Source organism: Triticum aestivum, chromosome 6A, assembly GCF_018294505.1.
Source record: "Triticum aestivum cultivar Chinese Spring chromosome 6A, IWGSC CS RefSeq v2.1, whole genome shotgun sequence".
Taxonomy (NCBI): Eukaryota; Viridiplantae; Streptophyta; class Magnoliopsida; order Poales; family Poaceae; genus Triticum; species Triticum aestivum.
The window spans coordinates 541,796,572-541,940,750 of NC_057809.1; positions in this window are offsets into that span (position 1 = coordinate 541,796,572).

Consider the following 144,179-nt stretch of genomic DNA (forward strand, 5'->3'; position numbering starts at 1 on the left):
GTAAAAATTCATTATATAATCTCCCGGGGGTTTTGACTCCCGTATCACGCAAAAGTCTCCTGTCTTTGTTTCGAGCTGTTTTCTGTCAGGGTTCTCAAGGCCAGGCACTATGTCGTCTCCCTCCTCCTCCAACCATGAGGGTAATGATGCTTGGCTAATGAAGATAGAGCTGAAGAGAACAGAACCTATGGAGGTCAACAAGGATGAAGGGATCAAGAAGGCCATGGAGGATCAAGTTCCAGCAATAGAGGACACCCTTCAACTGGATCACAATCTTCTTACCCCAACAGAAATCGAAGCTTTCAAGATGGTTGAGTTGGCTCGTATACAAAAGAAGTATCTCACACATGAAAATATTTTGTTGAAGGAGCATATCATCGCACTCAAGGGCATTATCCGCAAGCTAGAAGACCTCCTACGCTCGATGTGCGACTATCCATCATCAACAACTCCACCTTCTTCTCCAACAAAGAAGAATTGGGTAGCTGGTATGGGCACTCCACTTGGCAACTGCCAAGCTTGGGGGAGTGCCTCGGTATCGTATCACCATCACTTTTATCTTTATCATTTTTCTTAGTTCGATCCTTTTGATAATATCTTGATCTAGTAGAATAAAAGTTCTTAGAATGATCTAGTTTTGAGGTTTGCTTTATATTCTTCTATGTAATCGAGTCCGTGAGCTTTATAATAAAGATTAGTGTTGAGTCAAGGGCTTGATTATTTTGCCATGATCCTAAAGGAATAAAAGAAAAGAGAAAGAAATAAAAAGAAACAAAGAGATCATGTGACTCTTATGGAGAGTAATGAGCTCACATAGAAAGAGTATGATGAATAAAAGTTATTGAGGGTTGACAAACATAGTTTTGGTCATCGTTGCAATTAATAGGAAGTAATAAAGAAAGAGAGGTCTTCACATATAAATATACTATCTTGGACATCTTTTATGATTGTGAGCACTCATTAAAATATGACATGCTAAAGAGTTGACATTGGACAAGGAAGACAACATAATGGGTTATGTTTTATTACATCTGAGATAAATTATATTGTCTTGGATCCTCCAACATGTTGAGCTTGCCTTTCTCCCTCATGCTAGCCAAATTCATTGCACCAAGTAGAGATACTACTTGTGCTTCCAAATACCCTTAAACCAGTTTTGCCATGAGAGTCCACTATACCTACCTTTGGATTGAGTAAGATCCATCAAGTAAGTTGTCATCGGTGCAAGCAATAAAAATATTGCTCTCTAAATATGTATGATTGATTGGTGTGGAAGAAATAAGCTTTACACGATCGTGTGATATGGAAGTAATAAAAGCGACAGACTGCATAATAAAGGTCCATATCACAAGTGGCAATATAAAGTGATGTTCTTTCACATTAGGATTTTGTGCATCCAACCATAAAAGCGCATGACAACCTCTGCTTCCCTCTGCGAAGGGCCTATCTTTTACTTTTATCTTCTACGCTACAAAAGAGTCATGGTGATCCTCACCCTTCCTTTTTACATTTTATCCTTTGGCAAGCATAGTATGTTGGAAAGATCCCGGTATATATGGCCAATTGGATGTGAGTTTTCATGAACTATTACTGTTGACATTACCCTTGAGGTAAAACGTTGGGATGCAAAATTATAAGCCCCTATCTTTCTCTGTGTCCGATTAAAAGTCCATACCCATAAGTATTGCGTGAGTGTCAGCAATTGTGAAAGATTATATGATAGTTGAGTATGTGGACTTGCTAAAAAGCTCTTATACGTTGACTATTTCCTATGTTATGATAAATTGCAATTGCTTCAATGACTGAGATTATAGTTTGTTAATTTTCAATGAAGTTTACGATTCATACTTGATATTGTAATTGAATTATTACTCTAGCATAAGATATCATACGACAAGAATTATATAAGTTGTTGTTCTAAGAATGATCATGATGCCCTCATGTCTATATTTTATTTTTATCGACACCTTCATCTCTAAACATGTGGACATATTTTTCGATTTCGGCTTTAAGCTTGAGGACAAGCGAGGTCTAAGCTTGGGGGAGTTGATACGTCCATTTTGCATCATGCTTTTATATCAATACATATTGCATTATGGGCTGTTATTACACATTATGTCACAATACTTATGCCTATTCTCTCTTATTTTATAAGGTTTACATAAAGAGGGAGAATGCCGGCAGCTGGGATTCTGGCTGGAAAAGGAGCAAATATTAGAGACCTATTATGCACAGCTCCAAAAGTCCTGAAACTTCACGGATGATGTTTTCCAAAAATATTAAAAAACATTGAGCTCAAGAACTTCACCAGGGGGGCCACACCCTGCCCACGAGGGTGGGGGGCGCGCCCCCAGGTGGCCCTCCGGTGACCATCTTCTGCTATATGGACTCTTTCGATGGGAAAAAATCATGAGCCACCTTCTCGGACGAAACTCCGCCGCCACGAGGCGGAACCTTGGCAGAGCCAATCTAGGGTTCTGGTGGGGCTGTTCTGCCGGGGAAACTTCCCTCCCGGAGGGGGAAATCGTCGCCATCGTCATCACCAACGCTCCTCTCGTCAGGAGAGGGCAATCTCCATCAACATCTTCATCAGCACCATCTCATCTCAAAACCCTTGTTCATCTCTTGTATCCAATTCTTGTCTCCAAGTCCGGGATTGGTGCTAGTAGGTTACCAGTAGTGTTAATTACTCCTTGTAGTTGATGCTAGTTGGTTTAATTGGTGGAAGATCATATGTTCAGATCCTATATGCATATTAATACCCCTCTGATTATGAACATGTTTATGCTTTGTGAGTAGTTACTTTTGTTCTTGAGGACATGGGAGAAGTCTTGCTATTAGTAGTCATGTGAATTTGGTATTCGTTTGATATTTTGATGAGATGTATGTTGTCTCTCCTCTAGTGGTGTTATGTGAACGTCGACTACATGACACTTCACCATTGTTTGGGCCTAGAGGAAGGCATTGGGAAGTAATAAGTAGATGATGGGTTGCTAGAGTGACAGAAGGTTAAACCCTAGTTTATGCGTTGCTTCGTAAGGGGCTAATTTGGATACATATGTTTCATGCTATGGTTAGGTTTACCTTAATACTTTTGTTGTATTTGCGGATGCTTGCAATAGAGGTTAATCATAAGTGGGATGTTTGTCCAAGTAAGGGAAGCACCCAAGCACCGGTCCACCCACATACCAAATTATCAAAGTACCGAACGCGAATCATATGAACGTGATGAAAATTAGCTTGACGATATTCCCATGTGTCCTGGGGAGCACTTTACTTCATATAAGAGTTTGTCCAGGATTGTCCTTTGTTAAAAAAAGGATTGGGCCACCTTGATGCACCTTATTTACTTGTGTTACTTGTTGCTCGCTACAAATTATCTTATCACAAAACTATCTGTTACCACTTATTTCAGTACTTGCAGAGAATACCTTGTTGGAAACCGCTTATCATTTCCTTCTGCTCCTCGTTGGGTTCGACACTCTTACTTATCGAAAGGACCACGATAGATCCCCTATACTTGTGGGTCATCACCTTCAGAAATACAGTCCAAGCGCCAGCGTCATCGGCGCCGCTCTAAGTCACACCGCAGTAAAGACAACAACACCGGCATAGGAGAAGATGACACTCTGGAAGGTGTTGAAGACAACGAAGACCCCGTCGATAAAGCAAACAAACAAGATGAATGGGAAGATGAGCAGGTTAGCCCTGTTAAACAGGCCACACACGAAGATTCGGAGGATGATAATTACCTCCCGCTCTCTGAAGATGAGGGGAGCCTCGACACCGAAGATTTCATCGTGCCCGAGGAACCTCTTGAGCAGGAGTGCTTCAAGCGCCAGCTAATAGCCATGGCAAGGAGCCTGAAAAAGAAGCAGTAGCAGCTTCAAGCTGACCAAGATCTACTCAATGATAAATGGACTAATGTCCTAGCAGCCGAAGAATATAGCCTCAAGAGCCCAACCAAAAGCTACCCAAAGCGCAAATTGCTACCTCAGTTTGACGAGGAGGCGCCGGAGTACATACCACCATAGCACAATACGGCCGACCGACCACCACGTGGTCGGGATAAAACAACAACTCATGCCGAACACCAGCCTGCCCCGCCTCATCACTCAGGCAGAGGTAAATTAGCCCACGTCCATACATGTGACCTCCGGAAGAAGCTGAACAATAAAGAAGGACATACAAGATTAATCTACGGATCACGAGGACGCGCCTCGACATGTGACCACGGCCACCTATTCGGACGTTACAAACCCAATCATGCGGGGGCTGAACACCGCAGACGGACTCTACCAGAGCTGCATCATGATACGGCTCGATATAGAGCCCCCTCACACCCTCATTGCTTCACTAATGAGGTCCTGGATCACGAATTCCCCGAAGGATTCAAGCCCGTGAACATAGAATCATACGATGGAACCACGGACCCTGCGGTGTGGATCGAGGACTTCATTCTCCACATCCATATGGCCCGTGGAGATGACCTCCACGCCATAAAATACCTCCCTCTAAAACTCAAAGGGCTAGCTCGACATTGGCTAAACAGTCTGCCTGAAAATTCTATTGGCAGCTGGGAGGACTTGGAAGAGGCTTTCCTCGATAACTTCCAAGGTACATATGTTCGACCTCTGGATGCTGATGGGTTAAGCCATATAGTTCAACAGCCCGGAGAGTCCGCTAGGAAATTCTGGACAAGGTTCTTATCTAAAAAGAACCAAATTGTCGATTGTGCGGACACCGAAGCTCTAGCAGCTTTTAAGAATAGAATCTGCGACGAATGGCTTGCTCGCCACCTCGGCCAAGAAAAGCCAAAATCCATGGCAGCCCTCACGACACTTATGACCCGCTTTTGTGCGGGCGAGGACAGTTGGTTGGCCCATAGCAAAAACAATGCAAGCGACGCCGGCACCCCTGAAGTTAAAAGCAACAAAGACAAGTCTCGACGCAACAGATACATGCGCTGAAACAACAGTGACAATACCGAGGATACATCGGTCAATGCCGGATTCAGTGGCTCTAAGTACGGTTAGGGGAAGAAGCCGTTCCAAAAGAACAATTCGGGCCCATACAGCTTGGACCGCATACTTGATCGTCCATGCCACATTCATGGCACCCTCGACAAGCCTCCTAATCATACAAATAGAGAGTGCTGGGTTTTCAAACTGGCCGACAAATTAAACGCTGAGAACAGGGAAAAGGGATCGCAAAGCGAGGACGATGACGAAGAGCCACGATAACCGAACACAGGGGGACAGAAGAAGTTTCCCCCTCAGGTCAAAACAGTGAACATGATATATGCTACCCACATCCCCAAGAGGGAGCGCAAGCGTGCGCTCAGGGATGTCTACGCGATAGAGCTAGTCGCCCCAAAATTCAATCCATGGTCGTCATGCCCGATCACCTTTGATCGCCGGGATCACCCGACTAACATCCATCACGAAGGCTCAGCCGCATTGGTCTTAGACCCAATAATTGATGGGTTCCACCTGACTCGTGTCCTCATGGACGGTGGTAGCAGCCTCAATCTGCTCTATCAGGACACAGTGTGAAAATGGGCATTAACCCATCAAGGATCAAGCCTACAAAGACCACCTTTAAAGGAGTCATTCTAGGCGTAGAGGCCGTTGTACGGGCTCAATCACATTAGAGGTTGTCTTCGGATCTCTGGACAACTTCCGAAGCGAGGAGTTAGTCTTCTATATCGTCCCACTCCATAGCGGCTATCATGCACTACTCGGACGAACTGTGTTTTCTCGATTCAACGCAGTGTCACACTATGCTTATCTCAAGCTCAAGATGCCCAGCCCACGCGGCGTCATAACAGTCAATGGCAATAAGGAATGCTCTCTCTGTACAGAAGAGCACACAGCTGCCCTAGCAGCAGAAGTACAAAGCGGCCTTCTCAAGTAGAACCTTCATTCGGTTGTCGAGCCCTCGGACACCTTTAAGAGGGTCCGGACTACTCTGCAGCAGGAGAGCTCGGCTCGTCAGGAGCTCAACTAGCAATCCAGCCTCCGTCTCAGTCCCGATCAAGCGGTGGCCTGCGTGCCGCGCATACATAACTACGCACTGAAAATTCCATGGGCATCGACGGAGGCATAGCTAGCTTGTGATCCACGGCACGGCTCAACCGACATCGAATACACACATACTTTCACTTTTGCTTGTTTTATTTCAGGTTTTAATCCCACAGACCCCATAGGGTGGTCTGGTTATTGGTCCCCTTGAAGGATAAACACACCAAGATGGCGAGGAGCGCAGACATACGGGGACTTTTTAGGTGATTCCGTTAAGGATAACTCTACCTGTCTTCCAGGACCCACATGCAGCTCTTCCCTAGTTTCGGCATGTTAAATAGCCTATTGCTTATTGCACTACTTGTATCAATGCGCCTTGACGTACCAATTACATTATGGTGAAAACATTTGTAGCTGGAGCTGTAGGACCCCGGCTTTTTACCTTTACATCTTTTCTGTTTTCTTTCTCTCTTTTCTTTATTTTTTCAGTTTCCCTGTGGATAACCCCATCAGGTAGCACCCGTACACTTTGGTACATTTTGATGTTTTCCAGGGGCTTTATAGCACCCCACATTACGGCAACAAAATTCCGAACACTTCTTGTAAGTATAGTTTGGCACCCTGAATTTAGCATTATATGCATTGGCTCCGAATCATGTCTTTGGTCAATAGTTGGGTTGCCCGGCTCCTGTGCTTGCTATCCTATGTTCTGCTACATCGGCTAGCGTAGTAAAGGGAGAACTAATGCGATTGTGCCCTAGTCTAAACCGGATGAGCACCTCAGTAGAGAAAGCCGAAAACTGATTGTCATGATATGGCGAGAGCCGATCAGCTCTTCGGAGGTCTCAAATCGTTGGAGATTTTTCCGCATTACGCGAAGGATCGGTACTTCCCGATCAGACGCTGACAGCACCCTGGTTCGTATAGCAGGGGCTATGTCTATGTTTTATTATAAAACTCCTATGGCTAAGTGAGGGCGTTCAAGCTATATAGTCTGGTTGCCTGGTTCGTTGCGCTAAACAACTCCTTCAAGGACCATATAATTGGATCAAGATTGTATAGATACCATCCCGAACACCTCCATACTACCTACGTGAGGGAAGAAGCCGACGACTAGCCAACCCCCAGATTTCATATAACACGGCCGCACAGGAGGACACAATCAAAACATAAATTATATCACAAAGCGGATTTGTTGTCATCATACAAGACAAAATATGACTGTATTCATTCGAAAATAATGTCCTGCCCGCACTGCGTGGCTACAATACGAGACCCCTCTAGGACATCCGCAAATAGCGCTCGGGTGTGAAGGAAATATGCCCTAGAGGCAATAATAATGTTATTATTTTATTTCCTTATATCATGATAAATGTTTATTATTCATGCTAGAATTGTATTATCCGGAAACATAATACTTGTGTGAATACATAGACAAACGAAACGTCACTAGTATGCCTCTACTTGACTATCTCATTAATCAAAGATGGTTATGTTTCCTAACCATAGACATGTGTTGTCATTTGATTAACGGGATCACATTATTAGGAGAATGATGTGATTGACATGACCCATTCCATTAGCTTAGCACCCGATCATTTAGTATGTTGCTATTGCTTTCTTCATGACTTATACATGTTCCTATGACTATGAGATTATGCAACTCCCGTTTGCCGGAGGAACACTTTGTGTGCTACCAAACGTCACAACGTAACTGGGTGATTATAAAGGAGCTCTACAGGTGTCTCCAAAGGTACATGTTGGGTTGGCGTATTTCGAGATTAGGATTTGTCACTCTGATTGTCGGAGAGGTATCTCTGGGCCCTCTCAATAATGCACATCACATAAGCCTTGCAAGCATTACAACTAATGAGTTAGTTGCAAGATGATGTATAACGAAACGAGTAATGAGACTTGCCGGTAACGAGATTGAACTAGGTATTGAGATACCGACGATCGAATCTCGGGCAAGTAACATACCGATAACAAAGGGAACACCATATGATGTTAGGTGGTCTGATCGATAAAGATCTTCGTAGAATATGTAGGAGCCAATATGAGCATCCAGGTTCCGCTATTGGTTATTGACCGGAGACGTGTCCCGGTCATGTCTACATTGTTCTCGAACCCGTAGGGTCTGCACGCTTAAGGTTTCGATGATAGTTATATTATGAGTTTATGAGTTTTGATGTACCGAAGTTAGTTCGGAGTCCCGGATGTGATCACGGACATGACGAGGAGTCTCGAAATGGTTGAGACACAAAGATTGATATATTGGACGGCTATATTCGGACACCGGAAGTGTTCCGGGTGATTTCGGAGAAAACCGGAGAGCCGGAGGGTTACCGAAACCCCCCGGGAGAAGTAATGGGCCATATGGGCCTTAGTGGAGAGAGAGAGGGGCAGACAGGGTGGGCTGCGCGCCTCCTCCCCCCTGGTCCGAATTGGACTAGGAGAGGGGGGCGGCGCCCCCCTTTCCTTCTCCCTCCCCACTTCCTTCCCCCTCCTAGTAGGAGTCCTACTCCTACTAGGAGGAGGACTCCTACTTGGCGCGCCATAGGGGCCGGCCGGCCTCCTCCCCTTGATCCTTTATATACGGGGGCAGGGGGCACCCCTAGACACACAAGTTGATCTTCATGATCGTTCTCTTAGCCGTGTGCGGTGCCCCCCTCCACCATAATCCTCGATAATATTGTAGCGGTGCTTAGGCGAAGCCCTGTGACGGTAGAACATCAAGATCATCACCACGCCGTCGTGCTGACGGAACTCTTCCCCTACACTTTGCTGGATCAGAGTCCAGGGATCGTCATCGAGCTGAACGTGTGCTAAAACTCAGAGGTGTCGTAGTTTTGGTGCTTGATCGATCGGGCCGTGAAGACGTACGACTACATCAACCGCGTTGTCATAACGCTTCCGCTGTCGGTCTACGAGGGTACGTAGACAACACTCTCCCCTCTCGTTGCTATGCATCACCATGATCTTGCGTGTGCGTAGGAAATTTTTGAAATTACTACGTTCCCCAATAGTGGCATCCGAGCCTGGTTTTATGCGTTGATGTTATTTGCACGAGTAGAACACAAGTGAGTTGTGGGCGATATAAGTCATACTGCTTACCAGCATGTCATACTTTGGTTCGGCGGTATTGTTGGACGAAGCGGCCTGGACCGACATTACGCGTATGCTTACGCGAGACCGGTTCTCCCGACGTGCTTTGCACAAAGGTGGCTAGCGGGTGACAGTTTCTCCAACTTTAGTTGAACTGAGTGTGGCTACGTCCGGTCCTTGCGAAGGTTAAAACAGCACCAACTTGACAAAATATCGTTGTGGTTTTGATGCATAGGTAAGATTGGTTCTTGCTTAAGCCCGTAGCAGCCACGTAAAACTTGCAACAACAAAGTAGAGGACGTCTAACTTGTTTTTGCAGGGCATGTTGTGATGTGATATGGTCAAGACATGATGCTGAATTTTATTGTATGAGATGATCATGTTTTGTAACCAAGTTATCGGCAACTGGCAGGAGCCATATGGTTGTTGCTTTATTGTATGCAATGCAATTGCGCTGTAATGCTTTACTTTATCACTAAACGGTAGCGATAGTCGTGGAAGCATAAAATTGGCGAGACGACAACGATGCTATGATGGTGATCAAGGTGTCGCGCCGGTGATGATGGTGATCACGATGGTGCTTCGAAGATGGAGATCACAAGCACAACATGATGATGGCCATATCATATCACTTATATTGATTGCATGTGATGTTTATCTTTTTATACATCTTATTTTGCTTAGTTTGACGGTAGCATTTTAAGATGATCTCTCACTAATTATCAAGAAGTGTTCTCCCTGAGTATGCACCGTTGTGAAAGTTCTTCGTGCTGAGACACCACGTGATGATCGGGTGTGATAGGCTCTACATTCAAATACAACGGGTGCAAAACAGTTGCACACGCGGAATACTCAGGTTATACTTGACGAGCCAAGCATATACAGATATGGCGTCGGAACACGGAGACCGAAAGGTCGAGCGTGAATCATATAGTAGATATGATCAACATAGTGATGTTCACCAATGAAACTACTGCATCTCACGTGATGATCGGACATGGTTTAGTTGATTTGGATCACGTGATCGCTTAGAGGATTAGAGGGATGTCTATCTAAGTGGGAGTTCTTAAGTAATATGATTAAATTGAACTTAAATTTATCATGAACTTAGTCCTGGTAGTATTTTGCAAATCATGTTGTAGATCAATAGCTCGCATTGTTGCTTCCCTGTGTTTATTTTGATATGTTCCTAGAGAAAATTATGTTGAAAGATGTTAGTAGCAATGATGCGGATTGGATCCGTGATCTGAGGTTTATCCTCATTGCTGCACAGAAGAATTATGTCATTGATGCACCGCTAGGTGACAGACCTATTGCAGGAGCAGATGCAGACGTTATGAACGTTTGGCTAGCTCAATATGATGACTACTTGATAGTTTAGTGCACCATGCTTAACGGCTTAGAATCGGGACTTCAAAGACGTTTTGAACGTCATGGACCATATGAGATGTTCCAGGAATTGAAGTTAATATTTCAAGCAAATACCCGAGTTGAGAGATATGAAGTCTCCAACAAGTTCTATAGCTAAAAGATGGAGGAGAATCGCTCAAGCAGTGAGCATGTGCTCAGATTGTCTGGGTACTACAATCGCTTGAATCAAGTGGGAGTTAATCTTCCAGCTAAAATAATGATTGACATAATTCTCTAGTCACCATCACCAAGTTAGTAGAACTTCGTGATGAACTATAATATGCAAGGGATAACGGAAACGATTCCCAAGCTCTTCATAATGCTGAAATTGACGAAGGTAGAAATCGAGAAAAACATCAAGTGTTGATCCTTTATATACAGGGGCAGGGGGCACCCCTAGACACAGAAGTTGATCTTCGTGATTGTTCTCTTAGCCGTGTGCGGTGCCCCCCTCCACCATAATCCTCGATAATATTGTAGCGGTGCTTAGGCGAAGCCCTGCGATGGTAGAACATCAAGATCGTCACCACACCGTCGTGCTGACGGAACTCTTCCCCGACACTTTGCTGGATCGGAGTCTGGGGATCGTCATCGAGCTGAACGTGTGCTAAAACTCGGAGGTGCCGTAGTTTCGGTGCTTGATTGATCAGGCCGTGAAGACGTACGACTACATCAACCGCGTTGTCATAACGCTTCCGCTGTCGGTCTACGAGGGTACGTGGACAACACTCTCCCCTCTCGTTGCTATGCATCACCATGATCTTGCGTGTGCGTAGGAAATTTTTGAAATTACTACGTTCCCCAACAGGGTGTACGGTGCTCCTTGCCCTTCGGCGGCCCCTTGGTCAGCTCGACGGCATCCATCTTCGCCCACCACATCTTGCAATGAGCAAAGGTCATCCAGGCACCTTCAATACAGACCGACCGCTTTACGACCTCAAGTCGCGGGCAGGCACTAACAAGCCGATTCACCAGCCCGAAGTAGCTGCTAGGTGCCGGTGCAGCAGGCCATAGGCGGATTATCAGGTCCATCATGGCCATCTCGGCCGCCTTGTGTAGCTCGACCAACTGTTTCAGCTGGTCGCTGAAGGATACCGGATGTTCTGGTCCAAGATATTGAGACCAGAACAGCTTCTCCATCGAACTCCCTTTCTCGGCTCGATAAAATTCAGCAGCATCGGATATGTTGTGTGGCAAATCCGTAAACGCTCCTGTAGAGCACCAATTTTGGGTAAGTAAAAGGAGTGTTTCCTTCAAAGACTTGTTTTGCATAATGAAAGCCTTACCCGCCGCAATCTTCCTAGCCACCTGGAGTTCCTAAAGGGCGCTCTAGCCTTGGCTCGAGCCTCTTGTGCGCTCTGGCGGGCGTTCGCAAGTTCGGACACCTACGTCTTAGAATGACGCTCCAGGGACTCGTACTTCTTGAGGGCCGAATGGAACTCGGCCCCCACCATCAGTCCCCATGGGGGTTTCTTCCCCCATGTTTCCGGCGGCCGTGGAGTCATCCTTGGACGCCGCCCGGACGATCTCCATAGCCTACCCTTGGTCGGGAAAGGCCCTTTGGGACACCACCTCGTCATCGCCTTTGGGCGAGGCAGAGTGAGCAGGTGGCGGCAACATGCTAGCCATCTCTTTTGAGTCTAGCAATCCCTCTATAAAGGATTGCGGAGAACTGTCGCGGGCCAGACTGCAACAACATAAATTAAACATATTAATATGGCAAAGGGGAAGGGCCATACATTTGGACGAGCATAAGGTCTTTAGTACTCATGAAGCGGACCGAGGCTTGGTCCGGGGCATCCGTTCCGGACTGCTATCGACATCCCACGCGGAGTTATCCGCGAGAGAGCCCTTCCCCCTCTTGGGTGCCTTCTCCTCCAGGTTCGTGAAGGCCACCCTTTTCTTCCTCCCCCCTCTCAGGGGGCAGTTGTCTTCTTCCTCCTCCTCCTTGTCGCCTTCAGCGACCGAAGGGTCAGTCTCGTCTTCGGACGACGGGTCCGAAGTATCCTTTCACCAAAGACCACTCCTGGTCCCCTTGGTCGCCTTCTTGGTCTTCTTCTCTGGCACTTCATAAGGCGCCGGGAACAATATCTTCGTCAGGAGTGGGGTCTCTTCGTCTTCGGGTAGCGAGGCTGGACAGTTAATCCGCCTCACTATGTCGGTCCAGGCCTAAGGAAAAAATTGACAGGAGAGCTTAGACTTCTTTCTCACAATGCGCTAGTAAAGATTATGCCTTGAAAGCGTGAAAGAACTTACCGAATTATCTTGGCGCTTTGAGCTAAGCCCACGATCCTCGGTTGTAGGCGGTGGCGTCTCGCCGGCCTTGAAAAGCACTTTCCATATATCCTCGTGTGTTGTGCTGAAGAGCTCTAGCAGCGTTTGGTGCTTGGCCGGATCGAACTCCCACAAATGGCAAGTCCGACGTTGGCACGGGAGGATCCGGCGGATGAGCATAACCCGAATCACATTGACAAGCTTGATCCTGTTGGATATCATGTTCTGGACACATGTCTGGAGCCCTGTCAGCTCGCCCGGAGAACCCTAGGTTATGCCCTTCTCTTGCCAGGAGGTGAGCCGCATCGGAGCTCCGGATCGGAATTCGGGGGCCGTTGTCCAGTTGGTGTTGCGTGGCTCGGTGATGTAGAACCACCCCGGCTGCCATCCCTTTACCATTTCCACGAAAGAACGTTCGAGCCAGGTGATGTTGGGCATCCTACCTAACATAGCTCCTCTGCACTCTGCCCGTTGACCGCTCACCACCTTCGGCTTCACATTGAAGGTCTTCAGCCATAGGACGAAATGAGGTGGGATGCGGAGAAATGCCTCGCACATGACTATAAATGCCGAGATGTTGAGGATAAAGTTGGGGGCTAGATCATGGAAATCTAGCCCATAATAAACCATCAGTCCGCGGACAAACGGGTGGAGAGGGAATCCCACCCGTGGACAAAATGCGTGAGGAACACCACTCTCCCATGAGGCTAGGGGGTGGGGACTATCTGTCCCTAGGCCGGAAGTCGGAAAACGATCTCCTTGGCCAGGTATCCGGCCTCTCGGAGCTCCTCTATATTCTTCCTCTTAACGGAGGAGGCCATCCACTTGCCGCCGACTCCGGATCCGGACATGGTTGGTTGTTTGTTTGAATGGGAACGAATGAGGACTTGGGCGTTGGAGCTCAAGAACGGAGAGGCAGGAAGAAAGCGTGGGAGAAGAAAGGGGAATCTTATCTCCTTATAAGGGCGGTGAATATCGAACGCCCCCCATCCGCCTTAAAATTCGCGTGCTCCCAAGGGCTGTGTAAACGGTGCGGTTGGGTTACCCACGCCCGTATTGATGAGAATCCCGTAATAAGGGGACACGATCTCTGCTTTGACAAGATGTGCCAATGGCAACCGCGTCTCGAAACATGGGGCGAAAAACGGTTTGAAATTATGACCGAACAGGCGTGACGTTGCATTACTAAAGTTGTCAGCAGATTGGACTTCTGTGTTATTATATTCCCTCTGCGGTTGTCTGCGGTGTGTATTACAGGTCCGGACATGATCAATTTGTCTGGAGACTATTCGGGAGTTCAGAAGGAGGAACCCGCCTTGCAATGCCAAAGACAACACTACGCGTCGGATATCTTGTCATTGAAGCCAGGTTCAGGGGCTACTGAGGGGGTCCTGGACTAAGGGGTCCTCGGGCGTCCGGCCTGTTATCTACGGGCCGGGCTGATGGGCTGTGAAGATATGAAGACCGAAGACTGTACCCATGTCCGGATGAGACTCTCCTTGACGTGGGAGGCAAGCTTGGCGAATAATTATGAAGATTCCCTCTTATGTAACCGACTCTATGTAACCCTAGATCCCCCCAGTGTCTATATAAACCGGAGGGTGTTGTCCGGAAAGGATATACTCAATACCTTAGACATATAGGCCAGACTTCTAGGGTTTAGCCATTATGATCTCGTGGTAGATCAACTCTTGTAACACTCATATTCATCAATATCAATCAAGCAGGAAGTAGGGTATTACCTCCATAGAGAGGGCCCGAACCTGGGTAAACATCGTGTCCCCTGTCTCCTGTTACCATCAACCTTAGACGCACAGTTCGGGTCCCCCTACCCGATATCCGCCGGTTTTGACACCGACAATCATGCTTTTGTGTTTGAAAAATGTATACGCTGAGTATTTTGCTTAGTGTTGCTGCTTGACCCTTGCCTCCGTGTTCCGAATGTTTCTTTCCGACAAAATCTCTCTTGAGGGATGCACTGTTGTGATGCTGGAAGAGGCATGGTTTTATACTATGAAGAGTTACGCCTGTGTTTTTGTCGTCTCAATGTTTGTGCACTAAACAGGTTTAGTCTGAGAGGCACGATTCGTCAATCAAGTGGATGCACGTTTCTATACTACCTAGAGGCATGGTTGTGCCTCTGTGTTTCGGTTATTTTGGTTAACACGTTTATTGAGAGTGGCACGACCCCGAACCTATCTGGGGCATGGTGGTAGATGCAGCAGAGTGGCGGTCGTGGATGCAGTATAGTCACGATGGTAGTTTCATAAGACTCACAGTTTTATATGCATTAGAGTCACAACGGTAGATGTAGATCTTGGGAAACATTGCATGGAAAATGAAAAAAATTCTACGCACACACAAGATCTATCAGTGGAGATGCATAGCAACGAGAGGGGAAGAGTGTGTCTACATACCCTCGTAGACCATAGGCGGATGCGTTTCACAACGCAGTTGATGTAGTCGAACTTTCTTCGCGATCCAACCAATCAAGTACTGAATGTACGACACCTCTGCGTTCAGCACACGTTCAGCTCGGTGACGTCTGCACCTTCTTGATCCAGCAAGATGGCGAGGTAGTGGATGATTCTTGACAGCATGACGTCATGGTGATGGTGATGCGATCTCCGCAGGGCTTCGCCTAAGCTCTACAAAAATATGATAGAGGGAGTAAACGGTGGATGGGGCCTCCGCACACGGCAAAGACAATGTTGTGATCCTATGTGGCGCCTCCTCCCCATGTATATATAGGTGGGAGCGGAAGAGGCAGCCCCTAGGGCACCCCAAGAGACCTGGCGGCAGCCCTAGGGCTGCTGCCTTGCCCTGCGCCCCCTTTCCTTATTTGGACATGAGGGGGGAAGGAAAGGGAGATGGCTACCTTAGGGCGCCTCCCCTTTCCTTCCCTCCCTCCTTTGGTGCATGGGAAGGGGGTAGAGGGGCGCACCAGCCCCTTGTGGGCTGGTGTGCTCTTCCCCTTTTGGCCCATAAGGCCCAAAAACCTACCGGGGCTGCCCGGAACCCCTTCCGGTGACCCGATAAGTACCCGGTACCACCCGAAACACTTCCGGTGTCCAAATACCATCGTTTTATATATCAATCTTTACCTATTGACCATTTCAAGACTCCTCTTCAAGTCTGTGATATCATCTGGGACTTCGAACAACATTCGGTCACCAAATCACATAACTCATATAACACTATATCGTCAACGAACGTTAAGCATGCGAACCCCATGGGTTCGAGAACTATGTAGACATGACCGAGACACCTCTTCGGTCAATAACCAATAGCGAATCTGGATGCCCATATTGGCTCCTACATATTCTATGAAGATCTTTATGGGTGGAACTGTTATGACAACATATGTAATTCCCTTTGTCCATCGGTATGTTACTTGCCCGAGATTCGATCATCGGTATCTCTATACCTAGTTCAATCTCGTTACCGGCAAGTCTCTTTACTCATTTCATAATATATTACCTCGTGACTAACTCCTTAGTCATTTGCTTGCAAGCTTATGATGTGTATTACCAAGAGGGCGCAGAGATACCTCTCCGATACTCGGAGTGACAAATCCTAATCTCAATCTGTGCCAACTCAACAAACACCTTCAGAGATACCTTTAGAGCATCTTTATGATCACCCAGTTATGTTGTGACGTTTGATAGCACACAAGGTATTCCCTCGGTATCCGGGAGTTGCATAATCTCATAGTCGAAGGAATATGTATTTGACATGAAGAAAGCAATAGCAATAAACTAAACGATTATTATGCTAAGATAACAGATGGGTCTTGCCCATCACATCATTCTCTTAATGATGTGATCCCATTATGAAATGACAACAGATGTCCATGGTTAGGAAACCTTAACCATCTTTGATCAACTAGCTAGTCTAGTAGAGACTTACTAGGGACACGGTATTTGTTTATGTATTCACACATGTATTTATTTTTTTGATCAATACAATTCTAGCTTGAATAATAAACCTTTATCATGAATAAGGAAATATAAAATAACAACTTTATTATTGCCTCTAGGGCATATTTCCTTCAGTCTCCCACTTGCACTAGAGTCAATAATCTAGTTCACATTGTCATGTGATCAACACCCATAGTTCACATCGCCATGTGATTAACACCCAAGAGTTTACTAGAGTCAATAATCTAGTTCATGTCGTCATGTGCTTATTAACCAAGGAGTACTAAGGTGTGATCATGTTTTGCTTGTGAGAGAGGTTTACTCAATGATCTGGCATATTCATATCCCTATGTATTTTGCAAATTTCTATGTCTAAAACGCTCTGCATGGAGCTACTCTAGCTAATTGCTCCCACTTTCAATATGTATTCAGATTGAGACTCGGAGTCATCTGGATTGGTGTTAAAGCTTGGATCGACGTAACCCTTTACAATGAACTCTTTATTACCTCCATAACCGAGAAACATTTCCTTAGTCCTCTTTAAGGTACTAAAGTGTAACACCCTGGATGTAACTTGCCATATTTGTAACTCCGACTCTTATCATTTCCGGTTTTAAGTTATGAGATTCCCTTCGTGGTTGGGTTTTTTTGTCCTTGTTTTGCATTTTGGTCATGTCATGCATTTCATATCATGTCATCATGTGCACCGCATTTGCATTCGTGTTCGTCTCATGCATCCGAGCATTTTCCCCATTGTCCGTTTCGCAATCCGACACTCCTACATGCACTGGTGCACCCCTCTTGTCTCTTTTCATGAGCGAGTGTTAAACGTTCTCGGAATGGACCGAGATTTGCCAAGTGGCCTTGGTACACCACCGGTAGACCGCCTATCAAATTTCGTTCCATTTGGAGGCCGTTTGATGCCCCAACGGTTAACCGGGTAATCGCAAAGGCCTCTTGTGTGTTGCAGCCCAACACCCCTCCAAAACAGCCCGATAACCCATCTAAACCACTTCCACGTCCTCCGTCGTCGGATCACGATCGTGTGGGCGAAAACTACACCTCATTTTGACACCCCTACCTCCTCCTACCTATAAATATACATCTCCCCGTCCAAATCCGGGTCCCGAAACCCTAAAAATCATCCCCTTCGCCGCCGGACACGCCCGCGCCACCGCGCCCGGCCACTCAGACGCCGCCACATGGCATCTCTGCCGCCACCCGTCGCCGCGGCCCAGCAAGCCCGGATCGGGCCCGCCCGGCCCATCGCCGTCCGTGCCTTCCGCGGCTCGGTCCCGCCGCCCAGCGCCGACCACGCCCGCCACCAACCGCCCCGCGCCGCCCACGCCTTCGCCGCCGCACCGCCGCCGTCGCCGCCTCACCGCGACCATGTCGTCCGCCTCCTTCCTCCACCACGCGTCGCCCCGTCGCCTCCTCTGCTCCCCGTCGCCGGCGAGCTCTCCGGCCACCTCCTCCCCAAGCTCCGACCACCGCGGCGAAGAACTCCGGCGAAGCTCCGGCCCTGCCTCAATCCGCGTGCCGAAACCCTAGATCCAGTTCGGAGGGTATATTTTTCACTAAGTCTTTCTGCATCATATTTTGAGCCCCTGTTCATCGCCTCATATCTCCGCACTCATTGCTCCGAATGAGGCATATGATATTTCAAATTGTTCGTCACGTTGAGCTCTTCTGCTAGTAGCATTTCCATGCATGTTCACGTTCACTATGATGCCATTTTTATTGATGCAAGAGTGCTATAAAATGTTAACTACTGTTACTTATCATATCATGGTGATTTGTCATTTTTGTCACATTTGTTGTGTGCATCATATGAGCATTAGCTCTACATGTGTTTTGAACTACATCATGCCATCTTTACAGAGGTGCTTGTCTTGCATTTTTGTGATCAATGTGGTGACTAGCACAAGCATGCAAACTAGACTCCGTGATGTTGCTATTTTCAGGGACTTAGGATTTTGCTAAGTCCTTTTCCTGTTGTTATTTTGATGCCATGTAAACTTGATGCTACAGTGGTACCCATGCTTATTTTGGGATATTTCAGTAAGGATGTTTTGAACATGTGGTTATGATCTATCCATCCATGCCCCTGTTTGCATTTATGGAGTTGTCCAGCATGTCTTGTTCTTGCTCTACTTTTGCTATAAAATGTTCCTGGCAGAATGTTAACATGTTAATCAATTTTGCCATGGTTGTTGCTAGTGATCCATGCATCCTCTGAACTTGCTCTTGCCATGGTTAGCTTCATGAACATATCATATTGCTGTTGCTATGCTTGTTTTGTCATGAAATGCTTTGTGGTGAGTGGAATGAGCTCGCAAAGTTTCCTTCATAATTCTATTTATGACACGCTCTGTTTTCTGCTAAGTCTGAAACTGTTAATAAAACTTGCTATGTTTACATGGGCGCCATCATTTTTTCTGTGCCTTTTTGGCTCATGTTCAGTAAGGGTCTTTTGATCTATGCTTTTAGTAGAATCATTACATGCCTTTGTGTTCTATGATATGTTCCTGTAGCATGTTGTTTTCTTGCTCTAAACATTGCTTCCTTATGTTATTTTGACATGTTAGTATTTTCACTAAGTCTGTGATGCTGATATCTTTTGCACTTTTGCCATGCTTGTTTGAGCCTGTTCTCGTGGGATTTAGCCATAGCTCAGTGCTCATGTTTTATCAAGAATCTTGTGTAGATCATATCCATATGCTTTGTTGCTATGTTGGAGTGCAATATCTTAGTTTCTTGTTGCATGCTAAGTAGCGTCATGCTGTTAATTATAGTTTTGCACCATCCTTGTTTTGCTTGCCATTTGCAAACAGTGCATCCGTTTCCGGTGATCTTTATATCGATTTCAACCAAAATAATCTCATCTTTCCAGCGGCATACTTGGTTTTCCAAGTTGATGCCTTGATCATTCTTTTCCTTCCGGAGCACGCATATGCATTGCATATCACATCTTGCATATCACGCCATGTATTGCATCATGTTGCTTGTGCATTGCATCATGATTGATTGTTGGTCCTTTGCTTGTGCTCTTGCTTTGGGTAGAGCCAGGAGACGAGTACGTGACCGAGGAACCTGTTGAGTACACTAACGAGGATCAAGCTTTCGACAACTCTGAGAACATTGCAGGCAAGATGACCATACCCTCGAAATCACTTCTATCTTTGCTTGCTAGTTGTTCGCTCTATTGCTATGTTGCGCTACCTACCACTTTCTATATCATGCCTCCCATGTTGCCATGTCAAGCCTCTAACCCACCTTTCCTAGCAAACCGTTGTTTGGCTATGTTACCGCTTTTGCTCAGCCCCTCTTATAGCGTTGCTAGTTGTAGGTGAAGATGAAGTTTGTTCCATGTTGGAACATGGATATTGTTGGGATATCATTATTATATCTTATTTAATTTAATGCATCAATATACTTGGTAAAGGGTGGAAGGCTCGGCCTTATGCCTGGTGTTTTGTTCCACTCTTGCCACCCTAGTTTCCGTCATACTGGTGTTATGTTCCTTGATTTTGCGTTCCTTACGCGGTTGGGTGTTATGGGAACCCCTTGACAGTTCGCCTTGAATAAAACTCCTCCAGCAAGGCCCAACCTCGGTTTTACCATTTGCCTACCTAAGCCTTTTCCCTTGGGTTCTGCAGACTCAAGGGTCATCTTTATTTTAAACCCCCCGGGCCAGTGCTTCTCTGAGTGTTGGTCCGAACCAGGCAACCTGCGGGGCCACCTAGGGGAAACTTGAGGGTTGGTTTTACTCGCAGCTTGACCTATCTGGTGTGCCCCGAGAATGAGATACGTGTGACTCCTATCGCGATTTGTCGGCACATCGGGCGGCTTTGCTAGTCTTGTTTTACCATTGTCGAAATGTCTTGTAACCGGGATTCCGAGACTGATCGGGTCTTCCCGGGAGAAGGAATATCCTTCGTTGACCGTGAGAGCTTGTGATGGGCTAAGTTGGGACACCCCTGCATGGCATAAACTTTCGAGAGTCGTGCCCGCGGTTATGTGGCAGATGGGAATTTGTTAATATCCGGTTGTAGAGAACTTGACACTTAACTTAATTAAAATGAATCAACTGCGTGTGTAGCCGTGATGGTCTCTTTTCGGCAGAGACCGGGAAGAGAACACGGTCTTGTGTTATGCTTGAACGTAAGTAGCTTCAGGATCACTTCTTGATCACTTATAGTTTCTCGACCATGCTTTGCTTCTCTTCTCGCTCTTATTTGCATATGTTAGCCACCATATATGCTAGTGCTTGCTGCAGCTCTGCTACCTCTTGAGCACTGCGTTGGATTTCCCCGAAGAGGAAGGGATGATGCAGCAAAGTAGCATAAGTATTTCCCTCAGTTTTTGAGAAACAAGGTATCAATCCAGTAGGAGGCTACGCTCGAGTCCCTCGTACCTACACAAAAACAATAGCTCAACGCAACCAACGCGCTTAGGGTTTGTCAATCCCTTCACGATCACTTACGAAAGTGAGATCTGATAGAGATGATAAATAATATTTTTTTGGTATTTTTGGTATAGAGATGCAAAGTAAATAAAGTAAAAGCAAAGTAAAAGCAAAGAAATAATAAAGTGATGGAGATTGATATGATGAGAAAGAGACCCGGGGGCCATAGGTTTCACTAGTGGCTTCTCTCAAGAGCATAAGTATTCTACGGTGGGTGAACAAATTACTGTTGAGCAATTGACAGAATTTAGCATAGTTATGAGAATATCTAGGTATGATCATGTATATAGGCATCACGTCCGAGACAAGTAGACCGAAACGATTCTGCATCTACTACTATTACTCCACTCATCGACTGCTATCCATCATGCATCTAGAGTATTAAGTTAAAAACAGAGTAACGCCTTAAGCAAGATGACATGATGTAGAGGGATAGTTTCATGCAATATGATAAAAACCCCATCTTGTTATCCTCGATGGCAACGATACAATACGTGCCTTGCTGCCCCTTTTGTCACTGGGAAAGGACACCGCAAGATCAAACCCAAAGCTAAGCACTTCTCCCATGGCAAGAACAACCAATCTAGTAGGCCAAACCAAACTGATAATTCGAAGAGACTTGCAAAGATAACCAATCATACATAAAAGAATTCAGAGAAGATTCAAATATTATTCATAGATAGACTTGATCATAAACCCACAATTCATCGGTCTCAACAAACACACCGCAAAAAGAAGATAACATCAAATAGATCTCCATGAGAGAGGGGGAACATTGTATTGAGATCCAAAAAGAGAGAAGAAGCCATCTAGCTACTAGCTATGGACCCGTAGGTCTTAAGTAAACTACTCACACTTCATCGTAGGGGCTTGGATGATGATCTAGAAGCCCTCCGTGCTCGATGCCTCCTCCGGCAGAGCTCCGGAACAGGCCCCAATACGGGATCTCGTGGATACAGAAAATTGCGGTGGTGGAATTAGGTTTTTGGCTCCGTCCTCGATCGTTTGGGGGTACATGGATATATATAGGAGGAAGAAGTACGTCGGTGGAGCTTCGAGGGGCCCACGAGGCAGGGAGCGCGCCCTAGGGGGGGCACCCCCTACCCTCGTGACCACCTCGTGGCTTTCTTGACGGAGGGTCCAAGTCTCCTGGATCTTATCTGATGAGAAAATCACATTTCCAAAGGTTTCATTCCGTTTGGACTCCGTTTGATATTCCTTTTCTTCGAAACCCTAAAAGAGGCAAAAAAAACAGCAATTCTGGGTTGGGCCTCCGGTTAATAGGTTAGTCCCAAAAATAATATAAAAGTGGATAATAAAGCCCAATAATGTCTAAAACAGTAGATAATATAGCATGGAGCAATCAAAAATTATAGATACATTGGAGAGGTATCAAGCTCCACCTCACTACCCTTTCCTACCCTTAAGCTTAAATAGTCTTGATCTCGCGGGTGTGAGATTGCTGAGTCCTCGTGACTCATGGTTACTTCCAAACAGATGCAGGTGCCGATGATGCTAGTGCAGGGGACGCTACCGAACTCAAGTGGGAGCTCGACGAGGATTCGGGACGTTACTATGTTTCATTTCTTGATGATCAGTAGTGGAGCCCAGTTGGGACGATCGGAGATCTAGCATTTGGGGTTGTCTTTCTTTATTTTGGTTCCATGGTCGTACCTTTGATTGTACTTTGGATGATGTATGGATTATTTATGTATTGTGTGAAGTGGCGATTGTAAGCCAACTCTTTATCCCTTTCTTATTCAGTACATGGGATGTGTAAAGATTACCCCTCTTGCGACAAGCCTACCATGTGGCTATGCCTCTAAGTCGTGCCCCAATACGTGGGAGATATAGCCGCATTGTGGGTGTTACAAGTTGGTAATCAGAGCCATCCCCGACTTATGAGCCCCCCTGTTTGATCGAATCGCTGATGTTGTTGAGTCTAGAAAAAAATGTTTTGAGTTTTAGGATTATATATATTGGAGAGTAGGATTCTTTTTACTCCTCAGCCCCTTCGTCGCTCTGGTGAGGCCTCCTGACGTAGAAGTTTTGACTCTCCTCTCCTCAAATTTCATGAAATTTTTTTAGGATCATGCTGGTATCTTGGAATCGTTCCGATAGTCTTGTGACGAGGACATTGTTCTTGGTGCCTCCTGACATTTAGGGGTTGTGGCAGTGTCCCGGGAAGTTGAGCTCTGAGGTGTTGTTGTCACAATTTTATCGTTGCAGTTCTGGAATACCTGAGTTCGCCGACATCAAAAATATCTTTTATGCAGTTGTTGGTGAGATAACCTCGATGCCACCCAGTACTGGGGCGGGAGTTCAGGAGTATTGCCATAACTCGTATAACGGATGCTTTTCGAAGGTCGAGGTACATGATTTCCGAAGGTTTCTTGGTTATGTGTTGAAGGATGGATACAACTAGATGTAGGAATTGTTTAGTTTGGGTGAGATATTATGCTTCCCTTGTATCCCCAACACCTGATTGCATAACCAGAAAGTTTCGGGAGTTTTATAGGTGGGAATTCAAGTAGCTCTAGAATTTCTCCCCACAGATATTTGGTTTGTGATTGGGTAATCCTTACCACTTATTTGTTCATATCTGTACCTTGTTGTTTCATTCATATACCTTTATCTAAGTGGCTTCTCACCTTATGGACGTGTGATGATTTACTTTGGAATTCATTCGTTCATCCTTGTTCGAATGTTTATTGTGAAGACTTTATGTTACAATTTTGATCCATTGATTCAGCTTGAATATCTGTCTTTCAAAAATTCTAACGGTTGTCACCCTCTTCAGGATGGCTCCTCCAACGCGTCAGAATCCGGACCGCAATGATGGGGATCAGTCGAACCCTCCGCCACCACCTCCACCTCCGGAGGCATGGCAAGCTGTCATGGCAGCCACCAATGCCAACACTCAGATGCTTTTGCAACTCTTGCAAGAGCGCAACCAAGGGCAAGGCAACCAAGTAAATCAAGGCCAAGGCAACAATCAGCCTCAGTTTGCTACCCTCAACCAGTTCCTTGCAAACCAGCCGAAGTCCTTCAGTAACTATGTCGAGGCCACAGACGCCGACGACTGACTCGTGGACATCTACAAACATTTTGAATGTAGCAATGTTAGGCCTGAGGACTTTGTCAAGTTTGCTTCGTTTCAACTCAAGGACCAAGCTGCTGAGTGGTATCAACAATACAGATATTCCAGGGGAGGTCATGTGATTACCTTGGATGATTTCCGCTGAGACTTCAAAGCTCATCACATTCCACCAAGCATTGTTGAGAGAAAGCATGAGGAGTTCTGCAATCTCAAGCAAGGCAGCATGTCTGTGTATCAATACAATATCTAATTTCAGAAACTTGCTCACTTCGCTAAACAAGATGTTCCTGATGAAAAGAGTATGATCTATCAATTCAGAGGTGGCCTCAGAGAAGATCTGCAATTAGCTCCCGTGCTTCTTGAGCCGACTAAGTTTGATCAATTCTACAACACGGCACTAAAGCGAGAAGCTACTCAGCTCAAGTGTGAGTCATCTAAGAAGAGAGTCAGGGATGCAGTTCAATCTTCTTGTTCATCACAAGTGGCAGCTAAGCAACAGAAGTTCTGGTTGCCTCCTCCTCCTCCGTTTCGTCAGCCCTACCAGCAGAAGAGAAAATGTGGCAATGGATCTTCCCACCCACCCAACCCAGTCTATCAGAACAAAGCTCAATCTCAAACTCCAAGGTCAAGTGCTCCTTATCACCATCCGCTCTCAGAGGTTACTTGCAACAAGTGTCAGCAGAAAGGGCACTATGCAAACAAATGCTTCAACCAAAGGCGCCTTCCGCCTCCTCCTGTGAGATCTGCCATCAATGAAGTGGTCAAGCATAATCCCAAGCATGCTAAGGTCAACATGATGAACGCAACTCATGTAGAGGATTCTTCAGAAGTGATCATGGGTAACCTTCTAGTTAACTCTATTCCTGCAAAAGTTCTTTTTGACACCGGTGCACCGCATTGTTTCATGTCAAGACCGTTTTTTGCCAAGCATGACTTCACTACTTCACTTTTGGTTAAACCCATGGTTGTCATTTCTCCGGGTAAATGTCTGAGCTCTAGTTTGATAGCTCCTGATGTGTCAATTGAGATGGGCAACTATAAATTTCTGGCTTCTCCAATGGTTCTTGGTGACTCGGATATTGATCTAATTCTTGGGATGGACTGGATTTCTAAGCACAAGGCTTAGCTTGATTGTGCTGCCAGACAGATTCAATTGACACACTCGTCTGAGGATGTGATCATCTATGCTGCTCGTGACGAAACCATTCGTCTGTTTTCTCTCAATGAGAAGGGCGAGTTGAATGCCATCTCTTAGATTCCAGTCGTCTGTGAATATCAAGACGTCTTTCTAGAAGAGCTTCTGGGAATGCCTCCTCACCGGCCAGTTGAATTTGTTATTGATCTTGAGCCTGGCACGGAACCTATTTGCAAGCATCCTTACAAGCTTGTACCAAAGGAATTGAAGGAATTGAAGAAACAGCTCGATGAACAAGAGCGTCTGGGTCTGATCAGACCGAGTTCATCTCCATGGGGTTGTGGTGTTCTTTTTGTCCAGAAGAAGGATGGCATGGACCGACTTTGTGTCGACTACCGCCCATTGAACAAGAAGACAATAAAGAACAAGTATCCACTTCCCAACATCAATGAGCTTTTCGAGCAACTTAAAGGTGCCCAAGTATTCTCCAAGCTTGACCTCCATATGGGTTATCATCAGACTCGCATTTGTGAAGAAGATATCCCCAAGACAACATTCAGAACAAGCTATGGTTCGTATGAATATACTGTCATGTCTTTCGGCCTTGTCAATTCTCCTCCAACGTTCTCTCGCATGATGAACTTCATCTTCAACCCTTACACAAATGATTTCGTCCTGGTGTATCTCAATGATATCTTGGTCTTTTCCAAGAATAAGGAGGATCATGCCTGTAACACCCACAATGCGGCTATATCTCCCACGTGTCGGGGCACGACTTAGAGGCATAGCCGCATGGTAGGCTTGTCGCAAGAGGGGTAATCTTCACACATCCCATGTACTGAATAAGAAAGGGATAAAGAGTTGGCTTACAATTGCCACTTCACACAAATACAAGTTAAACATACATCATCCAGTATACAATCAAGGTCCGGCTACGGAACCAAAATAAAAGAAGACGACCCCAAATGCTAGATCCCCGATCGTCCCAACTGGGCTCCACTACTGATCAACAGGAAGCGAAACAAAACAATGATCCAGGTCTTCAGCGGGCTCCCACTTGAGTTGGATTGCATCACCTGCACTGGCATCAGCGGCACCTGCAACTGTTTTGGAAATATCTGTGAGCCACGAGGACTCAGCAATCTCACACCCGCGAGATCAAGACTATTTAAGCTTAAGGGTAGGAAAGGGTAGTGAGGTGGAGCTGCAGCAAGCACTAGCATATATGGTGGCTAACATACGCAAATAAGAGCAAGAAGAGAAGCAAAGCAACGGTCGTGAACTAGAAGTGATCATGAAACTACTTACGTTCAAACATAACTCCAAAGCCGTGTTCACTTCCCGGACTCCACCGAAAAGAGACCATCACGGCTACACACGCGGTTGATGCATTTTAATTAAGTTAAGTGTCAAGTTTTCTACAACCGGACATTAAAAAATTCCCATCTGCCCATAACCGCGGGCACGACTTTCGAAAGTTCAAACCCTGCAAGGGTGTCCCAACTTAGCCCATCATAAGCTCTCACAGTCAGCGAAGGATATTCCTTCTCCCGGGAAGACCCGATCAGTCTCAGAATCCCGGTTACAAGACATTTCGACAATGGTAAAACCAGACCAGCAAAGCCGCCCGAATGTGCCAACAAATCCCGATATGAGCTGCACATATCTCGTTCTCAGGGCACACCGGATTGTCCAAGATTCCGGTAGGCCAACCCAGAGTTGCCCCTGGTGGTCATCGGCGGCTGACCGGTTGGACCAACACTCAGAGGAGCACTGGCCCGGGGGTTTAAAATAACGATGACCCTTGAGTCTGCAGAACCCAAGGGAAAAAGGCTTAGGTGGCAAATGTTAAAACCAAGGTTGGGCCTTGTTGGAGGAGTTTTATTCAAAGCGAACTGTCAAGGGGTTCCCATAACACCCAACCGCATAAGGAACACAAAATCAAGGAACATAACACCGGCATGATGGAAACTAGGGCGGCAAGAGTGGAACAAAACACTAGGCATAAGGCCGAGCCTTCCACCCTTTACCAAGTATATAGGTGCATTAAAGTAAACAAGAGATAATAATGATATCCCAAGAATATCCATGTTCCAACATGGAACAAACTTCATCTTCACCTGCAACTAGCAACGCTATAAGAGGGGCTGAGCCAAAGCGGTAACATAGCCAAACAACGGTTTGCTGGGAAAGGTGGGTTAGAGGCTTGACATGGCAGTATGGGAGGCATGATATAGCAAGTGGTATATCGCGGCATAGAAATAGAGCGAACAACTAGCAAGCAAAGATAGAAGTGATTTCGAGGGTATGGTCATCTTGCCTGAGACCCCGCAAGGAAGAAGAACGAGTCCATGAAGAAGACAAACGGACGTAGTCGGACGAATCCTCACAAACGCGACGTTATCGGAACCAACCCGAAGAAGCAACACCGGAAAGAAGCAAACAACATGGTAAACAACCATCACATAAGCATGACATGATGCGCAAACAATTATGATGCATGTCTGGTTTAAAGAGGCATGGAATGGCAAAGTGCACAAGAAAAACTACAAGTTAAGTGGAGCTCAATATGCAACGAGTTGCATATTGACGGGAAACCACATCAATTATTTAGTTCACCCTCGTTTATGTACCCAAAAATATTAAATATTGTTAAGCATGTCAAGAGGTGAAACATGAGTAAAATACACAGTTAGGCATTTTAAATGAGGCCGGAAACATCAAACAACAATTCCGGTAAATCCTCATGTGCATTTATCAATTTAATGCAAACAACAATTTTAACCATTTTAAATGTTGTTATCATGATGCGAATGACATCTGCAAGTTTTATGCAATTTTGAAAAGTTGACAAGAGCATGATATGAAGCATTTGTCATCATGGCGGAAACGAAAGGGGGGCCACGACAATGACAACAGAAATGGTGCCACGGCAACGTTCCGGTTCCGATAGCTCACAGAGATACCGGTGCAAAAGGAAAAGTGACAGGGTCAAAACAAGGAACTTGACATCCACAGTTCTTCGAGGGTCGACGATACATGTTCTGTAGACGTTCGGGCGGCGGTAGTGGTACACGTTTTGAAGGGGAAGTAGAGGTTCTCGCGATCTCGGTGATGGTAGTGGTATATGTCATCGGTAGTCGAACATGGCGATCCGGAGAGGGTACTTGGCAACATGCACGTCGTCAGTAGTTGTACACAATCGTTGTCAGACTTGACGGGTTCGAGGTCTTCGGGTGTAGTGGTACTTGGAGGGTCGTTGAACTTGACGAAATCCAAGGCGACGGTTGTGGTACTTGGCAAAACGCATGTCAATGGTTGTTGTTCTCGTATCGTCATGGAGGTAGTCGTTCACTCGACGGTCTTATCGGAACCTCGTCAGCGGTAGAGATCCACCTTAGCATTCCGAAGGGGTACTTGGCGATTTCAAAGACGGCGAAAAATGAACTTGGCGGTCCTCGTTGACCTGGTACTTGGCGAATCCCTCTTCGGTGGTCTTCCTTGGCGGTTCAGGGCACAGTGCAGGTACTTGGCATGATGTAGGGGCGATGGCCGAAGGACACTAAGGCCCGAAGCAAAGGAGTAGGGGATCAAGGCTCTTGCTATCTCATGCGGGTGTTGCGCTGGACAGCGGCGATACGGCGACGGCGACGGAGCTGCCATGGATGGCAACAACGCCATGAAATAAGCAGGGGCGCTCGGGGCAGCGGCGAGAGCTTGCAGGACGTAGGTGGAGGGGTTGATGGCGACAGGCGGTGCAGGATGGCAGCGGCTCCTGGCAACACAGCTGGTCCGGAGAGCGACGGAGCAAGGTGGTGGTGATGGCGGACGCGAGCCGGCTCGATCCGGCCGGATCCAGCAGCTGGGGTCGGGGGCGAAGAGGAGGCAGAGGGGGACGGGTCGAGGCACATGTGCAAAGGAGGGAGGTGGTCATGGCGCACAGGGGCCCGACTTCTGGTGGTACTCCGGCGAATACGGCGGAGCAGCGGTGGACGACGGGCGCGACGCAGCTGGAGGGCACCACGGTGCGCGCGGGAACGGGGTAGCCGAAGACGGCAGTTCGGCGTTGACCGGAGTAGGGGAAGAAGAGGGAGGTGCGACGCTGCTCTCTCTTCTCCGCGAGTGGTGGCGGTAGCAGGAGGACGCGAGGGAGCGATGGGATCGAGGGAGCAGCAGCAGCGCTCGCTGTCTCTGGCGGCGCGAAGGAGAGATCGATGGGAGAGGGAGAGAGCAATGCGGGAGTACTAGGGTTACCGCGGGGCGTGGTAGGGCCTTGGAGGCCGGCCCAGTAGAGAAGGGGCTGCGCCTAGGCCTTGGGAGGCCGGCGGCTAGGCCTTAGGCTAATTAGGCGGGGAGAGGAAAAAGGCCAGGAGGCCTGCTGGCTGTTGGGCTCCTTCTCTCTCTCTTACTCTTTCAAAACAGAAAATAATAAAGGGAAAGAAAAAGGTAAGAAAAGAAAGGTTAGAGAAAGAGTTTGGGCACGGGGATAATTTCCACGGACTCGCAAAAATGCGCTGGTTCCAAGAAAATAGAAATGGCCAAGATCGAATGATAGGAATTCAAACCCATTTGAATTTAATTCAAATGGGTTTGAACTAGGGTGAGGTTTTAGGAGTATCCAAAAATGTTCAGAATTTTGGCAGAGCTCCGGAAAATGGTAAAAGAATTATTGGCAAGGCTAGAGAGTCAAAACTTGAAGAAGAAAAGGCCAAGGGATTTAATATGCAAGTGGGTTCATGGGTGATTCCAAAACAATGGAATATTTTATAATATCTCCTTAAATATCGGGAGGGTATGTTTTAAAGAGAAACCACCATGTGAGTTCCCTCAATTTAAATGGATCGCAGATCCATACGGTTTATTTAGTTGAGTTGGAAAGATTAAAGACATGATGACATGATGTAATGCACATGATGCAATGATGAATGCAACAAGCAAAACAAATCCCACAACGAATCTCGGAAACCCTGGAAGGCATCTGAAGCTCCGGTCTTGGGGCGTCACAACACTCCACCACTATGAGAGGATCTCGTCCCGAGATCTAGGATGGCACCGGGGAAAATGGAAGAGGAAGGGGAAGAGGTAAAACTAAGTTGCTTCTTTGACAAACGAGTGAAACCAAAGAACCTTGAGAGGTTAAACCAATTGAATGAAAGAATACAAGAAATATGAACAAAGTTGAAAACACTCCGTTAGAAAAGAGGAACAAGGAACATTACTAGAACCTTGTAGGTTGAAAGACATAAGAAAAAGGGTTGCAATGGACAAGAAGTACATGCAAGCACTCCGGTAGAAACGAGATGTACAACGAACGATAAAGATTAATTATGACAAACACTCCGGTTGGAAAAAGGAAGGCATAGAATATGAACTTGGAAAAAAGAAAGCACTTGGATGAGACTCCGGTTAGAAGAGGAATGATAGCCACAACACTCCGGTCAAAACAAGATAGAGAAGGAAAAGAATGATATAATTTGGACAGCACTCCGACTGCAAATAAAAGGAATTAACAAGAACTTGAAAAGATGAGAGGATACTTGATGAGATCAACAACACACTGCCTCTGAAACTATTGAAAGAATGGCACAAGGGTAAGAAAGATTTCAGACAGCACTCCGGTTGAGAAGGAAGGAAAAACTTGATAAGATGAGAGAACTTGAAGAGATGATACAACACTCTGGTTGAGAAGGGAGGTAAAACGTGACAAAATGGGAAGAACTTGAAAAAGAGGGCACGACACTCCGGTTAAATGGATAAGCAAAAGGAAAGAACATGATCCTCACAATTCGAGATGAAGAGTGGAGAGAGCAACATCACAATGCTTCCGGAACAAAAGAATAGAAACTAGATTGTTGGGATAAAGGGATGGATGAGAAAATGACAACTTCTGCCACAAATGAGCTTGAAAAAGAATCTTTAGGAGAAGGGTCGAACGGAGTTGTTGGAAAAACAACAACAAAAAGAGTAAGATTTTGTGGGCTTATGGAAAACTTCTCAAAATTGAGGCGACATTCTGCCACTACGAAAACAAAAGATTGGATTGATATCACCAAGGAGATGAGAAACTTATTTCACCGAGAGGATAAATGAAAAACTTGGGTCATTTATGAGCACCATAAATAGCAACAATCCTTAGGGAAGGCTTTAGGTGAAACATGACACAAAATAACTCCAACGAAGAGATTGGTGGGTTTAAAATATCTCATTCTTGACAAGATGTGAATCATGAAACACGAACTCAAATTGTCAAGAATGACATAACACCATGTCAAGAGATAAGGTAGGAAGAATTGCACTTCGGAACGCAAGATGAAGAAAGCTTGAACTCCTCAAAACAAGACATGTGTTGAGCACCATCTTTATTTGAGAGTATAGCTTGGCGGATCCTAACTTCAAGAGAAATCTTGAAGAACAATCGAAGAATGCAAAGAATCCTTGACGAACTACCATGTAGAGCCTCCAGGAAGAAGTCCGGTAATAAAAGGATGATAAAAAGAAAGAGAAGTTGCAAACACAAGGTGAATCCTTGCAATTATTTAGATGAATGTTCATGGTGATATAGTTGAGAGAGCTTGGAATTCCGGGAAAAGTATGAAGCACTTGAACCAAGAATTTACTTATCGTGAACAAACTCCGGAAGAATGAATCCATCATTTGGATGAAGCAAGAATAAGAATTATGTTATGCATATCCTTCACCAATTTAAATTTATGACAAGCAACAGATTTGGCATACTACTTATTCTCGTGGAAAGGATTAAGATAGATATAGCGCAAACTTGAGAAAAGGCTTCAACAAACCACTGTTAGGATTTGAAAGAACGGATGAATTGATATGATAGCCAAGGAATAAAACTCTTGAATGAACCATCATAAGAATTGAACATGAAAGTAGCAAAAGCACAATTAACCGGGAAGAATTGCAAAACGAATGAAGATACTTGAGGGAATTTAGATACATGAGAACGGAGAGATCATGAACTGATTAGAGGATATTTGAATGATTCACCAGTAAGATTTGGAGAACAAGAGTTGCAAGCTAGAATGAATAATTCTGAGATGATGGGCTCCGGAGAATCAAACTGAAAAATACACCTGAATTGCTCCAGATGGGTGAAAATAATTCTCACAATCGAAAACAATTATGAGAGGATGGCATCAAGCTTGAACCCCGCATCTATGAGAGAACGGATAAGATTTGGAGGAGACACTCTTCTTTGGTCTTCAAAATATGAGAATGACGACGAGAAACACCAACACAAATTGTTGAGGCACTACGGAATAAAAAATTAAAAAGGTTGAACCAACGATGATAGAATTTTGAAAGATCTTGGACAAATACATATGACTGATGATAATTCATTCTTACGTCAAACTTGGAGAAGAATTTGAGAGTAACTCCGGGAAAATAGAGAAGTCAGGTAAGATCCTGGGAAAAGACCTGTGGGTTAGGGCCCACTCCAAAGAAACACCGTTGAACGATTTAAAAGAGATAATGCGCCGGTTGAATTAAATGGCTTGAAAGAGATAACAACCTCAAAATAGCTTGAACGGATTGAGAATGGAAACTAATCTTTTGAGAAATCTTCAGCACTCTGGAACAAATGAATAGAGAGAGGTGAACAATTAAGAGGTGCACCGGCATGAGAAAACATTGGACAAAAGAAAGTAATAAGCTCAACACCGAAGCTTGAATTGAATCCACCGGAGAAGATAAAAGAAACGAGGAATGATGAACTTGTAGAGCATCTTCATGAGAACCACCGGGTAAGAACATTGATGGAAAAGAATGGAGAGACTTCTCATCAATAACATGATGGTTCATTAAGAAATCCGAATCCTTGAAGGAAAAGGGTGGGAGGGTGGGAAAACAAAGGCAGCTTGGGACGAATGAAATGAGCACCGTTGAGAAGAACTGATAATTGATCTTGCGGATGTTGAAATGTTCGGATCCGCTTGAAGAGAAACACGCCGGTTGAAAAAGGATTGACATGACAATCTCGATTATCAAGAAGGATTGGTATTCACATAGAAGTATGAGAACACCGCTTAGGAAAGGTATGGAATCAACACTTGACATTGAAGCAACTCGAATACCACAAACCAAAACAAAAACAAAGGATTGGCTTGCAGAATAAGCCGGAACAAACATATGATAGACCCCATATCGCATCATGTGTCTGTTGGAAAGATATCCTACGATATACTTGAATTCCCACTTATAAACTCCCGAAACTTTCTGGTTATGCAATCAGGTGTTGGGGATACAGGGGAAGCATAATAACTCACCCAAACTAACAATTCCTACATCCAGCTGTATCCATCCTTCAATACATAACCAAGAAACCTTCGGAAATCATGTACCTCAACCTTCGAAAAGCATTTGTTATATGAGTTATGGCAATACTCCTGAACTCCCGCCCAAGTACTAGGTGGCGTCGAGGTTATCTCACCAACAACTGCATAAAAGAGATTTTTTATGTCGGCGAAACTCAGGTATTCCAGAACTGCAACGATAAAATTGTGACCACAACACCTCGGAGCTCAACTCCCCGGGACACTGCCACAACCCCTAAATGTCAAGAGGCACAAAGAACAATGTTCTCGTCACAAGACTATCGGAACGATTCCAAGATACCCGCGTGATCCTAAAAAATTCATGAAATTTGAGGAGAGAAGAGTCTCTACGTCAGGAGGCCTCACTAGAGCGACGAAGGGATTGAGGAGTAAAAAGAATCCTACTCTCCGATATATATAATCCTAAGACTCAAAACATTTTGTTCTAGACTCAACAATGTCAGCGATTCGATCAAGCAGGGGGCTCCTAAGTCGGGGAAGACTCTGATTACCAACTTGTAACACCCACAATGCGGCTATATCTCCCACGTGTCGGGGCAAGACTTAGAGGCATAGCCGCATGGTAGGCTTGTCTCAAGAGGGGTAATCTTCACACATCCCATGTACTGAATAAGAAAGGGATAAAGAGTTGGCTTACAATCGCCACTTCACACAAATACAAGTTAAACATACATCATCCAGTATACAATCAAGGTCCGGCTACGGAACCAAAATAAAAGAAGACGACCCCAAATGCTAGATCCCCGATCGTCCCAACTGGGCTCCACTACCGATCAACAAGAAGTGAAACAAAACAATGATCCAGGTCTTCATTGGGCTCCCACTTGAGCTGGGTTGCGTCACCTGCACTGGCATCATCGGCACCTGCATCTGTTTTGGAAATATCTGTGAGCCACGAGGACTCATCAATCTCACACCCGCGAGATAAAGACTATTTAATCTTAAGGGTAGGAAAGGGTAGTGAGGTGGAGCTGCAGCAAGCACTAGCATGTATGGTGGCTAACATACGCAAATAAGAGCGAGAAGAGAAGCAAAGCAACGGTCGTGAACTAGAAGTGATCCTGAAACTACTTACGTTCAAACATAACTCCAAAGCCGTGTTCACTTCCCGGACTCTGCCGGAAAGAGACCATCACGGCTACACACGCGGTTGATGCATTTTAATTAAGTTAAGTGTCAAGTTTTCTACAACCGGACATTAACAAATTCCCATCTGCCCATAACCGTGGGCACGACTTTCGAAAGTTCAAACCCTGCAGGGGTGTCCCAACTTAGCCCATCACAAGCTCTCACGGTCAGCGAAGGATATTCCTTCTCCTGGGAAGACTCGATCAATCTTAGAATCCCAGTTACAAGACATTTCGACAATGGTAAAACAAGACCAGCAAAGCCGCTCGAATGTGTCGACAAATCCCGATATGAGATGTACATATCTCGTTCTCAGGGCACATCGGATTGTCCAAGATTTCGGTAGGCCAACCCAGAGTTGCCCCTGGTGGTCACCGGCGGCTGACAGGTTGGACCAACACTCAGAGGAGCACTGGCCCAGGGGTTTAAAATAAAGATGACCCTTGAGTCTGCAGAACCCAAGGGAAAAAGGCTTAGGTGGCAAATGTTAAAACCAAGGTTGGGCCTTGTTGGAGGAGTTTTATTCAAAGCGAACTGTCAAGTGGTTCCCATAACACCCAACCGCGTAAGGAACGCAAAATCAAGGAACATAACACCGGTATGACGGAAACTAGGGCGGCAAGAGTGGAACAAAACACCAGGCATGAGGCCGAGCCTTCCACCCTTTACCAAGTATATAGGTGTATTAAAGTAAACAAGAGATAATAATGATATCCCAACAATATCCATGTTCCAACATGGAACAAACTTCATCTTCACCTATAACTAGCAACTCTATAAGAGGGGCTGAGCCAAAGCGGTAACATAGCCAGGAAAGAAGAACGAGTCCATGAAGAAGACAAACAGACATAGTCGAAGGAATCCTCACAAACGCGGAGTTAGCGGAACCAACCCGAAGAAGCAACACCGGAAAGAAGCAAACGACATGGTAAACAACCATCACATAAGCATGACATGATGCGCAAACAATTATGATGCATGTCCGGTTTGAAGAGGCATGGCATGGCAAAGTGCACAAGCAAAACTACAAGTTAAGTGGAGCTCAATATGCAACGAGTTGCATATTGACGGGACACCACATCAATTATTTAGTTCACTCTCGTTTATGTACCCAACAATATTAAATGTTGTTAAACATGGCAAGAGGTGAAACATGAGTAAAATACACAATTAGGCGTTTTAAATGAGGCCGGAAACATCAAACAACAATTCCGGTAAATCCTCATGTGCATTTAGCAATTTAATGCAAACAACAATTTTAACCATTTTAAATGTTGTTATCATGATGCAAATGACATCTGCAAGTTTTATGCAATTTTGGAAAAGTTGACAAGAGCATGATATGAAGCATTTGTCATCGTGGCGGAAACGAAAGGGGGGCCACGACAATGACAACGGAAATGGTGCCACGGCAACATTCTGGTTCCGATAGCTCACGGAGATACCGGTGCAAAAGGAAAAGTGACAGGAGCGTGACAAGCAAGATGGTGGGGTGATCCCGGTAACCGGGTTCCCACGGGTTAGCAGCAAACGAGGAGGACCGAGCAAGCAGCGATTCGACCATGGTGCAAACATGGGCATCTCATACAATACATCACATGCATACGGTCCACGGGCATCGTTCCGGCGGTTATACCTTTCGAAGCATGCATTATCGGAACGGATCAAGTTCGTAGAGGGAAGTAGGCGTTCTCGCGACGACGGTAGTGGAAGTAGTTGTTCTCACTTCGTAGATGTTCACACTCCGCAGGTGTTCGGGGTCAAAACAAGGAACTTGACATCCACGGTTCTTCGAGGGTCGACGGTACATGTTCTATAGACGTTCGGGCAGCGGTAGTGGTACACATTTTGAAGGGGAAGTAGAGGTTCTCACGATCTCGGCGATGGTAGTGGTATATGTCATCGGTAGTCGAACATGGCGATCCGGAGAGGGTAATTGGCAACATGCACGTCATCGGTAGTTGTACACAATCGTTGTCGGACTTGACGGTTTCGAGGTCTCCGGGTATAGTGGTACTTGGCGGGTCGTTGAACTTGACGAAATCCAAGGCGACTGTTGTGGTACTTGGCAAAATGCATGTCAATGGATGTTCTCGTATCGTCGTGGAGGTAGTCGTTCACTCGACGGTCTTATCGGAACCTCGTCAGCGGAAGAGATCCACCTTGCATTTGGAAGGGGTACTTGGCGATTTCGAAGACGGCGGAAAACGAACTTGGCGGTCCTTGTTGACCTGGTACTTGGCAAATCCCTGTTCGGTGGTCTTCCTTGGCGGTTCAGGGCACGGTGCAGGTACTTGGCATGATGCAGGGGCGATGGCCGCTGGACACTAGGGCCCGAAGCAGAGGAGCAGGGGATCGAGGCTCTGGCCATCTCATGCGGGTGTTGCGCTGGACAGCGGCGGTAAGGCGATGGCGACGGAGCTGCCATGGATGGCAACAGTGCCATGGAAGAAGCAGGGGCGCTCGGGGCAGCGGTGAGAGCTTGCAGGACGCGGGTGGAGGGGTTGATGGCGACGGGCGGTGCAGGATGGCAGCGACTCTTGGCAACAGAGCTGGTCCGGAGAGCGACGGAGCAAGGTGGTGGTGATGGCGGACGTGGGCCGGCTCGATCCGGCCGGATCCGGCGGCTGGGGTCGGGGACGAAGAGGAGGTAGAGGGGAACGGGTCGAGGCACAGGTGCAAAGGAGGGAGGCGGCCATGGCGCACAGGGCCCGGCTTCCTGGTGGTACTCCGGCGAAGACGGCCGGAGCGGCGGTGGACGACGGGCGCGACGCAGCTGGAGGGCGCCACGGCGCACACGGGAACGGGGTAGCCGAGGACGGCGGTTCGGCATTGACCGGAGCAGGGGAAGAAGAGGGAGGTGCGGCACTGCTCTCTCGTCTCTGCGAGTGGCGGCGGTAGCAGGAGGACGCGAGGGAGCGGCAGCAGCGCTCGCTGTCTCTGGCGGCGCGAGGGAGAAATCGATGGGAGAGGGAGAGAGCGATGCGGGAGTACTAGGGTTACCGCGGGGCGCGGTTGGGCCTTGGAGGCCGGCCCAGTAGAGAAGGGGGCTGCGCCTAGGCCTTGGAAGGCCGGCGGTTGGGCCTTAGACCAATTAGGTGGGGAGAGGAAAAGGCCAGGAGGCCTATTGGCTGTTGGGCTCCTTCTCTCTCTCTTACTCTTTCAAAACAGAAAAAAATAAAGAGAAAGAAAAAGGGAAGAAAAGAAAGGTTAGAGAAAGAGTTTGGGCACGGGGATAATTTTCCCGGACTCGCGAAAATGCGCTGGTTCCAAGAAAATAGAAATGGCCAAGATCGAACGATAAGAATTCAAACTCATTTGAATTTAATTCAAATGGGTTTGAACTAGGACGAGGTTTTAGGAGTATCCAAAAATGTTGAGAATTTTGGCAGAGCTCCGGAAAATGGTAAAAGAATTATTGGCAAGGCTAGAGAGTCAAAACTTGAAGAAGAAAAGGCCAAGGGATTTAATATGCAAGTGGGTTCATGGGTGATTCCAAAACAATGGAATATTTTATAATATCTCCCTAAATATCGGGATGGTATGTTTTAAAGAGAAACCAACATGTGAGTTCCCTCAATTTAAATGGATCGAAGATCCATACGGTTTATTTAGTTGAGTTGGAAAGATTAAAGCCATGATGACATGATGCAATGCACATGATGGAATGATGAATGCAACAAGCAAAAACAAATCCCACAATGAATCTCGGAAACCATGGAAGGCATCTGAAGCTCCGGTGTTTGGGCGTCAGAATGCCAAGCATTTGAGATTGGTGCTGGATAAACTCAGAGAGCATAAATTCTATGCGAAGTTTTCAAAGTGTGAATTTTGGCTTGATGAAGTTCTTTACCTTGGTCATATCATCTCAGCCAAAGGCATCGCCGTTAATCCCGAGAAGGTGTCTGCAATTGTGAATTGGGAACCTCCTCAGAATGTCAAGCAGCTTCACAGTTTTCTTGGGCTTGCAAGCTATTGTCGAAGATTCGTTGAGAATTTCTCTAAGATTGCAAAGCCTCTTTCCAACCTCCTCCAGAAACATGTCAAGTATGTCTAGATGCCTGAATGTGACATTGCTTTCAACACCCTCAAAGAGAAGTTAGTCACACCTCCTGTCTTGACTCCTCCCGATGAATCCGAGCCATTTGAAGTTTTCTGTAATGCCTCCCTGCAAGGTCTCGGTGTTGTGTTAATGCAAGAGAAGAAAGTTGTGGCCTATACCTCTCGCCAGTTGAAGCCCAACGAAAGGAACTACCCCACTCATGATCTTGAGTTGGCGGCAGTTGTCCATGCATTATTAACGTGGAGACATCTCTTGTTGGGAAGGAAAGTGGACATCTTCACAGATCATAAGAGCCTCAAGTACATCTTCACTCAACCCAACCTCAACCTCAGACAGACTCGTGGGTCGAAATGATTCAAGAATACAATCCGAGTATTCAATATACTCCAGGCAAGGCCAATGTCATTGCAGATGCTTTGAGCAGGAAGGCTTACTGCAACAACTTAATTCTCAAGCCCTTCCAACCGGACCTTTGTAAAGCTTTCCGCAAACTGAATCTCCAAGTTGTTCCCCAAGGCTTTCTTGCCAACCTCCAAGTCTCTCCTACTTTGGAAGATCAAATTCGTGAGGCATAACTTCTGGATACCATGGCGAAGAAGGTGAAACATGGGATTGCCAAGAGCCAACCCAAATACAAGTGCTATCGCATTGATGACAAAGACACTATTCTTCGAGGACCAGACTGTGGTTCCTAAAGATGATCTAAGGAAAGTCATTATGAACGAGGCACACAATTCCCTTCTATCCATTCATCCTGGAAGTACGAAGATGTATCATGACCTCAAGCAGTCGTATTGGTGGACTCGAATGAAGCGAGAAATTGCTCAATTCGTGAATGAATGTGATGTTTGCAGATGGGTGAAAGCAGAACACCAACGGCCAACTGGTCTCCTCCAACCTCTTGCTATTCCAGAATGGTAGTTTGACCATATTGAGATGGTCTTCGTGACTGGATTTCCCAAGTCCAAGCATGGAAATGATGCTATATTCGTTGTCATCGACAAGCTTACAAAAGTGGCTCATTTCCTTCCAATCAAAGAATCTATCACAGCAGCTCAGCTGGAAGAGCTATACACCTCCAGGATTGTCTCCTCGCACGACATTCCACAATTGATATCTTCAGATCGTGGAAGCATCTTCACTTCTAAGTTCTAGGATTCCTTCCAGAAGGCCATGGGCACCAACATTCGCTTCAGCACAACTTTCCATCCTCAAACTAGTGGCCAAGTCGAGCGAGTCAATCAAATCCTTGAAGATATGCTCAGGGCTTGTGTCATTTCCTTCGGTATGAAGTGGGAAGATTGTATTCCATATGTCTAGCTCTCCTACAACAACAGCTTCCAAGCGAGTTCGGGCAAGGCCCCATTCGAAATTCTCTATGGCAGAAAGTGTTGTACTCCTCTGAATTGGTCAGAGACTGGTGAACGCCAACTTCTTGGCAATGACTTAATCACATAAGCTGAAGAAATTTGTAAAGTCATCCGTGAAAATCTCAAAGCCGCGCAATCGTGCCAGAAGAGTTACTATGATAGCAATCACCGTGACTTGGCTTTCGAGATCGGAGACCATGTCTACCTCCGCATCTCTCCAATGAAAGGTACTTGTCGCTTCGGTATCAAAGGGAAGCTTGCCCCTAGATACGTGGTTCCTTTCAAGATCATTGGCAAAAGAGGCGACCTCGCCTATCAACTTGAACTTCCATCCAACTTCGCAAATGTGCATGATGCATTTCACATGTCATAGCTTCACAAGTGCTTCAAGACTCCTGAGCGCACTATCAACTTCGAAGAGATTGATCTCCAAGAAGACCTGTCTTATCATGAGCATCCCGTTGCTATTCTTGAAGAAACCAAGCGCAAGACTCGCAACAAGTCAATCAAATTCCTGAAAGTGAAGTGGTCACACCATTCCGACCGACAATCCACCTGGGAACGCGAGGATCACCTCCGTTTTGAATATCCAAAGTCCTTTCAGTCCTAGATCTCGGGACGAGATCCTCTCATAGTGGTGGAGTGTTGTAACACCCTAGATGTAACTTGCCATATTTGTAACTCCGACTCTTGTCATTTCCAGTTTTAAGTTATGAGATTCCCTTCGTGGTTGGGTTTTTGTCTTTTTTTTGCATTTTGTTCATGTCATGCATTTCATATAATGTCATAATGTGCATCGTATTTGCATTCGTGTTCGTCTCATGCATCCGAGCATTTTCCCCGTTGTCTGTTTCGCAATCCGACACTCCTACATGCACCGGCGCACCCTCTTGTCTCTTATCGTGAGCGGGTGTTAAACATTCTCGGAATGGATGAGATTTGCCAAGTGTCCTTGGTACACCACTGGTAGACCGCCTGTCAAATTCCATTCCATTTGGAGGCCGTTTGATGCTCCAACGGTTAACCGGGTAACCGCAAAGGCCTCTTGTGTGTTGCAGCCCAACACTCCTCCAAAACAGCCCGGTAACCCATCTAAACCACTTCCATGTCCTCCGTCGTCGGATCACGATCGCGTGGGCGAAAACTACACCTCATTTGGACACTCCTACCTCCTCCTACCTATAAATATACATATCCCCATCCAAATCCGGGTCCCGAAAACCTAAAAATCGCCCCCTCCGCCGCCGGACACGCCCGCGCCACCGCACCTAGCCACTCAGACGCCGCCACGTGGCATCTCCGCCGCCACCCGCCGCCGCGGCCCGGCGAGCCCGGATCGGGCCCGCCCGGCCCATCGCCGCCCGCGCCTCCCGCGGCTCGGTCCCGCCGCCCAGCGCCAACCCCGCCGCCGACCGCGCCCGCCGCCGACCGCCCCGCACCGCCCACGCCTTCGCCGCCGCACCGCCGCCGTCGCCGCCTCACCGCGACCACGCCTGCCGCCTCCTTCCTCCACCACGCATCGCCCCACCTCCTCATCTGCTCCCCGTCGCCGGCGAGCTCTCCGGCCACCTCCTCCCCAAGCTCCGGCCACCGCGGCGACGAACTCCGGCGAAGCTCCGGTCCTGCCTCGATCCGCATGCCAAAACCCTAGATCCAGTTTGGAGGGTATATTTTTCACCAAGTCTTTTTCTGCATCATATTTTGAGCCCCTGTTCATCGCCTCATATCTCCACGCTTGTTGCTCCGAATGAGGCATATGATATATCAAATTTTTCGTCTCATTGAGCTCTTCATGACAGTAGCATTTCCATGCATGTTCATGCTCATTATGACACCATTTTCATTGATGCAAGAGTGCTATAAAATGATAACTGCTGTTACTTATCATATCATGGTGATTTGTCATTTTTGTCACATTTGTTGTGTGCATCATATGAGCATGAGATCTACATGTGTTTTAAACTACATCATGCCATCTTTACAGAGGTGCTTGTGTTGCATTTTTGTGATCAATGTGGTGACTAGCACAAGCATGCAAGCTAGGCTCCGTGATGTTGCTGTTTTCAAGCATGCAAGCTAGGCTCCGTGATGTTGCTGTTTTCAGGGACTTAGGATTTTGCTAAGTCCTTTTCCTGCTGTTATTTTGATGCCATGTAAACTTGATGCTACAGTGATATCCATGCTTATTTTGGGATATTTCAGTAAGGGAAATGTTTATACCCGGTGCACCGGCCGAGTCTTCCGCCGGTCGCGCGCGGGCCACGCGATCCAGCTAGATCGAACGACGAGGGAGACGTGATCCAAGGGATTTTTTAGGCCCACCACCCCTCGTATCTTATCTCCTCCAGAAGCAAACCTGGTCCACTCATTGCTACAGTGCATCGCCTCATACCTCTAGAAGCGCTCCTGCAAGTGGCTCCACCGCTTGATTTTTTTTCAATCTCCGCACGACGATGCACAAACTCTCCCACAACGGAGGTGCTTGGACCGTGCCGGGGGCGCCATGATGGAGATGCTGGGACCATGCCAGGGGCGCCATTCCAAGACGTGCCGACGAGTCTCCATGGATGACCATGGTGAAGGTTGCGATTCCAGCGAGCGAGTAACAATGGTGGAACTAGCATTTTGTTTTGCTTCAACCGGCCAAATCCAGAGCTGGAACCACTCTTGTTTTTTGCTGCAACTAATAAGAGAGTTGGAAACACGGCTAATTTTTGCTACAACTAGATCATTTTTTTCTACAACTGGTGTCGCTATTTGCTACAATCTTCGGCATGTAGTTTTCTGGCCCATGACAACAAACAGCTGCAACCGGGAGATGAGGAAAGTTGCAACCCACGCTGCAAAAAGCTACGACCGGCAACAAAAGCAGCTACTACTGTCAGAGTGACGTGCTGCAACCAACGACGGTGAACTTGTGGCCGGCAACTGCAGATGCAAGAAAGCTTCAAATGGTGTGCAAAAAAGCTTCAACCGGCAAAGGAGTATGCTTCAAGCATGGAAAAGCTTCAAATGGGTGTGGAAGAAAAAATTTGAACCATGAAAAAAGTTTCAACCGGCAAGGAAAAAGCTTCAATTTAGCAACCGTCATTGTTTTTAGCTACTATGGCGATGTTTTTTGCTACATTCACTCAATGTCGTTTACTGCTGGCCGTCGTTCGCAATCCAGTGCTTCCAGCAAAAAATGATGCTGCAACCGTAGTTTTGTTTTGCTACTACCAGCGTAGTGTTTTGCTACATCCATCAAGCAGAAGATGCGACCTCACGATGACGGCGAGGGCGTTTTTCGCTGCAACCGTATTTGGTTGTTGCTACTACCGGCAAACTTTTTTGCTACATCCATCAAGAAGGAGCCGCGACCTAGCGACGGTGGCGATGGTGTTTTTGCTGCAACAGTTGTCAGGTTTTGCTATGACTGGATAAGTTTTTTGCTACATCCGTTCAATGGCGTGATTGGCTGGTGGGAGTCATCGACGCAATTCTGTTCAGCGAGCATCAACAACAAGGGGCAACGGCGGAGCTACAACCGGAGCTGATGAGAGCTGCAACCGCAGGTGCAGCTGTTGCATGGGTTGAGGCAGCGACGAGGAGGACCGGCGAGGGTGGGAACCAACGACGAGGACGGCTAGCGAGGGTGCGTATCGGCGACGAGGAAGCCCACCGGAGGGAAGATGAGGCATGTAAGGGGAGCTGCGCGAGACGGCGGAGATGCGGGGATATGCGTGAGCGTGAGATGCGCGAGGAGGAAGAAGATCTGGGGAGAATCGTTTGTTTTCGCTAGATTGAACGGCCAGAACAAGTGGCATACTGCGGCTAGGGTGCGACCGGCCCAAACTTTGGGCCGGTGCGCCGACGCAGATTACTCACCTTTCAGTAAGGACGTTTTGAACATGTGGTTATGCTCTATCCATCCATGCCCTGTTTGCATTTATGGAGTTGTCTAGCATGTCTTGTTCTTGCTCTACTTTTGCTGTAAATGTTCCTGGCAGAATGTTAACATGTTAATCAATTTTGCCATGGTTGTTTCTAGTGATCCATGCATCCTATGAACTTGATCTTGCCATGGTTAGATTCATGAACATGTCATAGTGCTGTTCCTATGCTTGTTTTGTCATGAAATGCTTTGTGGTGAGTGGCATGAGCTCGCAAAGTTTCCTTCATAATTCTGTTTATGACATGCTCAGTTTTCTGCCTAGTCTGAAACTGTTAATAAAACTTGCTATGTTTACATGGGTGCCATCATTTTTTCTGTGCCTTTTTGGCTCATGTTCATTAAGGGACTTTTGATCTATGCTTTTAGTAGAATCATGCCATGCCTTTATTTTCTATGATATGTTCCTATAGCATGTTATTTGCTTGCTCTAAACATTCCTTCCTGTTGTTATTTTTGACATGTTAGTATTTTCACTAAGTCTGTGATGTTGATATCTTTTGCACTTTTACCATGCTTGTTTGAGCCTGTTCTCGTGTGATTTAGCCATAGCTCAGTGTTCATGTTTTGTCAAGAATCTTGTGTACATCATATCCATATGCTTTGTTGCTATGTTGGAGTGCAGTAGTTTAGTTGCATGCTAAGTAGCATCATGTTGTTAATTATAGTTTTGCACCATCCTTGTTTTGCTTGCCGTTTGCAAACCGTGCATCCGTTTCCGGTGATCTTTATATCGATTTCAACCGAAATCATCTCATCTTTCCAGCGGCATACTTGGTTTGCCAAGTTGATGCCTTGATCATTATTTTCCTTCCGGAGCACGCATATGTATTGCATATCACATCTTGCATATCATGCCATGTATTGCATCATGTTGCTTGTGCATTGCACTATGATTGATTGTTGGTCCTTTGCTTGTGCTCTTGCTTTGGGTAGAGACGTGAGACGAGTATGTGACCAAGGAACCTGTTGAGTACGCTAACAAGGATCAAGCTTTCGACAAATCTGAGAACATTGCAGGCAAGATGACCATACCCTCGAAATCACTTCTATCTTTGCTTGCTAGTTGTTCGCTCTATTGCTATGTCGCGCTACCTACCACTTGCTATATCATGCCTCCCATGTTGCCATGTCAAGCCTCTAACCCACCTTTCCTAGCAAACCATTGTTTGGCTATGTTACCGCTTTTGCTCAGCCCCTCTTATAGCGTTGCTAGTTGTAGGTGAAGATGAAGTTTGTTCCATGTTGGAACATGGATATTGTTGGGATATCATTATTATATCTTATTTACTTTAATGCATCTATATATTTGGTAAATGGTGGAAGGCTCGGCCCTTATGCCTGGTGTTTTGTTCCACTCTTGCCGCCCTAGTTTCTGTCATACCGGTGTTATGTTCTTTGATTTTGTGTTCCTTACGCGGTTGGGTGTTATGGGAACCCCTTTACAGTTTGCCTTGAATAAAACTCCTCCAGCAAGGCCCAACCTTGGTTTTACCATTTGCCTACCTAAGCCTTTTCCCTTGGGTTCTGCAGACTCAAGGGTCATCTTTATTTTAACCCCCCCGGGCCAGTGCTCCTTTGAGTGTTGGTCCGAACCGGGCAAACTACAGGGCCACCTGATCACTACCCTTTCCTACCCTTAAGCTTAAATAGTCTTGATCTCGCGGGTGTGAGATTGCTGAGTCCTCGTGACTCACGGTTACTTCCAAACAGATGTAGGTGCCGATGATGCCAGTACAGGGGACGGTACCGAGCTCAAGTGGGAGTTCGGCGAGGATTCAGGACGTTACTATGTTTCTTTTCCTGATGATGAGTAGTGGAGCCCAGTTGGGTCGATCAAGGATCTAGCATTTGGGATTGTCTTTCTTTATTTTGGTTCCGTGGTCAGACCTTTGATTGTACTTTGGATGATGTATGGATTATTTATGTATTGTGTGAAGTGGCGATTGTAAGCCAACTCTTTATCCCTTTATTATTCAGTACATGGGATGTGTAAAGATTACCCCTCTTGCGACAAGCCTACCATGCGGCTATGCCTCTAAGTCGTGCCCCGATACGTGGGAGATATAGCCGCATTGTGGGTGTTACACTAAGGATAATTTTGACCGCTGTCCTGGTGATCTACCCCTGGATCACCATTGTACCTCCTTGCCAAACTCATGGAAAGGCACACAATAGGTCTGGTAGATAGCATGGCATACTTTATAGAACCTATGGCTGGGGCATAGGAAATGACTTTCATTATCTCTCTGTCCTCTGCTGTGGTCGGGCTTTGAGTCTTACTCAACTTCACACCTTGCAATACATGCTAGAACTCCATCTTTGACTGATCCATTTTGAACTCCTTCAAAATCTTGTCAAGGTATGTACTCATTGAAAATCTTATCAAGCGTCTTGATATATCTCTATAGATCTTGATGCCTAATATGTAAGGAGCTTCGCTGAGGTCTTTCATCGAAAAATTCTTATTCAAGTATCCTTTTATGCTATCCAGAAATTCTATATCATTTCCAATCAGTAATATGCCATCCACACATAATATTAGAAATGCTACATAGCTCCCACTCACTTTCTTGTAAATACAGGCTTCATGTAAGTCTGTATAAAATCATATGCTTTGATCACCTCATCAAAGCATATATTCCAACTCCGAGATGCTTGCACCAGTCCATAGATGGGTCGCTGGAGCTTGCACACTTTGTTAGCACCTTTAGGATCGACAAAACCTTTTGGTTGCATCATATACAACTATTCTTTAAGATATCCATTAAGCAATGCGGTTTTGACATCCATTTGCCAAATTTCATAATTATAAAATGCAGTAATTGCTAATACGATTTGGACTGACTTAAGCATCGCTACGACTGAGAAGGTTTCATCATAGTCAACTCCTTGAACTTGTCGAAAACCTTTTGCGACAAGTCGAGCTTTGTAGATAGTGACATTACTATCAGGATCTGTCTTTTTCTTGAAGATCCATTTATTCTCAATGGCTTGCCGATCATCGGGCAAGTCCACCAAAGTCCACACTTTGTTCTCATACATGGATCCTATCTCAGATTACATGGCCTCAAGCCATTTGTCGGAATCTGGGCTCATCGTAGCTTCTTCATAGTTTGTAGGTTCGCCTTGGTCTAGTAACATGACTTCTAGGACAGGATACCATACCACTCTAGTGCGGATCGTGCTCTGGTTGACCTATGAAGTTTAGTTGGTAACTTGATCTGAAGTTTCATGATCATCATCATTAGCTTCCTCTCTAGTTCGTGTAGGCATCACGGGAATAGTTTTCTCTAATGTACTAATTTATAATTTGAGAGAAGGTACAACTACCTCATCAAGTTCTACTTCCCCCCACTCACTTCTTTCGAGAGAAATTCCTTCTCTAGAAAGGATCCATTCTTAGCAACAAAGATCTTGCCTTTGGATCTGTGATAGAAGGTGTACCCAACAGCATGGCGCACTAAACTATTAAGTAGTCATCATATCGAGCTTGAAAAACGCTCATAATGTCTACATCTGCTCCTGCAATAGGTCTGTCACCAAGGGGTGTGATGTCTACTACACAACTTTATTCTCGTAGACACATGTTGGGCCTCCAAGCGTAGAGTTTTGTAGGACAGTAGCAATTTTCCCTCAAGTGGATGACCTAAGGTTTATCAATCTATGGGAGGTGTAGGATGAAGATGGTCTCTCTAAAATGACCCTGCAACCAAATACAAGAAATCTCTTGTGTCCCCAACACACCTAATACAATGGAAAATTGTATAGGTGCACTAGTTAGGCGAAGAGATGGTGATAAAAGTGTAATATGGATGGTATAAATATATTTTATAATCTGAAAAAATAAAAACAGCAAGGTAGCAAATAGTAAACGGGCACAAAAACGGTATTGCAATGCTTGAAAATGAGGCCCAGGGTCCGTACTTTCGCTAGTGCAATCTCTCAACAATGCTAACATAATTGGATCATATGACCATCCCTCAACGTGCAACAAAGAATCACTCCAAAGTTCCTATCTAGCAGAGAACATACGAAGAAATCGTTTGTAGGGTATGAAACCACCTCGAAGCTATTCTTTCTAATTGATCTATCCAAGAGTTCATACTAAAATAACACCAAATAATTTCAGATTCATGATACTCAATCCAACACAAAGAACCTCAAAGAGTGCCCTAAGATTTCTACCGGAGAAACAAAAGACGAGAACATACATCAACCCCTATGCATAGATTACCCCAATGTCACCGCGGGAATCCCTCAGTTGAGTGCCAAAACACATATCAAGTGAATCAATATTATACCCCATTGTCACCACAAGTATTCATATGCAAGACATATATCAAGTTCTCTCAAATCCATAAAATCATTCAATCCGATAACAACGAAATCTCAAAGGGAAAAACTCAATTCATCACAACAAGATGCAGAGGGGAAATGTAACATCCCAATTTTCAATTTGGATGTTTAAAATAGATCATTCATATGCATCCATGGTTTATGCATTTTTGCCCCATTTCTTTTATTTTGAATTTTGGTCCAAAGAACTTTATGCAATTCAAGGACCAAAAGAGAGAATTGGAAGTTTCCTTAAATCCATTTTTTGAAAATTCTTTAACTTCAAAATTTGGAGTTTGGATCAAATTTGGTTTCACTAAATTCATTTCCTTTATTTCAAAAAAAGAGAGCGAAGATAAAATGACTTATTCAATAATAGAAGGAAAATATTGGAAAATGAATTTGGAACCAAAATATATTTGTTGGGTTTTATTTGCACTTTATTTTATTAGTTTAGCAAAAAGTTTATTTTTGAAAACTTGCATTTTAGGCCGGATAAATGTTCACAAGGTCATATATAAGACCATATATATATGTGATTTTTTCTGGGATTTTTAGGAGTTATTTTATTGTATTTTGTAGCCCTAAAGTGCTTCTGTAAAAAACGTTTAAAAAACATGGGCAGCCAAGGCCCAAGGAAGGACCAGCCTTCTTCACGACAAGAGGTCGTCTTCAACCTCCAGTACGTTACTGCACGCACACACGCAGCATCACGTCTTCTCCCCACCCTAGCGCCCCACCCCCTCCCCTCCTCTCCCTCGCTCCAAAACCGCTCTAAATAGGTTCCCCTCGCCTCCCTCTATCTTTTCCCCTTCACTAGTGTGCCTTAATTCCTCCTGTAATGGCCATTAGAAGCCCAAGTAACAGTCACCATTAACATCATAAAGTTGGCAACGCTCAACTCATCTCCAGACCTCCCCAAGCCCTATATAAAGCACCCCTGGGAGCACCTCTCACCCCTCGCCTGAAGCCCTCTCCTTCTGGAGTTTTTCCCTCTCTCTAACCTCTCCAATTGCTCGCCGGAGTTCGTGTATTCCGGCGACCTCTCACCGCGTGTACAGGAAGCAATCTACAACCACCAGTTGTTCAAGTGGTTCACCTCATCGTCCTCTACACCGTCCCGCACACATCCTTCGCCGAAGCACACCGGATCCACCATCTTCCTCGTCTCCGGCGACCAGTCCGGTGAACACCCAGGCCAAAATTTTCTCTTTTTCCAGTATTTTTTTAATCTCAGATTCTATACCAATTCTTGTTTCTTGTATATCTTTTAGTCTATAGATCCGATTTAGTTGATTCTTTTTCCTACTAGTTCATAGAAATCCCATCTATCCAGAGAACCAAATGACTTTTTTTTGAAATTTTTAAAATTTGAATTCAAACAGATCTAAATTCAAACTTCGTTAGGCCGTATCTCGAGTTCTGTAACTCCGTTTTAGGTGATTCTTTTTGCAAATCAAAGCTCGTAACGTGTACTTTCTGTTAAAACCAAAAGAATTTATTTTTGTTGCTGTAAAAATTACGTTCTGTACATAAACTTTATTTGGTTGTTTTTGGAGTTTTTCGAAGTCTTTTATTTGTTTTCTTTTTGGATCTTTGCTGGTATGCTTATGTATGTTATTGCTTGCTTACGCTAGATCATCCGGAGTGCAAAGCTTGCTACTACGAATCTTTGCAGTTCAACGAACGTCAGCAAGGCAAGTTCACACTTTGATCATAATTTTCAATACCCAGTTTTTACTATGCATTAGTTTCCCCCTCAAAGATTGCATGAGTAGGTTTGGGAACATGTGGTTATGCTTTGTAGTTCATGTGGTAGGAACCTATGACCTTTGATCACCCCGGGAATATTCGTTATGTCATATATTGCTTAGCCATGCTCGTAGACGGGGATTGGTATGTGTGATTCTTGCAAGTTGCGAGAGATAATAATTTGGGATAACTTAAGGTGGCAACTTTAATACACATTTGGGTGGATTGTTTGGGGCACCTGGAGTAACCAGTGCTTGCCCAAGGGGAATCCCGGAGTACCCATGTGATTACCCTAGGGCCGCCACCTAGGCTCAAAGGGATCATAAGATATTTCATGCCTAGGAACTTCCGTGTGCAGCCACAGGCCATTATGGGCTCTGGCATAGTTGAGTAAGTTATGTGACCTCTTTCCGTGGTAGGCTAGCTGATGTAGGGGAAAGTAGGTGTACCGGTCTACCCAGTGTTAAGGGGAAATGCTTCTGAAAGGCTATGTCTCGATCTTCCAATCATGGAGGTGGTCGAGTCTTGTGGGGAAAAGTGCGCAAACCTCTGCAAAGTGTACAAACTAATCATGATTAACTGTGTCCCCGGTTACGGACATCTTGAGTATCTAGAAGTGAATTATTGGTTGATCTCATCACTCTATTTAATGAAATTATTGGGTTACTAATAACTTGGGAATTTTTTGGGATTGAGTTGGAATAACCTTCTCAATAATGGCATTTTAATATAGTAGTAAATAATAAAAAATTATTCCTTTGTTGTAGGGTAAAATTGGCTTTATGCAAAAATTAAACTTGGAGCCTCCACCAGCTAAATTTGCATATAGAGATAGTCTTTTCATTTATTATTATTCTATGGTGTGAAATTGCCAGCATATTCCATGTGCTGATCTACACGGCTGCAACGTCTCATGTTGCAGACTTTTCCGACGAGGATTAAAGGTGCGATAGGTCGTTGTTCTGCACTCAGTTTGCCGTGGAGTTGGATGGACTCATTTACCTTCAATGCTTCCACAGTTATTTTTATTTAGATGGCCTTTGGCCATATTATTGTAATAAATACTCTTTTGAGAACCTCGATGTAATAAAGTGTGATTGAACTCTGTTATAATTCCTCAAGTACTGTGTGTGTCAGCATACCGATCCAGGGATGACACTTAAGCACAGAGACTTCGACCATTTTGGGTCGGGTCGCTACAAGATGGTATCAGAGCACACGCTGACTGTAGGACGCGACCACTAGGAAATGGAAAGCCATAGGAAGAAAACTTTATTTTACGACTTCCTTAAATATCCATTGGTCTATACTCTTCTCTATTCATTTCTATCTCTTCTCCACTTCAATAAAATAGTTGTTGAACCCCATCACCAAGTTGCTCAGCCCGATGAGACCATGACCTATGAAGGCATCATTGACGAAGAAGAAGAAGAAGCTAGAGTTGACATTGATTTGAGAAGATTTACTTCAGACCACCACTACCAAGTTGAGTCCAACGAATGATTGCGGTAGTATGAAGAGATCATATCTCTTGTGGATATGACCTTACCTGTAGGTTTTTGCTTGTGTGGTGTGATCTATGTGAATTGCTTGATTTGAAATTTTCTTGCTATCATAAGCATATGGGTAGTGATTTCTCTCATTAGGCCCTTATTCTATTCTAATTTCTCATCCACTCTAAACCTAACAGATGCCTCCAAGACGTGACCCGGAATTCCCACCGGAACTTACCCAGTTGATCCAGAACCAGAATGCCCTCATGCAGCTACTCATCCAGAATCAGAACCAGAACAACAACAACAACCCACCACCACCACCCCCAGTCGACAACCTTACCAGTTTCCTGAGGTTTAATCCACCGGTGTTCTCTAGCAGCATGGAGCCGATCGTTGCAGATGACTGGCTTCGCAAGATCGGAAGAGAGCTGACCACCGCAGGATGCACTGATGCTGAGAAGGTGCGCTTTGCCGTGCATCAACTGGATGGACCAGCAGCTTCGTGGTGGGAGAATTACACCACCACTTTCCCCACAGCCAATGTGACTTGGGATCAGTTCCAGCAGGCGTTCCGTACCGCACATGTTTCAGCCGGAGCTATGAGTCTGAAGAAGCGTGAGTTCCGCAACTTACGCCAAGGAAATTGTTCTGTTGGTGATTATGTGGAGGAATTCAGCAAGTTATCCAAGTATGCTCCCGGAGACGTGGCTGATGATGCCGCTAAGCAGGAGAAATTTCTGGAGGGACTAAACAATGATTTGGGACTTCAGTTGACCGTGGCTACCTTTAACAATTATCAAGAGTTGGTCGACAAGGCTCTCATTCTGGAAGGCAAGCAGCAGCAGGTGGAGAATCGCAAGAGGAAGTACGGACAGGGAAAGTACAACTCTGGAGTTCAGCAGAAGCCCCGCTATACCCCGTACTCGGGAAATAATGGACCAGGATCTGACAAGTATAATGGACACGCTCACCATAACCATGGAGGACATTCACATCATGGAGGGAATGGACACAACCATAATGGCCATAGGAATGGCAATGGGAACGGACGAAACAATCAACATCAGTCCAACCCCGCTACACCGGCAAAGAAGGATCTGAGCCACATTACCTGCTTCAAGTGCGGGAAGACCGGACACTACGCCACCGAGTGTCCCGAGGCGAAGAACGGGAATGGAAATGGAAGCTCTGGAAAGAAGCCCAATCCTTTCACCAGAGGTCAGGTGAACCATGTCAATGTGGAGGAAGTTTATGACCAGCCTGACATCGTTATTGGTAAGTTCTTGGTTAATTCATTTACAACCCTTGTTCTTTTTTACACTGGTGCATCACATTCATTCATATCAAGGAGATTTATGGATAAGTTTAAGTTGCTGACCGTAGCCCTTAAAACACCTATGTTAGTGAGTTCCCCAAGAGCAGAGTATATGGCTAGTTAGGGATGTTTTCAGTTGCCATTGACCATAGTGAGACACGTTTTCCCCACAGACCTCATCATCCTAGAATCACAAGAATTGGACATAATTCTAGGCATGGACTGGCTATCCAAGTATGAAGGGAATATTGATTGTGCTCATAAGTCGATTATTCTTACCACCCTAGAGGGGAAATGGATCAAGTATGTGTCGAGGCATATGCCAAGGAGGACTCAAGTGAATTCTCTTTCGGGAGTTGTTCAGGAGGAAGTACCAATTGTGAAGGATTATCCCGATGTATTCCCTGAGGAATTACCCGGCATGCCACCGGATCGGGACATAGAGTTTTTGATCGAATTGTTACCAGGCACCGGACCAATATCCAAGAGACTATACCGGATGCCCGCAAATGATCTGGAGGAAATTAAGAAGCAGATTAAGGAATTATTGGAGAAAGGTTATATTCGACCGAGTTCATCACCTTGGGGAGCCCCAGTGCTTCTAGTTGAGAAGAAGGATGGATCCTTGAGAATGTTTGTAGATTATCGTGCGTTGAATGAGGTGACGATCAAGAACAAGTACCCTCTGCCGATGATGAATGATTTGTTTGACCAGCTACAGGAGCAAAAGTTTTCTCAAAGATCGATCTTCGATCAGGATATCACCAGCTGAAAATTCAAGAACAGGATATACCCAAGACAGCCTTTACCACGAGATATGGACTTTATGAGTACACGGTCATGTCTTTTGGTTTGACTAATGCCCCTGCCTATTTCATGAGTATGATGAATAAGGTATCCATGGAGTTCTTGGATAAGTTTGTTGTGGTATTCATTGATGACATACTGATTTACTCGAAGAATGAAGAAGAACATAAGGAACATTTGCGCTTGGTTCTTGAGAAGCTTAGGGAACATCAATTATACGCAAAGTTTAGCAAATGCGAATTCTGGTTGAAGGAAGTCGGATTTCTTGGACATGATATATCAAGAGAAGGAATAGCAGTAGACCCCTCCAAGGTTGAAGCCATCACCGAATGGAAGGCACCCGCCTCAGTCGGAGAGATTCGCAGTTTTCTTGGACTCGCATGATACTATCGGAGGTTTATCGAGAATTTCTCCAAGATCGCGAAGCCCATGACAGAGTTATTGAAGAAAGACACTAAGTTTGTTTGGACCGACGAATGTGAGGCCAGTTTCTAGGAGCTAAAGAAACGTTTGGTCACAGCCCCAATGCTAATTCTTCCGATTATACGCAAGGATTTCCAAGTATATTGCGATGCTTCTCGTCAGGGACTTGGAGGTGTTCTTATGCAAGAAGGAAGAGTTGTTTCATATGCCTCATGTTAGCTTCGACCTCATGAGCGGAATTATGCTACACATGATTTGGAGTTAGCAGCCGTAGTGCACGCACTCAAGACATGGAGACATTTTCTTATCGGAAATCACTGTGATGTTTACACGGATCATAAGAGTTTGAAATACATCTTCACGCAGAAGGAGTTGAACCTCAGGCAGAGAAGACGGTTGGAGCTCATAAAGGATTATGACATGAAATTGCACTATCACCCAAGAAAGGCCAATGTTGTGGCAGATGCATTGAGCCGCAAGAGCTATGTTAATACCCTCACAGCAGGAGGATTACCTCAGGAGTTAATTGATGACCTCCGAGATCTTCAATTGGAGGTAGTACCACGAGGTTTTGTTGCCACAATGGAAATTCAATCCATTTTGTTGGGAAAGATCTGAGAAGCCCAGAAGTTAGACAAAGGCGAAGATAAAGGGAAGGATGAACCAAGGAAAGGCAGAAGGATTTCGTGAGGATGAACATGGAACCTTATGGTTTGAGCAACGTATTTACGTGCCAAATGACCTAGAGATCAGGAAATTGATTCTTCAGGAGGCTCATGATTTGCCTTATTCAATACACCCGGGCAATACCAAGATGTATTTGGACTTGAAGGAAAGTTTTTGGTGGACAGGTATGAAAAAGGATATTGTCGAGTATGTCGCAGTATGTGACGTATGTCATAAGGTTAAGGCAGAGCACCAGAAACCAGCAGGATTACTTCAGCCTTTGCCGATACCAGATTGGAAGTGGGACAAGCTTTGCATGGACTTCATTACAGGATTACCGAGGACCCGATCAGGCTATGATTCTATTTGGGTAGTGGTTGATCGCTTGACTAAGGTAGCTCATTTCATCCCCGTAAAAACCACATATACAAGTGCTAAGTTAGCCAAGATATACATGACCAGAATCGTATGTCTGCATGGAGTTCCAAGGACCATCGTATCAGATAGAGGAACACAATTTACCTCAAAGTTTTGGCATCAGTTACATGAAACTTTGGGTACCAGGCTAGAGTTCAGTACAACTTTTCATCCGCAGACAGATGGGCAGACCGAGAGAGTCAATCAGATTCTGGAGGACATGTTGAGAGCTTGTGCGCTAGATTACGGATCTAGGTGGGATGATAATTTTCCTTACGCAGAGTTCTCATATAACAACATCTATCAAGCTAGTTTGAAAATGGCCCCTTTCAAAACTTTGTACGGAAGGAGGTGCAGGACACCATTGATGTGGGATGCAGTTGGAGACCGTAAACTGTTCGGACCTGATTTAATCAGAGATTCGGAGGAGAAAGTCAAGTTGATCCGTGACAGACTTAAGATAGCCCAGTCCAGACAGAAGAGTTATGCCGATACTAAACGCAAGGAGGTAACCTATGAAGTCGGAGATAGAGCATATCTGCATGTGTCGCCACTTCGAGGAGTTAAACGATTTGGAGTCAAAGGAAAGTTAGCACCACGGTTTGTGGGGCCGTACAGAGTTTTAGAACGCATGGGTGAAGTTGCCTACAAGTTGGAATTACCAGAAGCCTTGTCAGGAGTTCATGATGTGTTTCACGTTTCCCAGTTGAAGAAGTGACATGCGGAGATGGCCGATATTCCTTTGAGAGATATAGTGCCATTGGAGGCCATACAATTGGATAGTGATCTGACCTATGAGGAGAAGCCCATCAAGATTCTCGAAACTGCAAGCAGGGTTACCCGCAGCAAGGTCATCAAGTTCTGCAAGGTTCAATGGAGTCATCATACCGAAGAAGAAGCCACCTGGGAACGAGAAGAAGATCTCCGACAGGACCACCCACACCTTTTTGCTAGCCAACCCGATCTCGAGGGCGAGATTCATCTTAAGGGGGGTCGGTTTGTAACATCCCAATTTTCAATTTGGATGTTTAAAATAGATCATTCATATGCATCCATGGTTTATGCATTTTTGCCCCATTTCTTTTATTTTGAATTTTTGTCCAAAGAACTTTATGCAATTCAAGGACCGAAAGAGAGAATTGGAAGTTTCCTTAAATCCAATTTTTGAAAATTCTTTAACTTCAAAATTTGGAGTTTGGATCAAATTTGGTTTCACTAAATTCATTTCCTTTATTTCAAAAAAAATAAAGAGAGAAGATAAAATGACTTATTCAATAATAGAAGGAAAATATTGGAAAATGAATTTGGAACCAAAATATATTTGTTGGGTTTTATTTGCACTTTATTTTATTAGTTTAGCAAAAAGTTTATTTTTGAAAACTTGCATTTTAGGCCGGATAAATGTTCACAAGGTCATATATAAGACCATATATATATATATATATGTGATTTTTTCTGGGATTTTTAGGAGTTATTTTATTGTATTTCGTAGCCATAAAGTTCTTATGTAAAAAAACGTTTAAAAAACGTGGGCAACCAAGGCGCAAGGAAGGCCCAGCCTTCTTCACGACAAGAGGTCGTCTTCAACCTCCAGTACGTTACTGCACGCACACACGCAACATCACGTCTTCTCCCCACCCTAGCGCCCCACCCCCTCCCCTCCTACCCCTCGCTCCAAAACCACTCTGAATCGGTTCCCCTCGCCTCCCTCTATCTTTTCCCCTTCACTAGTGTGCCTTAATTCCTCCTGTAATGGCCATTAGAAGCCCAAGTAACAGTCACCATTAACATCATAAAGTTGGCAACGCTCAGCTCATATCCAGACCTCCCCAAGCCCTATATAAAGCACCCCTGGGAGCCCCTATCACCCCTCGTCCGAAGCCCTCTCCTTCTGGAGTTTTTCCCTCTCTCTAACCTCTCCAATTGCTCGCCGGAGTTCGTGTATTCCGGCGACCTCTAACTGTGTGTACAGGAAGCAATCTACAACCACAAGTTGTTCAAGTGGTTCACCTCATCATCCTCTACACCGTCCCGCACACATCCTTCGCCGAAGCACACCGGATCCACCATCTTCCTCGTCTCCGGCGACAAGTCCGGTGAACACCCAGGCCAAATTTTTCTCTTTTTCCAGTATTTTTTTCAATCTCAGATTCTATACCAATTCTTGTTTCTTGTATATCTTTTAGTCTATAGATCCGATTTAGTTGATTCTTTTTCCTACTAGTTCATAGAAATCCCATCTATCCAGAGAACCAAACGAATTTTTTTTGAAATTTTTAAAATTTGAATTCAAACAGATCTGAATTCAAACTTTGTTAGACCGTATCTCGAGTTCCGTAACTCCGTTTTAGGTGATTCTTTTTGCAAATCGAAGCTCATAACGTGTACTTTCTGTTAAAACCAAAACCATTTATTTTTGTTGCTGTAAAAATTACGTTATGTACATAAACTTTATTTGGTTGTTTTTGGAGTTTTTCAAAGTCTTTTATTTGTTTTCTTTTTGGATCTTTGCTGGTATGCTTATGTATGTTATTGCTTGCTTACGCTAGATCATCCGGAGTGCGAAGCTTGCTTCTACGAATCTTTACAGTTCAACAAACGTCAGCAAGGCAAGTTCACATTTTGATCATAATTTTCAATACCCGGTTTTTACTATGCGTTAGTTTCCCCCTCAAAGATTGCATGAGTAGGTTTGGGAACATGTGGTTATGCTTTGTAGTTCTTGTGGTAGGAACCTATGACCTTTGATCACCCCGGGAATATTTGTTATGTCATATATTGCTTAGCCATGCTCGTAGACGGGGATTGGTATCTGTGATTCATGCAAGTTGCAAGAGATAATAATTTGGGATAACTTAAGGTGGCAACTTTAATACACATCTGGGTGGATTGTTTGGGGCACCTGGAGTAACCAGTGCTTGCCCAAGGGGAATCGCAGAGTACCCATGTGATTACCCTAGGTCCGCCACCCAGGCTCAAAGGGATCATAAGATCTTTCATGCCTAGAAACTTATGTGTGCAGCCACAGGCCATTATGGGCTCTGGCATAGTTGAGTAAGTTGTGTGACCTCTTTCCGTGGTAGACTAACTGATGTAGGGCAAAGTAGGTGTACCGGTCTACCCAGGGTTAAGGGGAAATGCTTCTGAAAGGCTATGTCTCGATCTTCCGATCATGGAGGTGGTCGAGTCTTGTGGGGAAAAGTGCGCAAACCTCTGCAGAGTGTACAAACTAATCATGATTATCTGTGTCCCCGGTTACGGACATCTTGAGTATCTAGAAGTGAAGTATTGGTTGATCTCATCACTCTATTTAATGAAATTATTGGGTTACTAATAACTTGGGAATTTTTTGGGATTGAGTTGGAGGAACCTTCTCAATAATGGCATTTTAATTTAGTATTAAATAATAAAAAATTATTCCTTTGTTGTAGCGTAAAATTGGCTTTATGCAAAAATTAAACTTGGAGCCTCCACCACCTAAATTTGCATATAGAGATAGTCTTTTCATTTATTATTATTTTAATGTGTGAAATTGCCAGCATATTCCATGTGCTGACCTACACGGCTGCAACGTCTCATGTTGCAGACTTTTTCGACGAGGATTAAAGGTGCGATGGGTCATTGTTCTGCACTCAGTTTGCCGTGGAGTTGGATGGACTCATTTAACTTCAATGCTTCCGCAGTTATTTTTATTTAGATGGCCTTTGGCCATATTATTGTAATAAATACTCTTTTGAGAACCTCGATGTAAGAAAGTGTGATTGAACTCTCTTACTCACTCCTTCCATCTATATAGGGCCTAATGTGTTTTTAAGACAATGTTTGACTATTGATAAGATTAATAATACATAAGATGTATAATGTGGAAATTATATCATTGGAATCTCCTTTCACATACGAATTTAATGGTATGCTTTGTGTAACTTGCATGTCATACATTATTGCTCTAACATTTAGTCAAAGTTGGCCTCAAAAAATGCATTAGGCCCTATATAGATGGAAGGAGGGAGTATAACTCCTCAAGTACTGTGTGTGTCAACATACCGATCCAGGGATGACACTTAAGAACAGAGACTTCGATCCATTTTGGGTCGGGTCACTACAGGAAAACACCATATGATCCGACTATATTAACAAATCATGCGATACATCAAGATCGTGACATTTCAAGAACACGAGAGAGAGAGAGCGAGATAGAGAGATAGATTAAACACATAGCTACTGGTACAAACCCTCAGCCCCGAGGGTGGACTACTCCATCCTCATCATGGTGTCTGCCGAGATGATGAAGATGGCCACGGTGATGATTTCCCCCTCTGGCAGAGTGCAGGAATGGGGTCTAGATTGGTTTTCGGTAGCTATAGAGCCTTGCGGCGATGGAACTTCTAATCTAGGGTTACCCCGAGGGTTTTTGGAATATTTGGGAATTTATAGAGTAAACAGGGGGTGTGGGAGGCCACCGAGGTGGGCACAACCCACTTGGGCACGCTTGGGCCCCTAGGCGTGCCCTGGTGGGTTGTGCCCCCCTAGGGGCACCCCCAGGTGCTTCTCTGGCCCATTGGTGGTCTTTTGGTCCATAAAAAATCCACCAAAAGTTTCACGGTGTTTGGACTCCGTTTGATATTGATTTCCTACGATGTAAAAAACATGCAAAAAACAACTAGCACTTGGCACTATGTCAATAGGTTAGTACCAAAAATGATATAAAATGATTATAAAAAAATCCAAGAATTATAATATAATAGCATGGAATAATAAAAAATTACAGATATGTTGGAGACGTATCAAGGTGGATCAAGGACATAACTCTTCTGTGCAGTAATGAGGATAATCCTTAGATCACGGACCCAATCCGCATCATTGCTACTATCATCTTTCAACTTAGTTTTTCTCTAGGAACATATCAAAAATAGGGTAACTATATCGCGAGCTATTGATCTACAACATATATTTGCAAATACTATTAGGACTAAGTTCATGATAAATTAAGTTCAATTTATCAAATTACTAAAGAACTCCCACTTAAATAGACAACCCTCAAGTCATCTAAGTGATACGTGATCCAAATCAACTAACCCATGTCCGATCATCACATGAGATGGGGCAGTCATCAATGGTGAACATCGCTATGTTGATCATATCTGCTATATGATTCTTGTTTGACCTTTTGGTCTCCAGTGTTCCGAGGCCATGTCTGTACATGCTAGGCTTGTCAAGTTCAACCCAAGCATACTGCATGTGTAAAATTGTCTTACACCCATTGACGGTGTCCTGGACTAGGGGGTACTCACCACGTCGTCTCCCGATCTATTAGATTGGGCCGAGGACCCCCGTGGCCGTATACTCATGGGCCAGTTCGGACGACTACCACATACAAGGAAGATTCCACAAGACTTGGCGATCAAGACAAGGACTTCTCCCCACCGGCATATTCGGCTAGGACTCTTGTTATCCTAGGCCTCCGGTGCACTATATAAACCGAGGCCAGGCTAGTCGATAGAGGGACAATATACACATCAACAATCATACCATAGGCTAGCTTCTAGGGTTTAGCCTCCTTGATCTCGTGGTAGATCTACTCTTGTACTACCCATATCATCAATATTAATCAAGCAGGACGTAGGGTTTTACCTCCATTAAGAGGGCCCAAACCTGGGTAAAACATCATGTCCCATGCCCCCTGTTACCATCCTCCTTAGACGCACAGTTCGGGACCCCCTACCCGAGATCCACCAGTTTTGACACCGACATTGGTGCTTTCATTGAGAGTTCCGCTGTGTGATCGACAAAAGGATCGATGGCTCGCCTGCAGATCAACTGCGATTTCGGCATCTTCATCACCAGCTCGACTGGTCACTTTGGTTCGATCAAGAATTGCGCCCCGTGTTCGGATCACCATGTCCGGACAAGGGCCTTCATCAAACATCAACTCCGATCTCTATCAAGATCACGGAGGAATCATCTATGGAGCTCGGGGGCTCAACGTCAACATTGCCCTCAAGCGACCGTGCTATTTTTCTGGATAGCGAACTCGTATCTGCCACCACCACCTCCTCGAGTATCGCTTTGACGATCGCTTTGGTGGAATTGTGCGGAATTGAGTCTACAACAACCCTGGAAAATTTCATCGAGTTCCGATGGAGGAATCTCTGGCAATCCACGATATACCGGAGCCCTGTCAAATCTGGACGGGAATTTGGATGAGTTTAGGGCGTGGTGTCCAGCTTCTAGCTCGGACGTCCTTTGGAAGATCCAACCGTCGATCGGCTGCGGAATTCCTATATCTACCACCTCTCAAAATTTCGGCTCGATTCGACCGTCCAAACTCCGGGAACCTTCCGATTATTGCATCACTTTTCGGATCTGTTTTCTGCGCGAAAACGAATCCGACCCGAGTTCATCTTTTTTATGAACAGGATTTCGGACATCCCTTTTGAAGGAAGTTTTGTATGGGGTATTGTGTTTTGTTCCCGAACACATCCCACTAACTTTAAGATCTTTTGAACATGATCTTCAACATCATGCTGGTGTCAAACCAGTCCGACAATATTACTCCATGGCTGCCGACCTGCGCTAGACACGTCGTCACTTTAGCCGAGCTCAACTTCTTCGGATCATCATCTCGGCAAGCCGAACAAGAGTCCGGCATCACGAAGGATAAATCATCATCAACATCACCGCCCCACGGATTACACGGAGCGGGCATACCAGCATCGCCGCACGGTCACTTCATCAAACCGGCATCAACCACGTCACGACCTGCATCGACAGGTCCGCACTATTGCTTCTTCAAGCTGGTGTCCGTCACGCCGACCTGCTTCGACTCATCGGCTGACGTCGAGGCTTCGACACCTTGGCTAGACCAGGGGCTTCGCCATCTCTTCATCAACCTACTCCGGACACTTCGGCATCACTAGCCGACCAGCTCCGTCACGTTAGCTGGGCCGAGGGCTTTGCCTCGGTGAGTCAACCTTTACCAGCATTGCCATGCTGTCGTTTTATCGCCCATCAGGCAATGGGTGTGCGGAGCGAGTCCCAATTTTGGGAATCACCTTCCTTAGGATTGCTACAACAAATAAACCATGTGCTATTAATCCCAGTATTTTTTGCTTGTTCGGGTTCATTTTTCCCAAGGAATTATTACTCTGGTTTGTCCATGATATGTACACAGGTCTATCAAATGGTGACCGCATTAGTCGCGTGGTGGTTCGATCAGTTTCCGTACATAGTCCGGCGAACGCCGCATCCGGAGCTTGGACCGACCTGTGAATTCAGGCTTTGCCACGCCTTTACTACATCACGCCGACGCCCTGCATCGACATTGACTTCGGCGCCAGGCCATATTTCTTCTATTCCTCACTTTGCATAAATTATTTATTATGCAACACATTTTTTAAATTATCATTATTACTATTATCTCCGGTTTGCACTATTTTTTGTGCACAGGAAATAGATCCGGGGACTTCGGCGTCACTCTGCCGGTCTGCATTGACCGTGCTATGTCACCACTTCGACGTGTCGAGCTCTCCGCTCCGCCACCTCAGGACCAGCTTGGGGGATGGAACCTTGCCCCGCATCAAGCTCGGACCGCGTCATCAATACCGAACACATTAACCAGCTAATTCGCTTTCATGCTCAAAGCTTTAATTTCTAACTTGTGTTCGGTTCGACCAAGCATTATACTTTTTTGGAAAAAAATTGCTTGTAAAAAAATTCCTTGTCCAAACTTTGTTTGTGACACACAAATTCAAGGACCCAATTCACTTGGGGGCTTCATTTATGAATCTTTTCCTCTTGCATATGATTATACTTGTACGGCTTCGTTCCTTGTTCGTGTATTATGCCATAATATACACCATATTGATTTAAGCGATTTGCAAGCTGGGTTGCCTCGCTCCTGTGTTTACCCCTACATTCCCGATTGTTCGGCTAGGGAGTAAAGGGAGCACCTCTGCGATTGTCACGATCGGGTCAACCGAGCCGGACCTCAGACTAGGTGAAGCCGAAAGCTAGCGCTCTTATAGTTTTCAATGATGGTCGGCACACAATGGAACTCATGAGTACAAAAAATCTATTGCACAAGTCTCATAATAACAATGAGCACCGAAGAAAGGTATCAGTGGGGGTACTATTTTCTCCGAAGATGCTTCTTACACTTCATGGTAATATAGCATAAGTTCCCTGAGCGCGCTTTGTCTGTTACAGCCTTATGGCCTGATTGCCTGGTTATTGGAAACACCGTCGATATTCTCGACCAATGGAGTACATAACACTTTTCGGTCGTTGACCGAAGAGGGAGAAGCTGACAGTCGGTTAAGACGCGTTTAAAGTTCGGTTGAACATAGATATGATATAAGTACTTCGGTACATGAAATCATTCTTCTACCCAAGTCACTTGGGGGCTCTTAAGTTTATTTGAGCCGTTTTATAATAAGTGTTCTTCTTCTTAGTCGTTGCAAAGTTTTATTATTATTTATCACTCCTTTTTCGACACGAGTGTGCGGTCACTAGCCGGGGAGCCTAATTTCTCTCTCAAAGCCGCTAGAGTTTAGTTTTCTAAACTGGCCTGATGAGAAGTACTCCGCCCTCGGGATAGGAGGTTGAAGCCGTAGGCTGACCCGCTCGAAGTCTTGAGATAGGATGTATCATGTTAAAGCATGACAGAAGCACTTCTTTTTTCTAAGAACAATTTTCGGATTGGCACCGAACACTCGATCTTGTTCGGACGTCATGTTTTTACTAACGTTTCTTGGTTTACCAAGCTTTTTGGCACTTTTAAACTATTTGTGCTTTTCCAGCATTAGTCTCGCAGTGCAACGCCGGACACCTTTAGGGATTCGGCAAAAACATTCTCAGATATTGCTATATATGCATCGGTTTCGAATTGTGTCTTTGGTCAATAGTTGGGTTGCCCGGCTCCTGCACTTGCTTCCTACGTTCCGTTTTGTTCGGCTAGGCGTGCAAAGGGAGAACCACTGCGATTGTGCTTCCAGCTCACATGGTTAAGCACCTTAGTGGAGAAAGCCGAAAATTGACTGTCACAATAAGCGTAAACTGGTCAACAATCCGATGACTATGACGGGCCATTCATAACATTGGCCAAAGTGTTTACGGCTTGACCTCGACTGTCGCCGAACACTACCGGGGGCTATTAACTGGCCTCCCAAACTAAATCCTCGATATTTTGCTCTTACATTCGAGCTGAGGTTTCTTGATCATGCTTAGCATGACAACCCAAAGAAAGGAACCGATAGCGGGACTATTTTCTTTGGAATACATTTCTTCTGTTAAACAGTAATATAACATATCTCTCTGCGTACCTTTGTTTATAAAACCGTGTGGCCAGATTGCCTTGTTTGTCGTAAATCTTTGCCCTCATAAAGGCTTTATAAAGTAGGACAAACACTCCTCGGCTACTGGCCAAGCAGGTGGAAGCCGATGGTCGGTCAACAAAGTTTTGTACAATGCGGATCCGAGCATTATTGACGTAAAGTACTTGGATACATAGAGTCATTACACATAATTTGTGATTCTACTATGTATATTGATCCTTAATTCGGCCACCCGTGCCCGCATTAAGGCTCGGGGGCTACTGGGCTTCGGGCTTATTATTTACAAATATTAAAGGGGCACATCGATCCCCTGATCTGGTGTTGCCACCCGACCAGTGTCTCGGGGGCTACTGCATTGCTTGTCCAATGCAGAAAAGTTTATGTGCAATATAGTTTCCGAGGAGATTTTGATCCACAGGTTGGTTGGCCGCACCCAACCTGAGTCTTGAGGACTAAGCACGCCGCTTTTGTGTCCCGAAGTATTCTGCCGAGCTAGGACTTGATCCTCAGGCCGATTTTGCAAATCAACCTGAGTCTCAGCGGCTACTGGGATCAGCGGTCTTATGTCATCCTTCATGTGCATCTCGGGTTTTAGACCAATACACACCTTGAGGGCTACTGGCTATATATCTCGGCAGAGGATAAATTGCACCAATAAAAAATATTGACAAAAAATCAGCCCATAGTCGGGGTGGTGCACCACCTCGGAAGCAGTCCGGCATAAAGCTCGAGCGCTAGTGGCTGGCTCCATAGAGGGCATTTCCGGCATTAAGCTCGGCTAAACTCCTTCAACTTTTTTGAACCAAGGTGATATGACACCTCGCATATAGTCCGACATTGGAGCCTGGAGACAGTCCGGCGTTGGAGCTCAGATATATTTCGGCGTTGGAGCTCGGATATACAGTCCGGCGTTAGAGCTCGGATACATAGTCCGGCGTTGGAGCTCGGATATATTCCGGCGCTAGAGCTGGGAAGCGGTCCGGCGTTGGTGCTCGGCTGCAAAAGATACCTCGAATGCAGTCCGGCGTTGGAGCTCGGACGCAAGAGGACCCTGCCTCCCGAGAACAACTTCAAACCCGAGGTGTGGCATAAAAATAAACAAGGCATTGATAAAGGCCGGAAACTTAAAGGGGCTCCTCGGATACCTGACGTGTAAACTCGTCGAATGCATTTCGGCGATCCTCAAGATCGAAGATAAAGAAGATTTGTTGAACCAGTTTTCAAGACCGGCAACCGAAGATGAAGAACAGTTTGGAAGAATCGAGGAGCGTCCCTAACTTGAAGACCGGTTCAGGGGGCTACTGACGGTGTCCTGGACTAGGGGGTACTCACCACGTCATCTCCCGATCTATTAGATTGGGCCGAGGACCCCCGTGGCCGTATACTCATGGGCCAGTTCGGACGGCTGCCGCATACAAGGAAGATTCCACAAGACTTGGCAATCAAGACAAGGACTTCTCCCCACCGGCGTATTCGGCTAGGACTCTTGTTATCCTAGGCCTCCGGTGCACTATATAAACCGAGGCCAGGCTAGTCGATAGAGGGACAATATACACATCAACAATCATACCATAGGCTAGCTTCTAGGGTTTAGCCTCCTTGATCTCGTGGTAGATCTACTCTTGTACTACCCATATCATCAATATTAATCAAGCAGGACGTAGGGTTTTACCTCCATCAAGAGGGCCCGAACCTGGGTAAAACATCGTGTCCCATGCATCCTGTTACCGTCCTCCTTAGACGCACAGTTCGGGACCCCCTACCCGAGATCCGCCGGTTTTGACATCGACACCCATTGTATGAACGTAGAGTCTATCACACCCGATCATCACGTGGTGTCTCGAAACGACGAACTATAGCAATGGTGCATACTCAGGGAGAACACTTTTACGTTGAAATTTAGTGAAGGGATCATCTTACAATGCTACCGTCGTTCTAAGCAAAATAAGATGCATATAAGATAAACATCACATGCAATCAAAATATTTAAGGAAATATGCCCTAGAGGCAATAACAAAGTTGTTATTTTATATTTCCTTATTCATGATAAAGGTTTATTATTCATGCTAGAATTGTATTGATCGGAAACCTTAATACATGTGTGAATACATAAACAAACATTGTGTCCCTAGTGAGCCTCTACTAGACTAGCTTGTTGATCAAAGATGGTTAAGGTTTCCTAACCATTGACATGATTTGTCATTTGATAATGGGATCACATCATTAGGAGAATGATGTGATGGACAAGATCCATCCGTTAGCTTAGCATAATGATCGTTCAGCTTTATTGTTATTGATTTCTTCATGTCAAATACATATTCCTTCGACTATGGGATTATGCAACTCCCGGATACCGAAGGAATACCTTGTGTGCTATCAAACATCACAACATAACTGGGTGATTATAAAGATGCTCTACATGTATCTTCAAAGGTGTTTGTTGAGTTGGCATAGATCGATATTAGGATTTGTCGCTCCGAGTATCGGAGAGGTATCTCCGGGCCCTCTTGGTAATATACATCATAAGCTGGCAAGCAAACGACTAAGGAGTTGGTCACGAGGTGATGTATTACGGAACGAGTAAAGGACTTGCCGGTAACGAGATTGAACTAGGTATGAAGATACCGACGATCGAATCTCGGGCAAGTAACATACCGATAGACAAAGGGAATTACGTATGTTGTCATAACCGTTTGATCGATAAAGATCTTCGTAGAACACGTAGGAGCCAATATGGTCATCCAGGTTCTGCTATTGGTTATTGACCGGAGAGGTATCTCGGTCATGTCTACATAGTTCTCGAACCCGTAGGGTCTGCACGCTTAACATTCGTTGACGATATAGTGTTATATGAGTTATATGTTTTGGTGACTGAATGTTGTTCGGAGTCCCAGATGAGATCATGGACATGATGAGGAGTCTTGAATAGTCAAGAGGATAATATTAATATATAGGACAATGGCATTTGGGCACCGGAAGTGTTTCAGGACATATCGGGAAGAAATCGGGTCATCGAAAGGGGTTCCGGGCACCCCCGTCATGTATATGGGCTTAATGTGCCAAGGGAGGGACATACCAGCCCACAGGGGGATGGCTCTCCCCTTTCCCTAGACAAACAGCCCTAGGGAAGGAAAAGGGGGAGGACTAGCCCCGCCTGCCTTTCCCTCTCATGGGAGAAAGGAAAGGGGGCGCCACCCTCCCCCGCCTTTCCCCCTCCTATACATGGCAGGGGGGCGCCACCTTGGGAGAGACCCCAAGTAGGATTCCTCCTACTTGGGTGGCCCCCTTGGCTGCTCCTACCTCCCTCCCACCTATATATATGTGGGAGGGGGGGGCGCCTAGCACACACCAGACAATTTCCTAGCCGTGTATGGCGCCCCCCTCCACCGTTTACACCCTCGCTCATATTTTCATAGTGCTTAGGCGAAGCCCTGCGAGGATCATTTCACCATCACCGTCACCATGTCGTCGTGCTGACGGAACTCATCTACTACCTCAGCATCTTGCTCGATCAACAAGACGAGGGATGTCACCGAGCTGAACATGTGCAGAAAACAGAGGTGTCGTGCATTCGGTACTTGATCGGTTGAAGCGCGAAGAAGTTCGACTACATCAACCGCGTTGATAAACACTTTCGCTTACGGTCTATGAGGGTACGTAGACACACTCTTCCCCTCATTGCTATGCATCTCCATGGTAGATCATTGCGTGTGTGTATATTTTTTTGTTTTCTATGCAACTTTTCCCAACAGTGGCATCATGAGTCAGGTCTATGCGTAGATGATATGCACGAGTAGAACACAAAGAGTTGTGGGCGGTGATAGTCATACGTGTCGGTGTCAAAACCGGTGGATCTCGGGTAGGGGTCCCGAACTGTGCGTCTAGGCCGGATGGTAACAGGAGTCAAGGGACACGAAGTTTTACCCAGGTTCGGGCCCTCTCGATGGAGGTAAAACCCTACGTCCTGCTTGATTAATATTGACAATATGGGTAGTATAAGAGTAGATCTACCACGAGATCGGAGAGGCTAAACCCTAGAAGCTAGCCTATGGTATGATTGTTGTTGTGTATGTTGTCCTACGGACTAAAACCCTCCGATTTATATAGACACTGAAGAGGGTTAAGGTTACACAAAGTCGGTTACAATGGTAGGAGATCTGCATATCCGTATCGCCAAGCTTGCCTTCCACGCCAAGGAAAGTCCCTTCCGGACACAGGACGGAGTCTTCAATCTTGTATCTTCATAGTCCAGGAGTCCAGCTGAAGGTATAGTCCGGCCATCCGGACACCCCCTAATCCAGGACTCCCTCAGTAGCCCCCGAACCAGGCTTCAATGACAATGAGTCCGGCGCGCAGATTGTCTTCGGCATTGCAAGGCGGGTTCTCCTCCAAATTCCGTGTACCTGTTGAATAAAGTCCGGTTTCTTGTAGATGTTGCGCTCCTTGGCTTCTACGCCCAATAATGGCCGCTTCCCACGTGTCAAACGAATATGAAAAGTCTAAGTGTTTTTTACATTCACACCCCTAGCCGCGTAAATGAGCTGACCTATTTAAGGGGACGAGGATTTAGATCCAAACCACATCTTCCCCCCTCCGCGAGTGTTCATCAGAGTGCATCCGACAAAGGTCCATTCCACCATGGCCAGCCGTCGCGACTCCTCCTCTCGCCTTCCAGCCCTCAGCCTGGATATTGGGAGAGATGCTCCATCCCGCATAGCGAGCTAGTGACGCTCCAGACCAAGGGATTTCTCCCCTCGGCCTATATGGTCCCGGTCCGAGCCGGCCTTGCCGTCTATAATGGCGGAGAGCAAGCGGAGAGTGCCCCTAATCCCTCCAAAAGAGAGCGGGTGTGCCTCGTCCCTTATTTAATAAGGGGGCTCGGATTTCCAATCCATCCATTTCTCCGGGGGCTCCTGGAGTTCTATGGCCTCCAGCTACACAATCTCACACCTGCCTCCGTATTGCATATCGCGGGCTTCGTAGCCCTCTGCGAGCTGTTTTTGGGTATCGAGGCTCATTTCGGGCTATGGAAGAGGCTATTCTGCCTTGTGCCCCGCTCTAAGGAGGGGTCAATGTATCAAGTGGGCGGAGCCGAAGTGTGGCGCATCGCCGGGACCGGATATCTGTCCGGAACCCCAAAGAAGGCGTCTGAAGACTGGCCCTCGGAATGGTTTTATATAGAAGACGTCCCACTGCCGGATCCTGTCCGGATCGGCCTCCCTGAATTCGACAGTTCTCCCTTAAAGAAGCGCCTAAGTTGGCGTCCACGGAGCCCTCAGAGGGAAAGTGATAGGGACATCATTTACCTGATGGGCCAAATAAGATTGTTAGCCCATTCCGGACTAACCATGATCGGGGTTATGGCCGAATGCATCATGCAGGGGGTGCAACCGCTTCAGTATAGAAGCCACCCCATGTGGGACTTCAACGGGGAGGACGACGCCACCCGCTACGGCCGTAAGGGGCCGGATTCAGCTGCCGCTCTACTAAAGATCTTGTCCACTTTGTATAAGGGAGAAGAGGAGGAATTTCTCCGTGTCAACCCACAGGGTGGATTCTCTATGCATAATCCCCCAAGCTGGGTAAGCGGTCATATTTACTTGCCCATCCGTTTTGTATTCCCATTGTTAAATATTCAGTCTGACGACTTCAACGCAAGAACTGCGCCGGGATGTTAAGGAAATAAGCAGCCCTCCTCCACAACCCGAGGACCCTGGACGGTCCCTCGACCCGGCATCTCAAGAGGATCCGGACATATTTGTGGAGCTGATTGATGGAGTGTTCCATCAATTGAGCAAGGACAATGCCTTCATGGCCATTACGGCCGATTACCCAGGGCTAATCCCGGCCTCCCAGGTAAATGAGATCGAAGCCCCAGTACCCCGAATAGGTGCCCGCCCTCTCGTGTTTTCAGTTTCCTGATTGCAACCAAACTTTGCAGGGGAGGTTTTTAAAGCGGAAGGCCGAACCTGCGGCGACAAGCCAACGAGGGGCCGCAGGGCCCCGTGGGCAGAAAAGAAGTGCAGTACGGACCGAGGCGTCAGCGCAAAGGTATGGCGCCCCCCCTTATCCCAGGTGTTATACCTTCGAGGCACATTGACACTCATGCTCTCTTCAGGACAAAGAGACCTCTCCGGACTATATCCGGAGAGGCTGCCAATCGCGCCTCCACCAGCCAGGCTCCAAAGCCTGGTCCAGAGGCGGGGCGAACGCAAGGCGAGCGCCAGACGCTCCTCCGACGGAGGATGTGGATGGGTTGTCTGCCACCAACTCTGAGGTGGAGAGTGCCATGAACCACAGGCGTCGCTGGACAATTCTTCGCGACGCTTGTTTCTCCCAAGGGGCGTTAGATGCCTTCAACTCGGGAGATGCGTACCTCCGTGCCACTCAAAATGGTCTAGCCAGAGCCACGGAGCAATATGTAAAAGACATACGGGTAATAAAATTTTGGTAATTATATATATATATATACCAGTAGCCCCCGAGACTTGAAACAGTTAGAATAACTGATTTAAGGATCATTTGTTACGTAGGTTCTTACAGAAAATAATTCCCTACTGTCCAAGGAGCTGGAAGAGTGCAAAGCCCAACTTGAGGCCGCACTAGCCGCGGCAGGGGAGCTCAAGGAGACCCCCTCTGGTAATATACACTTCGAAAGATAAGTATTTTGCAAAGCACGACATGGGTGCGAATCTGACTAATGAAATTGCAGATGGCGCCGGATTGAATCCGGAAAGGCAACACCTCCTACGCCAGCTAATGGCTGGTGAGAAGGTGCTGACAAAGGTGAGGCGGGAGAAGAATGATCTCCAAGATGCCAACACCAAGATGGGCGTCGAGTTGAAAGATGTTCGTGCCCAGCTGTCAGACTCCGTGAAGGAGAATCAACGGCTTCGGTGTGGCATATTTAGTAAGTGCTTGAACGAACCTTTGAAAGAAAGTTCGGCGGGGAAGTCGACTAACAGAGCAATGTCTGTAGGTGTGCTAACAGGTCGTCCTACAGAGGAGATGCCAGTTCTATGGGTGACCTTCTTCCCGAGCTCTCGCAACTTCTCGATCGAGTTCGGCAGGCGATGCAAGGCGTCGCCCAGGCCCTGTGGCTATCCGTCTCCATGCCCGAAGGTCTTGGAGAGCTTGCGAAGAAGCTAAAGGGAGCACGGCGGCGCTTCCAATTGTGGAAGATATCGTCCTGCCATCAAGGCGCTAGGGAGGCCTGGGCCATGGTGAAGACGCGGTACGCAAAGGCTGACCCCAACCACATGGCCGAGGTCGGTCCTGTAGGGCCCGATGGGAAGGAGATCCATGTAAGCTTAGTATACGGCCAAGTAGAGTTGGCCACAAAGTATTCCCAGCAGGACTGTAAATTAGACAGCCTGTCGGTGTCAAAACCGGCGGATCTCGGGTAGGGGGTCCCGAACTGTGCATCAGGGCCGGATGGTAACAGGAGACAAGGGACACGATGCTTTTTACCCAGGTTCGGGCCCTCTCGATGGAGGTAATACCCTACTCCTGCTTGATTAATATTGATGATATGGGTAGTATAAGAGTAGATCTACCATGAGATCGAGGAGGCTAAACCCTAGAAGCTAGCCTATGGTATGATTGTTGTGTATGGAGTTGATTGCCTACGGACTACAACCCTCCGGTTTATATAGACACCGGATAGGGTTAGGGTTACATAGAGTCAGTTACAATGGTAGGAGATCTTGAATATCCGCATCGCCAAGCTTGCCTTCCACGCCAAGGAAAGTCCCATCCGGACACGGGACGAAGTCTTCAATCTTGTATCTTCATAGTCCAGGAGTCCGGCTGAAGGTATAGTCCGGCTACCCGAACACCCCCTAATCCAGGACTCCCTCAGTAGCCCCTGAACCAGGCTTCAATGACGACAAGTCCGGCGCGCAAATTGTCTTCGGCATTGCAAGGCGGGTTCCTCCTCCAAGTCCTTCATAGAAGATTGTAGACACCAAGAGTAGTATCCGGCTCTGCAAAATAAGCTTCCACATATTGCCATAAAGAGAATAATATTAACACAAATCAAATCTGCTGACGTATTCCGCAGTGTGTCATCACACTACAGCCAAGTCCTTTACTCGAATCGTTTCCACTTTTCCACCTCAGCGTGTTTTGCGAGGCGGTTTCCTTGGCACGTCTTGTCAAAGCAGAGATTGTGTGCCCCCCTTTTACGGGATTCTCATCAATACGGACGTGGGTAACCCAATCATGCCCGTTAGCATGTTTTCTCGATTAAAAGCGAGTCCTAAACGGTTACGGGGAGGGCTCCTGGTATTCAACCTCTTATAAAGAGACCAAGGCCTTACTCCTTTTTCCAATCTCAAACGAGTTCGCCCGTCGCCTCGAGTTCCAACACCCTAGGCTCCAGATTCCAGGCGCTTCGTACCTTCGACAATGTCCAGTTCCGACCTCCAAGGCCGATGGATGCCCTCCTCCATCACGGAGGAGGACGTGCTAAAGTTGAGAGAGGCTAAGTTCTTGACCGCCGAAATTTCGCATAGGTTGCCTGCTCAAAGGCAGGCTATTCCCAGTCCCCAGCCCGGTGAGAGCGTAGTGTTCATGTCTCACTTCCTTCGGGGGTTAGGCTTCCCGATGGATCCCTTCATGAGGGGGCTGCTGTTTTATTACGGGCTGGAACTTCATGACTTAGCTCCGGAGTACATCCTCCACATTTCCTCATTCATCATTGTGTGCGAAGCGTTCCTCCGTGTCACTCCTCACTTCGGATTATGGCTCAAGACTTTTGGAGTGGAGCCGAAGATGATCGAGGGACGACACACAGAGTGCAGAGGCGCTGTCATAAGTAAGAATGCTGATGCTCCATGGCCCGAGGGCTCCTTTCAAGAGGAGCTCGGCTTGTGGCAACAAGAATGGTTCTATATCACCGCACCCAGGAGCGCCAAGTGGGCGGCGCCTCCTGCCTTTCGCTCGGGTCCCCCATCACGGCTAGCGTCATGGGTCAACAAAGGATTAGATTGGGGGTTATCCAAAGACGTGCCCTTGTTGCAGGGCCGCATCAAGGATCTCTTAGAAAGAGACCTCAACCTGGTCAAGGTGACGCAGGTCATGCTGATTCGCCAAACACTGCCTGGCAAATGTCGCTCCCTTCGTTTGTGGGAGTTTAATCCGGAGGAACCATGAGCTCTCCATCATTTTATGGGCGCAACCCCCGTGGAGATGTATAAACTGTTCTTCGGATCACAAATGATGTGTCCGGATTTGACCGAGGACGCAGGCCTAAGCTGCAATCGCCCGGATACCGAAGTAAGTAACCTTGTGCCCGGACCTACTATCCATATAATCATCATAAACTTGCCCCTAAAAGAGTTGTCCTTTTAAACAGGAGTGGATAGCGAAGGCAAAGCTGATCAGGTGTCCGGCTCCCCTTCCCGAAACCAGGCCGGATCCCGTGCTCGTCAGGATGTTGAAGATAATGCCTTTAAAGGGAAGTAAGGGGAAGGACAAGGGAACTATGGCCTCCTTGAAGGAGGCTGCTCCGAAGGGAGGAACCGACAATTCCTCTCCGAAGGGGAAGAAGAGGGCCGCCTCTGATGACCCGGAGACCATGGCCCCGAAGCAGGGGAGAAAATCCTCGTCAGAGGGTCCGACGCCGGGGAGTTCCTCGGCCGAACTACGCCCTCAAAGGGATCAGCCCTCCAGCGAGCCGTAAGTAGAGAGAGGTTTTCCTTTTGAGGGATGAAAGAAATCCTTGATTTATATCTGAGAAGATTAACCGAAATTTTACCTTGTAGCTCGGACCTCAGCCCTTCTCAACAGAGCTCGTCTTCGGGGGACCTTCTTCCGGAGATGATGGAGAGCGGGACGCCTCCCCCTTCCGTACCGCCTAGCGAGGCGGGCGACACTGAGGTGTCGTCGCGGAGGGTTTCTCTGAATCCGACAGGGGCGGAAGATAGCTATGTGGCCCCCCAAGGCACTCCGCGTGTGGCCTTCGAAAGAGGCCATAGGACAAGTCCGGCACTGTCTGGTGCTCGGCCGGAGGAGCTAAAGATTCTGCTGGGGCAAGCTTCTATCTCAGAGGAGCACCGTGCGTTGATGGGCACGGTGATTGAAAGGATTTCATCCACAGAAAGCGGATTGCATGAGGCCGTCAAAAGTTTACTGACGGGTTTTGAGGTACGTTAGATAGTGTACACTTTTGTCAGTTGCGCATAAGTAAGATGCGCCCTGTGTAGATAGTAGCCCCTGAGACTCTGCGCGTTGTCAAGAAATGACGGCACACAGAGGATCATAATCCCAGGTCTAAGATGTCGCCTTTGAATGTAGGTGGCGAGGTGTCCGGAATCTAGCCGAACTGATGATGTAGCCGAACTAAAGCAGCAACTGGACATGGCAGATGCCGACATCGCGCTTGTCAACAAGCGGCTTGATGAGGCTCAAGGTATGTAATTCTTCGGGCGGCATCAGGCAAGAGGAGCTTCATGCCAGTGTCTTACAATGTGTGTGCTTGACGCAAATGGTACGGCCGCCGTGGAGAATCTTAGGGCAGAACTTGCCCGAGCTAAGGAGCAAGCCAGAAAAAGCGATGCGGCTGCCGAGAAGGCCCTTGAAGAGCTGAGAGTCGAACAGGCTGCTCACTGCCGAAGCAAAGAAGAGATGGCCGAGATGGCCGAGAAGTTAAATAGCGCTGCAGACCGTTGCAAACTTCTTGAGAAAGAAGACCGAGCGAGACAGACGGACTTAGAGAAGGCCGTTGCCGATGCCAAGGACGCTCGCTCTGCGATGAGAGCTGCGAAGGAGGAGCTGCGTCAGGCCGAACAGATTGCGGCTGGAAAGCCCTTTATGCTGCGAAGGAAATTTTGTGATCCGAAGTTTGCTCCGTTGGACCGGATGTGGAGGATACCTATCTGGACTTTGCAGCGAGTGCTGCTGATGCAACCGAACACTTTCGAGATCAGAAAGATCGCAAAGTGGAAAAGCTTTTCTGGTCGCAGTTTCACAATCCAGAGCGTCCACTGGCAGTGGATGATCGTTTGGCTCAATGGGCCGAACTTAATAGGTTGTCTGGACTTGCCATGAAGTACGTCATGGGTCACCTGTGGCCGGGGAGATCGGAGCCAAAGAGTTATTTCAGCTTGGTGCAGCAATTCCTTGATGCGGTACCGCGTATAAATGCAATGAAGAGGTCAGCATGCATAAAGGGCGCTAGGATGGCTCTTGCCCGTGTTAAGACATACTGGGCAGAGATGGAGACCACCATTCTTGCGTCCCGAGATTCGGACAAAAGCCGAGTACCCTCCGAGCACTATTTTCAGGAAGTTCTTGAAGGCGCTTGTGTAATAGAGACACAGTGCCCGAAAGATGCTATTTATGATAGCATATGTAATTATAAAGTAATATTTTGATAAACTGTAGTGGCCTTTTTTTATACTTGTGCCTCCAAGTATTGGGAACACCTCCTGTGCGGCCGTTTTAATATATATATATATATATATATATATATATATATATATATATATATATATATATATAGAATCTGAAAGATGGCAGTCGTTGGCTTCAGCCCCCACGCACATAGTGCGGGGGTGCTCGCAGAAGACGCATTTTCACACTTAACCCAATGTCTTGGTCCTACAAAGGAGGTGATAGCGCAGCGGGCCAGGCAACCGGACTATAATGCTTTAACACTTTCACTTAGCCATAGGAGTTTGACAATGAGACTCTTTAGGTAGCTCCTTGGTGGCAACTGCGCTCGTCCGAATTCGGGGCGCGTATGTGCCTGACCGAGAAGCGGCCCTTCGTTAAAGCGGAGGAATCCGATAGATTCCGATAGGTCATCGAGTGGTTGACCAGTCTCACGCTACATCATGACAGTCAGTTTTCGGCTTTCTCTACTGAGGTGCTCGTCCGGCCAAACCGGGGGCACAATTGCAGTAGTTCTCCTGGTGCTACCTTAGCCGATAGAGCGGAACGTAAGATAGCCGAACTCAGGAGCCGGGCAACCCAACATTTGACCAAAGACATGATTCGGAGCTGATGCATATAATGCCAAAACTCGGGACGCCGAACACTCCCTAAGGTGTTCGGTCTTTATGAGTGCGGGCGAAACAACACTCTTTATTAAAAAACCCCTAGTGTCTAGGTACGTGCAAAAATTTCTGACGTGGCCACATGCCAAGACGCCAGCCTCCTCCTTGGTTATATCAGAAAAAACTAGGGGATGTGTAGCAACAAGAGACAATAAAAAAGGTTTACGCAGGGTCTTAATCTAAAAAGAATCCTTTAGGATGGGTCCCTACTGCACGTCTGCGCCTGTGTCTCCGTTGTGCCGTATCCTGGACGGGCGCCGCACGCCGTTCATCTGTAAAAGAGAGGAACTGAGTTGAAAATGGGTCATGCCGAACAAAAGTTTAAAATAAACAAAGTGTTAAGTAAAATATATAAAATTGAGCTTTATTGTCTCTTATTGTATATGCATGGAGCCCCCAGTGCGGGGGTATATGGCCACTAAGCCTGTATCAATGATGATTTTGTACCGAACTCGTCTATCTGCGTTCGTGGTCTTTAATGACCTATTTCGAAGTTTTTTGGCCGGTGAGGCCATTTTACTGTGGGGCTGTCAAAGCAGCCGCACAGTCCCCCGCTTGGGGAGGCGCACTTTAGTGCTTCCCCTTCAAAGAGATGATGCCTCGTGGACCGAGCATCTTAAGCGTGAGAGATGCATAATGCGGTATTGCGTTAAAGCGGGCGAAAGCTTCGCGTCCTAGTAGTGCTTGATAGCGACTTGAGAACGGGACGATATGGAAGGTCAGCTTTTCGCGGCGGAAGTTATCGGCAGAGCCGAATATAACTTCGAGCTAGAGAAAACCCATACAATGGGTGTCCGGACCAGGTGTTACCCCTTGAAAGAGGGTTTTGCTGCGGTAGATTCTTGCTGGGTTTATCCCCATGTGCTGGATTGTATCCTGATATATCAGGTTTAGTCCGCTGCCGCCGTCCATAAGGACATTTGAAAACTGGAGTCCACCAATTATTGGATCGAGTATCAAGGCAGTCCAGACTACATTCTTGATATTCCTAGAATAATCTAGCTGATCGAAGATGATCGGTTTTGACAACCAGCGGCAGGACCCTTTGGGGATGGGCCGTGTGGTGCGTACCTTTACGGGCGCCGCACGTTTTGTTATGTGAAGTGAGTTCACTATTTTTACTTCTTGTGGGAAGTTCTTTTGTTTCCTGGTGCTCTGCTTTTGGGGTTCGTCCTCGTTTTCGCTTGGTGTGTCGAGCCCCTTGTGTTCGGCATTGAGTCTGCCGGATTGTTTGAAAACCCAACAGTCTCTGTGGGTATGGTTAGCAGGCTTCCCGGGAGTACTGTGTATATGACATATCCTGTCCAGGATTTTATTTAGGTTGGATGGATCGTCCCTGTTATCCTGAGGGGGCGATTTTTCCTAATTTTGTAGTGAGCCTTTGAATCCGGCATTGACTGCCGTGCTCTTCGGACTTTTGTCCTTAGTCTGGCGACGGTCCTTGTTGCATCATGGTTTTCCGTTTCCATCCCTAGTTTCGGATGTACTTGGGTTCCTGGGGCTGCACCTTGCCAACCAGCTGTCCTCCCCTGCACAAAAGCGGGTCATGAGGCTTGTTAGTGCGGCCATTGTTCTTGGCTTTTCTTGGCCGAGGTGTCTGGCGAGCCATTCGTCTTGGACGTTATGCCTGAAAGCTGCTAAGGCTTCGGCGTCTGGATAGTCGACTATCTGATTCTTTTTAGTGAGGAATCTATTCCAGAACTGCCGAGCTGATTCTCCAGGTTGTTGAGTTATGTGACTAAGATCGTCTGCATCCGGACGACGGACATAGGTCCCTTGAAAGTTTGCTCGGAAGCATCCTCAAGCTCTTCCCAGCTTCCAATTGTGTTTTCGGGAAGGCTTTTAAGCCAATGCCGGGCTGGCCCTTTAAGCTTAAGGGGTCGATATTTTATGGCGTGGAGATCATCTCCTCTAGCCATGTGTATGTGGAGGATATAATCCTCGATCCAGACTCCAGGGTCTGTTGTTCCATCATATGCCTCTATGTTCACGGGTTTGAATCCCTCTGGGAATTCATAATCCAGGACCTCATCGGTGAAACATAGGGGGTGTGCGGCGCCCCTGTATTTGGGTGTGCCGGATTCTGATGATGGCTTCATAGCGTTGCTTACGAGAGGTTGCTTTCTTGGCCCATAAATGGACCTGACTGGGCCATGGTGCGAGTCCTTAAGTGGGTCGCATGCCGATTTAGGTGCGGCGCCGCTTGCCGCTTTATGGGGTCGTCTATCCGACCGTGTGGCTTTTTCATTTTTTGAATGCGAGGGCTCTAGGGCCTCTTCGTCGAATCCAGGCAGTAGCTTTCTTTTCGGATAGCTTTTAGTGCGGCGACTGTCGCCGTACTTATCTGTGGTATTGATTACTTTGCTCCATCTAATCCGGAGTGCGTCTTCCGCTGTTTTTAGCTTTCGCTTCTGCTTCTTTAGGCTGCGTGCAGTTGCAACGAGCCTTTCGTGGAGATTCTTCTGCTCCATAGGTTTATTCGACGTGAGGTTGTTCGGAATGCCGTTTTTGCCGGGGGAGGGATGTTCGGTTTCTCTATCCGTGTTGCCCTGTTCGGGCGGTTGCTCTAAGGCCTGCTTGTCGTCTACCGGCTCGTCCTGCTCTATGGCTGGGTTTTTGTCGAGGCGGGGCTTGGGTCGGCGTTTACGCCGACGCTTTGATTGCTTTTCGGGGGGTCGATCTCCTGTCCCATCCCCTTTTTCCTCGTTGTCGCTTCCTTTAGGGGTATCCACTATGTACACATCGTGAGATGAGGTGGCTGTCCAATGCCCTATGGGCGTTGGTTCATCGGTATCTCCTGCATCGTCATCCATGATGTTGATGTCTCCGGAGTCGAAGTTGAGCACGTCGTTTAAATTGTCGACAGTGGCTACCAAGTGGGTGGTGGGTGGGCTTTGAATTTCTTCATCGTCCGTATCCCATCCTCGCTGACCGTAGTTCGGCCAGGGCTCTCCTGATAAGGAGAGAGACTTGAGAGAGTTCAGGATATAGACACCGGAGAGGGTTAGGGTTACACAAAGTCGGTTACAATGGTAGGAGATCTGCATATCCGTATCGCCAAGCTTGCCTTCCACGCCAAGGAAAGTGCCATCCGGACACGGGACGAAGTCTTCAATCTTGTATCTTCATAGTCCAGGAGTCCGGCTGAAGGTATAGTCCGGCTACCCAAACACCCCCTAATCCAGGACTCCCTCACAGCCTGTTAGATGGTATTGAAGAGGAATACAATCAGTCAAAGTGACTATGTAATTTAATTGACATTTATAATGCCTTCTAGCTAGATTGTAGATCATTTGTCATGGCCGACCTTTTCGCTTCAGCCTCGGGACCTGACGGCCCAGAGTGTGTCCGAATTCCCATGCGGTTATATAGCAACCGGGGAATGCATGGAGACCAGGCGTAGGGGTCATTAGTGCGTTAACAGACAAGTGCCCGACTAGTTATATTATATTACATGGTTAGTAAGAAACATCTTCCAGGGAGAATAGTTCCGTTAGGGGTTCCTTTCCCTGGAAGGCATGCCCTAAGGTGCATGTCCATGCTGCGAAAAGAAACGCAGGAAAAACATCTGGGTGCGTATAGATAAAAATAAAAAAGATCATCTTTAGTTCACCGACCGAATATTCCCTTAAGAACGCTAGCTTTCGGCTTCACCCAGTCTGAGGTAGACGTCCGGCTGACCCGGCAGTAACAATCGCAGAGGTGCTCCCTTTACCACCTAGCCGAACAATCAGGAACGTAGGGGTAAGCACAAGAGCCAGGCAACCCAGCTTGGCCAAAACTTAAGTCATATCGATGCATATAATGGTGAATAAAAGGTACATGCGGAAGTGTGACACATGTGTTGGGCATGAAGCCCGTATGAATAAGCTTCTGTTTAAAGAAGCCCCCAGGTTTAATGAGGCGGGATAGCGCGTCACTTTATGAGCCTTTAAAGGCTATAAGAGAGAGAGAGAAGAAGAGAAATGTAAGACAGAAAATATATAAAAAATGGACAGAGGAAGGAGACGAACACAGAGTCCGGCGCTAGGCATAGAATCTTCGGAGACGGGCTGCGTTCCATGGGTTCGGCTCGAGTCGGTTATCCGATGCATCCCGCAGGCGGTACGCTCCACCAGTCAGGACTTGGTCAATTATGAAGGGACCTTCCCACTTGGGCTTGAGTTTGTCCTTTTTCTTGTCCAGTAGTCGTAGAACTAATTCGCCAACGTTGTAATTTTTGGCCCGTACTTCTCTGCTTTGGTATCTTCGAGCCTGCTGTTGATAGAATGCGGAACGGGCTTTTGCCACGTCACGCTCCTCCTCCAATGCGTCCAAGCTGTCCTGACGATCGAGCTCGGCTTCTCTTTCTTCATACATGCGCACTCGAGGTGAGTCATGAATTATGTCGCAAGGCAAAACTGCCTCTGCGTCGTACACCATAAAGAATGGTGTGTATCCGGTGGTGCGATTCGGCGTGGTCCACAGCCCCCAGAGTACGGAGTCGAGCTCCTCTACCCAGTGCGTGTTAGATTCCTTGAGGGACCGCACTAATCTGGGTTTGATGCCGCTCATTATAAGACCATTTGCACGTTCGACCTGGCCGTTAGTTTGTGGGTGATAGACGGAAGCATAATCGAGCTTGATGCCCATGTTTTTGCACCAGAGTTTTACCTCGTCGGCCGTGAAGTTCGTGTCGTTATCAGTGATGATGCTGTGGGGGACGTCGTAACCATGTACAACCCCGGATATAAAGTCTATCATCGGTCCGGATTCGGCCGTTTTAACAGGCTTGGCTTCTATCCATTTGGTGAACTTATCCACCATGACCAGTAAGTATTTTTTGCTTGTGGGTTCCGCCTTTAAGGGGTCCAACCATGTCAAGCCCCCAGACCGCAAAGGGCCAAGTAATGGGGATAGTTTGGAGGGAGGTGGGTGGCATATGGCTTTGGTTTGCAAAAAGCTGGCAACCGGTGCATCGTTGGACCAGGTCCTGAGCGTCTGCCCGGGCCGTCGGCCAATAAAAGCCTGTACGGAAGGCCTTGCTTACAAGGGACCGAGCTACAGCGTGATGACCGCCGGGTCCGGCATGAATTTCAGCCAGGAGGTTCCGCCCCTCCTCTTCAGAGATGCACCTTTGAAGGACTTCGGTAGTGCTTTTCTTATAAAGCTCTCCTTCGTGGACTCTATAGGCTTTGGATCGCCGCACTATGCAGCGTGCCTCATTTTGGTCCTTGGGGAGTTCCTGCCTAGTAAGGTAGGCGAGGAATGGTTCTGTCCACGGGGCGATGACGGCCATTATTATGTGGGCTGAAGGTGTTATTTCACTGGCAGAGCCTCCGATTGTGTCAGAATGTTCGGTTTCGGGCAGTGCGGTTGGGTCTGGGCTGTTATTGTTCGGCTCCCCTTCCCATACTACGGATGGCTTGAACAGCCTTTCCAAGAAGATGTTGGGGGGGACTACATCGTGTTTTGCGCCGATGCGTGCCAGGACATCTGCCGCCTGATTATTTTCCTGGGCTATATGGTGAAATTCAAGCCCCTCGAACCGAGCTGACATTTTTAGGACGACGTTGCAGTAAGCTGCCATTTTTGGATCCTTGGCATCCAAGTCTCCGTTTATTTGGGATATTGCGAGGTTCGAGTCCCCGCGCACCTCTAGGCGTTGAATGCCCATGGATACTGCCATCCGGAGACCATGTAAAAGGGCCTCATATTCGGCTGCATTGTTGGAGTCTGTGTACATAATCTGGAGTACATATTGAACTGTGTCTCCTGTGGGGGACGTCAAAACGATGCCAGCCCCCAGTCCGGCCAACATCTTGGAGCCGTCGAAATGCATGATCCAATTTGAATATGTGCCGTACTCTTTAGGGAGTTCGGCCTCCGTCCATTCTGCGACGAAGTCGGCCAAGACTTGCGACTTGATGGCTCACTGTGGCTTATAAGTTATGTCGAATGGGAGGAGCTCAATGGCCCATTTTGCAATCCGGCCCGTTGCATCACGGTTGTTTATAATATCGTTAAGTGGTACTTCCGAGGCTACTATTATTGAACACTCTTGAAAGAAGTGTCGTAGCTTCCGGGACGCCGTGAATACTGCGTACGCAATCTTTTGATAATGCGGGTACCGTGATTTGCAGGGAGTGAGGACAGTGGACATAATAGACCGGCTTTTGAAGGGGGAATTTGTGTCCGTCCGCTTCTCGTTCGACGACGAGCACTACGCTTACAACCTGATGTGTTGCTGCAATGTATAATAGCATTGGTTCGCCAATGTTTGGCGCGGCCAGGACTGGGTTTGATGCCAGTATGGCTTTTGTTTCGTCGAGTCCGGCCGTGGTTGCATCCGTCCATTTGAAGTGTTCGGTGCACCGAAGGAGGCGGTAAAGGGGTAGGGCCTTTTCTCCCAAGCGGGAGATAAAGCGGCTTAGAGACGCCACGCATCCGGTTAACTTTTGTATTTGTTTGAGGTCCTTTGGGATATCCAGCTGCGACAGAGCTCAGATCTTGGCTGGATTTGCTTCAATTCCTCTATCGGATACAACGAAGCCCAAGAGCTTTCCGGCTGGAACGCCGAAAACACATTTTTCTGGGTTGAGCTTGATGTCGTATGTTCGGAGGTTATCAAATGTGAGCCTCAAGTTGTCTACTAGAGATTCAACATGTCTTGTTTTGACGACCACATCATCTACATATGCCTCCACTGTTTTGCCGATCTGGCTTGCCAGACATGTCTGAATCATGCGCTGATATGTTGCGTCGGCGTTTTTGAGCCCGAAGGGCATCGTGTTGAAGCAGAATGGGCCATATGGTGTGATAAATGCCGTTGCGGCTTGGTCTGGTTCTGCCATCTTGATTTGATGGTAGTCGGCATATGCGTCGAGGAAACACAATGAATCGTGTCCTGCGGTAGCATCGATAATTTGATCGATGCGGGGGAGGGGGAAGGGATCCTTTGGTCAAGCCTTGTTAAGGTCTTTAAAATCAACACACAGGCACCATGATTTGTCCTTCTTTGGTACCATCACCAGGTTTGCTAGCCAGTCCGGATGTTTTATATCTCTGATGAATCCGGCCTCCAATAGCTTTGCTAGCTCCTCTCCCATGGCCTGTCTCTTAGGTTCGGAAAAACGCTGAAGAGCCTGTTTGACAGGTTTGAATCCTGTTTGAATATTTAAGCTGTGCTCGGCCAGCCTGCGTGGGATTTCTGGCATGTCTGAAGGGTGCCAGGCGAAAATGTCCCAGTTCTCTCGTAGGAACTCTCGTAGTGCGGCGTCTACATCAGGGTTTAATTGTGCCCCGATGGAAGCTGTTTTATTGGGGTCCGTTGGATGGACTTGGAATTTGACTATTTCATCTGCCGGTTTAAAGGAGGTGGACTTGGATCTTTTGTCTAGTACCACATCGTCCCTATTCACCATAGAGCGCAGCGCAGTCAGTTCCTCAGCCGCTAGGGCTTCGGATAGTGCCTCGAGGGCTAGTGCGGCTGTCCTGTTTTCGGTGCGGAGTGCTATGTCCGGATCACTAGCGAGAGTGATGATCCCGTTAGTCCCGGGCACCTTGAGCTTCATGTACCCATAATGGGGTATTGCTTGGAAGATTGTAAACGCTTCCCGCCCTAGCAGAGCGTGATAATAGCTGTTGAACGGAGCCACATGGAACGTGACTTCTTCGGACCTGTAATTATCCGGCGTGCCGAACACCACATCTAGTGTGATTTTTCCTGTACAGCACACTTCCCGATTAGGGATTATTCCTCTAAAGGTTGTGCTGCTTCGCTCAATGCGGTTCCAGTCTATTTCCATTTTTTGAAGGGTTTCCTCATAAATGAGGTTCAATCCACTGCCGCCGTCCATGAGTACCTTGGTAAGACGAAAGCCGTCCACTATTGGACTAAGGACCAATGCGGCTGGTACTCGAGCTATTCGGAATTTAGGTTCATCACTGGCGTTAAAGGTAATAGCCGTGTCACTCCATGGGTTTATTGTTGCTACTTGGTAGACTTCGGCAAGGCTGCGGAGTGTCCTTTTTCGCATATTATTTGATGCGAAGGTCTCAAAGACTGTTAATACTGTATTGGTGTCTCTGGGGTGGCTTTTTGTGGCCTCCAGAATTAGGAGATTTTCGCCAATTTTGGCCACCTGCCGAAGTATCCAACATGCTCTGAGGCTGTGAGTTGGTGTGGCGCCCTCTGTACTGTGAATTTTACAGGGTCCATTAAGCCATCCTTCCAGTACGGTTCCATGCCCTGTAGAGGGTTTTTGCTTTTTAGTGCTTGACTCGGGTGTCTGGTGATGATGCACCCTTTTATTTCGTACTGGGTTTGTATTCAGGGCCGGATTGTCCCAAAATTTTATTTCGGTTTTCCAGGCGCTTTCCATCGCAGAGTACTTTCGTACAATGGACGCCAAGTCAGCGAAGCGTGTAATATCACGGCGACTTATGGCGTTGAGTATTCCCTTGTCCGTGCAATTATTGCAGAAGATTGAGATTGCGTCTTCCTCGTGGCAGTCCCATAGCCTGTTCTTAACCAGGAGGAATCTGGCCCAGTAATGATGTACTTTTTCATTGGGTTCTTGCCTGATTTTGGATAGATCCCTTATGTTGGAGTGGGTGGGTGGAATTAAATCCAAAGCCTCACCCCATCTGAGGCTCAGAGGCCGAGGAATTTCCGAACTCGAAAATTTGGATTCCTGGATGTTGTCCAATGAATCCAGCCCGTCGCCTGACTATAAGTTCAGGTCTTGAGTGATATCCTCCCCTCCGCGGGTATCCGGCTTGGAGGGATCGGGAATCCAGACGTAGTGAGTCCTTAAGATAGATGAAGGGTCGCCGCACTGTCCCTCTACCACGGCCACGTGATGGGTGACTTGGGGAGAGTTAATCTCTCTTAGATCGGGTTTAGGCCCAATCTGGTCGTAATTCATAGCGACTCCCAGGGCGGCGAAGCGATCCAAGAGCTTTTTTATGGAGAAGAGCTCCATTGGATCTAACTGCTCGGCGAGTTCCAAGCTGACATGAAGATTGTTTTCGATGGCTCGAGAGGTCATCGTCGGCGCAGAAGCCGAACAGGCGGTCATAAGAAGACCACCTAGCCGGAGGGTTTGGCCGACAACCAAAGCTCCCTTAGCAACGGTGCCTCCTTTGAAGACGGGGCGAGGCATCCTTCCTAATGGCGACGACACAGAGGAACTCTCAATGAAAGCACCAATGTCGGTTTCAAAACCGGCGGATCTCGGGTAGGGGGTCCCGAACTGTGCGTCTAGGCCGGATGGTAACATGAGGCAAGGGACACGAAGTTTTACCCAGGTTCGGGCCCTCTCGATGGAGGTAAAACCCTACGTCCTGCTTGATTAATATTTATAATATGGGTAGTACAAGAGTAGATCTACCACGAGATCGGAGAGGCTAAACCCTAGAAGCTAGCCTATGGTATGATTGTTGTTGTGTATGTTGTCCTACGGACTAAAACCCTCCAGTTTATATAGACACCGGAGAGGGTTAGGGTTACACAAAGTCGGTTACAATGGTAGGAGATCTGCATATCCGTATCGCCAAGCTTGCCTTCCACGCCAAGGAAAGTCCCTTCCGGACACGGGACGGAGTCTTCAATCTTGTATCTTCATAGTCCAGGAGTCCGGCTGAAGGTATAGTCCGACCATCCGGACACCCCCTAATCCAGGACTCCCTCAATACTGCTTACCACCAACATCTTTTTTTGATTCAACGCTATTGTGGGATGAAGCGGCCCGGGCCAACCTTACATGTCCACGCACATGAGACTGGTTCCACCGACTGACATGCAACTAGTTTTGCACAAAGTTGGCTAGCGGGTGTCTGTTTCTCCTACTTTAGTTCAATCAAATTTGACTGCAGCCGGTCCTTGAAGAAGGTTAAAACAGCGAACTTGACGAAACACCATTGTGGTTTTATGCATAGGTAAGAACGGTTCTTGCTAGAAGCTTGTAGCAGTCACATAAAACTTGCAACAACAAAGTATAGGACGTCTAACTTGTTCTTGCAGGGCATGTTGTGATGTGATATGGTCAAGACATGATGTGATAAACGTTATTGTATGAGATGATCATGTTTTGTAAATCTATCGGCAACCGGGAGGAGCCTTATGGTTGTCTCTTTATTGTATGAAATGCAAACGCCATGTAATTGCTTTACTTTATCACTATGCGTTAGCGATAGTTGTAGAAGTAATAGTTGGCGAGACGACCAGGACACAATGATGGAGATCAGTGTGTCGAGCCGGTGACAATGGAGATCATGACGATGCTTTGGAGATGGAGATCAAAAGCACGAGATGATGATGGTCATATCATGTCACATATTTTGATTGCATGTGATGTTTATATTTTTATGCATCTTATTTTGCTTAGTACGGTGGTAGCATTATAAGATGGTCCCTTCACTAAATTTCAAGGTAAAAGTGTTCTCCCTGAGTATGTACCGTTGCTACAGTTCATCGTGTTGAGACACCATGTGATGATCGGGTGTGATAGACTCTACGTTCACATACAACGGGTGCAAGACAATTTTAAACATGCAAAATACTTGGGTTAAACTTGACGAGACTGGCATGTACAGACATGGCCCCGGAACACTAGAGACCGAAAGGTCAAACGTGAATCATATAATAGATATGATCAACATAGAGATGTTCACCATTGATGACTACCCCATCTCACGTGATGATCGTACATGGGTCAGTTGATTTGGATCATGTATCACTTAGATGACTTGATGGATGTTAATTTAAGTGGGAGTTCATTACTAATTTGATTAAATAAACTTAATTTATCATGAACTTAGTCCCGCTAGTATTTGCGTATCTATGTTGTAGATAAATAGCTCACGATATAGCTCCTATATATTTTCCTAGAGAAAAATAAGTTCAAAGGTGATAGTAGCAATTATGCAGACTGGGTACGTGATCTGAGGATTATCCTCATTGCTGCACAGAAGAATTATGTCCTTGATGCACCGCTAGGTGACAGACCTATTGCAGGAGTAGATGCCAATGTTATGAATGTTGGAAAGCTCGGTATGATAACTACTTAATAGTTTAGTGCACCATGCTTTACGGCTTAGAACCAGGACTTCAAAAACGTTTTGAATGCCACGAAGCATATGAGATGTTCCAAGAGCTGATATTGGTATATCAGACTCATGCCTGTGTCGGGAGGTATGAGACCTCTGACAATTACTTTGCTTACAGGATGGAGGGGAATAGCTCAGCCAGTGAGCATATGTTCATAATGTCTGGGTACTACAATCGCTTGAATCAAGTGGGAGTTAATCTTCTAGATCAGATAGTGATTGATAGAGTTCTCTAGTCACTATCACCAAGTTAATAGAACTTTGTGATGAACTATAATATGCAAGGGATGACGAAAATGATTCCCAAGCTCTTTGCGATGCTGAAATTGGCGAAGGTAGAAATCAAGAAAGAACATCAAGTGTTGATGATTAACAAGACCACTAGTTTCAAGAAAAAGGGCAAGGGAAAGAAAGGTAACTTCAAGAAGAATGGCAAGCGAGTTTTTACTCTCGGGAAGAAGCCCAATGTTGGACCCAAGCCTGAAACTGAGTGCTTCTACTACAAAGGAAATGGTCACTGGAAGCGAAATTGCCCGAAATACTCGGCAGATAAGAAGGATGGCAAAGTGAACAAAGCTATATTTGATATACATGTTATTGATGTGTACTTTACTAGTGTTCATAGTAGCCCCTGAGTATTTGATACCGGTTCAGTTGCTAAGATTAGTAACTCGAAACAGGAGTTACAAAATGAATAGAGACTAGTTGAGGGCGAAGTGATGATGTGTGTTGGAAGTGATTCCAAGGTTGATAAGATCACCATCGGATACTCCCTATACCTTCGGGATTAGTGTTGAACCTAAATAAATGTTATTTGGTGTTTGCATTGAGCATGAATATGATTGGATCATGTTTATTGCAATATGGTTATTCACTTAAATCATCGAATAATTGTTGTTCTGTTTACATGAATAAAACCTTATATTGTCATACACCCAATGTAAATGGTTTATTGAATCTTGATCGTAGTAATACACATATTCATAATATTGATGCCCAAAGATGCAAAGTTGATAGTGATAGTGCAACATACTTGTGGCACTGCCATTTAGATCATATTGGTGTAAAGCACATGAAGAAACTCCATCCAGATGGACTTTTGGAATCACTTGATTATGAATCATTTGATACTTGTGAACCATGCCTCATGGGCAAGATGACTAAAACTTTATTCTCTGGAACAATGGAGCCAGCCAATGACTTAATGGAAATAATACATACCGATGTATGCGGTCCAATGAGTGTTGAGGCACGCGGCGGGTATCGTTATTTTCTTACCTTTACAGATGATTTGAGCATATATGGGTATATCTACTTATTGAAACACAAGTCTGAAACATTTGAAAACTTCAAAGAATTTTAGAGTGAAGTTAAGAATCATCGTAATAAGAAAATAAAGTTTCTACGATCTGATCATGGAGGTGAATATTTGAGTTACGAGTTTGGCCTTCATTTAAAACAATGTGGAATAGTTTCACAACTCACGCCACCTAGAACACCACAGCATAATGGTGTGTCTAAATGGCGTAATCGTACTTTATTAGATATGGTGCGATCTATGATGTCTCTTACCGATTTACCACTATCATTTTGGGGCTATGCATTGGAGACAACTGCATTCACGTTAAATAGGGCACCACCTAAATCCGTTGAGACGACACCGTATGAACTATGGTTTGGCAAGAAACCTAAGCTTTTGTTTCTTAAAGTTTGGGGTTGCGACACTTATGTCAAAAGGCTTCAGCCTGATAAGCTCGAACCCAAATCGGAGAAGTACGTCTTCATAGGATACCCTAAGGAAACAATTGGGTACACCTTGTACCACAAATTCGAAGGCAAGATCTTTGTTGCCAAGAATGGAACATTTCTAGAGAAGGAGATTCTCTCGAAAGAAGTGAGTAGGAGAAAAGTAGAACTTGATGAGGTAAATGTACCTTCTCTCAATTTGAAAATTAGCACATCAGAGAAATCCGTTCCCGTGATGCCTACACCAACAAGAGAGGAAGCTAATGATGATGATCATGAAACTTCAGATCAAGTTACTATTGGACCTCATAGGTCAAACAGAGCACGTTCCGCACCACAGTTGTCGGGGATATACCCCGCGGTATGACCCGACCGGATATATGACCCGGCCGGACTTGGCGTTTCATTGGCAACCCGCCAAAGGATTGGCGACTCACGTGTTTGGCGATTCACTGGTGTGACGACTCACAAGCCTGAAGACTCATTGGTGACCCGGCGGGTGTTTCACATGGACAACAAGGCCCAAGGCCCAGTAGGCCGGTTCATTGGATGGTGGGCCGGTTTATGAGGAAGGCATAAGGAATATTCTTCCACAAAGGAAGCAAGACTAGGACTCCACTTGTAATAGAGTAATCCTAATTCTATTAGGACTAGTCATGTAACCCGCCCCTTCAACATATATAAGGAGGGACAGGGCTCCCCAAAGGGGGACAAGCAAGAAGAAACAATGTCTAGGGCTAGACACAAAGAGCCGGCTTACCAGCGACTCCCTCATGATCATAATGAGACCTAGCCACAAACAGCATGTAGGGTTATTACCGGATGATGTTTCCCGGGGCCCGAAGCTGTCTAAATCTTTGTCTTATGTGTCGCGTCTCTCGTCCCGATCAACCCCTCTCAAGCTACCACATAGATGTGTTGGCCTCGCGACTAAGTCATCACACTAGGACATCTGTCGTGACAATTCCACGACAGTTGGCGCCCACCGTGGGGCCTGTGCATGGTGGTGTTGAGTTCTTGGAAGGATTTTCCAGGGTTTGAGAAGTTCGCAGTTGTTTGGATGAAGGAAATCCGGTTTTGGAAGGATCTACATCAATTATGAGTTCGCTAGATCAAGATTAGAACTTTTTTTCCAGCTCACATCAGTTGTGTTGGAAAGTCATCGGAGGTCAAAGCCAATTGGGTTGCAGATCAGATACGCCACCGGCGAAGCCGCCGAGTCGACGAAAACGGACAGGTGATCCGATCCAAAGTGAGATTAAAATTCTTGGAACAGTCATGTGTTGGACTGGATTTCCATCAAGCATGTTCTGTGCCCGTGTCCCAACACAATCACACGGTGACCCCACAGCAACAAAACTAAATAAGAGAAGGGGAAGAGAAGGTTAGCAATGTAACGCCAAGGAGCAAAGGCAAACATTTCCAAAGTAGACCACGACCCGTGGCTGGTCCGGACTCCGCGTCGGCCTCCTATGCATTTCTACTGAGACACCGTTTCCGTCTGTGAGCCGCCTCCTTGGCCATCTCAGTCTGCATGAAAACCGTAGCAAACCCAATCATCAAAGATTACTTTCCACTAGTACTCGTCATCACGTGGAGACTATAGAGCTACTTTTTCTTTTTCAATTGTTATGCCCTGTGATGCTGTTCGAGCAAGTCTCTTTGTACTACATGCCTACAAGGAATCTACAAAGAAGGAAAATCCATTACGTGAGTTTAACACATGAATACCCAGGAGGAAGAGATCAATCAGAGGAAAGCGGTCACCGCACGTCTTACAAACTTTGGTCAATACGAATACAAGTTTTTTGTCTCTGACCTGCTATCGACGGACGGGTCTCCGACTGTCGCTCGGCCGCGGCCCCCGCTGCACCGGCGCTTTCCAAACCCTCCGCTGGCTCAGCCGCACTTGGCCACCTCTGCTTGAGCCGCCATGCGCCGAGTCGCCACCACTTCGATCATAACCTGCTGCGGTCGGCCGTTGCCGCTGCCTCTGACCTTGGACCGCCACGTTGAGCCACCATTGCCCACGCCAGGCCAACCGCGCCACTGCTTCGAGTCAACTGAGAGCCGCTGAGCTGCTTCTGCCTCATCCACAGCTGTGACCCGCCGCGGGTGAGCCGCCCCCGAGCAACTACACCCCTGAGTCGTTGGCCTTGGTGTTGAGCCGCCGTCGTTGAGTCGTGCATGTAGTTGACTAGCGGGTGCATGCATTGGTAGTTAGCTGGTTAGCCGGCCTGGAGTTAGTGGCCGGTAGTGGTGGCCGTGTGATGCCTGCATGGGAGTCATGCATGCTTGGCCGTTGCGTCACCTCGAGTATAAAGGCCAGGCGATGAAGTACGAGAGTCTTGGTACTCTGGAATAGAAAAACAGGGCTGTGTGTGCAGCCGGGTGAAACTCCAGTATATCCGTTTCCTTCTACCTCTAGTCTTGAGTGAGAGAGAGAGGGCTGCGGTTCCAACAATTGGTATACAAAGCCAGATTCGAGGGGCGGCCCTGGCGCACGGCGGCGTCCGCGGTGCCCGCGGTGCACGGCGGGCATGAAGGTCTTGGCAACGGCGTGCGGCGAGCGCGTGGCGTCGGCAACGCGCGGCGAGTCCACGGCGGTGTGGCATGATGCCGTGCGCGCGACGAGCAGCAGCGGTCGCGGAGACGAGGAGGTCGCGGAGGACCTACGTGGTGTCGCAGAGGCCGCGGCGGCTCGGTGCGACGACCGTGGAGGCGCTGCGCTGCGGTTGACGGCGCAGCAGTGCAGGGCAATAAGCGCGGCGGCGAGCCGGGCGCGACCGGTGCTTGTTATGGGTGCGCACCGGACGTGTCGGGCGCGTCGGGACCGCGGGAGTGGACCGCGTCGAGGCGCTAGACCTGGTTGCGCAGATCGCGTACGTGCGCGACGGGAGCGTGGGCCGGGAGTGCGGGGACGTGGGGATTGCGTGCGAAGGGCACGGCGGCACGGTGGCAGACTTGGCAGCGACATTAGGGCGGTGGCGGCTACAACGTCGACGACGACGGACTCCTCTAGGTCGTGGCTTAGGGGGTGTGTGTTGGAATAAGCCACGACGTGTGTGGTTGGGCTCGTCGGACGCGTCGGATGCGCGCGGGACGGACGAGACACACTCGTGCCGTCGGGCTCGTCGGGTTCGTCGGGCGCGTCGGTGGCGCGCGGGACGTGCGGGACGCAGCAACGTGGCGTATGTGTGTAGCGTGTGTGCGTGTGTGGCACATGTGTGTAGTAGCCAGCTAGTTAGGTGCTTGCCGAGTCACTTGGGTCAAGGAGTGAGTTTAGGCCATAGCTAGTAGTGCATGTCTGTGTTGTTGCGTGCATGTAGTTGGCTAGCGGGTGCATGCATTGGTAGTTAGCTGGTTAGCCGGCCTGAAGTTAGTGGCCGGTAGTGGTGGTCGTGTGATGCGTGCATGAGAGTCATGCATGCTTGGCCGCTGCGTCACCTCGAGTATAAAGGTCAGGCGATGAAGTACGGGAGTCTTGGTACTCTAGAATAGAAAAACGGGGCTGTGTGCAGCCGGGTGAAACTCCAGTGTATCCGTCTCCTTCTGCCTCTAGTCTTGAGTGAGAGAGAGGGCTGCGGTTCCAACAGCCCCGGCCTCACTCCAAGCCTCTTCGGCCGCCTAAAATCGTCGCTGCATGTCCAAGCCACCGCTGCATTTTCTGTCGTCGCTGTGGCCATGGCCCGTCGCTCCTCCGCGAGCCGCCCGTCGCACCATCCCTGCTTCCTGCCGAGTAGCGTTCCTGGACGACCGTTGCTTCGGCCGGCTCAGCGTGCCCACGCCTCACCTCCGTGGCATCATTGAGCCTCCATGCTGCTGAAGACTGCCGCCGTCTCGCCTCATTGCCAGGGGCTCGTTTATGCCGCAGAGCCGGCCCAGCCATGTCCACGATAGCATGTTGACCCGGCCTATCCTGCTGAGCCGCCGGCCGCGCTGGGTCTTCTCTGCTGGTCGTGGATTACGCGCCCGCCTGCCCAAGCCGCCACCTCCGCAACACGAGCCGCCGCTGGTCGGTCTCCAAACGGCTTCGCTGAAAGCAGCCGCTGGCTAGAGCCGCCGCAGCGAGCTTATGCAGAGCCGCCAACGCTCCCCGGCCTGAGCCGCCTTGCCTTTGCTGCAAAGTCACCGACCACAACCATGCCTCGGGCTGGTTCCATTTCGATTTGCTAAGCCGCCGCACTCGCACAATTGGTCACGACTCGCCGCCTGGCCCATTGTTTGTTCTGCTTCAGTTGTAAGCCGCCTAGCCGAGCCGCCACCTTGCCTCGTGCCTCCACCGTGGCCGCACCAAGCCACCCGCAACAGTCACCGCCATCACTGCCGGGTCAATAGCGCGCCTCAAGTCACCATGTTGATTCACCTTCGCCTATTGGAGATCTAGCTACAAGTGTTGCTTGATTGCAAGGCACACCGGAAAGCACAAAACATTTGATGTTGGAGATGCAGTGGTTGCCTTTGATGCTCACGACATGTGTCAGACAAGATGAGAAGATAGAACTGGCAAAGCTTTTTGGTCGTGTGCCGATTCCTATAAAAGAGGGGTTGAAGGAGTCCAGTGCAAAGATCAATGTGTTGTGGCAAGCGTATATATATCCAGGTTGAAACTGGAGGGCCTCTCCCTTGTTCTGATATGGTCTACCTCAGACATATGCTGGCCAACTTCTACGAGCGCCCTTTGAGATATTTCTGAAGAGGGATGAATTGGAACAGGAACCTCGGATGACTGTGAATACACGTGAATGTGTTACTTCGTCCCACGTTCCGAGTGCGGGAGTTCCAGTGGATTTTTTCCGAAAACCAAAGCGAAAGATTTGCAATTAACACATACGTACAGATCATCGGTCATCTGAATAAATCAGGTGATATCCCTCTAAATTTGTTTTTAGCACATATCATTTTTATCAAAAGATAATTTATCCTTGCTTTTGGTCTGCAATATTGTTTACACAGGACAATTGTTCACTGCAAGAGCGATGATCCTGTCATGGATAAATAGCTTGCGCCACCATTATCATGCGCTAGCGTCTGGCCATGCCATGATGCTCGACGAATATATGTGCAAACTCGCTCGTCCATGCGATTTACCGCGCCTGCGATTGACTCACCCATCCACGCGACTTACCGCGCCTGCAATTGACTCGCTCGTCTGCACTGGCTTACAACACTGTGGCTGGATTATCTGTCTGCTCCCACAGCCGACTCGGCCATGGTTGATTTCAGCTTCACTGTGGTGACCCTCAACTCCGCGGTGGATAATTTCTGGTCTAACATATCAGGTGAAATCCATCCAGTATATTTTTATATTACATATTGCTTTCTTTAAAAAGAGCAATTACTCTGGCTTGCAAGTTGTTTAATGCAGGATAAGATGTTTACTTCAAAAAGGACTGTTATATCACTGAGCTGTTGAAAGACTCATACCGGTTTATATCACAGTCAATTATGGAAAATCTCAAGCCAACTCCTCGAGTCGCCTTGAGACTCGGGGGCTATGATGATAGGACCCAGCAAATGTTGCCAGTTTCAGCAAAATTCAAGAACTCCGGGTCATTGGAGGGTAAAATAACCCGGCCCTGGAGGCTACTGTCTTGTTGGTGAAAATTTAAAGGCCGTCAGAAAATTTCCGGCTTAAAAAAGTGATTGACAATCATAGAGTTCCGGCTCAATAGAAGAACTCCGAGTTATCACAAAGGATTCCGGTTCAAGGTAAATCTGTCTCTCACAAAGCTTTAAAGCTCTCAACATCCGGTTCGAAATTCCGGTTCAACAAGAATTTATCTCTTGCAAAGCTCGAGTTCTCAGGAAAAATTAAAGAGACCAAAGAGAGTTTGTTGCAAAGCACAACTCAAACATAGGTACCCTGCTTAGAAGACCATTGGGGGTTGATCGTATTCGAATCTAGCTTAACCCCTTTTGGTACGACTTTGATCGTATTCGAATCAGAGTCATTAAAAAACTCTCAAGGTCATTTGGGGGCTTCCTGTTCAAACATAGGTCGTATTCAAACCAAAGAGAACATAGCTGTCGGTACCCTCTTGATCGGCACACTGCCAAACTCACTAGGGGGCTTCTTGATCGTATTCGAATCATAGATTAACCCCTTTTGGGTCCGACTTGGATCATATTCGAATCAGGGTCGTTAAAAACCTCTCAAGGTCATTTGGGGGGCTTCCTGTTCAAACATAGGTCGTATTCGAACCAAAGAGAACATAGCTGTCGGCACCCTCTTGATCGGCGCAACGCCAAAGCCACTGGGGGCTACATGATTGTATTCGAAACCTAGCTTAACCCCTTTGGTCTGGTTTACTGATCGTATTCGAATCAGAAACCTCAAATTATTCTTTCTATTTTTCTTAAGTTTTTTTTGAAAACAATCTTTTGGGTTTGTCTTGAGACTTTTTGTTCATATCTGAAGCATATATGTGGTTTCGATTAACCCGGCTTGACTTTGGATGATAAGTCGCCATATATGACAATCATAAACATTTGGAAGTTTTTGGCTTCTAAAGATTGGGTTATCACCCTTACTGCACATGTATCCTAAACCGGTAGTATGATTCAATATCACAGGAACCGGTTTTTCAAACCGGGTTATATTATTCAAATCTTTAATAGCCAACATGGCTGAATTTTTATTATGGTTATCAATAACCAATATTACGATTGAGGTTTTCATAGTCGCTTAAGAGCAACGGATATTATTTTATCAATGGATATAATTTATTCTACAATATAAGGAATAGTCCCGTGTCGCTGCAGGCTTACGACCCGACACTTGGGGGCTGCATTATTCAAATTGAGATTACATCGAATATGCAAGTCCCATGTCACTGCCAGCATGCACCATGGAACTTGGGGGCTACTGCAAAGTCATTTTTTGCTCAACTTATTGAAGACCCGACTCATCATATGCTAAATGAGTCGGCCCTTGGGGGCTACCAATTGTTCAAGTCGAAAATTCAAGGTACACAAGCCTTAATCCATTATATTGGAAGATCCACTGCTTAGTTGGTAAAGCACAAAGCTCTTAACCTTGTGGATGTGGGTTCAAGCCCCATGATGGGGGTTACATCATATGATGTTCTTTTCAAAGAAGTATATATATAAAGTCCCAGCTCAATATTATCTTACGGAGCCAGCCCTTGGGGGCTAAACGTTGCGGCTCAAGTTTACATGATCATATTTACAAAGTCCCTACTCATTATTGCATAATGACCCGACCCTTGGGGGCTACACTGGTTGAATTTTTTATAAGCATAAGGCAATTACAAGTCCCAGGTTGCTACAAGCATGACAACCCGGCACTTGGGGGCTACAGGTGATATGCATATAAGGGAGGAATAACTTCAAATTCTCAGTTTTGAGCAAATCAGGTATTATATTATTATCAGAGAAATCTGCAAATTTTATGACCCGGCGTCATCATAAGATTAACCCGACATCAGCAACAATTATGACCCGGTGCTATCAATATTTACAAACCGGATATTTTGGCAATGATAAACCGACAAGTTCTACAAGCCAGCTGAAAGTCAGATGAGTATTTCAAGAACAATATTTTTTAAAGCCGGCGCTTTGGAAGCCGATTCAAGTGGATTATTTCTTACAATATTTCTCTACAAGAGACCAATGTCAGCAAATTGACTCTGAAGTTGACCTATTGACCCGGATGTCTCAAAAGAAGTATCTGGATTTTTTACATTGACAAAGTTGAAACATATCTGCTAAGGGAGATGTGCTATGAGATCATGGGCATGTATATATCAACAAGGAAGTGACAAAGACTTAACGATGATCAGGTGCCAGCTTACAAAATATTTAATCCGATGCATAGCCTGTCAAATTGTTCTTGTGTTTTGTTTACAGGATCAGTTTAACATTGATAAATCCAAATTAAACTGGGGGCTAATATCGGGGATATACCCCGCGGTATGACCCGGTCGGATATATGACCCAACCGGATATATGACCCAGCCGGACTTGGCGTTTCATTGGTAACCCGCCAGAGGATTGCCGACTCACGTGTTTGGCGGTTCACTGGTGTGATGACTCACGAGCATGAAGACTCGTTGGTGACCCGGCGGGTGTTTCACACGGACAACAAGGCCCAAGGCCCAGTAGGCCGGTTCGTAGGATGGTGGGCCGATTTATGAGGAAGTCATAAGGAATATTCTTCCACAAAGGAAGCAAGACTAACTCCACTTGTAATAGAGTAATCCTAATTCTATTAGGACTAGTCATGTAACCCGCCCCTTCAACATATATAAGGAGGAGCAGGGCTCCCCAAAAGGGGGACAAGCAAGAAGAAACAATCTCTAGGGCTAGACACAAAGAGCCGGCTTACCGGCGGCTCCCTCATGATCATAATGAGACCTAGGCACAAACATCATGTAGGGTTATTACCGGATGATGTTTCCTGGGGCCCGAAGCTGTCTAAATCTTTGTCTTATGTGTCGCGTCTCTCGTCCCGATCAAACCCTCTCAAGCAACCACATAGATGCGTTGGCCTCGCGACTAAGTCCTCACACTAGGACATCTGCCGTGACAATTCCACGACAATAGTGGTATGGTAATACTGTCCTGGAAGTCATGTTAATAGACCATGACGAACTTATGAACTATGAAGAAGCAATGATGAGCCCAGATTCCGACAAATGGCTTGAGGCCATGAAATCCGAGATAGGATCCATGTATGAGAACAAAGTATGGACTTTGGTGGACTTGCCCGATGATCGGCAAGCCATAGAGAATAAATGGATTTTCAAGAAGAAGACTGACATTGATGGTAATGTGTCTGTCTACAATGCTCGACTTGTTGCAAAAGGTCTTCGACAAGTTCAAGGGGTTGACTACAATAAGACTTTCTCACCCATAGCGATGCTTAAGTCCGTCTGAATCATGTTAGCAATTGCAGCATTTCATGATTATGAAATCAGGCAAATGGACGTTGTCGGATTTCCGGTTCCAGCAAAACGCTTGAGGTTCGAACACTGGGGTGCGCACGAAGATCTCCCCCTCCCTAGCTCACATGCTCTACGATTTCACGGCCTAGCTCGACGAACCCAAAGAACATGAGGCACAAGATTTATACTGGTTCGGGCCACCGTTGTGGTGTATTACCCTACTCCAGTGTGGTGTGGTGGATTGCCTCTTGGGCTGAGGATGAACAGTACAAGGGAAGAACAACCTCGCGAGGAGAGGTGTTCTTGTGCTTGGTGTGCTTGTGTGGCTGAAGATCAGAATCCGGTTAGATCCCCCTGGTGAGATGAGTTCGTCTCCTAATGACCCCCTCGTGGCTACGGTGGTGGCTAGCCCTATTTATAGAGTCCCTGGTCCTCTTCCCAAATATTGAACGGGAAGGGATCCCACAACGGCCAAATTCAAAGGGAGACAACTAGTACAAGCTATCCTGACAAAAGTGGTCTTCGCCTGCCAAAGGCTCTGGTGGTGACGCCATCTTGGGCTCCATGATGACCACCGTCTTGCCGTCCTGCTGGTCTTGGTCTTGTTGCACCGATATGGAAACCTTTGCCTGATGCCTCGGGACTCCTCACCTGCGCTTTCCCCTTTAGCACCAAAGAGGAAACATGGACACTACGCGCGCTAGCGCCCGCCTGGTTCCAGTCGTCATGGCTTGCATCACAGGAACCTCGCGAGGTGCCCCTTGCCTTGATCTCTCCGCCCCTTGCAAGCCAGCCTGGTGAGGTCGCCCCTGAGGAGGTCTTGTGTCACCTGCCTCACGAGGGTTGGCCCCTCTCGACGGTCTTGAATGTTTGGTGGTGAAGATGGCCCATATAGGGCCGCCAGTGGAGCCACACTACGGGCCGCAAGCAGGCAAGTCTTGGGACCCCCGTTCCCAAAACACCAACAGTATCCCCCGGGCCCATGGCACGCCCGAGCTTGGCTTCGAGGCGAAGCCAAAGGGCAAGCGCGGAGCACCGCGGGCCCCATCAGCCTGCGGCCACGGTTGGCGCGTGGCGACCGATTGGACGTGGGCATCTCCACTTCCCCATGCAGCCTTGGCAACTAACCGACTGACAAAAGGCCGGTGAGGGGAACGCTTGCCTTCATTTCCTTCCTTCGCCTTGCTCTAGATCCCCTCTCTTGCTCCTTACTTTCGAAATCTCCAGATCTACTCCGATCTCCTTCCAAGCTTTCGACCAATGGTGCCCCGAAAGCCCAAGGTTGACTCGCTGCCCTCCTGGTACGAGCCGGCCTGGAGGCGCCCAATGTATCGACGAAGAACCTTGCCGTCACGCGACTGCTGACGGCGTGGGTGACCGAGCTCCGGGCTGGCTCCGCCGTAACCGAAGCTCCGAAGAGCTCCTTCTACCCTTTCTTCATGAGCAGCATCATCGCCGGCCTCGTTCCCCACTTCTCTGACTTCTTCTACGCGGTCCTCCGACACTACGGGTTACAGGCTCTTCATCTCCATCCCAACTCCGTTCTTCTCTTGTCCACCTTTGCCTTCTACTGTGAGGCATATGTCGGGGTGATGCCATCCGTGGCACTGCTGCGCCACTTCTTCTACCTCCGGATCAACGACGGCCACACCACGGGGTGTGATACGTCTCCGTCGTATCTACTTTTCCAAACACTTTTGCCCTTGTTTTGGACTCTAACTTGTATGATTTGAATGGAACTAACCCGGACTGACGCTATTTTCAGCAGAATTGCCATGATGTTGTTTTATGTGCAGAAAACAAAAGTTCTCGGAATGACCTGAAAATCCACGGAATATCTTACAATAAATAATAAAAAATGCTCGCCAAAGATGAAGACCAGGGGGCCACACCCTGTCCACAAGGGTGGGCCCCCCCCTAGGGCGTGCCCCCTACCTCGTGGGCCCCCTGGAGACCTCCCGACTCCAACTCCAACTCTATATATCTGCTTTCGGGGAGAAAAAAATAAGAGAGAAGAAATCATCGTGTTTTACGATACGGAGCCGCCGCCAAGCCCTAAAACCTCTCGGGAGGGCTGATCTAGAGTCCGTTTGGGGCTCCGGAGAGGGGGATTCGTCGCTGTCGTCATCATCAACCATCCTCCATCACCAATTTCATGATGCTCACCGCCGTGCGTGAGTAATTCCATCGTAGGCTTGCTGGACGGTGATGGGTTGGATGATATTTAGCATGTAATCGAGTTAGTTTTGTTAGGGTTTGATCCCTAGTATCCACTATATTCTGAGATTGATGTTGCTATGACTTTGCTATGCTTAATGCTTGTCACTAGGGCCCGAGTGCCATGATTTCAGATCTGAACCTATTATGTTTTCATCAATATATAAGAGTTCTTGATCCTATCTTGCAAGTCTATAGTCACCTATTATGTGTTATGATCCGTTGACCCCAAAGTGATAATAACCGGGATACTTACCGATGATGACCGTAGTTTGAGGAGTTCATGTATTCACTATGTGCTAATGCTTTGTTCCGGTTCTCTATTAAAAGGAGGCCTTAATATCCCTTAGTTTCCATTAGGACCTCGCTGCCACGGGAGGGTAGGACAAAACATGGCATGCAAGTTCTTTTCCATAAGCACGTATGACTATATTCGGAATACATGCCTACATTACATTGACGAATTGGAGCTAGTTCTGTGTCACCCTATGTTATGACTGTTACATGATGAACCGCATCTGGCATAATTATCCATCATTGATCCGATGCCTACGAGCTTTCCATATACTGGTTTACGCTTATTTACTTTCCCGTTGCTATTATTACAATCACTACATAATACCAAAAATATTACTTGGCTTTCATTACTCTTTTGTTACCGTTACCACCACTATCGTATTACTTTGCTACTAAACACTCTGCTGCAGATACTAAGTTTCCAGGTGTGGTTGAATTGACAACTCAGCTGCTAATACTTGAGAATATTCTTTGGCTCCCCTTGTGTCGAATCAATAAATTTGGGTTGAATACTCTACCCTCGAAAGCTGTTGCGATCCCCTATACTTGTGGGTTATCAAGACTAATTTCTAGCACCGTTGCTGGGGAGCATAGCTCTATTCTTTGAGTCACTTGGGATTTATATCTGCTGGACACTATGAAGAATTTGAAAGACGCTAAGACAACAATTTATCCCTCAACTACGAGGGGAGGTAAGGAACTGCCATCTAGCTCTGCACTTGATTCACCTTCTGTTATGAGTAAGCTTGCGACACCTAAACCTGCTTCTGCTATTCGTTCTGATATGTCGCATGTTATTGATGATGCTACTTCTGCTATACATGATACTTATGATGAAACTGCCTCTATGCCTGATACTACTGTGCCACTTGGTGATTTTCTCGAGGAACGACTTGCTAGGGCTAGAGAGATTGAAAATATTGAATCTGATTATGACGATGAAAGTGATGATGAAGAATCACTTGTTATTCCTGAGGGTTATTTATTTGATCAAGAAGCTTCTTTAGCTAGTTTAGCTTGCAAAGATAGATATGAACTCAAAAGGTTATTAGCTAAATAGAATAAGCAATCTCTAAATGCTAGGATGAAACCTGACCCTGCTTTTGCTACTTCACCTATCTTGTTACTGATAAGGATTATGAATTCTCTGTTGATCCTGATATATACTTGGTAATCTGATCCTTTCATGGCTATGAATCTGATCCTTTTCATGGCTATGAATCTGAAACTGTTGTGGCACATCTTACCAAATTAAATTATATAGCCACCATGTTCACTAATGATGAGAGATCTCGCTACTTTTTATATCCTTAAAATATTTCCGTTCTCATTAAAGGGTGATGCTAAGATATGGTTTAATTCTCTTGATCCTGGTTGTGTGCATAGTCCCCAAGATATGATTTACTACTTCTCTGCTAAATATTTCCCTGCTCATAAGAAACAAGCTGCTTTGAAGGAAATATACAACTTTGTGCAAATTAAAGAAGAGAGTATCCCACAAGCTTGGGCGAGGCTTATCAAGTTACTTAATGCTTTGCCTAATCATCCTCTTAAGAAAAATGAAATACTTGATATCTTTTATAATGGACTAACCGATGCTTCCAGAGATTACCTGGATAGTTGTGCTGGTTCTCATTTCAGGGAAAGAACACCGGATGAAGCTTAAATCTTATTGAATAATATGTTGACAAATGAAAATAATTGGGCACCTCCTGAGCCAGCTCTGGAGCCAGCTCCTGCCCAATAATGATCCTATTCCTAAACCAACTCCGAAGAAGAGAGGTATTCTATTTCTTAGTTCTGAAGATATGCAAGAGGCAAATAAATCTATGAAAGAAAAAGGTATTAAAGCTAAAGATGTTAAGAATTTACCTCCTATTGAAGAAATGCATGGTCTTAATTTACCGCCTATTGAAGAAACATATGATCTTAATCCTTTATTTATTGAAGAACCTCCAGACCTCGATAAACCGACACAGGTAGTAAAGGTAAATTCTCTCTATAGATATGATAAAGCTGAAATCCCTCCTGCTAAAATTGCCAGTCAATGCTTGGATGAGTTCGATAATTTTATGTTTAAGCAAGAAGACTTCAATGCTTATTTTGGTAGAAAATTAAAACAAGATGCTGATATGATTAAATACTTGGGTGATTATATGGCTAATATTAGAGGTGAACTTAAACTTGTTAGCAAACATGCTTCTATGGTTACCACTCAAGTAGAACAAGTATTTAAAGCTCAAAAGGAATTGCTCAATGAGATGAATAGTAAGAAAAATGATTATGCTGTTAAAGTGGCTACTAGAACTGGTAGAATGACTCAGGAACCTTTGTATCCTGAAGGCCACCCTAAGAGAATTGAGCAAGATTCTCAGAGAAATAAAATTGATGCACCTAGTTCTTCTAAAAAGAAGAAAAAGAAAAATGATAGAACTGTGCAAACTTCTAGTGAACCTATTGTTGAACCACCTGATAATCCAAATGATATATCTATGTCAGATGCTGAAACACAACCTGGTAATGAACATGAACCTAATGAAAATGTTAATGATGATGTTCATAGTGATGCTCAACCTAGTAATGATAATGATGTAGAAATTGAACCTGCTGTTGATCTTGATAACCCACAATCTAAGAATCAACATTATGATAAGAAAGATTTTGTTGCTAGGAAACATGGTAAAGAAAGAGAACCTTGGGTTCAGAAACCCATGCCTTTTCCTCCCAAACCATCCAAGAAAAAGGATGATGAGGATTTTGAGTGCTTTGCTAGAATGATTAGACCTATCTTTTTGCATATGCGATTGACTGATATGCTCAAAATGAATCCTTATGCTAAGTACATGAAAGATATTGTTACAAATAAAAGAAAGATACCAGAAGCTGAAATTTCCACCATGCATGCTAACTATACTTTTAAGGGTGGAATACCAAAGAAACTTGGAGATCCAGGAGTACCTACTATACCATGCTCCATTAAAAGAAACTATGTTAAAACTTCTTTATGTGATCTTGGAGTCGGTGTTAGTGTTATGCCTCTCTCTTTATATCGTAGACTTGACTTGAATAAGTTGACACCTACTGAAATATCTTTGCAAATGGCTGATAAATCAACTGCTATACCTGTCGACATTTGTGAGGATGTGCCTGTTGTGGTTGCAACCGTTACTATCCTAACGGACTTTGTTATTTTTGATATTCCCGAGGACGATAGTATGTCTATTATTTTTGGAAGACCTTTTCTTAATACTGCTGGGGCTGTTATTGATTGGAACAAAGGCAATGTCACTTTTCATGTTAATGGTAATGAGCATACGGTACACTTTCCGAGGAAACAACCTCAAGTTCATAGTATCAATTCTATCGGAAAAATTTCCATCGATTATATTTGGAGGTTTTGAATTTCCTCTTCCTACTATCAAGAAGAAATATGATATACTTATTATTGGGGATGTGCACATCCCCGTTGAGGTAACCTAGTCTTATTTGAAATTTCTCCGGTTTCATGTTAATCGAAATGAGTTTGTTAACAAGACTTGATCAACCTTGTTAGTGGATTCCTTTTGACGAGCACGAGATGGATGAACTAGAAGCACAACCTTCTGTACCCACTTTTACTTTCTGTTATTTATATTAAATAAAATAAAAAAAATATTTTTGTGCCTGTTATCTGATTATCCATGCAATATAAAAATGTCCCTAAAATAAAAGTCCTCAGAATGCCATGCAAATTAAATATGATTTTTTCGGGAATATTTGAGGATTTATGGAACAAAAACACACCAGGGGGGCCAACCACCTTGCCACGAGGGTGGAGGGCGCGCCCACCCCTCTAGGGCGCCCCCCTGCCTCGTGGGCTCACGGTGGCCCTCCTCCACTTATTCCTGCACCCATCCTCTTCTTCTTCCTCCCACAAACACGAAAAACCAACTCAAGCACGAGTTCCAGCCCTGTTTGCTGCCATTTTTTATCTCCTTGCTCAAAGCACCTCTCACAAAACTGCTTGGGGAGATTGTTCCTTGGTATGTGACTCCTCCATTAGTCCAATTAGTTTTTGTTCTAGTGTTTTATTCGTTGCAAATTTTTGCTACTTAGGTGACCATGTTCTTGAGCTTGCATGTCAAATTTATATGGTCAAAAGTAGTTTTGATGCATGATATAGGCTCTAGGCACTTGTAGGAGTGGTTGCTATCAATATTATTGAGTTTGGTTTACTTTTATTTTGAAGTTACTAAAAAAATTAGAATTTTCCAGAGGAAGAAAAATGCTTAGGAAGATGTTCCAAGGTGGCTCTTCAAAGAAGCAAGGACCCAGGCTTGCAATGCATGATGCTGACGAAGAGCCACCAAGACACGCTCCAGTGCGTCCTTGTGAGTGGCCTTCTGAAAATTTTATGGACCGAGTGGGAATTAAAGAATAATTTAACGCATATTTGGGTAATGCCGGTCTTGAGGACTTTGAGGCGGACAAATGCCCCCAGTATCATGATCTCACAAGCTCCTTTGTGAGGAGGTTTGAATTTTCCACTTCGCGTAATTCTCCTTCAATCATGTTTGATCTTTATGAAAAATCTTATACCATGGACTTAGAGGATTTCACTTTTGCTTGCAAACTTCCACAATGGGTAGTGTTAGGGATCCCCCTAAGTCTGAATTTAGAAACTTTCTTGCTAGTATAACTGTAGGAGAATTTAGAGATATAACGCAAGCTACCATAGGGAGCATTCACTTTACCGCTATACATTATTTTGCTCTCTTCATAGGTAGGTGCATAAATTCTAAGGATGAAGCATGTCACATGTGTGTCCCTGACCTTAGCATTCTCAGGAGTGCTGTGTCAGGAGACCAATCTTATCATATGGGAGCCATTGTAGCTCGTAGGTTGCATCATAATAGATATAATGGAGATTTCTTTGGAGGAATTTATGCAACCCGCTTAGCTAAATTTCTTGAGATAGACGTTCGTGAAGGAGACATGGAGTTGCCTCCTGCTTATTTAGATTTTGATTCTATGGTTTCTCACCACTTTGTCGAGAGGAACGAATCACCTCTCCAGTATCGACTAATCTTTGACTGACGTCGTGCTATCCGTATTACTCTCCCTGCTCCTACTTTCTTTGATTATCAGGCAAGAGGAGGATATACTATTACCAAAGAGGAGGCAGATGAGTACGAGAGGAGAAAAGAGGCTGCTCGTCGCCACGTTGCAGCTCAGCACGCGATAGCTTCCTCATCATAGTACGATCCCAACAACTATTATTATGGATATCAGCCAGGCCAGCCGTGGCCATAGACCAACTTAGGCCAAAAGCCTAAGCTTGGGGGAGTACGTATTTCTCACCGACACTATATTCATGTTCACACACTCATTGCTAAATGTCGGTGTTCATACTTTTTCGTTGTATCACCAATGCTAGTTTATTTCCTTTTACACTTTCTTCTTGTGTGTTTAATAAACCTTAAAAAACCAAAAAAATATTTGTAGCTTTTAATCAGTTTAATTTCTATGCTTGCAGTAGTAATTAAAAATAAAACCCAAAAAGATTTCCTGTTCTTCTTTTGCTTGTTGGGAGCTTTCCCGTGTAAATAGTTTTATTTCTTTTCTTTGGGGGTCAGTAGGAGAAGACCATGATTAATTTGTTGAAGTGGCTCTTATATGCTTTATTATTGATTTAACCAAGAGCCCATGTTGCCTTGTCTTCTCCTGTTTATTGAATGCTCATAGATTCCAACTTAGTCCAATGCACGTGCACTCTTATTATTATTCACATCGTTCGGTCATGCAAGTGAAAGGAAATTATGATGATATATGATGGACTGACTGAGATGAGAAAAGCTAGTACGAACTCGACCTCTTTTGTTTTTGTAAATATGATGAGTTCATCGTTCTTGATTCAGCTTGTTATGAATAAACATGTTCGCAATGACAATTAGAGATCATAGTTGCTTGTGACATGCTTGATTAGCTATGAGTTATAATGGTTTACCTTGCGTGCCAACATGCTATTAAAATGGTTATGATGTGGTATGATAGGGTGGTATCCTCCTCTAAATGATTTAAGTGACTTGACTTGGCACATGTTCATGCATGTAGTTGAAACAAATCAACATAGCCTTCATGATATTTATGTTCATGGTGGATTATATCCTACTCATGCTTGCATCCAATGTTTATTCATTTTAATGCATGTACATGGCTGTTGTCGCTCTCTAGTTGGTCGCTTCCCAGTCTATTGCTAGCCTTCACCTGTACTAAGCGGGAATACTGCTTGTGCATCCAATCCCTTAAACCCCAAAGTTATTCCAGATGAGTCTGCTATACCTTCCTATATGCGGTATCTACCTGCCGTTCCAAGTAAATTTGTATGTGCCAAACTCTAAAGCTTCAAATAATCATCCTGTTTTGTATGCTCGAATAGCTCATGTATCAACTAGGGCTGTCTGTATCTTTCATGCTAGGCGGGTTATTCTCAAGAGGAGTGGACACCGCTCCTCACTCACGAGAAAATGGCTGGTCACCGGGATGCCCAGTCCCATGCTTTATGCAAACTAAATCAAAATAATAGCAAAACAAAACTCCCCCTGGGACTGTTGTTAGTTGGAGGCACTCGTTGTTTCAAGCAAGCCATGTATTGATGTTTGTTGGTGGACAGGGAGTATAAACTTTACCATTCTGTTTGGGAACCGCCTATAACGTGTGTAGCATGGAAGATATCGCCATCTCTTGGTTGTTATGTTGACAATGAAAGTATACCGCTCAAAATATTATTCACCTCTATTCCAAAACCGAGCTCTGGCACCTCTACAAATCCTTGCTTCCCTCTGCGAAGGGCCTATCTATTTACTTTTATGTCAAGTCATCATCCTCTTATTAAAAGCACCAGTTGGAGAGCACCGCTGTCATTTGCATTCATTACTGTTAATTTATATTGGATGTGACTATGATTGGATCTCTTTTACCATGAATTACAATGTCTAGTCAGTCCTTGATCTTTAAAGATACTCTGTATTTATGTTTTGCGGTCTCAGAAAGTGTTGTCATCCGAGATTTATTATTATGGCTTGCTAGTTGATTATGCTATTGATATGGGTAATCATGAGACCTGAGAATTATTGCAAATATGGTTAGTTATAATCTTTGCAGAAAACTTGAATGCTAGCTTGACATATCTACAACAACAAGAGCAAACAGAGTTTGTAAATTTTTTTCTTTATTTCTTTCAGTTTGTCAACTGAATCGCTTGAGGACAAGCAAGGGTTTAAGCTTGGGGGAGTTGATACGTCTCTGTCGAATCTACTTTTCCAAACACTTTTGCCCTTGTTTTGCACTGTAACTTGTATGATTTGAATGGAACTAACCCGGACTGGCGCTGTTTTCAGCACAATTGCCATGATATTGTTTTATGTGCAGAAAACAAAAGTTCTCGGAATGACCTGAAACTCCATGGAATATCTTACAATAAATAATAAAAAATCCTCGCCAAAGATGAAGACCAGGGGGCCCACACCCTGTCCACGAGGGTGGGGGGCGCCCCCCCTAGGGCGCGCCCTCCTACCTCGTGGGCCCCCTAGAGACCTCCCGACTCCAACTCCAACTCTATATATCTGCTTTCGGGGAGAAAAAATAAGAGAGAAGAAATCATCGCGTTTTACGATATGGAGCCGCCGCCAAGCCCTAAAACCTCTCGGGAGGGCTGATCTGGAGTCCGTTCGGGGCTCCGGAGAGGGGGATTCATCGTCGTCATCATCATCAACCATCCTCCATCACCAATTTCATGATGCTCACCGCCGTGCGTGAGTAATTCCATCGTAGGCTTGCTGGACAGTGATGGGTTGGATGAGATTTATCATGTAATCGAGTTAGTTTTGTTAGGGTTTGATCCCTAGTATCCACTATGTTCTGAGATTGATGTTCCTATGACTTTGCTATGCTTAATGCTTGTCACTAGGGCCCGAGTGCCATGATTTCAAATCTGAACCTATTATGTTTTCATCAATATATGAGAGTTCTTGATCCTATCTTGCAAGTCTATAGTCACCTATTATGTGTTATGATCCGTTAACCCTGAAGTGACAATAATCGGGATACTTACCGGTGATGACCGTAGTTTGAGGAGTTCATGTATTCACTATGTGCTAATGCTTTGTTCCGGTTCTCTATTAAAAGGAGGCCTTAATATCCCTTAGTTTCCATTAGGACCCCGCTGCCACGGGAGGGTAGGACAAAAGATGGCATGCAAGTTCTTTTCCATAAGCACGTATGACTATATTCGGAATACATGCCTACATTACATTGACGAATTGGAGCTAGTTCTGTGTCACCCTATGTTATGACTGTTACATGATGAACCGCATCTGTTATAATTATCCATCATTGATCCGATGCCTACGAGCTTTCCATATACTGGTTTACGCTCATTTACTTTCCCGTTGCTATTGTTACAATCACTACATAATACCAAAAATATTACTTTGCTTTCATTACTCTTTTGTTACCGTTACCACCACTATCGTACTACTTTGCTACTAAACACTCTGCTACAGATACTAAGTTTCCAGGTGTGGTTGAATTGACAACTCAGCTGCTAATACTTGAGAATATTCTTTGGCTCCCCTTGTGTCGAATCAATAAATTTGGGTTGAATACTCTACCCTCGAAAGTTGTTGCGATCCCCTATACTTGTGGGTTATCAGGGTGCGCCAACTTCACCGCAGCCGACAAGGCCAACATGATTTCGAAGAGTGGGAAGATGGCTGATGGCTTCAGAGCAAGTGGGTTATGATGGATGCTAAGTGTGTCCATCCACGGCTGAAGCTGCCGAAGGGGATGCCCCGGCCTGATGAGGGGTGGTCCCGCGCGAAGCTTACTGATGACCTGGTGAAGTTGGTGTTGGAGAAGATGAACACCGATCTGAGGCCGGGCAACGCGAAGGCGGCGAAACTGACGGGGGCTATGCTCTTGAAGGAATTTTTGGCGCAGTGGGTGGATCCTTTCCAAGCGCGCACATGCCTGCTGTGGACGCTTGTGGATGAAGAAGAGAAGCTCCGCTTGAGTCCGAAGGCCTTGTCCGACGAGGAGCTGGCCGTGGCCCTCCGTCTCCTGGTCGGAGACAACCAAGAGTATCTGCCGAATCCCCATGCTCTCTTGTTCCTCCGGAAGGACGGGGCGCAGGTCATGGACGCCATGCCCACCTTTGACGGGCGCGGCCTGGTGCCACCAGCACCTTCTGAAGTTCCTGCGGTGACGGCGACGGTGGACGTGTCTTCTGGTGATTCCCGCAGGGACGGAGAGGGGGAGGAGGACGAGGACGAGGAGCGCGACTCAATGGCAGCCCCGAGGAGATGGGGGAGACCTCACCCTTGCGCAAGGCCGACATCCTCTGCCTCCTGCCTGACGATGATGGCAAGGCCGACACCCTCCCGGAGAAGGGGGAGCCGCCCGTGGTTCCGACCAAGGGCAGGTCGGCGCTGCTCTCCCGGGACGACGCTCCTACCTCACCATCGCCTGGAGCTGCTTCCGACCCAGCTGCTGCCCCTGCTTCTGCTCCCGGAGCTGGCGCGCCCGCGCCTCGGGCCACGAAGCTCTCCGGCTTCAAGCTCCCGAAGCGGAGGGACTATGCCGCGATGGACCAGTAAGTGTTCTCATCCCGCCTTGTTCTTGCTTCTAGAGCTTGCCTCTGACTCTTCTTCCTCATTGTGCAACTAGGCCGACGCCTGCGGCGAACAGGAGAAGGGAGGGCGAGGTGGTGCTGCTTAAGCCCAGATCACCTCATGCGGTCGCGCCCCTCTCCATGAGTAAAGGTGGAGATGGTGCTCGTGCTTCTTCATCCCGATCATCCTCGTGAGGCTGGGTGGACTATCCTTGGGAGGAGTCAGCCCCCGAGGCCCCACTGGTTCTGGAGGTACCAGTGTCCGGCTCAGGTGCTGGGGTCCCAGAGGCTCAGGAGCCTCCAGCCTCCCGGGCCATGGTGACGACGATGCCTCTTCCTCCTCCTTCAGCCGTGCTGCTGACCCCAGGTTCCTCCGCTTCTCTTGACATCCTGGAGCGGGCTCTTTCTGCGGTGGCCCTTCCGCGAGAAGACCTTCAGGGCGTCGACCGTCGCCTGGTGGCCGGATGCTTGGAATTAGTCTCCGGCTGGCTGCATTCCGATGCGTCCATTCGGGCGACACTGAGCCAAGCTGCCGCTGACTCCGAGAAGGGCAGCAAGGTCGTCGCCTAGGCAGTGGCTGCCCGCGAGGTGGCGCTGAAGGACGCCAAGGCCGCCCAGGACCGCTGCCGGTCGCTGGCGGCTGAGCTGGAGACCGTGCGGAGGGAGCACGCGGAGGAAGCCCGAGGCCGCAATGTGGAGGAGGAGAAGATGAAAGCCCGAGAGGACGCTGTCAAGGATCGTGACACCGAACTGGAGCAGTTGGCGAAGGCGCAGGCCACAGAGCGCGGCCGGCTGGAGTAGTTGGAGCAGAAGCTGAAGGCAGAGGAGGTCAAGCTTGACGCCAAGGTGAAGGTCCTGACTAAGGACCGCACGGCCTTCTAGCTCCTTGAAGAGAAGGCTCAGACGGCGCTGAAGTCGCTCTACGAGAAGGGCTTGGAGGAGCCGTTGGTTACCAGCGACGAGGGCCCCAACCAGGTGGTTCCTTTCCTGGTTGATGCCCTTGAGGACGTCGTGAGCGGCATCGGTCCCATGGAGGGGGAGAAGCCCGCGTTCTCTCCTCAGTCAAGCTGACACACGTCTTCAACCACCTCTACCTTCGCGATCCCACCGCCCGCCTTGACGAGCTGCTAGAGCCTGTGAAAGACGATCATTACGAGGCCACCGCTGCGGCTGTGAAGGGTCAGGCGGAGACCCTGTTGAAGAGGTTACGCGCCTTCGCTCCCGCGTTGTCGACCAGCGGCGCTATCGATCCTGCAAGTCCGACTGGTGGTGCATGTGAAGGCAACGCCGTTGGAGAAGAATCATCCCTTGCAGGCGACGGCGGCGTCCAGGGATGACGAGGCGACCTGCTAGCGGCTCCCTTCCTGTTTTAGCTTCAGCAATATGCACCATGCCTCGCGGAGGCGTTAAACTCTCGTTTGATTTCAGGGGAACAATATGTCCTGTAATATTTGCTTTGAAATTATGTGATTTCCTTTCTATTTGCTTTTGTCGGATGTGGGGTTCCGGCAAACCCTTAAGGTTCGAACACTGGGGTGCGCGCGAAGTCTTTCCTTCCCACCAATCTACGCCCTAGCTCGCTAAGATCTTGCGGACGAACTCGACGAACTCACAACATAGAAAGACACGAGGTTTATATTGGTTCGGGCCACCGTTGTGGTGTAATACCCTACTCCAGTGTGGTGGTGGTGGATTGCCCCTAGGGCTGATGATGAACAGTACAAGGGAAGAACAGCCTCCTGAGGTTGAGGTGTTCTTGTGAGTAGGCTCTCAATCAGGTTGGATCAAGCTAAGGTGAGATGAGATGCCATTCGCCCAGCTCCCATACTACGGTGGCTAGCTCTACTTATATAGGCCCTGGTCCTCTTCTCAAATATCGAGCGAGAAGGGAGCCAACAACGGCGGGCAAATTTGAAGGGGGACAACTAGTACAAGCTATCCTGACAAAAGTGGTCTTCGCCTGCGAAAAGCTCTAGCGGTGATGCCGTCTTGGGCTCCACGATGACCTCCGTCTTGCTGTCCTCCTGGTCTTGGTCTCATTGCACCAATATAGCAACCTTTTCCTGATGCCTCGGTACTCTTCGCCTGCGCTGGCCTCCTTAGCACCAAAGAGGAATCAAGGACGCTGCGCGCGCTGGCACCCGCCTGGTGTCGTGCGTCATGGCTCACGTCACGAGGACCTCGTTAGGTTTGCCCCGCCTTGATATCTTTGCTCCTCATGAGGTTGCCTAGCTAGGCCGCTCCAGAGGAGGTCTTGCATCGTCCGCCTCGCGAGGCTTGGACCATCGTGAGGGTCTTGGATGCTTTGTTGGTGAAGATGAGCCATGCGGCCTGCTGGCTTAGCCACACCGTGGGCCGCAGGCAGGCAAGTTTGGGGACCCCCATTCCCAGGATGCCGACAGTAGCCCCCAGACCCAAGGTGCACTCGTCTTGGCTTCACGGTGAAGCCAAGGGCCAAGTACGGAGCGCCGCGGGCCCCAAAAGCTTGCAGCCTCGATTGACGCATGGTGGTTGATTGGACGTGGGCGTCTCCGCTTCCCCATGCTGCCTCGGCAACTACATGACTTAACAAGTCCCTGCGATATGCAAGGAAAACCACCATTACCTGCGATCGTGGGAGACGGCGGTTGGCCTTCTCTTGTTATAAATGGGGAGGGGGGCGGAGCCCCCGTCGCCCATCTCTTCCTCGCTTGCTTGCTTCTTCCTCCTCGCTCCACTGCTGACAACAATGGCGCCCATCAGAAAGTTTTCTATTGAAGAGAAAGGAAAGGCTCCCCATGATGATCCGGGGCCTCTTCCACCAAAGAAAAGGTCGATCCATCACCGTGATGAAGCAACGATGCAGGTGGTATTGATGCCTTGGTGTGAGCAGCCTCCTCCGGGGTACCCGCTTGCCTTGTATTCCCGAGACGAGGGCTCGGGAGGACGAAGTGACGAGCAGCGCCGCCCACGCCGCATCCGGGGCCGCCGCGCCACGACGACGCGCGCCATCGCCCCCGGGGTTCATGCCGCGGACTCCTCGCGCGGGTTTCTATGGGCGCCGATGCCTCCAAGCTCTCCTGGATCCGCTTCCCGTGGTTCTTCTCCGACGTGATGCCGCCGAGGGGGCCTCTTGAGCTCTGGCTGCAGCACGCCGACTGCAGCGCTCCGGCGACCGGAGTGGAGATCGAAGCGGTCCCCAGCGGCAAGATCTTCATGACTCATGGCTGGGGCGAGATCGTGTGGGTCTGCCGTGCGAGGGGCGCCCTCATTGTCCACTTCGAGTACGACGGTGTCTCCACGCTCTTCTGCAAGGTCTTCGATGCTGAGGGTCGCCGCGTGGAGTGCTGCTCCGGAGAGGAGTGTGAGGCTGACGCGCCTCCTGCTCGTGGCCACTCCAGCAGCAGCCCTTGGGTGTCCAGCAGTTCTCCTGAGCTCTATGAGACTCTGAAGACGAGCGATGACAGCTACGTGCCCCCGAGCTCTCGCCGCGCTTGGAGCAGAGCTGCTGCGTCCGCCTGTCACCGCCGTTGATCTGGATGGGGTTGGCGCCGGCCTCCCGTGGCCCACTGTTGATGATGGTGTCCACCACGGAGGATGTAGATAGGATTCCCCTTAGTATCAGCTTTTGTTTCCTGTGAAGCATCATGAATTACCCCGTGGGGGGCATGTAAGGGTCCGTAATGTCTTTTGTGCTTATCTTCCCTGTTATGAAAATTTGGTGAACGCATGTCCCGTTAAGGCTCGGTCCCCCCTTTCTTTCCTCGCGATAGCTTGTTGCTCTATGTTGACAAGTCCTTGTCCCCAGGCAGGCTATAGCCGTCGCCGGTATGCCAGGTCGCGTGCTGTGGTCAAGGCCAGGAGGTGTGCGGCCCGAGGTCCAGTAAGAGCCCTGAGGCGCGATGCTCAGGAGGTCCCCCTTAGCGCTCAAGCAGCCATGGTAAGGCGAGAAAGGGAGTTGACATGGCCGCAACGGGGTTGCGGCAAGGCGTGAGTGACCATTAGGACCAAACATTTAGCCGACCCGAGTGCGGGACTTATCTTGTTGATCTCGTGGCGACTCCTGACATTGCGCTAGGGCTGCACGCCTATTCATGCGGCATAGCTAGGCTGGCCCATATGAGTTTCCCTCCCCTCATGCTCTCCTTAGTGCTCTACGTCCTCAGGTCCAGGTCCTCGAGCGAGCTCAGCCGCCGCTGGTATGCCAGGTCGCGATGCCGTGGTCAAGGCCAAGGGGTGAGGGATGGAGAGCCAGTAAGAGCTCCTGAATCGCGATGCTCAGGAGCCCCCCTTTTAACGCGCAAGCATATTTCACGAGAGAAAAGGAGACTCGCGGTGCCGCCTGCTATCCTTCCCACGGGATCCCTGTGAATAGGCACAAGAAGAAACACGGTTTCCATTACAGCTGTCAGCCTACCGCTGGTTGCTCTGGATGAGGTGGAGGCACTAAGGGCCTGGTGAGGTGACGTGCATGGGGCGTGCCGTGAGCTAGAGCTCGACCGCTCAGATTTGTCGATGTGGCAGGGACAGACCCATGCACCAGTGCCGTGCCTGTGAGGAGGCCCCGTGGGAGGCGATGATCGAGCAGGTGATAGTAGTTGGCAGGTTAAGCATGGAGAGCAGATCAACTTGGATAAATGCAGGAAGATACATGCCACCGGGTCCGGCCCAAGCGGCTTGGGGATGATGCAGCCCAAGGGACGCCCCCAACAAGGTAAGCTGAAGACATAAGCGAAAGGGATACATGCTACAGGGATGGACCCACGCGGCCTGGGAATAATGCAGCCCGAGGGGCGCTCCCAGCTAAACGAGTTTGGAAGATGTCACCTGGTTCTGTAGACCAAGTAGAGTTGGTGTAGCTGAAGGCGTGCGTTGAAGAAATGACTCCTCATGAGCCGCCAGAACCCTGAGCCTCGGGAGGCTCTAGGGGCTCAGTAGGTTCCCTGAAGACCATCTCCATCTCCTCCAGAACGGCATGGTACCTGGCTTCCTGAGCCGCCAGAACACGTCGCATGTTGCGTTGATAGGCCGACGCCACGCTCGGCAAGCCAAAAGGCATTCGAACGTAGCTCTGCGGCAGGCCCTCGCAGCGGCCCACACGCAAAGTCCAGAAACGCTCCTGAGATGCGGCCTTGTTAAGCTAGGGACGTTGATGCAGACACGCAGCCCAGCATCCTCGCTAGGATGCGGAGCTGCGCCTCATGGGCTATTGTCGCCGCACATGGCTCTTGCTTCTTGCAGTTCCTGGGTGGTCCTGGTGATGAACTCCTGAGTGGTGGGCACTCCTTGCCCTGTGCTCTCCTGAGGGTCACGTGCCGCGAACCACGCCTCCAAGTGGTGCCCAAGCGCCTCCCTCATGAGGTTGGCATGGTCTGAGGCCCTCTAGAAGAGAGCCCCCGAGCCCTGCTTGAGGAGGGCGTCGGGCGCGCCTTCCTATGCGATGGAGGGAGGCGCCCCTGGAGCGGGCGCTGGTCCTGACGAGGCTCCTGCTGCGACGCCATCCTCCTGAGGTCCTGCATGACGTGGCTACTTCTTCTTGGAGATGGCCTCCAGAGGGCCTTCATTTCTACTGTCAGGGTCGTCCATTACTGCGGCTTGAAAGGCGCGCTCGAGGGAGCATGCCGCATCCCTCTCTTCACACGGGACCGTGATGATTCCTCCGCTTCCTGGCATCTTGAGAACGTTGTAGCCGTGATGAGTGACTGCCATGAACTTGGCCATGGTTGGATACCCGATGATGGCATTGTACGGCAGGTGGATGTGCGCGATATCAAAGTCGATGAGCTCGGTGCGGTAGTTCTTGCGCTCCCCGAAGGTGACGGGTAGGCGGACCTGCCCTATCGGTGTGGTGGAGCCGTCAGTCACTCCTGAGAAAGGCTTGGTGGGCTGGAGCTGTTCATAAGGCACTTAGAGGTTGTCGAACGTGTCGACGAACAGGGCGTTGAGCCCTGTGCCGTCGTTGATGAGGGTCTTGGTGACCTGCACATTGCTGATGACTGGGGAACACAGCATAGGGAGGGCGCCAGCAGTTGCTGCGCACTTCAGCTGATCTGCCGAGTTGAAAGTGATGGCGCATTGGGACCACCTGAGAGCGTGCGTCGCCTCGGGTTTGGGGAGCGCCGCGTTCACCTCGCAAGCGAACTGTTTGAAGGTGCGCTGAGAGGCTGGGGCCTGTGCGCTGCCCAAGATGCAGGCGATCGCACACGGCTCCTGGAAGCCCCCAGCCCCCTCGTCCTGGTGATGGTCGTCATTCCTTCTTGGTGGTGGCAGCGGGAGAAGACCGGCATTGCCCTGGGGGGCGATCTTCACGTGGCGGGTCCCTCCAGGCACCCTCGCAAGGCTGGTCCTGCTAGCGGTCCTCACGAGGCCGATCACGCCACTCCTGGCGCGGGCCACGATCATCTCAGCGTCCGCCTCCACGTCCTCCTCCACGGCCATAGTCCCGGTCGTTGTGCTCGGGGCGTCGACCGTAGCGTCCTTCTCGTATGGCTCTAAGCTCTTGACAGTCGCTGGTGTTGTGGGTGTTCAGGTTGTGGCAGCGACGGTAGGCGCGGGGATCGACTTCGAGATCCCTTCATCCACGAGCGAGTTTCGTACGTGATGGGTGTTTGTTGACGCAGGCGTGCTCAACCCTCTGCTCCAAGCTCCGATGGGGCCTACTATTCCAAACTCCGGCTGGGGTCATCAGAAGCTCACGAGCCCCTGCCTTGCCCCCGTCTGGGCCAGGCTGAGGTGGTTGAAGGACCTTGGCGTGACTGCGCCCATGGTGGCGAGGGAGTTTGTCAGGCGTCGAGTTGCTCCACTCCAGCGCCACTCTCGCCCGATGTGGGACTTGCTCAGCAGACAGGACAACATGAGGTTTCAGGAGGAGCGGCTTCCCCTTGCTGCGCACCAGACAGTGCTCACGGTCCTATCAGGTGTCCCTCTGCCAGACGAGATGCCCAGGAACAGCTGCATGTTGTACCGCTGAGAGAACAAAGTCACATTTGCCGCGAACATGCCTTCCTTTGATGAGTGGGGGATGTGCCCAGTCGGCTTGGTGGGGCCCCGCGAGAACCCCGTCATCATGGTCCCCTTCTTCACCGTCGGCGCCGGGCTCGCCCCAGGTGACGGTGCGGGGGAGCGAGCTACGTCGGGGGCCGGCGGCTCAGGTGCTGAGGAGCACATGTCGGGTGGTGATCCGGGGGCGTTGTCCTCGGGGGCCCGCGACCCCCTTCTTCAGGCGTTGGTTGCCGAGGAGATGCGGCATGCGGCTCCCGAGGCTACTCCAGGAGCCTCGGGAGGTCGCATTGGGAAGGAGCTGGGATGTTCGCCTCAGACGGGCTCCCCTGAGGCCATCCATCTTGGGTCTTCTTCGGCTCCGCCGCACATCGGCCGTCACGTCGAGCGCTTCGGTCGCCTTTGTGTGGACTTCGAGGAGCTCCGCAAGAGGAAGGGGTCCCCCGGCGGCAGCAACATCTTTGGGCCGTTGAAGCGACGGAAGTACATCGCTATTGACACGTAAGTATCTTGTCGTCGTGGCTTTTGCGTGTGGTCTTCTTATCTTGATGCCTGTCCTCCAGGGCTCCTTTTGATGAAGTTGTTGCGTCTTCCGAGAGGCAGCCTCCTCCTTCATGAAATCCCCTGTCGGCATTGAGCGTTCCTGGCCTGCTTGCCGCCCCTAGAGCAGGGTCGGTCGGAGGGGCATCCTCGCCCTCGGGACATGCTGAGTCTGTGGTTTGGTTGCCCTTCGCCCACGGTCTGGCGTGGAGCTTGACGAGCGTGCCCAAGGCTCCTCCTCTGCTCACGAGCAGTCGCTGGCTGACCTCGGTCTTCGGTTCCTCTTCAAGCAGTGAACCTCGATCAGCTTGGGCTCCTCGCGAGGATGGGCGGACGTCAGGCATGGCGCCAGCCCCCAGCCCTCAACCGGGAGGTGGCACGCCACTTGATTCTCCACCCGCAGCCCCCGAGGTGGAGGACGAGGCAGGTCGAGCGTTCGAGCTCGAGCGCGGGCGCAGCATAGTCCGTGACGAGCTCTTCTAGGAGGCGATGGGCGCGATGAGCCGCCTTGGTGAAGAGCTTTCTGGTGTCGACTCGCGTATTGAGGCTGAAGGTCTTCGGTTTGTGGAGGAGCGGCGCAAGCTGCGAGTGGCCATCAACCTTGGTCACTATCAGCGCGACCTCGAAAGTGCGAAGGCCGAGGCTTCCCTCAAGATTGCCAATGAGGCCCGCTCGCGAGCTTTGGAAGAGGCTCACGAGGCCGATCGCCACCGCAAGGCTACGCAGGAGCGCGTGTGGGGGCTTCAGGCCTGGAGCGCGTCCCTTGAGCAGCAGGTGGAGGCGCGCAGGGTCGCTCTTGCGTCGCTGAGGGGGACGCCTAAAGAGGAAGAGGAGGTCCAACAGCGCGAGGAGACGCTGGCCCTGGAAGCCGTGGAGTGCAACCTCGAGCTCGAGCGACTGGAGACGAGGGAGCGTCAAGTCACTCAAGCAGAAGATGTCGTCGGGGCCCGTGAGGCCGGAGTCGAGGAGGAGATCAATCATTGGGTGGCCGAGGTTTGCGCAAATCTGGAGGGCAGGTATGACATGTAGCTGAAGCTCGCCGGTCTGGAGGGTGCGGGCAGGGCCTCCGCCCTTAGGCCCAGGTTGGACGAGGCCGAGAGGCGTGCGGAGGCCATAGCCGCCGCCCTGGTTACGGCGGAGGCGGACTTGGCCTCCGCCCGCGCCGAGTTGCTTTCCCTCCGGAAACGAGTTGACGACGCTGAGGCCGTCGCACGGAAAAACAGGGACGAAGTGCTCCAACGCCGAATGCTAGAGCGCGAGCATGCTCCTATGCTTCAAGACCTTCGGAACAGGGCCAACACCGCCCTGGGTTACATCTGCGACGAGAATGCCCCGGCCCCTCACTTGAATGACTACGCCAGCCACCTGACCTTCTTCACCGAGGTGGTGACGCGCCTGGAGGCTCAATCTGCCCGAGCTCGATAGCTTGTGGAGGAGAGGGGTCATGGCCTGCTTCAGCGCGCCTTCTCTCGTGTCTTCAGCCACCTTCTGAATGCCGACCTGTCACATCCCTAGTCTAGTAGTGCTCTAGGCTAGCATTTGCATCCATGCATCATGTCTAAATTTATTTGAAACACCAAATGGGGGTGATCAAACCCTAGCACTTTGAAATCCAAATAGGTCCAGCTTAAAAAAATGCATTCAATGAACCCAAAATGCTTCCATCAATGTTTGATAATTTTGGCAAGGCTTGATACCAAACCAAAAATAGTGAACATTTTTGTGGAATATTTTGGGCACTGAATTTAAATCACTATTGTATTGGAATTGGGGCATTTGAATTCTATAAATATTTTAAATGCTCCAAAAATTCTGGTTTCAATTGTGGGCTTTTGTAATAATCCAAATAACGCTCCCAATTTATCTCAGGAGTTTTAAAAAATGAATTAGTATTTGTACTAATTCAAAACAGAATAAAAGAAATAGGAAAAAAACTGAAACAGAAGAAAAGTAGAAAAGGGAAAGAAACCTACCTAACTTACCTGGTGGCCTAGCAGGACCGGCCCAGCTGGTCGAGCCCACTACTGTAGCCACCGCGCCATCTTCCACCTCGCGCCAGTAGGCGAGGCGCGTGCCCGACGCGCGCGCACTGCCGTGCGGCCACCTCCTCCCTCCCTGCCTGGCCCCCTCCTCCCTCTGGATGCCCTGGAACGTCGACACGCACCCCCTGATCCCTTTCACTTTTCCGCGTGGCCCTCCTCTCCTCTGCTTCCTCTCTCTCCCGCCCGGACCGGTCGTGCCCGCCGTCGCCGTCCACTACCACCGCAGCCACCGCCGTCGTTTCGCCCGGCTAGAGAGTCCAACGGCTCCGCCTCCTCGCGCTGGTCACCTCCACCAACGAACTCGAGCGGACGAGCCTCAAGACGACGCCAACAATCCCTTCTTCGACCTCCACCCGCCAAGATCGTCGGTGACCCCACGCTTGCCTTATTGTCTCCCCAAGGCTCCTGAGCTGCTCTTCTGGACCGCTATGATCTCCTGCTCCTTCCCCCCTTGCTTCCCCCTCCGTTCCCATCCGTTAGCCGCCGTCCCCGCGAGCCCCGGGCTCCGGCCGCTGCCATGGCCGCCGAGCTCCATACTCCTGAGGACCTCCGCTCGGTCCAGTGGCACCAGCGTGCTCTTAGAACTTCTAGGAGTCCTCCCCGTTACTCAGCTCGCTCGACAGCCAAGTGCAGTGCCTCGCCCGTGCTAAGCCGAACTCCGGCTGCCTCCAGCCGTCATTGCAGTCGTTGTTTCCGGCCTCCTCTCACCCAGCTGCATACTCCGTTGGATGTGGCGCATGTCCAACAGCGCGTAGGGCCAATCCGCGAGTCGAACGGTCACCGGACGACAAATCCCGAGCGCCTCCGCCACCCTGTTTGGTCGTCGGCAGCTAACCGCCGGTGCACTGGCGTGGCCACCTAGTTAGCGCTAATCACCCACCAATTAACCCCCTTACACATGCGCCCCACGCCCTAACTAACCACAGTTTAAAACATGTTTAGTTTTAACTAATCACTGTGGCCCCACGCGTCAGTGTTGACGTTGCTGACGTGGCCCTTGACCGACCCCACCAGCTCGAATCGGCACTGTGCGGCTGACCAGTGGGACCCAGTGGTCAGGTTTGACCTGGACCGCGCTTGGTTGACCTGCTGACGTCATGATGATGTCAGGCTGACGTAGTAATCCTTTTTTGGAATTTAAATAAATCTTAAATGATTTGTTTAATTCAGAAAATATCCAAAACTTTGAAAAATCATAGAAATTAATCTATAGCTCCAAATGAAATAAATTATATATGAAAAATGATTAGAAAAATCCAATATATCCATCTGTACTGTTTTCATGCATGTTTGAGAGAGTTAACCTTGCTATTTAGGATGAAAATGATTAGGACAAATTTGATAATAGATTTGGAGTTGGAATTTGATCTAGCTTTGAATTCCACTTCAACCAAAATGACTTCCTGTTGCATTAGCCCAAATCACAGCATATTGCCATGTCATGATCATGCATCATATTGTGCATTGCATTGATTGTGTTTCCTATCTGTTGCCGGTATTTGTCCCCCCTCGGTAGACGTACGTTTTGACGATGAGTTCGATCACACCGATGAAGAACTATACTATCTTCAGAAGTGCCAGGAAAGCAAAACCACCTTATTCATTCCGATACAATCCCACTCTCTCGCTCTTGCTCTCTTTTACTGCATTAGGACAACAACGATTCAACTGTTACATGTTGCGGTAGTTGAACCCCTTTCTCTGGATGACCTGTCATTGCCACAGTAAATAGATGAAACCCACTAGCATGAGTAGGAATTGTTTGAGCCCTGATGTGCCTACTCATTCATGCTTGTTGTCATGCCTGCTACTGCTTAGATTTGAGTCATGTCTGATTCATCGGGAATGAATTGGAACGTGGTGAACATGTCCTACCGTTGAGAGCTAAGTGTGTGAACACGATTTGGTAAAGGTAGCGGTGAGAGGCCATGTAGGAGTACATGGTGGGTTGTCTCATTGCAGCCGTTCTCAGGAACTGAGTTCTGTGTTTGTGATCCATGAACAGTTACTACCACACATTGGGTTCCGGTAACTCGGCCCCTCTCGGCTTATTAATCAACTCGACCTCTGTCCAGGAGTTGCAACTAGTTTCTAGTGTTTGTAGGTAGTGTTAGTAGTCTACCAAGTGGCACCCGGTACAGGTGGGCTTGGGATAGACTAGGCACAGTGGCACGGTGTACCAAGTGGCACCCGGATGGTGGGCTTGGGAACCCTGCACACATCGTTTGCGGCCGTGAGCGACACCCCGGCCGGATCTCCTTGCGGATGGAACCCGAATAGGCTATAAACCTAGATGAGAAACTTGTGTGGTTAGTTAGGTCGTGGCCGACTCCCTCGCCAGGCTTCCGCTTGAAGGTTGCCGAGGTACACGACGTGTACATGGTGGTAAGTGGCGAGAGCGTGTATGAAGAAGTACACCCCTGCAGGGTTATCATTATCTATTCGAATAGTCGGATTGCTCGGATATGGAAACTTGGACCCCTTGCATAGTTCATAGACAAGTGAAAGTGGATACTCTAAAATGCGCAAGATAAGCGTGAGTGCTATGGATGGCGTTCTCGTAGGGAGATGGGAGCGGATCCATAGTGGTGTATTGATATGGTGAATATGTGGACTCGTGTGCGCCACCTCAAAGAGTTATTTGCAGTAGTAGTTCAGGTTAGCCACTGAGACAAAGCTGGCTTGCTGCAGTTAAACTCCACCACCCCCTTTTGCTACCAATGCATATGTAGTTAGTTCTGATGTAAGTCTTGCTGGGTACATTTGTACTCATGTTTGCTTAATTTATGCTTTGCAGAGAGACTTCAGTCTCGCTAGTAGTTCCACGTGGACTTCGACGTTTAGCTTGATACCTTAGCTATGATCTTGTGCCCTCGGCAGGGTCTGGTAGATAGTCAGGCTTCTCAGCCTTTTTCATTTGTAGAAGTTTGTACTCAGACATGTTAAGCTTCCGCATGTGCTTTGACTTGTATGCTCTGAATGTTGGGTCATGAGACCCATGTTTGTATTATCTAGCTCTTCGGAGCCTAATGAATAAATACTTGAGTCGTAGAGTTATGTTGTGATGCCATGTTGTATTTACACATATCGAGCATATTGTGTGTATGATTAAAATGCTTGGTATGTGTGGGATCCGACAACCTAGTTGTTCATCCTTGGTAGCCTCTCTTATGGGGAAATGTAGTCTTGTGCTTCCATGAGCCATAGTAGTCCGCTACAGCCCGGTTCACCGGAGTCCTGTTAGCCCAGTTGTTATAGCCCGGATTCACACGCTGCTGACCGACATGCTCGATGTTGATTCATGTATGCCTGTCCCCGTAAGTTAGTGCCACTTTGGGTTCACGACTAGTCATGTCGGCCCGGGTTCTCTAGCATATGGATGCTGGCGACACTATCATATAGTGAGCCAAAAGGCGCAAATGGTCCTGGGCCATGGTAAGGCGACACCCGTGGGGATACCGTGCGTGAGGCCGCAAAGTGATATGAGGTGTTACAGGCTAGATCAGTGTGACTTAGAATCGGGGTCCTGACAACATTGGTATCAGAGCCTGACTGCCTATAGGATTACCAAGCTAAGCTGGTCGAAGTTGAGTCTAGAAATGCTTTAGTTATATAAGGGAATTGATTGTGGAAGGGAACGTAAGGCTCTTTTTACTCCTTTACCATATGCCCTTCTGCTCTGAGTCATCCTCTTCTTTTCTACGAGGATTAGGAACTAGGCTTTCTCATCTTCTATCAGGATCACGTGTTACTAAACCGTAGTTGCCTAGGATTGATTTATTCAAGCCTCAGTTCAGTTCTACTACTTTCGTATGTTCATAGCTGGCCTCAGAACCTTGATATTGTGATGTTGAGTGGCTATGCCACCATTTTGCATGTTGTCTCAAATCTTTTCGAGTAACTACAACCGTTATGCTGTCCGAGTCATCCCAGGTCTCTAAACAGTCTGATGCATCTGCAAATCCCTTCCTCCCATTACCGATGTCCTTTTGGGCCAGATTAAGCACACTAATCGGTGAGTTGAGGTAATCCATTGCCTCGACATATATGTTGTAGCTGTTATTATGACCCTCGGGTATCTTAGAGTTAGTAATCTAGCCATGTTTTGTGTTCCCAGTGTGATGATTCTGGCCATCATTCTTGAAAGCATCCCGTGATGCTATTTAGTTAGTAGGTATTCTACTCCTGGGTTCTTGGACCCAAGATTCACTCTACTCACTTCCTGTTGATAGTGTTGCTAGTTCCTTTAGGATATTAGTAACCCTTTGCGATAGTCCTCGAGGTCCATGGTATTTCCTTCTTCCCAATACCATGAACTGCTTATGGCAGAAGTTCTTTTGAACCAAAAGTTCACAACCAGAGTGCTCTTGATGAGTTCTCCATTATGGTCGAGACTCTGCCAGTCCTACCTTTCTGCATGGGTTATCCGGAAGAAACATGTTGAATTTATTAAACATGCTAACCGATGCATCTACAACTTAAAAGAATTATATGTTCCTTTGAGTTGTTCCTTTTTAGTTGTATTCCGACCCTCTTGTATCAATTGATGGTCAGGAGTAGTAGTGCATTCGTGTTCATTGATGCCTTATTACTCTTGTGGTCTATCAATTCATTCTATTTAAGAATGACTAGGAGAAATAAACTCCAGTACCTCGTCCATTTCTTGGATTGGGTCAAAGCAGTTGTATCGCAGATCAAAATGCCAATCCAGCTTCTGATTCTGTTCTACCTTGAAGTATTGCCCTCTTGATGTCAGAAATGTCATGAGAATTTCACCAACTCTTATGAATTCTTAATACGGTGATACTTCTCGCCATCATCATTCATTCCCCGGTTCCATGTTGTTGCAACCGGAATACCGACAAGTGAACCGTGATGTGTGAAATCAATACTCCTAGCAACCCCGTTGCTTGGTGGTTAATGGACAATAACCTCATTCTTAGCATGTTGATTTTTGAATCATCATCCTAAGATTGATCGTGCTACCTAATCCTTATTTCTGGTGCAATCTTCGATCAATGAGTTAGGATTTTGTCAAACCCTTGCTCTGTTGATCATATCGTCTTGCCCTGAAAAGCAAGATTGTTCTCGAGCTTAGTAACTTATCGGTGGTTCGTGATTTTCCGAATATCTTCTTGGAGAGATCACCAGGTTATCACCTGACTGCTATGTGGAGTTTGTGATCAAGTTCGTTTCTTGTAAACCACCATTTCTCCAAGAATCTATGTTGGATACTTCTGAGCTAGTTGGTTAAGCTAAACAACAAGTTGGAGAGTTGGAAGATAAAGGCTTTGCCTAACTTAGTTGATTCTGAAGGGATATCTTTGTGTTTGTGTGTGTGTGTGTTGAAGAAAGAGGATATCTTCATCAATTGGTCCTCGCGATCAGTTGTTGGATCTATTGTCTTGTCCAAACTTTGATTTGAGTGTGGGCTATCCTCAAATCAAATCGGAACCAACGATGTTCGTAATGTTGTCTTACTCGTGGTTGATCCCTCGGGCATACACCATTACATCCTTTGGTCTTGACCAATGTTATCACCATGTTCACTTAATTATGGAATTCCATCTATATGGAAGCCTGGATGGTTTGTTGTTGAGCCCATTGACAACAATTTCATCTTGTCCATGATTCATGTTGAAAATCAAAATTAGTGTTGGAAACTTTGTAAGCAATGCTTTCGTGTTCTGTTCATGAAGCTTATGCTTGGATGGAAGAAGTGACTTCCTCTAATTCATGCGCAGTCTATGCAAGTTGCCGCCGTGAATACGAGAAAGATTGTTTTTGCTTCCTCTGGAATCATCCCAAGTTAGTCACGCATATGTGCAAAGTACTCTATGGTTTGATAGGTTGGCCGCCTCCACTCCATATGTGTTTCCTAGCACACCAAGCCACTGATTGATTTGTTCAAGGAGAAGAAGTTCCTTTTTAAGAGCTAACCTGGGCTTAATCAAGGACTTCGTTATCCATAATGATGGTTTCCCACTTGAAGTCGATAGTGTTTTATTATAAGACTACTATGTGGTCATGCTTGTCTTGGACAGCGTGTCACAGGTATGTAGCAGAACCAACTCATGTTTTGGAGCTTGCTATCGTAGTTCATTTCCCGAGGATCTCGCAACATCATCTCTTTGATTTGTCCTGCTACCTTTCTTTTCCAGACATGTTGTCTGGATTATTGCATTACCAACTAGATCTGAATCTCAGGCAGATATGATGGTTGGAACATACCCAGCATTAGCATTTTGTTCCCATCTTGCACTTGAAGGCTATCGAACGTTTCTACGGACAGGACACTGAGTCCTGCGCCGCCGTCGATGAGGGTCTTGGTGACTTGGACATTGCTGATGACGGGTGAGCAGAGCATCACGAGGACGCCGACGGTTGCCCTACATTTGAGCTGGTCCGTCGAGCTAAAGGTGATGGCGTACTTGGACCACCTGAGCGGGCCCGTAGCCTCGAGCTTGGGGAGGGATGCATTCACTTCTCGGAAGAACTGCTTCAAGATGCACTGGGAGGATGGGGCATGAGCGCCACCCAAGATGCAAGCGATGGCGCGTGGCTCCTGGAAGCCCCCAGCCCCTTCGTCCTGTTGATGGTCGTCATTCGTTCATGGCGGCGGCAGCGGAGGGAGACCAGGGTTGCCCTGAGGGCGGTCCTCATGAGGCTGGAACCTCTAGGCGCCCTCACGAGGCTGGTCCTGCCAACGATCCTCGTGAGCCTGGTCGCGCCACTCTTGGTGGGGCCCATGGTCGTCCCAACGTCCTCCGCCTCGTCCACCTCCATGGCCATGGCCCCGGTCGTTGCGCTTGGGGCATCGACCGAAGTGTCCATCTCGAATGGCCCCGAGCTCTTGACAGTCGTTGGTGTTGTGTCTGCGCATGTTGTGGAAGGCGGAGAACGTACGTCTGCCCTTGGACGACTCGGGAAGATCTCGGCCGCGCTTGGTGTCCGGTTCTGCTGCGAGTACGGCCACCCCTTTGCGCTTCACATCCTTGACCTTGGCCTTCTTCTCCTCTGGATCCGCAGCTGGAAGCTCGAGGAGGGAGGGATGCCCCTCCGCAGCCCTCGCACACTTGGTTGCTATGTTGAACAGCTCCAAGGTCATGCACAGCTCCTCATGGATGGCGAGCTCCTCCTTCATCTTGACGTCGCGGACGCCGTCGGAAAACGCCGAGATGATGGCCTAGTCCATCACCTTGGGGATCTTGATATGTGCGCTATTGAAGCGATGGATGTATATCTGCAGGGTTTCTCCTGGTTGTTGCTTGATGCGGCACAGGTCACCCGCGACCGGGGGGCGGTCACGAGTGCCCTAGAAGTTGGTGATGAACTGGCCGCACATCTGCTACCTCTTGAGCATTGCGTTGGTTTTCCCCGAAGAGGAAGGGATGATGCAGCAAAGTAGCGTAAGTATTTCCCTTAGTTTTTGAGAACCAAGGTATCAATCCAGTAGGAGGCTACGCGCGAGTCCCTCGCACCTGCACAAAACAAATAAATCCTTGCAACCAACGCAAATAGGGGTTGTTAGTCCCTATAAGGCCACTTACGAGAGTGACATCTGATAGATATGATAAGTTAATATTTTTTGGTATTTTTTATGATAAAGATGCAAAATAAAATAAAGGCAAAGGAAATAACTAAGTAGTAGGAGATTAATATGATAAAGATAGACCCGGGGGCCATAGGTTTCACTTGTGGCTTCTCTCGAGGGCATAAGTATTCTACGGTGGGTGAACAAATTACTATTGAGCAATTGACAGAATTGAGCATAGTTATGAGAATATCTAGGTATGATCATGTATATAGGCATAACGTCCGAGACAAGTAGACCGACTCCTGCCTGCATCTACTACAATTACTCCACTCATCGACCGCTATCCAGCATGCATCTAGAGTATTAAGTTAAAAACAGAGTAACGCCTTAAGCAAGATGACATGATGTAGAGGGATAGACTCATGCAATATGAAGAAAACCCCATCTTGTTATCCTCTATGGCAACAATACAATATGTGCCTTGCTGCCCCTACTGTCACTAGGAAAGGCAACGCAAGATTGAACCCAAAGTTAAGCACTTCTCCCATTGCAAGAAAGATCAATCTAGTAGGCCAAACCAAACTGATAATTCGAAGAGACTTGCAAAGATAACCAATCATACATAAAAGAATTCAGAGAAGATTCAAATATTATTCATAGATAGACTTGATCATAAACCCACAATTCATCAGTCTCAACAAACACACCGCAAAAATAAGATTACATCGAATAGTTCTCCACAAGAGAGGGGGAGAACATTGTATTGAGATACAAAAAGAGAGAAGAAGCCATCTAGCTACTAACTATGGACCCGTAGGTCTAAGGTAAAGTACTCACACTTCATCGGAGGGGCTATGGTGTTGATGTAGAAGCCCTCCGTGATCGATCCCCCTCCGGCGAAGCTCCGGAACAAGCCCCAAGATGGGATCTCATGGATACAGAAAGTTGCGGCGGTGGAATTAGGTTTTTGGCTCCGTATCTAATCATTTGGGGGTACGTAGGTATATATAGGAGGAAGGAGTACGTCGGTGGAGCAACAGGGGGCCCACAAGGGTGGAGGGCACGCCTGGGGGGGGGGGGGGGTAGGCGCGCCCCCTACCTCATGGCCTCCTCTTTTCTTTCTTGATGTAGGGTCCAAGTCTCCCTGGTCTTGTTCGTTGACAAAATCATGTTCCCGAAGGTTTCATTCCGTTTGGACTCCGTTTGATATTCCTTTTCTTCGAAACCCTAACACAGGAAAAAAACAACAATTCTGGGTTGGGCCTCCGGTAAATAGGTTAGTCCCAAAAATAATATAAAAGTGGATAATAAAGCCCAATAATGTCCAAAACAGTAGATAATATATCATGGAGCAATAAAAAATTATAGATACGTTGGAGACGTATCAAGCATCCCCAAGCTTAATTCCTGCTCGTCCTCGAGTGGGTAAATGATAAAAATAGAATTTTTGATGCGGAGTGCTACTTGGCATAATTTTAATGTAATTCTTCTTGATTGTGGTGTAAATATTTAGATCCAAAAGATTCAGGACAAAAGTTCATATTGACATAAAAATAATAATACTTCAAGCATACTAACAAAGCAATTATGTCTTCTCAAAATAACATGGCTAAAGAAAGTTATCCCTACAAAATCATATAGTTTAGTCATGCTCCATTTTCGTCACACAAGAATGCTCTCATCATGAACAACCCCGATGACAAGCCAAGCAATTGTTTCATACTTTAGTAATCTCAAACCTATAAACTTTCACGCAATACATGAGCGCGAGCCATGGACTTAGCCATCATTGGAATATACAAGCCAAGTTCTATAATGAAAGATTCCCACTAGTATATGAAAGTGATAACATGAGAGACACTCTACTATGAAGATCATGGTGCTACTTTGAAGCACAAGTGTGGTAAAAGGATAGTAACATTGTCCCTTCTCTCTTTTTCTCTCATTTTTTTATTTGGGCATTTTCTCTCTTTTTTATGGCCTCTTTTCTTTCTCTTTTTTTAATTTTTATTTTTCGTCCGGAGTCTGATACGTCTCCAACGTATATATAATTTTTGATTGCTCCATTCTATATTATCTACTATTTTGAATGTTTATGGGCTTTATTATACACTCTTATATCATTTTTGGGACTAACCTATTAACCCAGAGCCCAGTGCCAGTTTCTGTTTTTACCCTGTTTTAGGATTTTGAAGAAAAGGAAAATCAAACGGAGTCCAATTGACCTGAAAGTTCATGCAACTCATTTTTGGAAGGAAAGAATCCTAGAAGACTTGGAGTGCACGTCGGGGGATCTGCGAGGAGGTCACGAGGCAGGGGGGCGTGCCCTCCACCCTCGTGAGCCCCTCGTGGCCCCCCTGACGTACTTCTTCCACCTATATATCTCCATATACCCTAAAAACATCATGGAGCACAATAGATCGGGAGTTCCGCCGCCAGAAGCCTCCGTAGCCACCGAAAGTCAACCTAGACCCGTTCCGGCACCCTGCCAGAGGGGGCAATCCTTCTCCGGTGGCCATCTTCATCATCCCGGTGCTCTCCATGACGAGGAGGGAGTAGTTCTCCCTCGGGGCTGAGGGTATGTACCAGTAGCTATGTGTTTGATCTCTCTCTCTCTCTCTCTCTCGTGTTCTTGAGGTGATATGATCTTGATGTATCGCGAGCTTTGCTATTATAGCTGGATCTTATGTTTCTCCTCCCCCTCTTCTCTCTTGTAATGAATCGAGTTTCCCCTTTGAAGTAATCTTATCGGATTGAGTCTTTAAAGATTTGAGAACACTTGATGTATGTCTTGCCGTGGATATCTATGGTGACAATGGGATATCACGTGATTCACTTGATGTATGTTTTGGTGACCAACTTGCGGGTTCCGCCCATGAACCTATGCATAGGGGTTGGCACACGTTTTCGTTGTGATTCCCCGGTAGAACTTTGGGCACTCTTTGAGGTCATTTGTGTTGGTTGAATAGATGAATCTAAGATTGTGTGATGCATATCGTATGATCATGCCCACGGATACTTGAGGTGACATTGGAGTATCTAGGTGAAATTAGGGTTTTGGTTGATTTGTATCTTAAGGTGTTATTCTAGTACGAACTCTAGGGCTGTTTGTGACACTTATAGGAATAGCCCAACGGATTGATTGGAAAGAATAACTTTGAGGTGGTTTCGTACCCTACCATAATCTCTTCGTTCGTTCTCCGCTATTAGTGACTTTGGAGTGACTCTTTGTTGCATGTTGAGGGATAGTTTTATGATCCAATTATGTTAGTATTGTTGAGGGAACTTACACTAGTGAAAGTATGAACCCTAGGCCTTGTTTCCTATCATTGCAATACCATTTACGCTCACTTTTATCATTAGTTACCTTGCTGTTTTTATATTTTCAGATTACAAAAACCATTATCTACTATCCATATTGCACTTGTATCACCATCTCTTCGCCGAACTAGTGCACCTATACAATTTACCATTGTATTGGGTGTGTTGGGGACACAAGAGACTCTTTGTTATTTGGTTGCAGGGTTGCTTGAGAGAGACCATCTTCATCCTATGCCTCCTACGGATTGATAAACCTTAGGTCATCCACTTGAGGGAAATTTGCTACTGTCCTACAAACCTCTGCACTTGGAGGCCCAACAACGTCTACAAGAAGAAGGTTTTGTAGTAGACATCAAGCTCTTTTCTGGCGCCGTTGCCGGGGAGGTTAGCGCTTGAAGGTATATCTTTAGATCTTGCAATCGAGTCTTTTAGTTTCTTGTTTTATCACTAGTTTAGTTTATAAAAGAAAATTACAAAAAAATGGAATTAAGTTTGCCTCATATGCTTCATCTTTTTAATATCTTTCGTGAGTATGATGGAAAGGAAAATTGTGCCAAAGTATTAGAAGAAGAATGCATTAAAATATTTGGCACTAAATCTTTGAATGATGAGCATGATTGCAATGTTGTTAGTATGAATTTATTGAATATCTATGATGCTAATGATATGCAAAGACACAAACTTGGGGAAGCTACGTTTGATGCAGATGATAATTTTTGTCCCCCAAGTTTTGATGAGCAAATTTATTATGATGAAAGCATGCCTCCTATCTATGATGATTATTGTGATGACATGTATGCTTTAAATAATAATGATAACCATGAAACTTGTCATCTTGACCTTAATTTTCAATCACATGATAGTTATTTTTTTGAGTTTGCTCCCACTATTATTAATGAGAAGAATTTTGCTTATGTGGAGAGTAGTAAATTTTCTATGCTTGCAGATCATGAAAAGAATGCTTTAGGTGCTGGTTATATTGTTGAATTTATTAATGATGCTACTTAAAATTATTATGAGGGAGGAACATATGCTTGTAGGAATTGCAATAATATCAAGTTTCCTCTCTATGTGCTTAAAATTTTGAACTTATGCTTGTTTTACCTTCCTATGCAAGTTGATTCTTGTTTCCACAAGTTGTTTGCTCACAAAATCCTTATGCATAGGAAGTATGTTAGACTTAAATATGCTAGTCATATTCTTCATGATGCTCTCTTTATGTTTCAATTCTTATCTTTTATGTGAGCATCGTTGAAATCATCATGCCTAGCTAGGGGCGTTAAACGATAGCGCTTGTTGGGAGGCAACCCAACTTCATTTTTGTTCCTTGTTTTTTTCTCCTGTTTAGTAATAAATAATTTATCTAGCTCTGTTATGATTGAGTTTTTGTGTTTAATTAGCGTTTGTGCCAAGTAGAACCGTTCGGAAGACTTGGGGAAAGTCTTGTTGATCATGCTGTAAAAAACAGAAACTTTAGCGCTCACGAGAACTACTGCCATTTTTATTTGGAGAGTGCTATTTAGTTAATTATTTTTGCATATGATTAATAGATAAATTCCTCAGGTCCATCAATTTATTTGAGAATTTTATGAGTTCCAGAAGTATACGTTTGATCCATATTACTACAGACTGTTATGTTTTTGACAGATTCTGTTTTTCGTGTGTTGTTTGCTTATTTTGATGAATCTATGGCTAGTAAAATAGTTTATAAACCCTAGAGAAGTTGGAGTACAGTAGGTTTAACACCAATATAAATAAATAATGAGTTCATTACATTACCTTGAAGTGGTTATTTATTTTCTTATACTAACGGAGCTCACGAGTTTTCTACTTTAAGTTTTGTGTTGTGAAGTTTTCTAGTTTTGGGTAAAGATTCAATGGATTATGGAATAAGGAGTGGCAAGAGCCTAATCTTGGGTATGCCCAAGGCACCCCAAGGTAATACTCAAGGACAACCAAGAGCCTAAGCTTGGGATGCCCCGGAAGGCATCCCCTCTTTTGTCTTCGTTCATCGGTAACTTTACTTGGAGCTATATTTTTATTTACCACATGATATGTGTTTTGCTTGGAGCGTCATTTTATTTCATTTTGTTTTGCTTGTTGTTTGAATAAAATACCAAGATCTGAAATTCTTAAATGTTAAGAGAGTCTTCACATAGTTGCATAATTATTCGACTACTCATTGATCTTCACTTACATCCTTCGGAGTAGTTTGTTGTTGCTCTAGTGCTTCACTTATATCTTTTAGAGAACGGTGGTGGTTTTATTTTGAAGAAATAGATGAACTCTCATGCTTCACTTATATTATTTTGAGAGTCTTAATAGCATGGTAATTTGCTTAATAATAACATGCTTGGTATTCAAGATTTGTGAAACTTTCTTTTGAGTGCGTTGAATACTAAGAAAAGTTGGATGCTTGATAATTGTTTTGAGATATGGAGGTAGTAATATCAAAGTCATGCTAGTAGAGTAATTGTGAATTTGAGAAGTGCTTGAGTTAAAGTTTGCAAGTCCCGTAGCATGCACGTATGGTAAACGTTATGCAACAAATTTGAAACATAAGGTGTTATTTGATTGTCCTCCTTATGAGTGGCGGTCGGGGACGAGCGATGGTCTTTTCCTACCAATCTATCCCCCTAGGAGCATGCGCGTAATGCTTTGGTTTTTGATGGCTTGTAGATTTTTGCAATAAGTATATGAGTTCTTTATGCCTAAAGTTGAGTCCATGGATTATACGCACTCTCACCCTTCCATCATTGCTAGCCAATACGGTACCGTGCATTGCCCTTTCTCACATCAAGAGTTGGTGCAAACTTCGCCGGTGCATCCAAACCCCGTGATATGATACGCTCTTTCACACATAAACCTCCTTATATCTTCCTCAAAACAGCCACCATACCTACCTATTATGGCATTTCCATAGCCATTCCGAGATATATTGCCATGCAACTTTCCACCATCCAGTTTATCATGACACATTCATCATTGTCATATTGCTAGCATGATCATGAAGTTGACATAGTATTTGTGGCAAAGCCACCGTTCATAATTCTTTCATACTTGTCACTCTTGATTCATTGCATATCCCGGTACTCCGCTGGAGGCATCCATATAGAGTCATACTTTGTTCTAGTATCGAGTTGTAATCATTGAGTTGTAAATAAATAGAAGTGTGATGATCATCATTCAATAGAGCATTGTCCCAAAAAAAGAGAAAGGCCAAAGAAAAAATAAGGCCCCAAAAATAGAAAATAAATAAAAAGGGGCAATGCTACTATCCTTTTTTCCACACTTGTGCTTCAAAATCTTCATGATAGAGAGTCTCGTGTTTTGTCACTTTCATATACTAGTGGGAATTTTTCATTATAGAACTTGGCTTGTATATTCCAACAATGGGCCTCCTCAAGTGCCCTAGGTCTTCGTGAGCAAGCAAGTTGGATGCACACCCACTTAGTTTCTTTTGTTGAGCTTTCATACATTTATAGCTCTAGTGCATCCGTTGCATGGCAATCCCTACTCCTTGCATTAACATCAATTGGTGGGCATCTCCATAGCCCATTGATTAGCCTCGTTGATGTGAGACTTTCTCCTTTTTGTCTTCTCCACATAACCCCCCTCATTATATTCTATTCCACCCATAGTGCTATGTCCATGGCTCGCGCTCATGTATTGCGTGAAAGTTTATAGGTTTGAGATTACTAAAGTATGAAACAATTGCTTGGCTTGTCATCGGGGTTGTGCATTATGAGAGCATTCTTGTGTGACGAAAATGGAGCATGACTAAACTATATGATTTTGTAGGGATGAACTTTCTTTGGCCATGTTATTTTTAGAAGACATAATTGCTTAGTTAGTATGCTTGAAGTATTATTATTTTTATGTTAATATGAACTTTTGTCTTGAATCTTTTGGATCTGAATATTCATGCCACAATTAAGAAGAATTACATTGAAATTATGCCAAGTAGCACTCCGCATCAAAAATTCTGTTTTTATCATTTACCTACTCAAGGACGAGCAGGAATTAAGCTTGGGGATGCTGATATGTCTCCAACATATCTATAATTTTTGATTGCTCCATGCTATATTATCTACTGTTTTGAATGTTTACGGGCTTTATTATACACTGTTATATCATTTTTGGGACTAGCCTATTAACCCAGAGCCCAGTGCCAGTTTCTATTTTTACCCTGTTTTAGGGTTTCGAAGAAAAGGAAAATCAAACGGAGTCCAATTGACCTGAAACTTCACGGAACTCATTTTTGGAAGCAAAGAAGCCCAGAAGACTTGGAGTGCACGTCGGGGGATCTGCGAGGAGGTCACGAGGCAGGGGGCGCGCCCACCCCCCTGGGCGTGCCCTCCACCCTCATGAGCCCCTCATGGCCCCCCTGACGTACTTCTTCCGCCTATATATCTCCATATACCCTAAAAACATCCGTGAGAAAAATAGATCGGGAGTTCCGCCGCCAGAAGCCTCCGTTGCCACCGAAAGCCAATCTAGACCCATTCCAGCACCCTGCCGGAGGGGGAATCCTTCTCCAGTGGCCATATTCATCATCTAGGTGCTCTCCATGACGAGGAGGGAGTAGTTCTCCCTCAGGGCTGAGGGTATGTACCAGTAGCTATGTGTTTGATCTCTCTCTCTCGTGTTCTTGATTTGGCACAATCTTGATGTATCGCGAGCTTTGCTATTATAGCTGGATCTTATGTTTCTCCTCCCCCTCTTCTCTCTTGTAATGAATCGAGTTTCCCCTTTGAAGTAATCTTATCGGATTGAGTCTTTAAAGATTTGAGAACACTTGATGTATGTCTTGCCGTGGATATCTGTGGTGACAATGGGATATCACGTGATTCACTTGATGTATGTTTTGGTGACCAACTTGCGAGTTCCGCCCATGAACCTATGCATAGGGGTTGGCACACGTTTTCGTTGTGATTCCCCGGTAGAACTTTGGGGCACTCTTTGAGGTCATTTGTGTTGGTTGAATAGATGAATCTAAGATTGTGTGATGCATATCGTATAATCATGCCCACGGATACTTGAGGTGACATTGGAGTATCTAGGTGACATTAGGGTTTTGGTTGATTTGTATCTTAAGGTGTTATTCTAGTACGAACTCTAGGGCTGTTTGTGACACTTATAGAAATAGCCCAACGGATTGATTGGAAATAATAACTTTGAGGTGGTTTCGTACCCTACCATAATCTCTTCGTTCGTTCTCCGCTATTAGTGACTTTGGAGTGACTCTTTGTTGCATGTTGAGGGATAGTTTTATGATCCAATTATGTTAGTATTGTTGAGGGAACTTACACTAGTGAAAGTATGAACCCTAGGCCTTGTTTCCTATCATTGCAATACCATTTACGCTCACTTTTATCATTATTTACCTTGCTGTTTTTATATTTTCAGATTACAAAAACCATTATCTACTATCCATATTGCACTTGTATCACCATCTCTTCACCGAACTAGTGCACCTATACAATTTACCATTGTATTGGGTGTGTTGGGGACACAAGATACTCTTTGTTATTTGGTTGGAGGGTTGCTTGAGAGAGACCATCTTCATCCTACGCCTCCTACGGATTGATAAACCTTAGGTCATCCACTTGAGGGAAATTTGCTACTGTCCTACAAACCTCTGCACTTGGAGGCCCAACAACGTCTTGAAGAAGAAGGTTGTGTAGTAGACATCAGAGTCTCATCCCGATTTGTGGGGGAATCATAGTCTCCATCCACCTTTCCTCACTGGGACAATGCTCTAATAATGATGATCATCACACTTTTATTTTTCTTACAACTCAATGATTACAACTTGATACTTATAACAAAATATGACTCTATGTGAATGCCTCCGGCGGTGTACCGGGATATGCAATGATGCATGAGTGACATGTATGAAAGAATTATGAATGGTGGCTTTGCCACAAATACGATGTCAACTACATGATCATGCTAAGCAATATGACAATGAAGGAGTGTGTCATCATAAACGGAACGGTGGAAAGTTGCATGGCAATATATCTCGAAATGGCTATGGAAATGCCATAATAGGTAGGTATGGTGGCTGTTTTGAGGAAGGTATATGGAGGGTGTATGATACCAGCGAAAGGTGCGCGGTACTAGAGAGGCTAGCAAAGGTGGAAGGGTGAGAGTGCGTATAATCCATGGACTCAACATTAGTCATAAAGAACCCATATACTTATTGCAAAAATCTATAAGTTATCAAAGCAAAGTATTACGCGCATGCTCCTAGGGGGATAGATTGGTAGGAAAAGACCATCGCTCATCCCCGACCGCCACTCATAAGGAAGACAATCAAAAAATAATTCATGCTCCGACTTCATCACATAACGGTTCGCCATACGTGCATGCTACGGGAATCACAAGCTTCAACACAAGTATTTCTCAAATTCACAACTACTCAACTAGCATGACTTTAATATCACCATCTCCATATCTCAAAACAATTATCAAGTATCAAACTTATCATAGTCTTCAACACACTCATAAGAAAGTTTTATTATTAATCTTGTATACCAAGTGTCGGTGTCAAAACCGGCGGATCTCGGGTAGGGGGGTCCCGAACTGTGTGTCTAAGGCAGATGGTAACAGGAGGCAGGGGACATGATGTTTTACCCAGGTTCGGGCCCTCTTGATGGAGGTAAAACCCTACGTCCTGCTTGATTTATTCTTGATGATATGAGTATTACAAGAGTTGATCTACCACGAGATCGGAGAGGCTAAACCCTAGAAGCTAGCCTATGGTATGATTGTATGTTGTCCTACGGACTAAAACCCTCCAGTTTATATAGAGACCGGAGAGGGCTAGGGTTACATAAGGTCGGTTACAAAGGAGGAGATATACATATCCGTATTGCCTAGCTTGCCTTCCACGCCAAGTAGAGTCCCATCCGGACACGAGACGAAGTCTTCAATCTTGTATCTTCATAGTCCAACAGTCTGGCCAAAGGATATAGTCCGGCTGTCCGGAGACCCCCTAATCCAGGACTCCCTCAGTAGCCCTTGAACCAGGCTTCAATGACGATGAGTCCGGCACGCAGTATTGTCTTCGGCATTGCAAGGTAGGTTCCTCCTCCGAATACACCACGGAAGAATTTGAATACAAGGATAGTGTCCGACCCTGCAAAATAAGTTCCACATACCACTGTAGAGAGAATAATATTTCCACAAATCTAATCCGTTGACACGTTTTGGCAACATGACATTATGCCTTGCCCCGGTGTTTATTCGAACCGTTTCCTTTAACTAGCCCCGCACATAACGCGAGGCAGTTTCTTGACACGTCTTGTCAAAGTAGAGATCGTGTCCCCCTTATTACGGGATTCTCATCAATACGTGCGTGGGTAACCCAACCGCGCCTAGGACTCCTAGATTTTAGGCAAGTCCCAAACGACCACGAGGAAGACGCTTGATATTCACCCTCTTTATAAAGGGTCAAGGTTGTTACTTTTTTCCTCCCGTGCTCAATCGAATCCTTCCCCCGCCTCGAGTTCTAACACCCAAAGCCTAGGTCAGGTGCTTCGGACCTTCAATCATGTCCGGATCCAGCCTCCAGGGCCGGTGGATACCCTCCTCCGTCACGGAAGAGGATATTAAGAAGTTGAGGGAGGCAAGATACCTGACCGCTGAAGTTTCGCATCAGCTGCCTGCCCGAGGGCAGGTCGTCCCTACTCCTGAACCCAATGAAGACGTCGTGTTCATCCCTCACTTCCTCCGAGGACTAGGCCTCACTCTGGATCCCTTAGTTAGGGGTTTGATGTTCTATTACGGGCTTGATTTCCACGACCTAGCCCCAGATTCCTTTCTCCACATCTCGGCATTTATTGTCGTATGTGAGGCCTTCCTCCGGATTACCCTTCACTTTGGCCTGTGGCTCAAGACCTTCGATGTGAAGCCGAAGACGGTCGAAGGGCAGTATGCAGCATGCGGGGGTGCATTAATAAGCAAGATTGCCGGAGCTCCATGGCCAAAAGGTTCCTTTCCAGAGGTGTCCAGATTATGGCAACGGGAGTGGTTCTACATCACCGCTCCCAGAAGTGCCAAGTGGGTAGCTTCCCCCGCCTTTTGCTCGGGCCCTCCACCACAACTGATGTCATGGATCAGCAGGGGCTGAGCTGGGGTCCAGCCAAGGATGTGCCCATACTGCAGAGCCGCATCCGGGATCTCTTCGAGGAAGATTTTAGTTTGGTTATGGTAGTGCAAGTCATGCTGGTTCATCAAGTCCATCCTTGCAAATGTCGGCCCCTCCGTTTATGGGAATTCAACCCAGAAGGGTCACGCGCTATTCAGAATTTCCTCGGCCTGACGCACGAGGAGATGTACAAGTCGTTCTTTGGACCCCAAATAGAGTGTCCGGACACTTCCGAGGATGTGGGCCTGAGCAGCAACCGCACCGCGGTCCAAGTAAGTATTCCTCTAGCCGAACACATTGTCTTTATTTTATCATGACATCATTCTGAAGGATCACTCTTTGACCAGGACTGGATAACAAAGGCGAAGATGATCCGGTGTTCGGCTCCCCTTCCCGAAGGCTTGGACAATTCGGTGCTGGAAAAGATGCTCGAGCCAGCACCTTGCCCGGTGCCCTCAAAGGAAGATGAAGGGGGGAATAAAGAGGGCCAAAGAGGGCCTCCACCGCTACCTGTTCCAACCAAGGGAACGAGCGCCTACGTGAGGGAGGATAACCAAGGGAAGGAATATGACATTCCCTTGCCCCGGGGAGGAAGAGGACTACCTCTGATGACCCGAAAACCAAGGTTTCCAAACGGGAGAAGAAAACTCCACCAGAGGGTCCCGTCTCAAAGGGTGCTCTTACCGCACAAAGTCCGTGCGGGGATCAGCCCTCTAATGAGCTGTAAGTAATCAAAAAGTACTTAATAGTGAAGATATTCTACCTTACTTTTGAGGAAGATAACCGAAGCATCTATGTTGCAGTTCGGGTCTGAGCCCTGCTCGTCTTCGGGGGAGCTTCTTCCGAAGATGATGGAGAGCGAAACGCCTCCCCCGGACTCCCCGGCTCAAGAAGCGGGCGACCTTGAAGTGTCATCATGGAGAGTTTATGCGGATCCGGCAAGGCCAGAAGGTAATCCCATGGTCATCCGAAGCCCTCAGTATCCGGCTCTTGAAGAGAGCAACCAAAAGAATCCGGCACCGTCTGGTATGCGGTCGAACGCACTGAGGGATCTGCTAGGGCGAGCCACTATCTCAGAAGAGCACCGTACATTGATGGGTATGGTGATTGAAAGAATTTCGTCCGCCGAAAGCGAGTTGCATGAAGCCTTTATGAGTCTACTGATGGGCTTTGAGGTACGTGAAATGATATGCATCCGCACATTTTTAGGTGCGCCCTGTGTAGATAGTAGCCCCTGAGACTCTGGTTGTCGTCGAGAACGGCGACGATCAGAGGATCATAGTCCCAGGTAATAACCAGACTGCCGTTATGTGCAGGTGTCTGAAGCTTCGGTGGCTAGCTGGACTGATGGGGTTGCCGAACTAGAACGGCAACTGGATGCGGCGGATGCCGACGTCAAGCTTGTTAACAAGCGGCTTGACGAGGCACAGTGTAGGTGATATTTATAGTGAATGTCATATAGTAAGAGCAGCGTAACACTAGAATCTTTAATATGTTGTGACTGTAGATGGAGCTGCCACTGTGGAGGCCCTGCGGGCGGAGCTTGCCCGAGCCAAGGAGCAAGCAAGGAGTAGTAATGCGGCCGCTTTGAAGGCGGCCGAAGAGTTGAAAGCCGAGAAGGCCGCTCATAGCGAGAGCAAAGAGAAAATGGCCAAAATGGCTGAGAAGTTAAAAGACACTGCCGACCGCTGCCAGTTTCTTGAAGAAGAAAACCAGGCGAAGGCTACGGACCTTGAAAAGGACACAATGGTGACCAAAGACACCCGCTCTGCAATGAGAGCGAAGAAGGAGGAACTGCGTGAAGCCGGGGACATTGTGGCTGGGAAGCCCTTTATGCTGCGGAGGAAGTTCGACGATCCGCGGTATGCCCCTCTTGATCGGCTGTGGAGTTCGGTCGACGCATATCTGGACTTAGCGGCAAGCGTTGTCGATGCGGCCAAAACTTCCGAGATCAGACAGACCGTGAAGTGGACAAGTTGTTCTGGACGCAATTTAACGTTCTAGAGCGTCTGCTTCCATTGATTGATCAGCTTGCCGAATGGGTCGAACTCAATAGATTGTCCGGACTCGCCATGAGCTCTGTCGTGGATCATCTATGGCCGAAAAGGCCAAAGCCGAACATCTATTTTAGCTTGGTGCAGCAGTTCCTTGGTGCGGTGCCACGCATTAATGCGATGAAGAGGTCGGCATGCATAGAAGGCTCGCGGATGGCCCTTGCCCGTGTCAAAACATACTGGGCGGAGATGGATGCCACCACTGTCGCAGCGCAGGGTTCGGCCATAGGCCGAGTGGCTGCCGAGCACTATTTTGAAGAAGTTCTTGAGGGCGCTCGCACGATAGAGGCCCAGTGCTCGAAGAATGTTATGTTTGAGTGACATGTATTCCCATTGTAAAAACAATGTTTTATAGAATTTATCAAGGCTGTATTTATACTTTTGCCCGAAAGTATTGTGATGCCTCCTGTGCGGCCGTTTATGTATACATGTATATAACCTGAAAGATTGCAGTCGTCGGCTTCAGCCCCCACACATACAATGCGGGGGTGTTCACAGAAGACGCGTATTCACACTTAATCCAATGTCTTGGTCCTAATAAGGAGGTGATAGCGCAGCGAACTAGGCAACCGGACTATAATGCTTTAACACTTTCACTTAGCCATAGGAGTTTGACAGTGGGGCTACTATATAGCCCCTGGTGGCTCCGCACTCGTCCGGATTCAGGGTGCGTACATGCCTGGCCGGGAAACGGCCCTTCGTTAATGCGGAGGAATCCCTAAGATTCCAATAGGTCATCGAGTGGTTGACCAGTCTCACGCTATATCATGACAGTCAGTTTTCGGCTTTCTCTACTGAGGTGCTCGTCCGGATGAACCAGGGCACAATCACAGTAGTTCTCCTGGTGCCGCCTTAGCCGATAGAGCGGAACGTAAGTTAGGAAAACACAGGAGCTTGGCAAACCCAACATTTGACCAAAGACATAATTCGGAGCTGATGCATATAAGGCCAAACTCGCGACGCCGAATACTCCCTAAGGTATTCGGTCTTTATGGTGTAAACCGGGTCTAAACAGTACCCTTTGTAATAAGCCCCTGGTGTCTAGGTACGTGCATTATTTTGGCATGGCCACATGCCAATACGTCAGCATCCTTCTCGGTTGTACTGAGAATCCGAGGGATGTAAATCAACAAGAGACAGTAAAAAAGGTTTACGCACGGTCTTAATCTACAAAGAATCCTTGGAACGGGTCCCTGTTGCACGTCTGTGCCTGTGTCTCTGTTGTGCCGTATCATGGATGGGTGTAGCATGATGGTCATCTAAAAAAGAGAGGAACTTAATTGAAAAGTTGTCGTGCAAAAGTTAAGTTATAATAAACAATATATAGTTGAAAATGAGTAAAGGTGAGCCTTATTGCCACTTTTGCGCGCGCGTTGAGCCCCTTGTATTGTAATAGAGGTATAGCCATCAAACCTGTATTAATTACATATAGCTGAGTCGGACTCGTCTAGCCGTGTCCGTGGTCTTAACGACCTATCAGATGCTTGAGTTGGTGAGGCCATTTAGTGTGTGACGACCAAGGCGGCCGCACCATCTTCGGCGCGCAAAGAGCGCTCAATATTTCCATTTACTATAATGATGCCACGTGGACCGGGCATCTTGAGCTTGAGGGAAGCGTAATGCGGTATTGCGTTAAAGCGAGCGAAAGCTTCGCGTCCGAGTAGTGCTTGATAGCCACTTTGGAATGGAGCGACGTGGAAAGTTAATTTTTCGCTGCGGAAGTTAGTGGGGAAGCCGAATATAACCTCTAGTATCAGGGAGCCCCTGCAGTGAGCCTCTGGGCCTGGCGTTACTCCTTTAAAGGTAGCATTGCCACGGCAAATTGTTATTGGGTCTATCCCCATTTTGCGGACTGTATCCTGATATATCAGATTTAAACTGCTGCCGCCGTCCATCAGGACTCGGTTGAAGTGGTATCCATCAATTATTGGATCTAATACCAAGGCAGCCCATCCTGCGCGCCGGATACTTGCCGAGTAATCCCGATGGTCGAAGGTGATCGGTTGGGACGACCAATGGCGGAGCTCCGCAGTGATAGGCCCTGGGGCATGTTCCTCTAAAGGTGCCGCTTTGTCTTTCCCTTTTATCACGTGTAACACATTGACTGTTTTGACTTCTGGTGGGAATTTCTTCTGTTCCCCTGTGCTTTGCTTGCGAGGCTCATCCTCGTCTTCACTTGGTGTATCCTGCCCCTTGTGTTTGGCGTTGAGCTTGCCGGACTGTTTGAAGACCCAACATTCTCTGTGGGTATGATTTGCAGGTTTATCAGGGGTGCTATGGATCTAACATATTTGGTCCAGGATTTTGTTTAGGTTGGACAGTTCGTATCTGTTGCCTTTGGAGGGCGGCTTCTGCTGCCCTGGCCGAGAGCTTGTAAATCTGGCGTTTACCGGCATGCTCTTCAGGATGTCTTCTTTATTTCGGCGCTTATTCTTGCTGCGTCGTGATTTCCCGTTTTCCATCCCTGACTTCGGATGTAATTGGGTCGCTGGTGCTACATCGGGCTAACCAACTATCCTCGCCCGCGCAAAAACGGGTTATGAGGCTTGTTAATGCTGCCATTGTTCTCAACTTTTCTTGACCGAGGTGTCTGGCAAGCCATTCGTCTCGAACGCTATGCTTGAAGGCTGCTAAGGCTTCGGCGTCCGGACAGTCAACTATTTGGTTCTTTTTAGTGAGGAACATGTTCCAAAGTCTTCGGGCTGACTCACCAGGCTGTTGAGTTATATGACTTAAATCGTCTGCATCCGG